Source organism: Bos taurus, chromosome 14 (assembly GCF_002263795.3).
Source record: "Bos taurus isolate L1 Dominette 01449 registration number 42190680 breed Hereford chromosome 14, ARS-UCD2.0, whole genome shotgun sequence".
NCBI lineage: Eukaryota > Metazoa > Chordata > Mammalia > Artiodactyla > Bovidae > Bos > Bos taurus.
This window is the reverse complement of record NC_037341.1, coordinates 60006459-60142599: the sequence shown is the minus strand read 5'-3', so window position 1 is coordinate 60142599 and position 136141 is coordinate 60006459. Positions and strand designations below refer to the sequence as shown.

General features: G+C 38.6%; 1 protein-coding gene across 2 annotated transcripts; it reads right to left on the bottom strand.

The window, feature by feature from the left end:
* Positions 1-15112: 15112 nt before the first annotated feature.
* Positions 15113-107304, bottom strand: LRP12 (LDL receptor related protein 12). Of its 2 annotated transcripts, NM_001192981.2 has the most exons (7): positions 106837-106992; positions 67751-67807; positions 38288-38423; positions 28117-28319; positions 25720-26824; positions 24017-24149; positions 16354-19107 (listed from the first exon to the last, which is right to left on the bottom strand). In NM_001192981.2, exons 1-7 carry the CDS (start codon positions 106913-106915, stop codon positions 18241-18243), a joined length of 2580 nt encoding a protein of 859 aa, NP_001179910.1. In that variant the 5' UTR covers positions 106916-106992; the 3' UTR covers positions 16354-18240. The 2 variants fall into 2 exon arrangements, with proteins under 2 accessions (XP_005215625.1, NP_001179910.1); XM_005215568.5 differs by lacking the exon at positions 67751-67807 and having other exon boundaries at positions 15113-19107; positions 106837-107304.
* Positions 107305-136141: the final 28837 nt, after the last annotated feature.

Here is a 136141-nt window from a genome sequence, read left to right as displayed (position 1 = left end):
TCTCTGGGTCGGGAAGATCCCCTGGAGAAGGGAATGGCTACCCACTCTAGTATTCTTGCCTGAGAAACCCCATGGACAGAGCAGCCTGGTGGGTTACAGTCCCTGGGGTCACAAAGAATCGGACATGACTGAGCAACTTTACTACTACTACATGTACTGTTACAGTCCTGTGATTCTGCGAACAGGGACAAGTCACCCATCCAGAGAGTGCCAGGGATAGGTCTGAGTTAAACTCTTCTCGGGTCTAGGTAAGTGAATAGCAGACCAAGAAGCACTTGCCTTCTAGATTTGGGGCTGCTTTATTTTTAATGCAGAAACATTCACTGATGACCCTCTTGAATCTGAATCAGGAAGATCATTTCTTTATCCACCTTTCAGATATCAGCCTGGTGGATGATACCTCTCAATGTCTCACAGCAGAATATTTGATGATGTTTAAAGTCTGTAGGAATTTATGGAATAGCTAACCAAGATCAACAAACAAGTTCAGTCTTTATGGACATCCGTATGCTCTAGAATTTACTACTGAACTCCCAGTGAAAAGTGTCAGGATAAAAAAGGCACTAAAAATTAATCAGATCTTAAGGATAATGGCTTATTATTCATTGAATATCATCTTTATTTCTAATAGAATTTGTTGCATACCATTCCTGAAATGTCTGCCTTAGAAGTATAGTTACAATCAGATCAGATCAGTCGATCAGTAGTGTCCAACTCTTTGCGACCCCATGAATCGCAGCACGCCAGACCTCCCTGTCCATCACCAACTCCCGGAGTTCACTCAGACTCACGTCCATTGAGTCAGTGATGCCATCCAGCCATCTCATCTTCTGTCGTCCCCTTTTCCTCCTGCCCCCAATCCCTCCCAGCATCAGAGTCTTTTCCAACGAGTCAACTCTTCGCATGAGGTGGCCAAAGTACTGGAGTTTCAGCTTTAGCATCATTCCTTCCAAACAAATCACAGGGCTGATCTCCTTCAGAATGGACTGGTTGGATCTCCTTGCAGTCCAAGGGACTCTCAAGAGTCTTCTCTAACACCACAGTTCAAAAGCATCAATTCTTCGGCGCTCAGCCTTCTTCACAGTCCAACTCTCACATCCATACAAGACCACAGGAAAAACCATAGACTTGACTAGACGAACCTTTGTTGGCAAAGTAATGTCTCTGCTTTTGAATATGCTATCTAGGTTGGTCATAACTTTCCTTCCAATAAGTAAGTGCCTTTTAATTTCATGGCTGCAGTCACCATCTGTAGTGATTTTGGAGCCCAGAAAAATAAAATCTGACACTGTTTCCACTGTTTCCCCATCTATTTCCCATGCAGTGATGGGACCGGATGCCATGATCTTTGTTTTCTGAATGTTGAGCTATAAGCCAACTTTTTCACTCTCCACTTTCACTTTCATCAAGAGGCTTTTGAGTTCCTCTTCACTTTCTGCCATAAGGGTGGTGTCATCTGCATATCTGAGGTGATTGATATTTCTCCCAGCAATCTTGATTCCAGCTTGTGTTTCTTCCAGTCCAGCGTTTCTCATGATGTACTCTGCATGTAAGTTAAATAAACAGGGTGACAATATACAGCCTTGACGAACTCCTTTTCCTATTTGGAAGCAGTCTGTTGTTCCATGTCCAGTTCTAACTGTTGCTTCCTGATCTGCATACAAATTTCTCAAGAGGCAGATCAGGTGGTCTGGTATTCCCATCTCTTTCAGAATTTTCTTCAAGAAAATCAGAGATACCAAAGGAACATTTCATGCAAAGATGGGCTCGATAAAGGACAGAAATGGTATGGACCTAACAGAAGCAGAAGATATTAAGAAGAGATGGCAAGAATACACAGAAGAACTGTACAAAAAAGATCTTCATGACCCAGATAATCACGATGATGTGATCACTGACCTAGAGCCAGACATCCTGGAATGTGAAGTCAAGTGGGCCTTAGAGAGCATCACTACGAACAAAGCTAGTGGAGGTGATGGAATTCCAGTTGAGCTATTTCAAATCCTCAAAGATGATGCTGTGAAAGTGCTGCACTCAATATGCCAGCAAATTTGGAAAGCTCAGCAGTGGCCACAGGACTGGAAAAGGTCAGTTTTCATTCCAATCCCAAAGAAAGGCAATGCCAAAGAATGCTCAGACTACCGCACAATTGCACTCATCTTACACGCTAGTAAAGTAATGCTCAAAATTCTCCAAGCCAGGCTTCAGCAATATGTGAACCATGAACTTCCTGATGTTCAAGCTGGTTTTAGAAAAGGCAGAGGAACCAGAGATCAAATTGCCAACATCCGCTGGATCATAGAAAAAGCAAGAGAGTTCCATAAAAGCATCTATTTCTGCTTTATTGACTATACCAAAGCCTTTGACTCTGTGGATCACAGTTACAATGGAAGGATTTAATTCATGATAAAGATCAGTATATGTTGAAAACATGTACTTCAGCATGTTTCAGATTAATTTTTTCAGGAAAAAATTGTTTTAAAGGTTCAAGGAAGCCATATTATAGATGAATATTATAGTTTTATTATTGTGATTTACATATTTGTTCTTTCTAAAAAATATGTTGATCCTTTATTTCCCAAAGAGACGGAGACCTCAATAATAACCATATTTACAAAACCCGTGTCTTAAAATAAGGTGATGTTGAAAGACCTTTTTCAACACTGTATGGAAATTAGTCAGGTTTTTGCATGTATATTTAAGACTATACTTAACTGATAGTGTTTGTGTCTTCAGCATGTGTACTTTAATCAGGTGGTGAATTATTCTTTCAGCCCTTGGTAGTAACTGGAAGTTGTCTTATGCTTTTGGTATTGCTTTGTAAAAGATTTTCATTCAGAGAGGAGTGTTCACCTTTACCATTTAGCATAGTGATTCAAGTGTTGATCATTCCATTCAAGAAGAGTCATAATTTTTAATGGTAATTAGTGGGATTTTGGTGGCTCAGACAGTAAAGCGTCTGCCTACAATGCGGGAGACCCGGGTTCGATCCCTGGGTTGGGAACATCCCCCTGGAGAAGGAAATGGCAACCCACTCCAGTACTCTTGCCTGGAGAATCCCATGGATGGAGGAGCCTGGTGGGCTACAGTCCATGGGGTCTCAAAGAGTCGGACACGACTGAGCGACTTCACTTTATTTCTGGGGCCTCTACTGAGGCAGCGGGGATCTTCTTGGAAAGAGTTCCACATACAGAGTGTAAATCCAGATGTAGGTTATTGGTGGGAACTTTTGGTGGTAAGCAGGGACAACATCTTTCTCTGTTCAGCAGTAACAGGCATGACAGCTGGTGTGGTCCCCTGACTCTGCAGGGCCAGAGAAAGAGAGCTGACCACTGCTCACCTCTAGAGGGAGCTCTTCCTTGAACCTCCTGGGCAGAGGGAGGAAATACCAGAAGAGGAAGCTGAGGTTTCCTGAGTACTGGAATCAAGTTAGTCCTGGGCCAAAGGCTTCACATGCATTATTTTACTTTGTCCTCCACAACACCTCTTTGAGGTAAGTACTATTTTCCCCTTTAACAAATGGAGTTTTTGAGGTAAAATGACTGAACTGAACTGTAAATGCTTGAGGTAAACCTCTCATTCTGGAACCTGGGTTTCCTCGATGGCTCAGCGGGTAAAGAATATGCCTGCAATGCAGGAGACACGGGAGACTCGGGTTCAGTCCCTGGGTCAGGAAGATCCCCTGGAGAAGGATATGGCAACCCACTCCAGTAATCTTATCTGCAGAATCCCACAGACAGAGGACCCTGGCAGGGTACAGTCCAGGGGGTCACAAAGAGTTGGACACGACTGAGCAACCAAGCACACACACAATTTACTCATGTGAGACCAAATCTAATGCCAGGTTCAAATCCTGGCCACACTTGGGCTTCAGGTTACACAAACAGAGGAGCATTGACTCCTACCATCATAAAATTCCCACATCCATCACTCTTTACACCTCTAGCACTTCTGACTGCGGGCTACAAAGCTCATGCAGACTGTTAGCTAAATATTGGGGAGTCATCCGTTTTTCCTCAGATAGCTAATAGCATGAGCTTGAATAAAAAGCTCCTTCCTCTAACAAGGTAAGAAATGTGGGGGGTCCAGGTCCAACACACCAACATTGACCTGCCCTGGGGGGAAACTTGCAGGACGTGCCACTGAGATAATCCAGGATAATCTTTCCATTTCAGTAAATCCTTCACTTGGCCACCTCTGTAAAGTCCCTTTTACCATAGAAAGCAACATTCCAGGGACTAGAAGGACATCCAGGTATCTCTGGGGCACATAATTCAGCCAATGTCAGTGTCTATCATTGTCCCCCTTGAACAAAAAGATGCCACAGCTCAGAGGTTTCTTCTGCCCTTTTGCCAGCAACACTAATATATACATCCAGAAACTCCTGCCCTTTGACCTCACTCATACAGTGCTATGGCTTCCCAGTTATTTTGAGCTTTCTTAGCAAAATATTTTTCAGCAATATTATAATACTTAAGGAAATAAAGGAAGTGCCCCCTTGATTAGAAAGAATATGAGTGTGTGTTAGTTGCTCAGTCGTGTCTGACTCTTTGTGACCCCATGGATTGTAGCCCGTCAGGCTCCTCTGTCCATGGGATTCTCCAGGCAAGAACACTGGAGTGGGTTCCCATTTCCTTCTCCAGAGGATCTTCCTGACCCAGGGTTTAAAGCTGGGTCTCTTGCATTGCAGGAAGATTCTTTACCATCTGAGCCACCAGGAAAGAATATAATAAAGTAAGGTTAAAAACCTTGTACTTTGGAGCCAGACTGCTCTAGATTTGAGTTCTGGCTTTATCATCTGTCATCTGTGGATTCTTGGTTAACCTTCTTAATTCTATGCCTCTTGATTTTTTTTTTGGAATAGTGGTAGCAACCCATAAGGGCTGTATACTTTAAATTACGTAGGTCATGTAAAGTCTGTAGCACTGTGCTCATCAGATGTTATTTTTAACCAAAGGTTTCATTTCTATTCTAGCATTTTCTTCTTATTAATAGTTTCACTTTAAAAAAGGTTTATTTATTTATGTTTGATTGTGCTGGGTGGCCACTGCTGCTCTGGTGTTCTCTGGTTGCGGCGAGAGGGGGCTACTGTTCCTTGCGGTGCTCGGGCTTCTCATTTCGGTGGCTTCTTTTGTTGTAGAACACAGGCTCTCAGGGTGCAGGCTTCAGTAATTGTGGGGCGTGAGCTCAGTCGTTGTGGCACATGGGCTTAGTAGCCCCTCGGCATGTGGGGTCTTCCCAGACCGGGATCAAACCCATGTCCCCTGAATTTTGATGTGTATTCTTTACCACTAGACCACCAGAGAAGCCCCATAGCTTTGCTTTTTAAAATGTGAGATCCACAATACTGATCTTGAGGAGAATTTTTTCCAGCTTTATTGAAATATAATTGACATATAACCATTGTATAAGTTTAAGGGCTACACAGAATGATTTGATGTATGTACATGTTGCAGAATGTTTACCACAATAAAGTGAGTTAACGCAGCAATCACCTCCCCATTACAGCTTTGTGTATGTGTATATGGTGAGAACATTTAAAATGAACTCTCTTAGCAACTTTCAAGTGCACAGTACAGTATTGTTAACCGTGGTCAGCATGCTATAGTTAATGTACATTGTCCCCAGAACTTATTCATCTTGTAACTGGAAGTTTGTACCTTTTGACTGTCTTCCTGCATTTGCAGCCCTGCTCATGGCAGCCACCCATCTGTTTTCTGTTTCTGTGAGATGCTTCGTTAGATTCTACCTATGAATGATATCATGCAGTGTTTGTCTTTCTCTGACCTGTTTTACTTAGCATAATATCCTCACAGTCCATTCATTGTGTTGCAAATGGCAGGATTTCCTTCTTTTTCATGTCATGGAATACAGTTCCATTTGTTGCCACTTCCCTGGTGGCTCAGACAGTGAAGAATCAGCCTGCAATGTGGGAGACCTGAGTTCAAGCTCTGGGTTGGGAAGATCCCCTGTAGAGGAGAATGGCAACCCATGCCAGTATTCTTGCCTGAAGAATTTCATGGACAGAAGAGTTGGACATGACTGAGAGACTTAAAAAAAAAAAAATTCCATTTGTTGTCCTGTAACAAATAGGCTGTCAGATGTTTCTCTACCAGAGACGGGTTTATTTGGGATCAAAAAGGATTGCAATTTGAGTCTCCAACCATGGTGAGCCACAGGCAAGTCTCGCAGGGTAAGGGAAGGAGAATGCTTTTGTAGACAAGAAAAGGAAGTTGGATTCAGTAAACCAAGAGTCCATGGCTTTTCACTGGCTGAGTTCTTGAAAGGAGAGGAGTCTTTACTGCCCCAGGCTCTGCTATCAGCGCAGGATGTGAGAGCTCCCTCTCTGGTTTCCCAATTCTATTTGATTGACGTTACTGCTTATTCATTTTTTATACATTGAGTATATATATGCCACACACACGCGCATAAGAGGTCACAAAGAGTCAGACTTAGTATATGACACACACACACATACACACGGGTTACAAAGAGTCAGACTTAGCAGCTGAACAACGATGACAAGTATATGCCAAACTGTTCTATCCATTCGTGTGTTGATGTCTTGACTTCTGTGTCTTGACTATTATAAACAATGCTGCAATGAACACGAGGGTGTAGAAATCACTCTTTGAAATTTCATTTTGACAAAGTCTTTTTAAGAAGCAAGAGGAAATAATTTTTAAAAAGTATTTGGACTTTGCTACATAGACCAAATAGGGTTTGAATGTTGCACTTCATATATTTATTTTCTTAACAAACAATACAGCATAGAGAGTAAAATCCATCTTTTAAAGTGTACAGTGCTATGAATTCTGAGAGAGACAGGCACTCATGTGACCATGCACCACAATCAAGATAGAAAATATTTCCATCACCCCAAAAAGTTTCCAGCGGCTTGTTTGCTGGTGAGTCCTCTCACCAGCCTTGGCCCCTGGCAACAAGGATCTGCTTTCAGTCCTTTGTATTTTGTTGACTTGAGACTTGAAAACAAAGTAAGCTGCAGGGTATCTTCTGGAAAGTTTACGGTCTTTGGTTCTGCAACTTAGTATAAAACTATTCCTATGCCCTGCTCTTGATGCTGTCAAGGTCTAAAGCTAAAGAAATTCAAGGCGACCCTTACTAGCATTTACCTCAACTTTCTGAGGAATCCTGGGGGGTCCTGGGCGTGACCTCAGTTGCGGCTGAAGCAGGGATAGTAGGTTCTGTTCTGGAGTCCTCAGGACACTGTCTCCAGTTACGTAGATGGACTGATGCCCTGGATGTTGAAGGAATCAGGGTTCAAGGAAGAGCATGAGATACAGAGAGACAGTAGTCAAGGGGCAGCTCCTTTTACCCGCACATGTTCCACCCAGGAGAAGGGGCGACAGAGGGTGAGATGGGTGGATGGTATCACTGACTCAATGGACATGGGCTTGAGCCAACTCCAGGAGATGGTGAAGGACAGGGGAGCCTGGTGTCCTGCAGTCCATGGGGTCGCAAAGAGTCGGACATGACTTAGTGACTGAACAACAACGGCAGTCCCACCCAGGCCCGCGCCCTCTGAAATAGAACCTTTCTGCGTCTGTCCTGTCTGTGCCATCTTGTTTTATACTTTATTTCTCTGATGTAACTGGAAGGGAAATTATGTTGTATGGTGAAATCTCCCTTCTATTAAAACTTTTATTTATCTTAAAGACATCTCAGGAGAAAAGTTACTGTTTTTCAGTGAGAGATATTGAGCATCAGCCAAGGCAAACAGTGAAAATGTGGTTTAAGGTCAAGGATAATACCAACTACCTATCTCTTGCATAACTGTGTACCTAAGGGCACTAATCTGTGAGTTTCTGGAAAATGAAAACCGCATGGTATTTATCTTTGTATTCCAAGACCTATCACAGACCACAGCGGTGCATAAGGAGTTCACTAACTTCATTTTCACCTTGTCAACATCACATGCAAGACTCTATGCAGGACTTTTTAGTACTTGGTTTGTATCAATAAGAATTCAAAGTTCATTTGAGTGTTATGAAAGCAAGTATTCAATTATCTGTTGAAAAATAAATAACTGTAATGCTGAAATAAACCACTAAGGTGGTTTCTTGTAAAGCCCAACTATTTCTTTGGTCTGCTCAGTAATTTGCTACAAATAAACAGTAAGCCACTCCTTCCCAGGTGACTCAGATGAGAAAGAATACACCTGCAATGTGGGAGATCTGTGTTCAATCCCTGGGTTGGGAAGATGTCCTAGAGATGGGAATGGCAACCCATATTCCTGCCTGGAGAATTCATGGACAGAGGAGACTGGTGGGCTACAGGCCATGGGGTCACAAGGAGTCGGACACCACTGAGTGCCTAACACTTTCACTTCTTTCAAGCCATTCCTGGTGAGCTTTTATCTCTGTTATGGACAGCTGTTATCCTTTAAAGTTGGAAGGGCAAACAGCTTGTTACCTTGTTCTCTTGAATATGACTAATGCATCCTTGGTGGACATCTGTAATGTACAATTTCATATTACGAAATGATGACTTTCTAGAGTTATCAAATATAGTCTTCACATTATGATTTAATGTGAAGTTTTCACATTATGATTTAAAGAGCATATAGCTTGAGCATGATTACTGAGTGTACAAATATTTATGGACTATTTGTTGAATTTTAATACACTGGGCGCTGGGCTAGGCAAGGCCCTTGTATATGACATCTAATCTCTATAGAACTCCATGAGGTAGGAATATTACTGCTGTTTTACAGATGTAAAAACTATGGCTCGGAGAGATTCATTGCCAAAGTAATATAGTTAGTTACTCAGATCTCAAAGCCAATGGTACCCCCAACCACTTCATTATACTGCTAAGTAGATGAAGATGATACATTTTGTCTCTAATTTAATAAAACAACTACTTTTCTGAAAAATAAGTAAGATTATTCGTAGAGTAATAGCTTGTGAGTGCTAAGTCGCTTCAGCTAAGTCTGACTCATTGTGACCCTATGGACTGTAGCCCGCCAGGCTCTTCTGTCCATGCGATTCTCCTGGCAAGAATACTGGAGTGGGTTGCCATGCCCTCCTCCAGGGGATCTTCCTGACCTAGGTATAGAGGTCCTATGAGAGAAATATAAATATTCAAATAAAATTTGGTACTGTAGTGAAATGGAGAAAAGTTTTTGAAAATTGCCTAATATGTTACCATAATTTTTGAATAGAAATAGCTTCTTTGTATTTCTTTTATTTATACTTGCTCAACACATGTTCTAAGTCCACAGCATGTAACCATATATTGCTTGGTCTGGGTTCAATGGAAGTTCATAATTTTGGCCTTTTTTATAATAAAGAAGTCTATGCTAAAATGTCACTCTTTTGTTTAGTGAATCTACCTTTCATTGAGATATAGCCATGTAATCAAGAAAAACAGGACATATTTCTTACTATATGAAATATGCTCTTAAAACTCTACTAATATACAAAATGCATAACACTCAGTGGAGGGGAGTTTGGGAAAAAAGATCATTTTAATTTGGATAATGAATCTGTAATAATGACAATTAAAATTTACTTCAACCTCTTATTTCTTTCATTTAATCCTTAAGCATGTATGTTATCCCACGTTCCAGATGATACAATAAGATTTAGTGAGATCAAGTGATTCATTCAGTTCTAAAACATCTAAAGTAGCAGAACCAGGATTCAAACTGTAATGTGTCTGACTCCAAAGCCCATGCTTTCCCATTACACTCTATTATTTTCCCTTAGTAAAGCTTACATGTTCCTTTCTGGGAGGATATTAAGCTTCTTTGGGTTTTAGCCTCTTGTGAGCACATGGGAGTATTCCTTCCAAGGCACATATGCAGGTTAAGAGGCAATAGGCAGGACTGAACATACAACAATGGACTGGTTCAAAATTGGGAAAGGAGTACATCAAGGCTGTATATTGTCACCCTGCTTATTCAACTTATATGCAGAGTACATCATGAGAAACGCTGGGCTGGATGAAGCACAAGCTGGAATTAAGGTTGCTGGGAGAAATATCAATAACCTCAGATATGCAGATGACACCATCCTAATGGCAGAAAGCAAAGAGGAACTAAAGAGTCTCTTGATGAAAGTGAAAGAGAAGAGTGAAAAAGCTGGCTTAAAACAGCATTCAAAACCTAAGATCATGGCATCTGGTCCTATCAATTCATGGCAAATAGATGGAGAAAAATTGGAAGCAGCGACAGATTTTCTTTTCTTGGACTCCAATATCACTGTGGACGGTGACTGCAGTCATGAAATTAAAAGACACTTGCTTCTTGGAAGAAAACCAATGACAAACCTAGACAGCGTATTAAAAAGCAGAAACATTACTTTGCTGACAAAGGTCCTTACAGTCAAAACTGTGGTTTTTCTAGTAGTCATGTACAGATGTGAGAGTTGGACCACAAAGAAGGCTGAGTGCCAAAGAACTGATGCTTTCAAATTGTGATGTTGGAGAAGACTCTTGAGATTCCCTTGGACAGCAAGCAGATCAAACCAGACAATCCTAAAGGAAATCAACCCTGAATATTCATTGGAAGGATTGATGCTGAAGCTGAAGTTCCAATACTTTGGCCACCTGATGTAAAGAGCCAACTCACTGGAAAAGACCCTGATGCTGGGAAAGGTTGAAGGCAAAAGGAGAAGGGGGTGGCAGAGGATGATGTGTTAGATATTTCAGTGACTCAGTGGACATGAATCTGAGCAAACTCTGGGAGACAGTGAAGGATAGGGAAGCCTGGTGTGCTGTAGTCCACGGGGTTGCAAAGAGTTGGGCATGACTTAGTGACTGAAGGATAACAACAAACCATGCGTGCCCTAAATTAGGGCAAATTACTCTTGTCATGTTCTAGCACTGGTTTCCAAAGTTTATTAATTCTCAAACCACTTTTTTCAAACAAAAGCTTATAGGAAAGTCCAAGATATAAACAGCTGGTGCTGGAAGACATGATCATGTAGCCTCCTTTATTGTTTATGGAGCACTCACACTGCACTTCACAGTCACTATTCTAACTGGCTTTTACATACATTGTCTCACATAATCTTCCCAACCACTGTTGTTATTCTCAACTTCAGAACCTGTCGGGGAGTTAGGAATGTCATTCTCCATGGGTGAGTGAGACTCCTACCACACTTGCTTCACGGAACAGGAAGTCAAAGGAGTCAGGCCAAGGCTGGTGCAGTTGCTCAGAGACAAGTGGCCTGTTTTATTCTTTCCACAAACCCTCAGGAGGCTTCTCTCCTTCTGGATATTGAGTACACACATTTGCTCCAGTGAGGGGACTGAAAGTGAAGTGAAAGAGTTAGTTGCTCAGTCGTGTCTGATTCTCTGTGACCCCCATGGACTGTAGCCTGCCATGCTCCTCTGTCCATGGGATTCTCCAGGCAAGAATACTGAAGTGGGTTGCCATGCCCTCCTCCAGGGAGGAGGGACCCAGGGATCAAACCTGGGTCTCCTGCATTGCAGATTCTCTTACCACCTGAGCCATCAGGGAAGCCACTAATTATCCTTTCTACAGGGGACTAAGTGATCTAAAATTACTGCTGTTCTAGGAGACCCCTGAAGACCCTTCTCCAGATTCAGTCACTATGGCAATTTCCTCAGATCCCAGGCTCAGCAAGGTCCTGTCTCTTGGGTCTTGGAACTCCCTTGAACTCATCACAAATGGGCTGCTACGGTTTCTTTTCCCCTTTTCTTGCTCCCATTCTGATGTTTATTCTGGGTTGCTGGTTCACGTTCATGATCCTAGGGGAAGTGGTTGCCCTCAGAAGCACCCAGGAAGCACATCTTCATGATCTTCAGAAACCATGAGTATTTCTGGACTTTTCACATACAAGATCTCATCTAATTCAAGCTTCAGAGATGTTTTCTGTTTAACATTCAATGACAGTAATAGCAAAGATGTAGTCCTTACGATGAGCCAGGCACTGCTTCAAGAGCTTTACATACAGTAATATTCCAAGAGGCCCGTCATCCCCATTGATAGATGAAGATCTAAAGTGCAGAGCGATTAAGGGACTTACTGAAGATTGCATGATAGGAAGGAGTAGGGCAGGCAATGTGGCTGTTTTTATCCACAACATTGCCTCTAAAAATAAAAAAATATGTTATAGACTCTTGCGAGTCCATGGACTGTAGCCCGCCAGGCTCCTCTGTTTATGGAATTCTCCAGGCAAGAATACTGGGGTGGGTTGCCATTTCCTTCTCCAGGGGATCTTCCCAACCCAGGAACTGAACCCAGGTCTCCTGCATTGCAGGTGGAATCTTTACCGACTGAGCTATGAAGGAAGCCATAGGTTACAGTAACATATAAACTTAGTTGAAAAATATTAATAACATTAACATTCATACTGCCTAAATGTGCTTATCTAAATTTGCACCAGTGCTGTGATTTCTCATCCAAATATACTAAGGCTAATTGTTGTATTTCTAATAACCAAGATATGCACAATTAATGTACTTGACATATGACAGAGGAGATGAGTTAATGTGATATCCTTTTAGCAAATGTTTTTTTAAAACATTATTTATTCTTGGCTGCCCTGGGTGTTCTGTGCTGCACATGGGCTTTCTCTAGTTGCAGTGAGGGGAGGCTACTCTGGGTTTCGGAGTGTGGGCGTCTCACTCACTGCAGTGGCTTGTTTTGGAGCACTGGATTCAGTAGTGGTGGTGTGTGGGCTCAGTAGTTGTGGTGAGTGGGCTTAGTTGCCCTGCAGCATGTGGGATCTTCCTGGACCAGGGATCAGAAGTGTGTCCCTGGCACTGGCAGACTCCCAACCACTAGACCACCAGGGAAGTTCACAAGTGACCCTTACTGGGACTGTAGCACTGTTTTTCTGCTTGATATTAATTCTGGCAATTTGGTGTTTCTTACGCATCAGGTACTCTCCTGAGATGGATTACAGATGTCACACATTCTTGGCTATGTCTACTATGGAGTGGAGTCTATTTGTCTTTCTGTGGAATCTGGGTTGGTTTTAGTGGTTTGTTTGACCAACAGAATACAGTAGAAGTGTTATTTTGGCCCTTCTGAGAGTAGGTCCTAAGAAGCTTGTGCAGAGATGTCCATCAGTTTTTAAACAGGGGCCCACTTGAGTAAAATGGGTCAGGCTGCAGTCCTTTTCTCCCTGGAACTCAGGAGGAAGGGTGAGGGAATGGCCAAGCAACTTGAGTGGCGAGCAGCAGGCAGGTCACCGCAGCATCGCTGGGTCTGTGGTAGAGACTCAGTGAACACCTAGTGAATTCACTCTGCTTTTTCCCTTTATTCTAAACGTCGTATGCACTTATTTCCAGCTTAACAGTGGATGACAGTGGTAAGCAGTAGTAGCAGCTGAAACCCCAACGTCTTGCTGGAAGACTCCCCTCATCACGTGCTTATGTTCTCAGTCCTAGTGAGTGACATGAGCTCAGGCGGGGCTGCGACCTCTGAGCCTGTGTGACACAGCCCTGTGGTTGCCCCTCTTCCTTCATACCAACACTGGAGCTCTGACGGACAGACTGATAAGACAGAGTACAGGGGAGAAGATCTAAATGGTACATGATATACTGAGTAATATCTAATAAAATCTACATCCTGTAAACAGGGAATATACGTCAAAAAAAATGATCCTGGATATTAAAAGTTAAGGAAAGATAATAAACTCCCCACAGTAAATATAATACACATAACATTCTCTGATTCTGATGCCAAAAAAAAAAAAAGAGAATAAAGCAATCAGAAAACAGTACCAATACCCACACCGAATCTGCTATTATTTGGTAAAACAAAAAACAATACATAGCAAAAAAAGGAAAAAAGGCTTCTTTTATACAACTTGTGGGTTAAGGAGGAAATAAAAACAGAACACCTGGAATAAAAAAGTAATGACAACACTAATACACCTAAGTGTTTTGGCCTATTTAAGCAGTGCTCAGAATTAAGTTATCACCAATCTAGACAGCATATTAAAAAGCAGACATTACTTTGTCAACAAAGGTCCATCTAGTCAGGGCTATGGATTTTCCAGTAGTCATGTATGGATGTGAGAGTTGGACTATAAAGAAGGCTGAGTGCAGAAGAATTGATGCTTTTGAACTGTGGTGTTGGAGAAGACTCTTGAGAGTCCCTTGGATTGCAAGGAGATCCAACCAGTCCATCCTAAAGGAGATCAGTCCTGGGTGTTCATTGGAAGGACTGATGCTGAAGCTGAAACTCCAATACTTTGGCCACCTCATGCGAAGAGCTGACTCATTTGAAAAGACCCTGATGCTGGGAAAGATTGAGGGCAGGAGGAAAAGGGGACAACAGAGGATGCGATGGCTGGATGGCATCATCGACTTAATGGCCATGAGTTTAGGTAAACTGGTAGTTCGTGATGGACAGGGAGGCCTGGCGTGCTGCAGTTCATGGGGTTGCAAAGAGTTGGACACACTGAGTGACTGAACTGAACAGAATTAAATCTCATATTAATAATTAAGAAAATATAAAAACGATTAAATTGAATGCTAACAAGGAGTTAAAAAAACAACAACAAAATAAGGAAAGCAAAAAGTAGGACATTTATTTAAGGAAATCAATTAATTGGAAAACAGAAAAATAATAAAAGAGACACTCAAAGCATACCACTTGGGGTGAAACAAGCAAACAAAAACAGCAAATTAGGCCAACTACTAGCTATCTTAATTAAGAAAATAAGGGAGCAAGCATAATACATACTCAGGGGAAAGAGCCACACACACAAAAGAGGAAGGGGTAACTCTGCTCACCACTGGGAAATGAACTTGAAAACCTGGACAATATGGATGGTTGATGGTCCTAGCTAAGACACAGAAACTACACACACCAGTTACCATAAATACCAAAAGAGCTGTTAAAGAGCTATTTGCCAAACATTGACCAGCACCAGGTAATTTCACTGAAATCTTAAGGAAAATTCCATTGTTATGCAAACTGTTCCAGAACTCAGGAGAAAGAAAAATATTTCCAATTTACCAGCATAAAATCAATAACAAAGCTTCTTAAAGGTAGTGCTCAAAGGTGCATGCACACACACACACATGACTAATTGCACTGATGAATACAGATGCAAATCTAAATAAAATATGGAATAATCTGGAAATACATTGAAAGAGTAATACATATGGTCAAGTAGAGTTTATTTCAGGAATTTAAGGATGGTACAAAATATATTAATAAAACTCATATTAAAAGGTCAAAGGAGAAAAATCATATGATCATCTCCACAGAAAATGAAAAGGCATGTGATAAAATTCAACATGCAACCTTGACTAATTTTTTTAAAAAACAGGGGTCAACAGATACTCCTTAATATGATTAACTAAATGTATATATCTCAACCCAGTTCATTGTAGCCAATATATTTTAACATTATTCTAGAAATACTAGACAATGCAAGCAAGACATAAAAAGAGGTATGCAAACTGGAAGACATGACTGTATAAATGGAAAACACAAAAATATTAAGTGAAGTACTATTAGAAACCATAAGAAAATCAGAGTCTGGTAGCTGAGTAGAAAACATTTTACCTTTTGTATATACTAAAATAAGACTAAATTATAAATCAAAAGGACTTCCTTAATAATGGTAACAAAAATAATAAAATTTCCTAGAACTCTTGAAGAACATTACAAGATCTCAGTAAAGTAAAACGTGAAGCATCTTCAAAGGAAACAACAAAAAGACTTGAACAAATGGGAGCCATTTTTGGATGGTTTAGACAGAATTTTTAACATGATAATGATGTCAAATTTCCCCAAGCTGATCTATAAAACTGTCAAAAAAAAAAAAAAAGTCCTATGGGTTTGTTTGGTGGAACACAAGAGTTGGTTCTAAAGTTCAACTGGAAGAATAAGCAAGAATATTGGAATACTTAAAAATTACAGTTATTAAAACAGTGGAAGACTGGTACAAAAAAAGAAAGGCAGGTCAGTTGAAGAGAATGGAATGGGAGTCTAGAAACATATCCACACAATATGAAAATCTGCAATATGATAAAAGGGTCATTTGCAAAAGTGAGGAAAGGATAGATTTAATAAACAGTCTTGCAGTAATTAGGTAGTTACCTAGGGAAAAAAAAGTGGAGCCTTAAATTCAAGACAGATCAAGTGTTTAAACGTGAAAAGTCAAAAAACAGAAATACCCAACTTTACTTTTAACCTTCAAACAGTAGTAGATATACCTTGCCTTTGAAAATAAGTGCAGAAGAGAATGCATAGCATGTTACAATTTATATTATATCATATAGCATTTATACACATGGATACATTTATGTATGTTTATGGTATTTCTGGGGGGGATATAAGAATGTAGTGTTTGTACCTTTTTCTTTGAAAGGGAACTAAAAGATGAGTGTCAGGAGTAGGAGACAGACTTGATTTTTTTAATGTTTAAACCAAGAAGATGTATTAGTTAATTTAAACAAAGAAATTAAAAACACATGCCAGAAAACAAAAACAAAAAACCTATACATAATAGTATATAATTAGTAGGACCCAAACAAGGTTTATTTGGTAACCCAAATTCTGACAGTAAAATATTGCATAGGAGTTTAAAATGTCTGAAAATAATATAAAAAGAGAACTGCTAGAGTTACTGAATCTTCTAAGATACGTCAATTTTTTCAAGGGCAAAATAATATTCAGATCCTTAGGGATTTTTACCCTTGAGAACTGGTATAAGCTACTACTTTATGATAAGAGAGTTAAGAAAGACTATCTCCCTTTAATTTTTCTTCTAGACATACTGCATATTTCATGGCCTGAATTTGTATACACACCAAATAAAAATAAACAGCAACTTCAAGTTAAAAAGTACCTCAAGGCAATACAAAAAAAGTAATTTTAATTTTTGATACATATTAAAACATTTCAGTCAGTTCTTCCTGACAGCATAACACGACAAATACACAAGACCGCAAACATGCTTTAAAATGACATTCAGCAAAGTATTTAAAATTTAATAAATAGCAATAATCACACACAAATACATTTTTCATACTCAATCATTAAGCTACTAAAACAGACAGCTAAAAAATAAATAAATGGGAACTGACAATAAAAAAATATGCGGGGTTTTGCAATTCACTTTACTTTAAAAAGGGAGGTGATCTGAATGACTTCTTAATTTGCTTTTCATGTAGCATGATCCTCCCCTCATGAATAAAATATATTGAAAAAAATCACTTTCTTACAAGAATGCAGTCTTTAAATACAACAAATAAATATGAAACCAGCAAAGCAACCTCAAGTTGTAATAAAAATGCCCCGTCAACCCCCCAAAAAGCTATGGAAATATAGTCATCATGATAGCAAATAATAGTATTTAAAGTGATAGTGCTTCTGCACTAAACTCATCTGAGACCTTAATATGATTTTTAGTGCAAATCCCTAGGTCCAATACAAGCGTAACCCTGTATCAGGGAAAGACATTACCAGGTGGAACTGATCTTGTACAGTTTTTGTACACATCAAGTTCAAGATTTAATGCATAGTAGAGTATCTTCATCTGCTTAATTTGTCCTTAAATAGAGATGAAAAAGAAATGACTTGGGATTTTTACCATTTGGTCTGTACCATATTAGAATATTAAAGTCAACATTAGAAAACCTATAAAAGAGTTTTGTTTTTTGCCATTAATTTATCTAACTATCTAAATTTCACATCATTGCATGTCAAACATGAGAGAAAAAATTTTAGACAAAGTTTTTTTTTCCCTTTGACAAGCTCATGTTATGATGAAATACAATAATGCTTAGACAAATGTTATATAAATAAAAATAGATGAGTATAAGGAATTTTTACTTTTTATATCAACAATCTTAACATCTAGTATATTAACTTACGAGATGTGTTGGCAAAAGCATAAAGGGTTTAATTAAAAGAAGGTATTATTCTGAACAAAGAAATATTTTAACATAGGATAGATAAACTGACAGTCAAATGAGTTTCAGCAGCCATATCTCTACTGCTAACCACAGTACCAGAATGAAAACAATTAGAAACAAATGGAAAAACATTACTGAACAATCTGAATACATAATGCATTTTTAGCTGCTAAAATAGTAAACTCTAAAGTTCATAGAGTTACAGTTGTTTAATTTAACCATGCAGGCTAACATATGATAATAAGAAATCACCCTGCATCTTTTTTTTTCTTTTTAAATGAAAACTAGTTTAATTGTAAAGTTACAAAACAATGAATGGATATTGCTCCAACTTGTACCCAAGCTCCCTGATGGGATCCGTACCTAACAAAGTAACAAAGCTTCATCATCACTCGTTTCAGTTTTCAGCGTTGCTTCTAAGCAAGAGTCCGGGATCTGGGCAGTGTGGACGATACCACAGCGCTCACAAGGGCCATCACGACTACTTGGCCTCACTCCAGGATTTGTTCCACTATATGGTTGTCTGAACCCTTGCCCTTGATCGGAGGCAAGATCAAGAAGCGGTCTGGAGCAGTCATTCACATCAAAGTCTGAAGCTCCTTCAGAAACTGGAATTAGCATTTCGACATCATCATCTTCTTCTCTTCCATTTACCCCATTATCAAGCTGTCTCAAAGGGCTCTGGTTCTGATTCGAAGAGCTTGATCGCCCTAATGTAAAACGTACCCAGCGTAGCCCCTGAGTCATTCGACTTAGCGCACTTGTGAGCTGGTGCCGTGCTGGACTCACACTGGGGGGTTCCACGCTGGTCACATCCCGTCCGGTCTCTGTGTGACCCCCTCGGGTGCTCTGAGTGGAGGAACTTCCACTTGCTCCCACCGTTGCTTCTACAGCTGTCGTGGGAGGGACTTTTTGGGGCAAAGGAGCTGTAACCCCACCCGATGCTCCTGCCGTATCTCTTCTCTCATTTTCTGTGTCTGTGTCGTCAGACTCCACGGAAAACAGACTTCTGTGAGTATGATTTCTTTCAGGTTCTCTGCTGGTACTCTGGCTAGGGACAACCTCATCTCCATCTGCTGAGACCAGAGCCAATGACCCTGAATGGCGTGACCTTGCAAAATTAAAAATACGATTCCAGATGTTGCTGGATCTGCCTGCCATAGGGAGTCTGATGGAAGTAAATCCAAGCTGAGACCGTACAGCCAGCCTCAGGTTTTCCAAAACAGATGCCTGCAAAAAAAAAAAAAAAAAAATCTTAAGACAGCTGAAAACAAGGTATTAAAACTGTGTTGTGGGTAAAAATTCTATTACTCATTGTTAGGGTCTATGAAAGATAAATTAAATTCTCTCATTAATACAGGTTCATCCCACTCCAGAAACTAACCTATAACTGGAACCACTGTTCACTGTGTTTAAGATTTTCTTGATACTTTATATATGAACTTTAAAATGATAATGTCAATCACAACAGCAATTTTGTTTTAAAACTTCACACAGTAATCCAATCCTAGAAATGTACCAAAGATGAAAATGAAATTATTTGATACTTCTTTAGCTAGGAGCATAGAATAATCTCTACCATAATTCTCTAAATGACTTACAGGAGTGTGAAAACCAGGCTGTTTATCTGTTTGTTTAGAAGAGAACAAATCAGACTTGATTTAAAAGGTCAAAACCAAGGATTTGTTGGATGAGTAGATACTGAGAAAATTTATTTATATTACCATAAACAGAGGAATTATTATATTTGTAATGCAGCACAGAAAACAGAAAGTCAAAGAAAATAATTTGTTTATAGCACTAGTCAATGGTATCTGATACATTTAGGTTTCTTCTCAGTCTTAAAAGATTTAAGTCTTATTGTCATGTTAAACATAAATTATAACCTTATTCTTTGAAAACTGATGATTTTTAACTAGTGCATTTGGGAGGTGACCATATTGTTCAACTGAAAGAAAAACTTACTTTTTTTGTAGATGAATGACTATCAATTATTTAAAAAAACACAAAAACCCAACAAGCTACTGTTATAAAAATAGTCTTTAAGCTCCATCTAGTGGTTATAAAAAGGAGTAATCAAACTTGGAACAAACACAGCTTTCATCAATCTGGCATTTAGTATTTTTAAAACATAGTATATCCAAGAAACAATGGTAAGTTGATATACTCCCTTTCAAATGGCAGCTTCTATCTGCCAAAATGAATGACTCTTGCCCCTCCTCCTCACAGAAGAAAAGAAGGGAAGAGAATAAGAAAATGTGATAGTATGTTCTCCATCTCTCTCTGTGACTGGTACTGCATTTATTTGTGATTTCCATATAGACTTTTTGAACATAATTCCTGAAATATAATTCACAGAAAGCTAAGAAGCTACTATCATAGGAATATCTCATAGTCTTGCCTTAATAAAGAACAGATTGTCAATAAGAAATCTGAATATCAGCATATATAAATTTAGTATGCCAGTAAGATTTTTCACCAATTATGAATATAAACCAAAAGTGGTTCACATCCCTATGAACTCCACAGATCTGGTTCTCCTCATCTGGCTCAAGTTCTAAGGCTTTGTGTGAGCACTGTCATTAAATCCAGCAAGGAATACAGGCTCTTCAGCTATCCTCCCCTCTTAGGCAGCTGAGATCCACAACGCCTTCAGCACACTTCAAAGCCGACTTTACCAATATAGTCTGCCACAGTGAGATGAAGTTCTCTACTCATTTCAAAGTCTGTTTAATTAAATGACTGCCCATTCAGTTCTACAAGGGGATCTCATGATTGTTTTAGGAATAATTTCATACACTTCTTCAGTTTATGAAGAAGAAGAAAGCAAGCATGCCTCAGAAAGGATCGCTATTTTGAATGAGATGGTAATTCAGAAAATAATTCTTTTTAAGAACTAATATAGATACTTGATACTTTATTAACAAAAGTTTCAAACTTGAGAATTTAATCTCATTAACTGAATAAAATCTAGTTTACAAACATGTTTTATTTTAAAACTTTTTTGAATCAAAATTCTCAGGGTAAATTATAATCCAAGAGGAAAGCTGTTATGGGGAGTTAATGAAATTTTACCCTAAGTGAAGTCTGACCTTTGCCCTTTACTTCTGGGAAGAGATCTCAATCCCTGGAATGTCACCCTTATTGGAAGTGTCATTGCGTGGAGCCTTGGGCCAGCCAGAGAGTAACAGTGTGTTTCAGGTGGAGGCTCTGAGCCACACAAACGTGATGCAGGGTGAGGGCTTTCAATCAGCAGAATCAGTCAATCTCTGAAGGGCTAGAGACCGGGATCAGTCACGTGTGCGATGAACTGTGCCTATGTGATGGAGCTCCTATAAAATCCTTGGACACCAGGTTTGGGTGAGCTTCCCTGGATGGCAATGTTTCATGCATACTGCCATTCACTGGTGTTGAGAGAGTTACACTGTCCTGACATTATGGGGAAAAGACAATTGGAAGGGTTAATGCTTGGTATTCTCCTGAGGCTGATTTAATTTGGGTCCTTTCCCAGCAATAAAAGTTACACCATGGTATGTAACAGCTTTCAATGAGCTCTGAGGCTTTCTAGTGAATTATCAACCTGAGGATGGTTTTGGGAGCCCTTGAACTTACAATGATTCTAATTGGTGTTAGAAGTGAGGGCTATCATATGTGGACTATGCTCCTTGTAACTCACAGTTGACCAAACTCTTGAAGGTACCCTCAAGGTATACTGGTGGTGGGTGACAGATGGTAGACGGGCATGCATGGAATTAACCATTCTCTGAATTCCTCCCTAAAAAGAACCCTTCCCCATGGCAGGACCAACAATATACTATGAAAAAGCCACAAAGGTTCTTCCTATGTTGCACACAGAATTTTAACCAGTGGAAATTCTGAATTATTTACTTAGCAAATTATATCCAGAGAAATGTTTTAAAACTATAAATTCTCACAAAGATTTCCTAAAAAGACTCAAATAAGGTGACAGATTGCAATCAGAAATCTCATTTACCAAAAAGGAAATGGACTTTCATTTTGAATGGAATTAATCACTGGGCTTCCCTGGTGGCTCAGCTGGGAAAGAAGCAGCCTGCAAAGCAGGAGACCTGGGTTTGATCCCTAGGTTGGGAAGATCCGCTGGAGAAGGAAACAGCTACCCACTCAAGTATTCTGGCCTGGAGAATTCCATGGACTATCCCATGGAGCTGCAAAGAGTCAGACACAACTGAGTGACTTTCACTTTCAATCACTGGGAAAACAATGTCCAACAATTTTTCTTAATTCTGATACTGGGAACAATTTTTAGAATTATTTCATGATGAATTTACATTTTAAATGTATAAACCTTTATGGCCTTATGAACCCTGGCACAACTTTAAGAATTGAAAAAGAAATTTAAAAAGCAATTGCCAGGAACTACATTCAACATCTTGTAATAACCTATTACGGAAAAAAATATGAAAAAGAATGTATATAACTATGTACATAACTGAATCACTTTGCTGTATACTGGAAACTAAGACAACACTGTAAATAAACTATACTTCAATAAAAAATTGCTAACAAAAATTTAAAGAATTCAGCAACATTAATAAAGAATGACTATATGGGAGGGTAGTTTGGGGGAGAATGGATACATAAATATATATGGTTGAATCCCTTTGCCGTCCACCTGAAACTTTCATAACATTGTTAACTGGGTATACTCCAAATAAACTAAAAAAATTTAAAAAAAGAATGAGTCACTATTTAAAGAAAATGATATGGATTTTTAAGCACTGTAAAATTCAGCTGTGAAGAGGTTTTCTCTCAAGGCAGGTAGAAATATTAACTTCATTTCAATGACTTATTTTAATCTTGCATGTTACTAACGTATTTCTAAGCATATCAACTTTAGTATTTATCTTAAATCTTTGAAATAGTTCAAGTAAAAAATAAGTTGTCAGACTTTACTTTTGAATTTCAGTGTACTAAATTATTCTAAACATTAGGGCTTCCCAGGTGGCGCTAGTGGTAAAGAACCCACTTGCCAATACAGGAAATATAAGAGACACGGGTTCGATTCCTGGGTAGGGAAGATCTCCTGGAGAAGGGTATGGCAACCCTCTCCACTATTCTTGCATGGAGAACCCCATGGACAGGGAAGCCTGGTGGGTTACAGTCTATGGGGTCGCAAAGAGTCAGACAAGACTGAGTGACTAAGCACATCCTAAACATTAAAATCGGAGAAGGCAATGGCACCCCACTCCAGTACTCTTGCCTGGAAAATCCCACTGACAGAGGAGCCTGGAAGGCTGCAGTCCATGGGGTCGCTGAGGGTCAGGCACGACTGAGCGACTTCACTTTCACTTTTCACTTTCATGCACTGGAGAAAGAAATGGCAACCCACTCCAGTGTTCTTGCCTGGAGAATCCCAGGGATGGGGAGTCTGGTGGGCTGCCGTCTATGGGGTCGCACAGAGTCGGACATGACTGAAGTGACTTAGCAGCAGCAGCAAACATTAAAATGCTTAAGAATCATGTAACCAAATAAGAAGTAAAGAATGAAAACTATACTTTTGAATTTGTTAAAATATAAGGAAACAACTAGAGTAAACCCATGAAAAACATGGGCTTGCCCAGGTGCACTTATTTACGGATTTTTTTTCAATGGCAAATACTACAGCACCACACCATCTATAGCTGGTTGAATTTGTGGACACTGAACTCTAGACAGAAGGCTGACTATAGAGTTGTTTAGTTGCTCAGTTATGTCCAGTTCTTTTGTGACCCCATGGATTGTAGCCCACCAGGCTCCTCTGTCCATGGGATTTCTCAGGCAAGAATGCTGGAGTGGGTTACCATTTCCTTCTCCAGGGCATCTTCCCAACCCAGGGATCGAACTACATCTCCTGCATTGGCAGGTGGATTCTTTACCACTGGGCCACCTGGGAAGCTCAACTTTAAAGTTACATGTGAATTTTCACCTGCATGGAGCACTGACGCCCCTAACCCCCACACTGTTCAGGAGTCAACCATATAATTTCAAATCTTCCATTTATTTAATTCTTGACTCAACTGCAAAAATTCTGACACAATCGAGGGTCCTTCACCATTACATATAAGTATAGACTTCATTTTAAGAGGTACTGAAACAGAAATCACAAAGTGTAACATACCTGATTAGGTGAACAAACAGGAAAATCTTCAACTGGTGGAATTAAACCCTGAGCGATCAATTGTCCATAAGAGGGAGGAGCTTCTCTTCTTAACAATTCTGCTTCCACTCTGGACAACTGTGTTTCAAATGATCTTTGAGACAAACAGAGGGATGAAAGGAGTTTAAAAAAAAAAAAAAAAAGGTCAAGCCAAAACAGTAATTCTTTAATTATCAACAATTAAAACAATCTGAATTTTAATATATTTGTTCATTTGTCAAGCAGAATCAGTCAACATTTGGTGAGTATTTATACTACCCTACACTGAGAACCCAGAGATGAAGCGGACAGTCCAGCCTCATGTGGTTTTACACTAGGGGCCTGGATCACTAAGTTTTAATATATTAAATATCCCTGTAAAAGATAAAACTACTAGATCTTTACCCTTCTGAGATCAGAGGGGCTTGAGGTGAAAGTATGTGAATATTCTTAGAAGATACTTTATTCGTCAAGTCCAACATATTTACCTTTTAGGTAAGGAAAACAGTGAAATGAGTTGCCAAAACCCATTCTGGAATAACCTGTTCTTAAACTCAAGACCTGTGTGTGTGTGTGTGTGTGTGTGTAATAACCTGTTCTTAAACTCAAGACCTCTGGTCTTCTGTGTGTGTGTGTGTGTGTGTGTGTGTGTGTGCACGCGCGTGTGCACGCGCTAAGTCCCTTCAGTCGTGTCCGACTCTTTGCGACTCTATGGACTGTAATCCTCCATGCTCCTCAGTCCATGGGGCTTCTCCAGGCAAGAATACTGGAGTGGGCTGCCACGCCCTCCTCCAGGGGATTTTCCTACCCAGGGATCAAACCCAGGTCTCTTACATGTCCTGCACTGCAGGTGGGTTCTTTATCACTCTTTATGTTGCTTACTTGGTTTCATGTTGCAATGTAGTAAAACATTTCTGGCCACTTATGCCAAGTAAGAAGCATATGGTTGTTTTGATACTGTGCATCTGTTCTTGGCTGTCTGGTATGTGACTTCTTTGTTGTATGTATTACTTGCAACTCTTCTGGGGCTGATGGTCATGGTCTCCACAGGAGCTTTCTAGAAGACCTCTCTGCCATCAACTTCTCCAGGTCTCTCCTCTGCCACGTGGAAGACGGCTCTCCCTGAGGGCCACCCTTTCACGCTGAACCATTTCTTACTTAACTGAGGTTCTCTGACTTTTATACCACTTTATTTTATAGCTCTTACAGCATTTATATGTTTTGTCATTTAATCCTACCCACCAGTTCCTTCCTTCTAACTGTAAACTGCCTGTGAGATTACTCCTACTCCTTGCTCTATTCACCCATATGCTGCTTTGCACATAGAAGGCTCTCAAATGTCTGGAATTGTTGAATTAATATTTATAAAAACTCAGGTTAAAGCACCATGACCAAGAATTTCAGCTTGCAGAATTCCTATAAAACACGTTAATCTGAAAACACTACAGACTGCCTTTTCTCACCTCATTAACTCTTAAGTGTTTGTTTTTTTTAATGTGCTTATTAACCTTCTGAGTCATATGCTTTTCATTGTAATTTTATAAATCACAGACAATAGGTAGCTCTGTCTCCAATAGTGTAACAAAAATATATTGCTCATCTCCTTAAAAAATGTGTTGTAAATATCTGGGCCATGTTTTTACTGTACAGAGCATGCAACACCATAGCTCTGTCTTGATACTGACCTTCGTTCAAACATTCTCAGAGAATAAAGCTTACAGGTGCACCCCAAGGCAATGACCAGCAGCAGGCCGCAGATGAGGCTCCCGATGACGGCGGCGGTGATGACCCGGGTTGGCACGATTACCGGGCAGTTCTCCTCGTCGCTGCCGTCGCCGCAGTCGTCCTGAGAGTCACACACCCAGCTTTCAAACACACATCGGTTGTTTTTACAATGAAAATTTCCTGGCTGGCAAAAGAAGCAGTTTTTTTCATCAGAGCCATTTGGGCAGTGGTTCTGGTAGTTGCAGCGATCGGAGCGAGGGTAGCAGACGCCGTTCCGGGAACACGGGAACTCCTCCTTCTGGCATACGGTACAGTTGATCTCGTCCCGCCCATTTGGGCAATGCCAGTAGCCATCACAGCGCTGCTGCTCGGTGTAGCAGCCCCAGTTCCCTCCGCAGGGGATCTCCCACGGCAGACAGAAGCCATCTACCTGGTAAGTAGCATTAAAGCCCCTGGCCGCGTTGACTTTATCGGCGCAGAAATGGACCCTTATCTGTCCAGAAGAAGACACTACAGTGAGAGGCGCGTGAGAATCAAAAGCAGTCAACACACGCAGAAGCTTGTGCGGATTCTCCTCTAATCCATCGTATATTTTGACATAATCACCATAACCAGTACCATCAAGTTTAAAGTCTGTGAAGCGTAAGATGACTTTGCGGTGATCACCAGTGTCTATTAACCAGGTGCAATTGCTTCCGGGAGGATAAAAGTCTGGATAATTGGGAGAATTAAAAGTACCATAAAAATATTTTAACCACTGCCCACAAGTGGGCACATCACAGTCGATCTCATCTCCGAGGTCAAGGCAGTCAATGTTGCCATCGCATTTTAAAGACTCGGGAAGGCAGGTGTAGACTTTGGTAAACCGAGACAGACACTGGAACTGGTTGTAAGCACAGGGCTGGAAGGAGGCAGATGTTGGAGGATTTGCTTCTCTGGCACAGATCTCTTCATCAGAACTGTCTCCACATTCATCCATGTTGTTACATTTCCAGGCTGCTGGTATACACTTTCCATTTCCACAGCGAAACTGGTCACAAGCACAGTTTGGTTCTTCAGATTTCCCTGGGAGGTCAGTGAGAGGAGGGAGATGGAGAGGTAAGGAGGGAAAAAAAACATATTCTTTAAAGGATATGTAACAGCAAGTGGTATTTTTATCGTAAATGTTAATTAGCTCAGGTGATAGCTGGGCTTAAGCAAAAAATTTAATTAATACTGGCTTACTGATTACTAAAACTTTTAATTAAATAATACTTATGATTTGTTCCATGAAGATCTCTACAGCTGACCTAAAGATAAAGGACTGATTCTGTTTTTGCAGAAGCTGCTTTGCTACAGAACATTTAGTAAAGTGATGTAAGATATATGCGCCAGTAGTATATATGCCTAAGAATTTTAAATACCCTACTGAATAAACGTTTTGAAATTAAGAAAAACTCCTCCATAATAATCACCTTTTCAAATCCATTTTAATATTCTTTTTTAGTTATTTATATATATTTATGTACATATACGCAATATCTTGCAAGTCCATTATCTAGACTCAAGAGTAGGGGGAAGGAGAGAGAAAAGAACTGAAATGTTCATAGAATTCTAATTGTTTAGTAGACTATCCTAAATATATATCAAGAATGAGACAGGGAAAGAAAACTAAACATTAGCATCCTACAGTCCACACTGATGATGTCAGCCCAAGGCTTTCCTCTCCATCAACAACTTATTTTCTGGCAAATAGGTGACAGAAAATGCTTCAGAATCAAAGTAATTATTACAAAGATGTGCTTTTAATAAAAAAGAGAAAAAGTAGCATATGTTGCTAAAGGTGACCATGTTAATTTCAGAAAAATATAAAGTTATTTTCAGCAAAAATTTACGGGACTCTAATGCTCTGAGTTCTTCATATTTTTATGATCTGGTCACACTATTCAGATAAAGTTTAAGAACCAGCAAAAGAAGACTTCTGATACTACAAACTATGAAAGTAAAATTGATTGTGTCTTTTCTTTGAAGGTGTAAAGATAATGGTAACACACAAAAATACATTCTGAAATAACATGCAGGATACGGGTGAACACTTGAGGGGAAAAAAGTTTCTTTTAAAATAAATATATTCAAAATATTTAAAAAGACTGACTTTAGTGTGTAAAATTAAACATTCTATTAGGATTATACAAAATGCCTTTTGGAGACCTAACTCTAGGGCACCTGAACCTTTTGCCTCGAATTCTGCAATCTCAGCTGTCTTGGTATTTAGTCACAATAAAATGGACGTTGTTTAGAAGGCAAGTCCTGAAGTGACTGAGGAGTTAATATGATAGAATTCTGTTCCAAACCTTTCTTCTTATATAAAAACACACCTGAAAAGTATGCCAGCCTGAAACCCTTCCTAGAGATACTGTCATCGGAATGGAACCTGATCCAGACGTGGTCTTGGGAAGAAATGTACGGTGGTGGGATTGTGGAACCACAGGCTCTGTAGCTTTCAATATTCTTGTATGTTTCTATTGTCAACCAGTCCAAACTGCATCTTCTGGAGCCTTGAATATCAAAATCCTGAAAACTACAAATAAAAAGTCAGAAAAGGCTGTTGAAAGGAAATTTTGGAAAAAAATTTCATTAAAAAAAATCAAAATAACCGAGAACTTTATTATAAGCCTCTAAATATCCACTGATTCTCCTGGCTCTTCTTAGTACACAACTGTATCATCAAAAAATAATAACAATAATACTTCTCTGTTCCTAATATTTATATATCTTTCCCAGATTCCAGAATAATACTTCTTCATAAGTAACACAAAGTTCCAAAATAATGCTAAAAAAACAGGAGATAGTTGGCACGGCACCTTTTTCTTCTCCCTGTGTGTCTTTAGGAAGGACCACTTCTAATTTCTAATACTCTAAATTGTTCTCTGTTTGGACCAGAAACACCACTCCATATTCAATGAACTGAAGGACACAGAGGAAGTCAGCCTTCCCTTAGATTAGACTGGTTAATCTGCTTGCGTAATAAAAAGTTTATAGGTTACATTTTCAGGAGAGCAAATAGCACCAACCTGAGCCAAATAAAGAAGTCAAAAATGAACAAACAAAAAACTTCAGTGACAAGTCCCTGAGTTTGGGAATACTTTTCTACGTAAATGATTTATAGCCAAATGTTATTTTATAGTTTGTAAAACACGGGCACAAATAAAGGACAGAAAGGGGCTTCCCAAGTGGCTCTGTGGTAAAGAATCCACCTGTCAATGCTGGAGATGCTAGAGACATGGGTTTGATTCCTGGGTTGGGAAGATCCCCTAGAGGAGGAAATGGCAACCCACTCCACTATTCTTGGCTGGTAAGAACGGACAGAGGAGCCTGATGGGCTATAGTCCACGTGGTCACAAAAAGTCAGACATGGCTGAGGAACCGAGCATGTACGCAGAGGACAGAACAAATAAGAAGCACATAAAAAATTAGCCAAAAAATGAGATTCCTTGCCTCTGCCTTAAGCCAAGTGATGATAAAGTTAATTATCCGAGGATTATTACACCAGGCTATTTCCTCTTTAAATATTCTGAGTAACTAGAACAAAGGCTGACACTTTGACTGCTTCCAGTTTTTCACTATTATGAACAATACTTTAAGGAATTCTCATACATGTTCTCTCCATATACACATAAGCAAGTATTTCTGTAGGACAGCTTTTTCTACAAGTAGAATTGTTAGATCCAAGCATACAATTCCACTTTAAAGTTGATGGTGGCATTGAGAAAATGTTTATACCAACTCACAATTCCACTGAATGTGTGTGAAAAAATACCTTATACCCTACAACTCTGGCAAAAGGAAACATTTTATTTCCAAAGATTTGTTTCCAATTAGGTGCATAAAATAAATTTATCATTGTTCTAGTCTCCATTTCCTTATTTACTGAGATTGAAACACTTTTCCTATGTTTATTAGATATTTCTATTTCTTTTCCTGTGAATCACACTGTTAAACCCTTCGTACACTGAAATGTATTCTTCTTCAAGAGCTCTTTATAAACATGTGGGGCTTCCCTGGTGGCTTGGACAGTAAACAATCTGCCTGCAGTGCAGGAGACTCAGTTTCGATCCTTGGGTTGGGAAGATTCCCTAGAGAAGGTAATGGCTACTCACTCCAGTATTCTTACCTGGAGACTTCCATGGACGGAGGAGCCTGGCGGGCTACAGTCCATGGCGTCGTGAAGAGTTGGACATAACTGATCAACTATCACTTTCACTTTTAAATGTATCTTTTTGAGGTATGTAGGTTACACAAGATGTACAACCACTCACACCCACACTCTCCCCAGTAGTCGGTGCTACCTGTGGTGCTGAATTTGATGCTAAATTTAGTTGGTGCTAAAAGTATTTTGAATTTCAGCCATTACTGGGCATGAAATGGCATCTCTCATGGTTGTTTTATGTGCATTTCCTGAAACACCAATGATGTTGAACATCTTTTCATGTGCTTATTGGACATTCTTATATCTTCTTTGAAGTGTCTGTTCAAGTCTCTTGTCCATTTAAAAAAATTTGAGCTATAAAAATTCTTTGTACATTCTGGATCCAAGTACTTTATTAGATATGTGTATTGCTAATATTTTCTCTATCCATGGGTTGCTTTTTCACTTTCTTAATGGTATCTGTTACTTAGGTTTTTTTTTGAAGTATGGTTGACTTACAACATTATATTAGTTTCAGGGATACAACATAGTAACTTGATATTTTTATAGCTTATCAGATCAGATCAGTCGCTTAGTCGTGTCCGACTCTTTGCGACCCCATGAATCGCAGCGTGCCAGGCCTCCCTGTCCATCACCAACTCCCAGAGTTCACTCAGACTCACATCCATCGAGTCAGTGATGCCATCCAGCCATCTCATCCTCTGTCGTCCCCTTCTCCTCTTGCCCCCAATCCCTCCCAGCATCAGAGTCTTTTCCAATGAGTCAACTCTTCGCATGAGGTAGCCAAAGTACTGGAGTTTCAGCTTTAGCATCATTCCTTCCAAACAAATCCCAGGGCTGATCTCCTTCAGGATGGACTGGTTGGATCTTCTTGCAGTCCAAGGGACTCTCAAGAGTCTTCTCCAACACCACAGTTCAAAAGCATCAATTCTTCGGCGCTCAGACTTCTTCACAGTCCAACTCTCACATCCATATATGACCACAGGAAAAACTATAGCCTTGACTAGCCCTATACTCCATATAAAATTATTATTACATATTGGCTATATTCTTCTGTGCTGTACATTACATCCTTGTAACTTTTTAATTTTATATATAGTAGTTTGTACCTCAATAGTCCTCCACTTATTTTATCCCTCTCCACTGGTAACCACTAGTTTGTTCTCTGTATTTGTGAGTATGTTTCTGTTTTGTTATATTCACTAATGTGTTTTATTTTTCAGATTCCACATAAACTAAAAATATACAGTATGTGTCTTTCTCTGTCTGACTTATTTCACTAAGCATAATATCCTGTAGGTCTATCCACACTGTTGGAAATGGCAAAATTTCATTATTTTTTATGGCTGAGAAATATTCCACGACCATACACACACCCCAACATCATTTTTATCTATTTATCTGTATTTCATGTCTTGGCTACTATAAATAAATGTTGCTATGAACACTGGGATGCATTTATCTATTCAAATTATTTTTTTCATTTTCTTTGGGAAAGAAGAGTGGAACTGCAGGGTCGTGTGGTAGTTCTGTTTTTCATTTTTTGAAGAACTTACGTGCTGTTTTCCACAGTGGCTGTGCTGAATGGGAGAAGATATTTGCAAATGACATGTCCAATAAGGGGTTAATTATCCAAAATACACAAAGAACTCATACAACTCAATATCAAAAAAACAACCCAATTAAAGTATGGGCAGAGGATTTGAACAGACATTTTTCCAAAGGAGATACACCGATGGCCAACAGGCTTATGAAAAGATGCTCAACATTTCTAATCATCAGGGAAATGCAACACAAAACCACAATGAGATACCGCCTCACATCTGTCAAAGTGGTTATTGTCAAAGCCGTGTTGGTCAGGATGTGGAAAAAAGGGAACCACCTTTGTGCACTGTTGGTGGGACCACATGGAAAACAGTATGGAGGTTCCTCAAAAAACTAAAAATAGACCTACCATACGATCTAGCAATTTCACTCCTAGATATTTATGGAAGAAAACAAAACATTAATTAGAAAAGATATATACACCCCTAATGTTTATGGTGGCTTGTGGAATCTCAGTTCCTTGACCAGGGATTGAACCTGGGTCATGGCAGGGAAAACCTGGAATTCTAACCACTAAGCCACCAGGGAACTCCCAACTTTTAATCAACTAAAATGTTTAAGATTCATGAAATCAGGGACCTGACCTAGAACAAAAGAAATAATCAGTAGTTGTCTCTTCATGTATACACTATGAGGATTTTGTTTTCCAATATTCATTTAGAGTGCTTAAAACACATTTATAAGGAGAAACAGTTTTCAGTTTTTCTTTTTTTATGCTTTGTAATAGTTTATGTAACAGATTGTTTACAAATCTGCGCCTTGTGCTTCTTCACAGTAAAGACGACTTAGGGTAGAGATTTTCAATTTCTTCATGCTTTTTGGTTTAATCAGCTTTTCCTAAACTTTCAATTAGTCAATTTTGATAATTTAAATTTTCTTAGAAGTCATTTGCCCTTGAAAGTAAAATTTATCACGGCAAAGCTTCACATAGTACTTTCAAACAACTGTTTAAATTTTGGTATCTATGGTCTTTAAATTTGTTTGGATTTTCTTTGTAGGTAAGTGTAATACTGGCAAATAAGAGTTTTACGTCTTCCTTTTCATTTTTTTATATCACGAATCTCTATTTGTTGGAGTGTGGTATTGACTGAGGGTTCAAGTACAAGCAGTGAAAGTATGTAACCTTGTTTTGGTCCTTTGTGTTTAACTTCAATATTAAAAGTTTGATTTTTAAAATTTTTGAACAGATACCTTTTAGCAAGTTAAGAAAATTTCTTTCTCTATTTATTTGGTATTGCCTGTAAAATTATCTGGGTGTAAAATCTTATTTTGACTGTTGATTTAATTTCTTTAATGACTATTACATTAGTTAGTTTTCTAATTCTTCTTGAATCAATTTGGTAACACACTTTCAGAAATGATTCACTTCATCTAATTTATAAAAGTATCAATATAAACCATTCACGATATTCCTTTGTGACTTAAAATCTCTATTATTGTATTTATAACTATAGACATTTTTGTATCTTTTTTTAAAAAAAAGATACAGATCTCTTTCCTTGAGATCTGTCTTTGTTTATTTTACTCAGTTTTTCAGAAAACCAGTTTTTTGTTTTTTTTTCTGTTTAATTATCTTCTAATAAATAAAGATTTTTTTCTGTTTAATTTTAATTCATTTTTTCTGTTTAATTATTTTCTGGTAAATAAAGATTACCCTGTAGTTTTTATTCTAAACTCTTGAGAAAATGCTGAGCTAATATATTTTCCACTTTACTCTCCATGCATTTATTTTTAATTCAATGCACTAAAGTTGTAAATTTTTCACTAACTGCTGTTTCAACGTAGTTCAACAGTTTTAATATCTAATATTTTCATTACAGCTATTTAAAAATATTTTGAGTTCCACTGTGCCTTCCATCTTTGGTGCAGTTGTTATTTAGGAATATGTTTCTGAACATATGGGCTTTTTAATTGTTGTTTTCCAATATAACTGTGTTATGGTCAGAGAACACAATCTGAATGATGTAGTCTGGAAATACATCGAGAATTCCTTTGTTATTTAATGTATAATCAATTTTTAAATAAATGTTGCACATGTCATTAAAAGGAATGTGCATTCTCTATCCACTGAGACAGGTATAAAAATCACACACATATGTGATATATGTGTCTACTGGATCAGTATCAAATTTTCTCTATTTTTACTTACAGTTTTCCTGTTTAAATTCAGATAAATATGTTTACAAACTTCCACTGTAATTGTGGACTAGGAAAACGTGGTCAGATTATCTGCTTGGTAATTCCCTACAGTTTGCTTTTGCTTGGTTTCAGGCTGCGTTATTAGGTACAGAACATCTAACCATGATTCTATCTTCCATTTGTTATTAATATTTTGTTTTGAAGTCAATTACAACTGATTAACCCTCCTACACTAGCTCTCTTCTGATCAGTATTTCGTAGCTTATCTTTTCCTATCTTCATTATTTAGATTTTCTGTATTGGTACTCTTTTATGTATGTTCCTAAAGCCCATTAGAGAAGGATCATACCAGTTAACCAACCAATAAACCTGACTGGATAGTCTATCTTCTAAATGTTAAGTGAGATTTGTTTTTTTTTTTAATTCTATTTGGGGTGGGGATAGGGTTTTCTCATTTTCCTCTTTTCCTATATTCTCCTATATTAATAGGTTTTTAAAAAAAGTTTCTTTCCCTCTGCTTTGGTCTTTGTTGTTGTTGTTTAGCTGCTATGTCATGTCCCATTCTTTTACAACTCCATGGACTATAGTCTGCCAGGCTTCTCTGTCCATGGGATTTCCCAGGCAAGAATACTGGAACAGGTTGCTAGTCCCTTCTCCAGAGGATCTTTCTGATCCAGGGATGAAACCCACGTCTCCTGCATTGGTAGGTGGATTCTTTACCACTGAGCCACCAGGGACGCTTTGGTCTAATTAAGTCCAACTACAAGTATTCAGTGTTTCTAATCCCCTTTCAAATTCTCAAATTCTGTAGAAAAATCGACAATTTTATTTTCACCCATCTGTAACTGAAATTTAACATTTCATTAACATTGCTTTACTTATGAAAATAAACATAATGAATGGATAAGAAAGCTGCGGTACATATACACAATGGAGTATTACTCAGCCATTAAAAAGAATACATTTGAATCAGTTCTAATGAGGTGGATGAAACTGGAGCCTATTATACAGAGTGAAGTAAGCCAGAAAGAAAAACACCAATACAGTATACTAACGCATATATATGGAATTTAGAAAGATGGTAACAATAACCCTGTGTACGAGACAGCAAAAGAGACACTGGTGTATAGATCAGTCTTATGGACTCTGTGGGAGAGGGAGAGGGTGGGGAGATTTGGGAGAATGGCATTGAAACATGTAAAAAATCATGTATGAAACGAGTTGCCAGTCCAGGTTCGATGCACGATACTGGATGCTTGGGGCTGGTGCACTGGGACGACCCAGAGGGAGGGTATGGGGAGGGAGGAGGGAGGAGGGTTCAGGATGGGGAACACAGGTATACCTGTGGTGGATTCATTTTGATATTTGGCAAAACTAATACAATATTGTAAAGTTTAAAAATAAAATAAAATTAAAAAAAAAGAAAATAAACATACTATGAATAGTTTTTATAATGCTTCTCACACTGTCACCAGTAGAAATCATAGAAAATTTCATATTACATTTCAGTTTTAGTAGATATCTAGAGTAACTACTTACACTCAAAACCACTTTAAAATTATAGTAACTGTTAAAAGCATGGCTTGCTCACTAATTGTTAATAAACATATATGTATTTGTAAAAATATCTGATAGCTGTGTTTCAGGAATAACTGGTTTCTTTTGTAATGCTATGTGTTTTATTCTATACATTTAAAAATATTCTGGGAATGGATTTATAGGTTTCACCAAACTACCAAAGTGCTCATGGCATAAAGAAGGTTAAGGAAAAAAAACTCCAGTATATTAAAGTGTAAAACGTCTGTAGTAAATCTGTGTTCCAAGTTGCTTCCCTGGTGGCTGAGATGGCAAAGAATCTGCCGGCAATGCGGGAGATGCAGGTTCGATCCCTGTGAGAAGGGAATGGCTACCCACTCCAGTATTCTTGCCTGGAGAATTCCATGGACAGAGGAGCCTGACGGGCTATAGTCCATAGGGTCACAAAGAGTTGGACACAATTGAGTGACTAACAGTTTGATTTTGTTGGCTGTTTTGATTAATATTAAATTTTTTCATACATTCTAGAAATTTGGGGGTTGCAAGCTTCTGAGGAGGATTTTTGGTGCTGTTTTTAATTTTTTTCCCCCTATATTCCCCCACAGCATCTGCTCTGTAACTTCCTCTGTTTAGGTCTCCTTTCTAAAACCAGCCCTAACGTGGCAGTTCAGAGCAGTATTACAATCGTGTCACAGAATCAGTAAGGGACTTAGTTAAATTCTCATTTATTATGGTATGTCATCCTATCTTTCTAAGCTCTCAGCTCCATGAGAGTTCAAGCAGTGGTTAGTAGAAGTCTTCTTCAGTCTCCTTTCTTAAACAAAATATCCTGACCCTAGTCCTTGGCTTCAAGCAGGGAACCAGAATCCAATCCTCTGTGGATAAGGTAGACAGAGGATAAGGTGGCCTTTGTGAATTCTAGCAGATTTCCAGGGAAAGGATAAAAATGCGTATAAACTGGTTAAATAGTTTAACCAGTTTTACAAGGAGAGTTCTAAGTATTATTTGTTTATAGCATGTAATTTTAGTTTCTTTTATCTATATTTTAATTATTTTAAACTCAGGAATGCATGTTGTTTTTCATTTTACCAAAAAGTTTTAAAACCTGTGTCTAGATAATCATATACCTTTTCTCTGACTTAATATGGTAAATGAATTTAATGTTTCCTAATACTGACTAAATTGTGTGTTTAAATGAACTTCATTTGATCATGGTATAAATTTCTTTTGAACTATTTTTTAAGATATTACACCAATATTCACAAGTGAAACTTGACTTTCTTTGCATATTATGTCAATATGTCATCTTTAAAAGTTTGTTATTATCATGATAATGGTTTCAGTAAGAACTAGGACAATTACTAAAATTACTTTCTTATTTTATGAGACTGGCTGTGTAAATGCAAATTTGTTAACTCAGTTCAGAATTTAGGAAATCTTCCTTTAGGTGTGTTGGGCTCACCTCTAATACTCTGCATTTCAATACTGTGCTTGATTTTTAGTGTAGCTTTGTGACATCTCAAGGATCCAACACATGATCAGAACCAGATGGCAGTACTCCATGTCATCTCCTCTGTGCTGGCAAGAATTGCCAAGTTTTACAGAACTGAGCTGGTAGGCTGCAAATTTAATTTGCGGTTGAAATTTTAGGTTAAAAGAAGAAAAATCTCTAAAAATGCTAGTTTCATGTTTAAAAAATATTTGGAACCCCTATGGTAAAATGTTACTTTGGAAACACATTTGTACTTAAGTCATACTGTAAGTAGCAGAAAACAGACATATTGTTCAGATTCCAATGTTGGTACAGTTGCAGAAGGATAACTTTCATGGCACATCCCACCCATGCATCAGGCAAGGGAATCGTATTTCTCACAGAGGAGTGTTACTGCTTCCACCGATGCTCAGCTTCAGTGTTCCAGAAGCTATGGCTCAGGGCAGAGAGGAACCAAAGGAAAACATACCATATGTTGCTGTTTTATGGCTTCCACAGAAAAAAGGGGACAGACAATAACTGTGTTCCTCACGTGACTGGTCCTCATGAGTTAATAAATATAAAAAAGGAAGACGGAAACGTTCAAACATAGGCTTAATTTAGAATCCCACTTTTTTGAAAATGTAAAAATGAAGGGATATGTGTCTATGATCTACGAGGTCTCTTTTAAATCTAATGTTCCATGATTCTCATCCATAAAAATGTAAATAATGAAAGACTGTCAAAGATGCCTTTGTAATACTTCTGTGATCGAAACGGCATTCTTAATTGTGTTATAGTTCTCTGTTTAGGTGCACTTTTTTCTCCCTTTCAGGCAAATTTTTTCCTCTAATAACCCCAATATAATTTCCTTAAGCAAGCAATAACTGGTTCTACTGGGTATTTCCTCCTTAGTATCTTATTCCCACAGTTTTTCTCTACAATTTTAAATGTCTTTAAAATACTCTTAATCTTCCTTATTTACATCTTATTTATTCTTAGGATTTAGAATTTACGGTTATTTTCCCTAGGATTATATTTCATTTTGTATTCTTAACAAATGATCTATTGTCTCACTGTTATGAAAAATGAGCTTTTTCTAGACACAGTATTTATCCATCATTAGCTTACGTCAAGTTTTATACACACGTAACATATACAGAGGCATAGCCTACAACTATGTTTTAATTCACTAAGGTAGAGGACTCTACTTTCAAGACCAAGATTATGGGCTAGATATCCAAGTGAATTATAGTAAGTCTGTTTATTTGTCTCATTGCCCAAGATTCTATTCTTGACTCTAATAAACTATTCTGCAGATATGTAGCTTTTGTTAAAAAATTGCCTAGAAGAATATGGATGGCTCAGCACAAATTCATTATCACCATTAGAAAATATTCAAAACACATGCCCTAACAGAAGGGGAAGAATGGGCCGTTATTCTTCCCCTCAAGACGGTAATGATAAATACAATTTATTTTCTAAAAATCATCTTTTTATACTGCATGTTGAGTGATGATATTTGGAAAGCGGATTTATATTTTGTAATAAAACATCAAACAATAATACAAGGAGGTATCAAAATTACCTTATAGTAATGATTTCCCCTGGGTTTGCCCTTATGAACCAGCTACAGTTGATTCTGGCAGGATATTCAGAAGGCCAGCCTGGGCTCGTGATTATTCCACTCGGTGCTCGAATCTGTTCTGGAGTTTCTCCACAGGCTGGAAGATAATCAAAGCAATCTTAGAAAACTGTTGTATTTTAAATAAAGCATTAAGTAAATTAGTATTTATTAAAAAGAAACATATCAGATGTCAAATCATATACAATAAATACGGTATGGCCAACCTTAAAAACTTTCATTATTCTAATTAGATTGTTTTCTTTCCTTTTAGTCAAATTATCTTATCCTAATCAAGTATAAAGTCTTGCGGAGGTGTGAACTTTTCAATTTGGATCTCTGCACACAATTTAAGAGTCAAGACTGCTAGCTTTAGCCATGGAGATCAACTGGTACATCCATCCATCTATCTTTTTCCCAAGATTCACCTTTTAAATTTATTTATTATAACTACCTAAAAATCAGCTTTACTGAACTACTTTTTGGATACTTAAAAAAATCATATAAATATAGTCTTCTGAACAAAATAATTAAAGGAAAGCACATATAAACACAACAGTAAGATGCTGAGTTGTTAAAGTGGGTAGATGATTAGATAAAAGCAGCAAAACATTACTTCAAAGTAGTTCTTTAATTCATTCCAGGAATACTTCCAAACTTTATTACAAAGTCATAAATGATTCCTAAATTATTTTAAAAATAAAGGCTTGAAATAGTGATTAAAGTTATCATTATGTGGTTAGATATCTAAATATCTTAGAAGAAACGGAGAATAAATTCAAACTACTACCAGCACTTTGCCTGCATGATACTGTCACCCCGCTTATTTAACTTATATACAGAGTACATCATACAAAATGCCTGGCTGGATGAAAAACAAGCTGGAATCAAGATTGCTGGGAGAAATATCAATAACCACAGATAGGCAGATGACACCACACTTACGTAAGAAAACGAAGAAGATCTAAAGAGCCTCTTGATGAAAGTGAAAGAGGAGAGTGAAAAAGTTGGCTTAAAACTCAACATTCAGAAAACGAAGATCATGGCATCAAGTTCCATCACTTCATGGCAAATAGATGGGGAAACAATGGAAACAGTGATAGATTTTATTTTGGGGGGCTCCAAAATCACTGCAGATGGTGACTGCAGCTGTGAAATTGAAAGATGCTTCCTCCTGGGAAGAAAAGTTTTGACCAACCTAGATAGCATATTAAAAAGCAGAGACATTACTTTGACAACAAAGGTCCGTCTAGTCAAAGCTATGGTTTTTCCAGTAGCCATGTATGGATTGTGAGAGTTGGACTATAAAGAAAGCTGAGCACCTAAGAATTGACGCTTTTGAACTGTGGTGTTGGAGAAGACTCTTGAGAGTCCCTTGGACTGCAAGGATATCCAACCAGTCTATCCTAAAGGAAATCAGTCAAATATTCATTGGAAGGACTGATGCTGAAGTTGAAACTCCAATACTTTGGCCACATGATGTGAAGAACTGACTCCCTGGAAAAGACCCTGATGCTGGGAAAGATTGAAGGCAGGAGAGAAGGGGACGACAGAGGATGAGATGGTTGGATGGCATCACTGACGTGAGGGACATGAGTTTGAGCAAGCTCCAGGAGTCGATGATGGACAAGGGAAGCCTGACGTGCTGCAGTCTACGGGGTCGCAAAGTACTGGACACGACTGAGCGACTGAACTGAACTGATTCTCCCTTCATTATCTTGAACGCTCACAGTTCACATTTTAACAATCCAGAATTCAGCTAATAATCCCAGAATTTAGTCTCCCTCAAGAGTCACAGGCCAAAAAAAAGAAAAATGCAATCAATGTTTAAACCTTCAGTAAAATTTAAAATCTTGGAATCTCTTATTTGATACAACTCTGACAGACCAGACTATCTAATTTTTAAAGTAAGAGCAGATAAAAAGGAGCAAATTACAAGTGGGGAAAGTAGCTGCCAAAATGACCATTTTTTTTGGTGTGTCTATGTAATAGAGGTTATGGTCTGTTCAATTTAGGTTAAGTATGCTTGCTAAGGAGTAATTTTACAAAGTTTTTATCCATAATGGTCAACATATGGCAAACTATATTGCTCAGAGAGTCAATACTTATTTCAATAGAATTAGCCATTCCCTGCAGAAAACATGCAATCAAGGTTTTAAACCTCTGCAGGTTCATGCCTAAAATGCATCTAGTTTGAAATTAGGGTACACTGCCAAAGGGATCTTGTTTTTAATCACTTTTCGAACACAGAGATTCATGGCATGAAAATACAGGTATACAATACATTGATATATTATATATATATTAATTAATATATATATAATAATATATATATAATAATCTAGCATACATCTTATTGCCCACACACACAGTTTCCACTTGTTTTTGCTTTCCCCTTACCAAAAAAATACTTTGGTATTTTACAAAAAGACTGTGTTTATCCAAATGCGATTCTATTTGGGGCTTATTAACACTGAAGTATTAATAAAGCAAGGCAAACCATTCAATATCACAGTAATCCAAGTCTTTTCCCCAACCAGTAATGCTGAAGAAGCTGAACGGTTCTATGAAGACCTACAAGACCTTCTAGAACTAACACCCAAAAAAGATGTCCTTTTCATTACAGGGGACTAGAATGCAAAATCAAGAAGTCAAGAGATATCTGGAGTAACAGGCAAATTTGGCCTTGGAATACAAAATGAAGCGGGGCAAAGGCTATAACAGAGTTTTGCCAAGAGAACACACTGGTCATAGCAAACACCTTCCAACAACAACAAGAGAAGATTCTAAACATGGACATCACAAGATGGTCAATACCAAAATCAGACTGATTATATTCTTTGCAGCCAAAGATGGAGAAGCTCTACACAGCCGGCAAAAACAAAACTGGGAGCTGATTCTGGCTCAGATCATGAACTCTTTATTGCCAAATTCAGACTAAATTGAATGGCACCCCACTCCAGTACTCTTGCCTGGAAAATCCCATGGACGGAGGAGCCTGGTAGGCTGCAGGTCCCTGGGGTCGCTCTGAGTCGGACACGACTGAGTGACTTCACTTTCACTTTTCACTTTCATGCATTGGAGGAGGAAATGGCAACCCCCTCCAGTATTCTTGCCTGGAGAATCCCAGGGATGGAGGAGCCTGGTGGGCTGTCGCCTATGGGGTCACACAGAGTCGGACACGACTGAAGTGACTTAGCAGCAGCAGCAGGGAAAACCACTAGACCATTCAGGTATGACCTAAATCAAATCCCTTATGATTATACACTGGAAGTGAGAAATAGATTTAAAGGATTAGATTTGATAGAGTGCCTGAAGAACTATGGACGGAGGTTTGTGACACTGTATAGGAGGCAATGATCAAGATCATCCCCAAGAAAAAGAAACGCAAAAAGGCAAAATGGTTGTCTGAGGAGGCCTTACAAACAGCTGAGAAAAGAAGAGAAGTGAAAGGCAAAGGCAAAAAGGAAAGGTATACCCATTTGAATGCAGAGTTCCAAAGAATACCGAGGAAAGATAAGAAAGTCTTCCTCAGTGATCAGTGCAATGAAACAGAGAAAAACAACAGAATGGAAAAGACTACTGATCTTTTCAAGAAAATTAAAGATACCAAGCAGAGACATTACTTTGCCAACAAAGGTTCGTCTAGTCAAGGCTATGGTTTTTCCAGTAGTCATGTATGGATATGAGAGTTGGACTGTGAAGAAAGCTGAGCGCCAAAGAATTGATGCTTTTGAACTGTGGTGCTAGAGAAGACTCTTGAGAGTCCCTTGGACTGCAAGCAGATCCAACCAGTCCATTCTAAAAGAGATCAGCCCTGGGATTTCTTTGGAAGGAATGATGCTAAAGCTGAAACTCCAGTACTTTGGTCACCTCATGCGAAGAGTTGACTCACTGGAAAAGACTCTGATGCTGGGAGGGATTGGGGGCAGGAGGAGAAGGGGACGACAGAGGATGAGATGGCTGGATGGCATCACTGACTCGATGGATGTGAGTTTGAGTGAACTCCAGGAGTTGGTGATGGACAGGGAGGCCTGGTGTGCTGCAATTCATGGGGTTGCAAAGAGTCGGACATGACTGAGCGACTGAACTGAACTGAAGGGAACATTTAATGCAAAGATGGGCACAATAAACGACAGAAATGGTATGGACCTAACAGAAGCAGAAGCTATTAAGAGGTGGTAAGAATAGTCAGAACTATACAGAAAAGATCTTCATGACCTAGATAATCATGATGGTGTGATCACTCATCTAGAGCCAGACATCCTTGAATGTGAAGTCAAGTGGGCTTTAGGAAGCATCACTGCAAACAAAGCTAGTGGAGGTGATGGAATTCCAGTTGAGCTATTTCAAATCCTCAAAGATGATGCTGTGAAAATGCTGCACTCAATATGCCAGCAAATTTGGAAAACTCAGCAGTGGCCACAGGACTGGAAAAGGTCAGTTTTCATTCCAATCCAAAGAAGGCAATGCCAAAGAATGTTCAAACTACTGCACAACTGCACTCATCTCACACGCAAGCAAAGTAATGCTGAAAATTCTCCAAGCCAGGCTTCAACAGTATGGGAACCGTGAACTTCCAGATGTTCAAGGTGGTTTTAGAAAAGCCAGAGGAACCAGAGATCAAACTGCCAACATCCACTGGATCATCAAAAAAGAAAGAGAGTTCCAGAAAAACATCTACTTCTGCTTTATTGACTATGCCAAAGCCTTTGACTGTGTGGATCACAATAAACTGTGGAAAATTCTGAAAGAGATGGCAATACCAGACCACCTGCCTGTCTCTTGAAAAATCTGTGTGCAGGTCAAGAAGCAACAGTTAGAACTGGACATGGAACAACAGACTGGTTCCAAATAGGAAAAGGAGTATGTCAAGGCTGTGTATTGTGACCCTGCTTATTTAACTTATATGCAGAGTACATCATGAGAAATGCTGGGCTGGAGGAAGCACAAGCTGGAATCAAGTTTGCCTGGAGAGATATCAATAACCTCAGACGTGCAGATGACACCACCCTAATGACAGAAAGTGAAGAAGAACTAAAGAGCCTCTTGATGAAAGTGAAAGAAGAGAGTGAAAAAGCAGGCTTTAAACTCAACATTCAGAAAACTAAGATCATGGCATCTGGTCCAATCACTTCATGGCAAACAGATGGGGAAAAAATGGAAACAGTGACAGACTTTATTTTTGGGGGCTCCCAAATCACCACAGATGATGACTGCAGCCATGAAATTAAAAGATGCTTACTCCTTGGAAGGAAAGTTATGACCAACCTAGACGGCACATTAAAAAGCAGAGATATTACTTTGCCAACAAAGGTCCATCTAGTCAAAGTTATGGTTTTTCCAGTAGTCATGAATGGATTGTGAGAGTTGGACTATAAAGAAAGCTGAGCACCCAAGAATTGATGTTTTTTAACTGTGGTGTTGGACAGGACTCTTGAGAGTCCCTTGGACTGCAAGGAGATCCAACCAGTCCATCCTAAAGGAAATCAGTCCAAAATATTCATTGGAAGGACTGATGCTGAAACTCCGATACTTTGGCCACTTGATGTGAAGAAGTGACTCCTTGGAAAAGACCCTGATGCTGGGTAAGATTGAAGGCGGTAGGAGAAGGGGACTACAGAGAATGAGATATGGTTGGAATGAATCACCAATTCAATGGACGTTGAGTTTGAGCAAGTTCTGGGAGTTGGTGATGGACAGCAAAGACTGGCGTGCTGCAGTCCATGGGGTCACAAAGAGTTGGACACGACTGAGCAACTGAACTGAACTGACTGAATACTGAAGTGCCAGAATTTTGTTTCCATCCTTGTTCTAATGAGTTATCATCTCAGCAATTAATGAAAAGATGCTCTAAGTCATTTATAAGCCCTTTTTCCTTTCTTCACTCTCTTGCCAAAGCATTTTGTAGCAGTATATTGAAGAAATTCTTAAGTTCATGAAGATACAAACATACAAATAAACTAGCAAAAACTATTATCATGTCTCCCCCAGGATATTGTAAACTGTTCATTTTCATGAAAAGATTCATTTACGTTAAAGAGAATAATACAATTTTACGTTAAACTAACACTGTAATGGCATGTAAGTACTCAAATACTTATCAGCTGATCTAACAGTTCTGGGACACATCCAAAAACCAGGTGGGAATAACCTATGATAAAGCAAATAACTCCTAACCTTTAAATAAACTGAGCTGGAGAGACTAGTTATAGAGCAAAACAGGAAAGAATTTTATTACATTTTTATCAGATTACGCTTAAAAAGTTTTCCCTCAAATACCTGAGAAACCCATAGGTGGTGCTCTTATACCAAAAACTAAAGAAATTATGATCTGGCATGGATGCTCAAAAATACTGTTGTGAATATTTTATTTTCATACAACTGACAAAGGATAGACACAACATTCATAAATAAGAGCAGTTATTTTAATATTCAGTATTTAACATTCTAATTCACTTAATACTTCTATAACATTATTTAATATTTCTACCTGACCACAAATTAAATTTTCTCTCTTAATTGGCTATGAATATATATTTTGATTAAATTTTGCAACATGACTGAGTCTGGCATTTTGTTTTAGATTCAGCCAGTGGCTTTTTACCAACATCTTTATACATATAATACACTGGACATGCAGATTAATATACTCTAGCACAACCACAATTTATCCCTTTCTATGTATGAGGAAGAACACATTTAAATGCTCAAAGAATACGACAAACATTAGAAATCAAAAGAAAATCCCCCTCCCTTTTGAGCTTAGAGTTTGCCTATATATACCGGTAGGTTTGGAATCAGAAGACTAAGGTGCCATCCGTTCTATCTGCCACTATGGGCTCTGCCATGGTATAAACGACTAAACCTTTTAAAGACTTGGTTTCCTCATGTGTTAAAATAAGCAGTTGCTATTTGAATAATCTCTAAGGCCTATTTCAGCCCTAAATCATGCCCCTCTTTCATCATCATAACATATTTCTACTGTATTTCTGATACTTATCAGGATGCATTGGTAAATTTTTTTGCTGCATCACTTTGCACTGTCTTTTTGACCCACTGAGATCACATTTTCATATTCTTACCTTAACCCCATCAAAACTGTGTTAGCAAGCAAAGGCCACCACCGAATCAAATGTCCCCTCACTCTCCATGGTACCTGATTTCTTTAGGCCACCTGACAGTGATCTTTTTCCTCTTGGTCCCGTACTTCCTTGACTTTGCTGACATCACTCTTTTAGTTCTCCTAATTCAGACTCTTCTGGGACTGTTCTCAGACTGGATCCTTCTTCCTCAGCCAGCTCCTGATATACTGATGTCATGGTTCATTCCAAAGTTTTATGCTCTTCTCTCTCTCTATGGGAGATCTCATTCATGCCTACATCTCCACTTACGATCTACAGTTGACAAGTTAAAAAATCTCTAACCCAGAGACTCTGCATAATCAAAGGTCCACTGGACATCACAAATTCAATATCATCAGAACTGTGCGTTTCTCAAATCCTTCTCTTGATTTTAAATTCTGAATTGTTATTATCATAGATATCGTAGATATTTGGGAAAAACAATAGTCATTTCACCTAATTCAAGTAAAAAGTAGACTTACTTTAAGAATATCACAGGCAATCTCACTGACTTCTTAAGTGTAGGAAATAAAACTCACAGCAACTAAAACTAGAAATCTCAAAGTCACAACCTGAGGCTGCCTTCATCACCTCTTAAAAGGCCTACTCTGTCTCCTATATGTCTGTCCCAATCTTCCAACTGGCTTTCAGAGTCTTCTACTTTTCCATTATTTTTCAGTATCTTATAATGACTTCTCATTCCCAACTTATCATAACACGTCAGTTTAAGTATCTACCATCAACTGTAATCTCATTGTTTTCTTATTTTGCTATGTTTATACTATTGTTCATTTTATATTTTACCCTTTTACATATAAGATTTGAGGTGACTTACTATCACAATCAATTTGATAGTACTTTAGCATCTACTTCCTCACTTGTAAATGGGGATTAAAACACTACCTACCACATAACAGTGCTGCAAGAAATAAATACAACTATTTTGGTAAGGAGATTAGCCCACTGTTTGGATTACAGCAACCTGCTGATACATAACATCACATGATCGACCAAAGCAGACTGGTTGGCAGTAATGCCTGGAATGTCATACTGAAATGATTATTAAGGCGGTGGCCAGGCTAAATGTGAAAGAGGGCAGTGATTGTTCATTTAATGTATGCTGGGCACTATCATGTTCTGGAAAGAATGTAAAATTATGCCATAACTAACTGGGTATCTGACATGAGTTGGGATATACACTCACAAAATGTTGCTTTAGGGAATGAATTTTTGTTTGTTTGTTTTAAACAAAATTTGTATACAGTTCTGCTAGTTTAAACGTCTTTCTAGATTTTTGACTATATTCCAATCTACAATGTACCAAACCTAATCTTCTTTTACTTCCATTTTTTTCTACCCATATCATCTCTATTGCTTACACAGTTATTTTAGCTAATATCTGATTATTTCTTCAATAGAGTTAGTATATATATAACTGGCAAACAGAGAAATCTCATCAGTATAATGCAAAGTTGTGAAAGATCTTATTCCCAGCATGTGAATGATGTCAAGTAACCAGGAGCAGGAGAAAACCCCTAGCAAGTAACTTCTTTTATTGCAAGAAGTGCTTACTTTTACTGTTTTAAAGAACTGCTATACAGAGTGAAGTAAGCCAGAAAGAAAAACACCAATACAGTATACTAACGCATATATATGCAATTTAGAAAGATGGTAACGATAACCCTGTATGCGAGACAGCAAAAAAGACACAAATGTATAGAACAGTCTTTTAGACTCTGTGGGAGAGGGAAAGGTGGGATGATTTGGGAGAATGGCACTGAAACATGTATAATATCATATAAGAAACGAATCACCAGTCCAGGTTCGATGCAGGATACAGGATGCTTGGGGCTGGTGCACTGGGATGACCCAGAGGGATGGTATGGGGAGGGAAGTGGGAGGGGGGTTCAGGATGGGGAACACATGTACACCCGTGGCAGAGTCATGTTGATGTATGGCAAAACCAATACAATACTGTAAAGTAATTAGCCTTCAATTAAAAAAAAAAAAAAAAAGAACTGCTAGACTTTCCTCTGTATTAAGACATCTTGGGAGGCAGCAAGTATAGATGGAGATGTGAACACCTTTCCCCACTATCAAAATAAAACAGAACACCTTAATTGATGAAGGGTATCTCTGAATTATGTTTTTAGTTTTGATTAAACTGGTCTCCATTAGAAGAAGCACGTATCTTCAAGGAGGAAGTCTGAACTTCAGAGTATGTGGCTGCAAAGTATGGACCGAGTCTAGGTGTAACTGTCAGGAGATATTTGTCCTGGCATTTGGAGCAACATTTTATTTGTTAGGGCTGTACTTACAGAGTTATGTAGTTGTAAGCAATCTGTACCAAAACTACCTTTCTCATAAGCCCTGTTAGTTTAGTGTTCAGTTTTGCAGAATATGAGATTTTCCAGCAACACACACATGGCATTTGGGCCAAGAATGACTATGTTTTAGCCTTTGTTCATTTTGCTTTCTTAATATGTCTCTTAATACAACAGAAGAGTCCAAAATGCAGTACCTGGATACAATCTCAAAAATGACACAATGATCTCTGTTTGTTTCCAAGGCAAACCATTCAACATCACGGTACTCCAAGCCTATGCCCCAACCAGTAACGCTGAAGAAGCTGAAGTTGAACGGTTCTATGAAGACCTACAAGATGTTTTAGAACTAACACCCCAAAAAGATGTCCTTTTCATTATAGGGGACTGGAATGCAAAAGTAGGAAGTCAAGAAACACCTGGAATAACAGGCAAATTTGACCTTGGAGTACAGAATGAAGCAGGGCAAAGGCTAATAGAGTTTTGCCAAGAGAACGCACTGGTCATAACAAACACCCTCTTCCAACAACACAAGAGAAGACTACACATGGACATCACCAGATGGTCAACACCGATATCAGATTATATTCTTTGCAGCCAAAGATGGAGAAGCTCTATACAGTCAGCAAAAACAAGACCAGGAGCTGACTGTGGCTCAGATCATGAACTCCTTACTGCCAAATTCAGACAAATTGAAGAAAGTAGGGAAAACCCTAGACCATTCAGGTATGACCTAAATCAAATCCCTTATGATTATACAGTGGAAGTGAGAAATAGATTTAAGAGACTAGATCTGATAGAGTGCCTGATGAACTATGGACTGAGGTTTGTGACATTGTACAGGAGACAGGGATTAAGACCATCCCCATGGAAAAGAAATGCAAAAAAGCGATATGACTGTCTGAGGAGGCCTTACAAATAGCTGTGAAAAGAAGAGAAGCGAAAAGCAAAGGAGGAAAGGAAAGATATAAGCATCTGAATGCAGAGTTCCAAAGAATAGCAAGGAGAGATAAGAAAGGCTTCCTCAGCAATCAATGCAAAGAAGTAGAGGCAAACAACAGAATGGGAAAGATTAGAGATCTCTTCAAGAAAATCAGAGATACCAAGGGAACATTTCATGCAAAGATGGGCTCGATAAAGGACAGAAATGGTATGGACCTAACAGAAGCAGAAGATATTAAGAAGAGATGGCAAGAATACACAGAAGAACTGTACAAAAAAAATCTTCATGACCCAGATAATCACGATGGTGTGATCACTGACCTAGAGCCAGACATCCTGGAATGTGAAGTCAAGTGGGCCTTAGAAAGTATCACTATGTACAAAGCTAGTGGAGGTGATGGTATTCCAGTTGAGCTGTTTCAAATCCTGAAAGATGATGCTGTGAAAGTGCTGCACTCAATATGCCAGCAAATTTGGAAAACTCAGCAGTGGCCACGGGACTGGAAAACATCAGTTTTCATTCCAATCCCAAAGAAAGGTAATGCCAGAGAATGCTCAAACTACCGCACAATTACACTCATCTCACATGCTAGTAAAGTAATGCTGAAAATTCTCCAAGCCAGGCTTCAGCAATAAGTGAACCGTGAACTTCCAGATGTTCAAGCTGGTTTTAGAAAAGGCAGAGGAACCAGAGATCAAACTGCCAACATCTGTTGGATCATAGAAAAAGCAAGAGAATTCCAGAAAAACATCTATTTCTGCTTTATTGACTATGCCAAAGCCTTTGACTGTGTGGATCACAATAAACTGTGGAAAATTCTGAAAGAGATGGGAATACCAGACCACCTGACCTGCCTCTTGAGAAATCTGTATGCAGGTCAGGAAGCAACAGTTAGAACTGGACATGGAACAACAGACTGGTTCCAAATAGGAAAAGGAGTACGTCAAGGCTGTATACTGTCACCCTGCTTATTTAACTTATATCCAGAGTACATTATGAGAAACGCCAGGCTAGAAGAAACACAAGCTGGAATCAAGATTGCCAGGAGAAATATCAATAACCTCAGATATGCAGATGATACCACCCTTATGGCAGAAAGTGAAGAGGAACTCAAAAGCCTCTTGATGAAAGTGAAAGAGGAGAGTGAAAAAGTTGGCTTAAAGTTCAACATTCAGAAAGCTAAGATCATGGCATCTGGTCCCATCACTTCATGGCAAATAGATGGGGAAACAGTGGAAACAGTGAGAGACTTTATTTTGGGGGGCTCCAAAATCACTGCATATGGTGACTGCAGCTACGAAATTAAAAGACGCTTGCTCCTTGGAAGGAAAGTTATGACCAACCTAAATAGCATATTCAAAAGCAGAGACATTACTTTGCCAACAAAGGTCTGTCTAGTCAAGGCTATGGTTTTTCCAGTGGTCATGTATGGATGTGAGACTGGATGTGAAGAAAGCTGAGAGCCGAAGAATTGATGCTTGTGAACTGGGGTGCTGGAGAAGACTCTTGAGAGTCCCTTGGACTGTAAGGAGATCCAACCTGTCCATCCTAAAGGAAATCAGTCCTGGGTGTTCATTGGAAGGACTTATGCTGGAGCTGAAACTCCAGTACTTTGGCCACCTAATGTGTAAAGCTGACTCATTTGAAAAGACCCTGATGCTGGGAGGGATTGTGGGCAGGAGGAGAAGGGGACGACAGAGGATGAGATGGCTGGATGGCATCACCATCTCGACAGACACGAGTCTGAATGAACTCTGGGAGTTGGTGATGGACAGGGAGGTCTGGCCTGCTGCGATTCATGGGGTCGCAAAGAGTCAGACGAGACTGAACTGAACTGAATAATCAGTGTCAAGTTTTTGTTCTCAGAACAGAAATACCTTAAAAAAAATCTATTTAATTTACTCTAGTCAGTATCTTCAGATATAAACAAGTATTCAAGTATTTTGGGTGATGATAATATATATCTCTCGTTTTGATAGATTTCCCATAACTCAAAATAGAAGCTCCCAAATTAAGATTTCCAAATGTTCATTCAAAAAGTTAGCAACTTTCAACTCCCAGAGCGTCTTCTTCATAGAATGCAGTGATTAGAGTAAGTGTTAGTCACTCATTCGTGTCCAACTCTTTGTGATCCCATGGACTGTAGCCCGCCAGGGTCCCCTGTTCATGGGATTTTCCAGGCAAGAATACTGGAGTGAGTTGCCATTTTCTTCACCAGGGATTGAACCCAGGTCCTGCACCACAGGTAGACTCTTATCGTCTGAGCCGCCAGGGAAGCCTCTGGTTATCTGATTAGTTCCCCTAAAGCCTATTTCATTTGGACATTTGGAATGAAAAAAGAAAATAGCATTATCACAATGCTAGTGGTTAAAAGGCATTAAAGGCTAAATTAAAGAATACACTTTTTAATTGATTGCATATGTTTTCAATTAAGAGAAGGAGAATTAACTGAAAAGTAAATAGGTAGAGATTCTTTGATGGCATTCTTAATAAAATTTTGATAATTTCTAGTTTTAAAATACAAAGATCTCACTGTAGAATTGAGAAAACAGGGCAAAACTAACTGAGAAACACTCAAGACTTCTTCATGCTTATTCTGATACTAGTTCAATAATCCCACAGAAAAAGCAGGTAACTATGATTTTAAAATTAGATTTGTACACCATACCTATTATCTTTAAAGTAACCATTTATAGAATAGAAACTGTGCAAACAACCACTATTTTAGAGGCCACATGGGAGAGAAGAGGACGATTTCAAAATATTTTATGGTTTTTAAGACCTGAAAAAAAGACACACGGAAAGAAATTTACAGTTCTACTTGTAAGGGAAAAAGTACAATTTCCTGTTCCACAGATGAAGAATGGGGTTTCTTTTCAAAACTGACAAGGGGTTTTGGCGCTTTGTGACTAAAGGTGATATGAAATCTTTGTGCCTTTTGTTTTAACAAATTACAAAGCTGAAATTCAAGTAAAAATCAGCTGTGCTTACTGGCCACCTTAAGTACATGAGATACATACGAAAAACACAAAAGAAAATGAAGAAAATTAATGTTCTCATGGACACTGAAGCTTTGTAAAAATGAATTATGATTATTAACTGAATTCAAGAAGCATATAAATAGTTATGAGAGCATACAAGACGTATTTCTGTTCAGTTGCTCAGCCTGTTCAACTCTTTGAGACCCCCATGAACTGCAGCCTGCCAGGCTCCTCTGTCCATGGGATTTCCCAGGCAAGAACACTGGAGTACACTGCCATTTCCTTCTCCAGGGGATCTTCTCGACCCAGGGATCGAACCCACTTTTCCTGCATTGGCAGGCAGATTCTTTACCACTGAGCCACCTGGGAAGACCTTGCATACAAGACAATATAGTCCCACATGACATAGTGTGTATTTATAAACAATGTGTCATAAGGCATAGGGTATTATTAAACAGAAACAAAGGCCCACTTTTGGGCCTTATGTAAGTCAAGTTTGTTTGTTAACAAAGGGTTTCTTTCACTGAACAGAAGTGAGAACAATCAGAATAAAGAGCACATTCCAAATTAAAAGAATTTAGTGACTCAATTCTATAGATACTAGCTAAGGCAAGGTATGCTACTGCTAAAAGAAGTGATATGATACAAATACTGGGTAACATTACCTTGCTGTATACAACCTGTGGGAAGGCAAACTGGTGCAGCAAAGAGATCAGCTAAAAAGCAAGTACAGAAACTCTTCTACTTGTAAAATTTTACTTGATCAAGTTTCAGTATAAAACAAAAGCACGCTCACTCTGTTTCAAAGTAGTTATAGTCAATGGTGCTCACTATCATTTGGCCATCTCATTTTTTCAGTGCATAGAGTGCTCCATAAATATTAACTTCATTATGGCTGTTGAATACAAAAGCAATTCCACATGTTGAAAATACAAATAAAAAGGGTTTGATTCCAATGGAAACAAATGAACTTAAAAAAATACCATCTCCAAAGTAAAAAAATTCACAAGCAAATGGTGACTGTTGAATGGTCATGTGTGATGAACCTATGAATGATCCTGAGGTTTAATAAGTGAATCGTGCAAAACATGGCAGACATGGAAAATTAAAGTGTATACTTAGATGATTTAGCCTGGAAACCAAATGCCAACGGGTCCACTGTTAATTTAAAAGAAGGGCACCAGTTTGAAAAGTTACAGTACGGTGAAAAGTGCTAAAAATGAGATTTTCGTCACTCATCAGAAGCTTATGGTTCATAAATTCAAGATCTGTGAATATACTCAGAGTGCGGAGTGTGTGGTCAGGTCTGTAGGTCCCCTGGCTACTGATAATGTTACTCCTATCAGGTACTTCTTCTTCTCATGTCTTTTCACATTTAATTTTTACTATTATTAGCTCTATTTAACCAATGACTATAAAATGGAGGTACAGAGAAATTAAGTAATTTTCCTAAAGTCACAAAAAATTAAATGTCCAGGTAGTAGGCTATAGAGTGGCACTCTTTTCTTTTTAAATATTTATTTATTTTGCTGCACCAGGTATTACATTAGTAGCAGCATGTGGAATTTTGGGTTGCCAGGACACACTACTGCCCACTAGGGAGCTCCCTATGCCACCTGGAAATATTACCAGGGGATGGGGGGGAACAGGCCTCAATAGAATTTCAATAAACATAAAAGTGGTCTCATTTGGTAAAAAAATATGTCTTGGTCCTATATTTACATGGAGAAAAAGGTACAGAATCTATGATAGCACAGATAAAGAGGGTATACTTAAAGTTTCTAAAGACTGATTCCTATTGGCTACAAATCTATACAGGGACTGCAGGCAGGACAAAACTGCTTCCTAGTCTCTTTGGAATTAAATAGGATTCTAGAAGTTCTTTTAATAATAGTATGTACATATATACATTAACTCCAGGTAAGCTGATTAGGATATGGGGCAGAATAGAAGCAGTAAGGGTAGGCAGTGAATGCTGAGGGAGGTATTTCAAAGGAAAGAGAAGTAGAGAAGAGGAAACCAGAGAAGGCTGGACAACTAATGGAAAGTGGTTGTGTTCTTATAGATTCTTCATATTGGACAAATAGGCAGAGTTTAGAAAGCAAGCATGTCGAGCATGAAGACCATGGATTGCTGAAAACACAGGGCAAGTAACCCATTGAGTGTCAGAATCTGCAAGATGAATGACATGTAAGCACAAGATGGCCCTTTGGCAGGATGCCCCCTGGAAGGACACAGCTCAGCTTTGCAACTCAATAGGGAACACAGAAACCCTGGTCAGGAAGAAACTCAGTTTGAAAGTCCACTTCTGCAACTTGACGGGGTTTGTTGCTCACACTTAGCGTCTTGATTTTTTTGACCTTTGTTGTCCAGACTCCTTTAATACCTGAGCTCTGTCGTAACGAAACTCAGAAGAGTCAACATTCTGAGGATGGACTGAGCTGGAAGGAGACAGGTTGGATGTAAGTAGTACCCCTTAGAATTACTTTGCATTTCATTCTAATTTTTTTGAGAGGTCAGCAAATTAACCTTTTCCCTTTAGGGAAATAATTACTAGCACTCTAATAGCAATGTTTAGTAGTCTAACATGGGAAAGCTTTTTAATTATTTAAAATGTAAGAATCAGTATAAGCAGAAAACTTTATATTAATCTATCACTCACACTTAGGATACTCTCTCATTACTCTTAGACTTGGGAATCACACATATCTTTGAAAGCAGGAACTCCTATACCCAGGATATCCTATATCCAGAATGAATAATAACTGGATATTCATTCCTCTACATTAGAGCAGATACTTAAGAATGGATACAGCAATAAACTTATTCCTGTAATTCTTAATGATTTTTTCAAGGACCAAAATATTCACTTGGTCTTTAGCTCTATTCAAGGCATTAACTTCTTGGCTTCTTAAAGGTCACTACTGTCCAGGGCTTCCCAGGTGACTCAGTGATAAAGAATCTGCCTGCAATATGGGAGACCCAGGTTTGATCCCTGGGTTGGGAAGATCCCCTGAAGGGAATGGCAACCCACTCCAGTCTTCTTGCCTGGGAAATCTCATGGACAGAGGAGCCTGGGAGACTATAGTCCATGGCATCGCAAAAGACTTAGTGACTAAACAACAGTGACAACAATGTCCAGAACAAACAAATAATAATCAGGGGTTACATGGCAGTAAAATACATTTTAAAGAGTTAAAATAGGTACAAAATGTGGGAAAATACAGAAGGAAAATTAAAAAAAAAAATACAGTCTTCTTAGTTCTAAGAGGGTTACAGCACAATATGAGTATAAGATCAGCAGAGTACTCTTAATGGAACTACCTAACTATTTTTATCCTAAAATTTCTAAGGGCAAGAATAATTTTGAATTTTGCTGGCAAAGCATAAGATAAAATGAATACAGAAGATTCAACCTTTTATACCTTTTTAAAAAGGCCATAAAAGGGCAATTTTTTCCTGGAAGGGTATAAAAACGATTGATACGTTACTCACATTTTCTAAATTTAAGCACTCTAGATGAATAAAATGCTAAGCAAGCTACTACTTGTATTTCCAGAATGGGAAAAACTACTAATTTTTGAAGTTTACTGTGATTCTTGCTGGAAACATAGAAGAAATGCAGGAATTAGCACCAGAGCAAAGATAAACTGGCCTTGAGGTTCACCATTTTATAAGTCATTGCTATCAGCCTTGATTCAGTTTTTAGTATAACACATCTTCTGAGAGTATTCCAGTCTTGGTGTCCTCTGTCAAGGGTGACATCCTGAAATAAACCTAATATTCAGACTATGTTTAAGGGAGGAATAAAGAGTTTGACGGACTATGTTCTGGATATTATATTTCTATCACTGCAGCTTAAGATTAAATCACCCAACTTGTTTCAATCTGTTTGTTGTTGTTTAGTTGCTAAGTCATATCCGACTCTTGCGACCCCATGAACTGCAGCCAGCCAGGCTCCTTTGTCCATGGATTTCCCAGGCAGGAATACTGGAGTGGGTTGCCATTTTTTTCTCTTCCCGACCCAGGGATCAAAACTGTGTCTCTTTTATTGGCAGTGGATTCTTTACCACTGTGCCATCAGGGAAGTCCCATATGGGTCTGTTAATTAACGCTGCTCATCTGCTAAGTGACTGGCTTTTGCACAACAGATGCACAGTATCTTCAAATCCATGCCTTAGCAAAAGTACAAATAATTAACATGATCTCAGGTCTCCAAAATCCCTGAGGATGGTGACTGCACCCATAAAATTAAAAGAGGCTTGCTCTTTGGAAGGAAAGCCATGACAAACCTAGAGAGCTTATTAAAAAGTAGAGACATCACTTTGCTGACAAAGGTTTGTACAGTCAAAGCTATGGCTTTTCCAGTATTCAAGTAAGGATGCAAGAGTTGGACAATAAAGAAGGCTGAAAGCCAAAGAATTGATGCTTTCAAATTGTGGTGCTGAAGAAGACTCTTGAGAGTTCCTCGGACCACAGGAGATCAAATCAGTCAATCTTATAGGAAATCAACCCTGAATATTCATTGGAAGGACTGATGCTGAAGCTCCAATACTCTGGCCACCTGATACAAAGAGCTGACTCACTGGAAAAGACCCTGATACTGGGAAAGATTGAAGGCAGAAGGAGAAGGAGCCAAATGATGTGATGGTTAGACAGCAACACTAACTCAATGGACATGAATCTGAGCAAACTCTGGGAGAGAGTAGTGGACAGGGAAGCCTGGAATGCAGCAGTCCAAGAGGTCACAAAGAATCAGACATGACTTAATGAACAACACACTGAATAATTACTGTCAAAGTTTAAAAAAAATTATTCTCAAAGTTAACAGAGTAGAAAAGAAAATGTCAAATGTTTGAATGCAACTTGTTTTTTACCTTCAGCAGAGCTGGCCTGCCTGCTCACTTGAGTAGATGATCACTTCTGCCATCTACACACTGCATACTCTGTCACATTACACCCTGTTCTGTCTATGGTACTGCTACATTTAATGTTCTGCTGTTGACTTTATTAAGAACATACAATTATAAGATATAATAATCTTGCTATAAACATAATTGTTCAGTAAACATTTGACATTTATAACACATGAAATGTTATGATTAGGTAAATGCTTCACATAAAATATATTATTGTATAAAAAGTTATAGTAGATTTAATTATGCAGCATATAATATTACATATAAAAGTATATAAACATTATAATACTACCATTATATCTTTGCTAAAATTAACAGGGAATGCTCTACTCCAAAAGCTCAAGTGTTTCAAAAATAAACTCTCTGAAGGCAGGCAATGTTTGTATAGTCATTGTTTATAAACTAAACGAAACTGGTATGTTTTTGTTTTTGAAATGTACTCTGTTTTGTATTCTCCACTCACCTCACTTTCTTCATTTGAAGCACAGTTCCTTGTGTTCATACTAAGTTCTGTTTTTATATTTTGAAATCCTAAAAACTAATGTGGTGTTGTTTCCTGAACTAATTTTTTTTTTTGTTTAATATACTGTCTTGTATTCTCCACTCACTTTCTTCGAAGGACAGTTCCTTGGGTTCACACAAAGTTGTGTTTTTATATTTTGAAATCCTAAAAACTATAAAATTCATAAACTTTCCTTCCCCCTGACATTTGCAACATGAATAAAAGATACTGTATTACTCAAAAGAACTGGTGAAATTCTTTTTCATAAGTTTAGCAAGAGGTCCAGGTATTTAACTGAATAATTAAAAATAACATTAAAATAACAAGAAAGGTACAAAGAACCACTTGTACCTGTTGTTTTATTCGTGTAACTTTTCTATATTTAAAAAACAACTGTGAACTGCTATCAAATAATTATAGTTTAATGCACGGTACTGGATGCTTGGGGCTGGTGCACTGGGACGACCCAGAGGGAGGGTAGGGGAGGGAGGAGGGAGGAGGGTTCAGGATGGGGAACGCGGGTATACCTGTGGCGGATTCATTTCGATATTTGGCAAAACTAATACAATACTGTAAAGTTTAAAAATAAAATTAAATTTAAAAAAAATTATAGTTTAAGCTTCATTTCCTTTCAGACTTTTTTTGGGTAAGATCTGAAAATTCTAGGACAATAAAAGTATTACTAAACCAAGATGTTCTTCCAGGGAAACTTCAATATACCATATTGTAGTATTCAACCTAAAACTGGATAAAACTAAAGCTATTTTACTACAGTGCTTCATGCTATTGTAAAATGTTGCTCAATAATTTGTAAGCAAATTATTGCAACTTAGAAATAATATCTCCTAGGGACTTTCCTGGCAGTCCAGTGATTAAGATTTCACCTTCCAAGACAGGGGGCATGGGTTCAACCCCTGGTCAGAGAGCTAAGATCCCAAATGCCTCACAACCAAAAAATCAGAACATAAGCAATATGTAACGAATTCAATACAGACTTTAAAAATGGTCCACATTTTAATTTTTTTAAAAAATTAAAAAAAAAAAGGAAAATATCTCCTACTTTAAAAGGCCTACAACTAAATTATTAGTTTTAAAAGACTTATAGGATGCTGGGCCATTGAGGACAAGAATAGGAACTGTAAAATGAAAAAACACAAAAACAAGAAAGGGTGATGATTTTAATAAAATAAAAATTCTGACAGAACATAGGAAGAATAACAGGTAACAGCTACTATTTTCTATACTCTGGTAATTCAATTAATATGAATACGTATTAGGAAAGAAACTTCCTAAGTAGATAACTCTCTTTCTCTGCTTTCTGAAACATCAGCCTTGTCTGACAAAGATTTGAAGTCAAATATAAAGAAGATTCAAGACTGGGCTAACCTGAGAGCTTTTAGCTACAGATGTTATAAGGTAGGAACATTCAGCAGCTGTATCATTGGTGAACTGGGAATAACTTATTAAATTTCATAAATAAAAACTTTCTAGCTCAGAAAGCACTTGTTCTAACATCTGCACCTATTAGCAACCAGAAAGTCTTAAATTTCAGGGTAGTTTCTGCTTAACCATTAAACAAAGCCAATCTCATTCTTTTATTCTTTGCAATGTCACAACTCTGAGCCATGAACCTGAAAAGAAGTAAACAGTTACATTTCTGAACAGTCTGGGGAAAATAAAAGGTTGGGACTTTAATAGAAACAAGGTAGGAAACAAGTTAAACAGGAAAAGCATGACTATATGCAGTTTAAGTGCTCTCCTTTCTTGGGGGTAGCTCTGTAAATTAGTACAATCCTTTCTGAAAGCAATCTGTCAGAAAGTTTTCAGAGTCATTAAATTCTTTATGACCTTTGATAGAGTAATTCCAATTCTAGAAATCTATGCCAAAGAAATAATCTCAGAAATTTAAAAAAGGGCTAAATATATATTAAATTGTTCCTTGCAACATAATCCAGACTAGGGAGAACCCATTGGGAAAAAGCCCAATGGTATGTTTAAGAACATTACAATATAGCCAGAGGATGGAAACTTTACTATATAGGTATTAAAATAATAACTATGAAAAAAATGTATTCTATACAATGTTAAATAGAAAAGGCAGGACACACAGTTACTTATAATCCAAATGCAAATACAATTATTTTTAAAGGTATACACAGAGTATAAATGAAATAAATTATAATATTATTAGTTACTAGGAATACAAGGTTAGTGGGTGATTTTTGTAATCTATCTGCTCTTTTTCCAATTTTTATAAATATTTAATGTAATTTACATAATGTATTAACAGAATTTATGAAAACAAAAAAATGATTTGGAAGTAATTAAGAGCAATGAGGACATAATCAAATTACATCTAGAAATATTCTTTTTTAAAAAAATTGAAGTACAGTTGATTTATGATGTTAAGTTTCAGGTGTCCAGCAAAATGATTCAGTTATATATGTATATATGTGTGTGTGTATATATAGATATATACATATATATATATATTCTTTTCTAGATTCTTTTCCATTATAGGTGAGTGCACCTAGAATTATTCTGATTCAAATACATATAGATTATATAGTAAAATTCAAAATAGATACATATTAAAAATCAAATATATTTAATATGTATAAGTCAATCTGATCTAAAAAATGTTTCATTCTATGTAGGAGATGAACAATAAATTAGCCATTTTACAAACTTAGACATTCAAAACAGAACAGGAGGCATTTAACTTAGGCATTTTAAAAAAAGAATATTAAAATAGCCTTCCTACTTTCTTATATACAATTAAATTACTTACAATTTCTGTGATAAAATTTCATGATTTATGTATGAAATCATGTAAAAAATTCTAAAGAAAGCAAGCATACAAAAAATAACACTTTATCCAATCATTCTTTTCCATTATACAACCATTAGATATATACTTTTTGCTAACTCCCATTTTCTCGTGACATTTCCTATAGCATAAGAACCAGCAAAAGGATAAAAACATATCTCTTAGCAAAGATTTGAGGAAAAGGAAGATGAAAATGACCAGAATGCTAGAAATAGAAATAAATTATCTGAGGCCTAAGAACCCAAGCTATATTATTAATCATAAATTACTAATTTCCATAAAAATTCATATGAATAAACAAAACTAAGTACTTAGTATTACTCACAACTAAGTAAAGAAAAATATTAAATCATTTACCTCTCACCAGACATTGTAACTAGGTTTTTTATAAATTCATGATCAACCTTAACGTGGTCATTATTTACCACAGGATTTACTACATTAAGAACATACTACAGGTGCACTTATCACATGTCTATCTTCTCAATTCTATGGTAAGTTGAGACAGGAATATTTTTAAAATTAATTTTATTAGAGTATAGTTGTTGTACAGTGTTGTGTTAGTTTCTGCTATATAGCAAAGTGAATCAGCTATACATAAATATATAGCCGATATATACATGTATCTCCCCTCTTTTTTGGATTTCCTTCCTATTTACCACAGAGCATTGAGTAGAGTTCCATGTGCTATACAGTAGGTTCTCATTAGTTACCTGATTTATACATATTTAGTGTATGTGTCAATCCCATTTTCCTAATTTACCCTACCCCTCCTTTCCTGTCCATATGTCCATATGTATCCATATATCCATTCTCTACTTCTGCATCTCTATTTCTGCTTTACAAATAAGTTCACCTGCATTGTTTTTCTATATTCCACATATAAATAGTATTATACGATAATTGTTGTTCCTGTTCTGATTTACTTCACTCTATACGACAGTCTCTAGGTCTCTCCACATCTCTGTAAACTGCATCATTTCATTCCTTTTATGGCTGGGTAATATTCAGTAGTATATATGTGCCTCATCTTTATACATTCTTCTGTGGATGGACGTTTAGGTGGTTTCCATGTCTTGGCTGTTGTAAACAGTGCTACAGTGAACACTAAGGTGCATGTGTCCTTTGGAATTATGGTTTTCTCCAGGTATATGCCTAGGAGTGGGATTGCTGGGTCACATGGTAGTTCTACTTTTTAGTTTAAGGACCCTCCATACTTCTCTCCATAGTGGCTGTATCAATTTACATTCCCACCAACAGTGAAAGAGGGTTCCCTTTCCTCTACACCATCTCCAGCATTTACTGTTTGTGAATTTTTTGATGGTGGTCATTCTAAATGGTGTGAGGTGATACCTCACTGTAGTTTTGATTTACATTTCTCTAATAATTGGTGATGCTGAACACCTTTTCATGTGTTTGTTGGCCATCTATCTGTATGTCTTCTTTGAAGAAGTATCTATTTAGGTCTTCTCATTTTTGATTGGGTTGTTTTTTTGATATCAAGCTGCATGAGCTGTTAGATTAATCCTTTGTTGCTTCATCTGCAAATATTTTCTCCAGTTCTGAGGGTTGTCTTTTCATTTTGTTTATGGTTTATCTTGCTGTGCAAAGGCTTCTAAGTTTCATTAAATCCGAATTGTTTCTCTTTGTTTCATTACTCTAGGAGGTGGGTCAAAAAAGATCTTGCTGTGATTTATCTCATAGCCTGTTCTGCCTATGTTTTCTTCTAAGAATTTTTTAGTTATCTAGCCTTACATATAGATATTTAATCCATTTTGAACTTATTTTTGTGTATGGTGTTAGGGAATGTTCTAATTGCATTCTTTTACATGTACCTGTCCAGTTTCCCAGCACCACTTATTGAAGAGACTGTCTTTTCTCCATTGCATATTCTTGCCTCCTTTGTCACAGATTAGGTGACCACAGATGCATGGGTTATTTCTGAGCTTTCTATCTTGTTCCATTCATCTATATTTCTGTTTTTGTGCTAGTATCATGCAGCCTTGATTACTGTAGCTTTGTAGTATAGCGTAACGTCAGGGAGCCTGATTGCTCCAGCTCTGCTTTACTTTCTCAAGACTGCCTCGGCCGGGCTTCCCTGATGGTCCAGTGGTTAAGAATCCACCTTGCAATGAAACGAATATCACCAGTTTGGTCCCTGATCCAGGAAGATCCCACATGCTGCTGTGCAACTGAGCCCATCTGCCACAACTACTGAACCTGTGTGCCTAGAGCCTGCGCTCCACAACAAGCAAGGCCACCACAGTGAGAAGCCCAAGCACTGCCGCAGACAGTTCCCGCTGGAAGCAGCTAGAGAAGTCCGAGTGCAGCAGCAAGGACCCACCACAGCCAAAATATAAAATAAATCTTTTTTAAAAAAAGGACTGCATTGGCTATTTGAGGTCTTTTGTGTTTCTATACAAATTGTAAAAATTTTTGGTCCTAATTCTGTGAAAAACGTCCTTGGTGATTTGACAGGCATTACACTGAATCTGCAGATTGCTTTGGGTGGTATAGTCAATTTCACAATCCAATTCTTCCAATCCAAGAACATGGTATTTTTCTCCATCTGCTTGTGTCATCTTTGATTTCTTTCATGAATAACTTAGTCTTTTGAAAGTGAAAGTTGTTCAGTCATGTCCAACTCTTTGAAGATAGCTCTTTTGCCTCCTTAGGTAGGTTTACTCCTAGGTATTTTATTCTTTTTTTGTTGTTGCATGGTAAATGGTATAGTTTCCTTAATTTCTCTTTCCGATCTTTCATTGTTAGTGTGTAAGAATGTAAGAGATTTCTGAGTATTAATTTTGTATCCTACAACTTTACCAAATTCATTGATGAGCTCTGCTGCTGCTGCTAAGTCGCTTCAGTCGTGTCCGACTCTGTGCGACCCCATAGACGGCAGCCCACCAGGCTCCCCCATCCCTGGGATTCTCCAGGCAAGAACACTGGAGTAGGGTGCCATTTCCTTCTCCAATGTATGAAAGTGAAAAGTCAAAGTGAAGTCGCTCAGTCTTCTATTGGCATCTTTAGGACTTTTTATGTATAGTATCAGGCCATCTGCAAAAAGTGAGAGTTTTACTTCTTCTTTTCCAAACTGGATTCCTTTTATTTTTCTTCTCTGATTGCTGTTGCTACAAATTCCACAACTATGTTGAATGAAAGTAGTGAGACTGGATATACTTGTCTTGTTCCTGATCTTAGAGGAAATGCTTTCACCACTGAGAATGTCTGCTGTGGTTTTGTCATATATGCCCTTTATTATACTGAAATAGGTTCCCTATATGCTCACTTTCTGGAGAGTTTTTTTTTTTTTTTTTTATCATAAATGGATGATGAATTCTGTCAAAAGCTTTTTCTGCATCTACTGAGAAGAATATATGTTTTTTATTCAATTTGTTAATATGGTGTATCACATTGATTCGTTTGCAGGCACTGAATAATCCTTGTACTCCTGGGATAAATCCCACTTGATCATTATTATGATCCTTTTAACATGTTGTTAGGTTTGGTTTGCTAGTATTTTGTTAAGGATTTTTGCATCTATGTTTATCAGTGATATTGCCCTGTAATTTTCTTTTTTTGTGGTATCTTTGTCTGGTTTTGGTATCAGAGTGATGGTGGCCTCGTACAATGAGGTTGGGAGTATTTATCCCTCTGCAATTTTTTGGAATTGTTTGAGAAGGATAGGTGTTAGCTCGTCTCTAAATGTTTGACAGAATTCACCTATAAAGCCATCTGGTTCTGAACTTTTGTTTCCTGGAAGATTTTTAATCACAGTTTCAATTCCATTACTTGTGACTGCTTATGCCTATGTGTGTGCTCTGTTATGTAGAGCCTTTGTGACCCCATGGACTGTAGCCCACAGGGCTCTTCTGTCCATGGGATTTTTCAGGCAAGAATACAGGACCAGGTTGCCATTTTCTCCTCCAGGGGATCTTCCTGACCCAGGGATCGAATCCGGGTCTCTTATGTCTCTTGAATTGGCAGGCGGATTCTTTACCATTATCATCACCCGGGAAGCCCCTACTTGTGATTCGTCTGTCCAGATTTTCCCATCGCTTCATGTTGTCTCTGCATAGCCAACAGCAGTCCTCTCCCTAGAGTCACTTTCCTAACCCCATGTTTTAGCATTCGGCCCCACCAGCATTGGCAGCTTCTGCTCTCATGCTGGGGTGCCCAGGGTAGATTCTGGAGGAGGCTTTGGCATGGACGGGCCACATGGGTCTCAAGTGTGGTCAAAGGAGACTTTGGTGGTGGCAGTGCTCAGGATCCTGGAACCTGCAAGAGTAGACAGAGGAGGCCTTGGCTTGAGCAGCAGATGAGCCTGCTCAGTTGGGAAGGAATATTTTTATTTACTCCCATCCTTCTTGGCACAAGGTACATATCAGGTGTTTAATACAAGCTGAATGAATTTAATTCATTACAGTTAGGGTGACTGTACATTCCAAATTGTCTAGGATAGTTCTGGTTTGCTTGTGGTATCAGCATATTGAAAACAGTGTACCCTTTTGCTTTCAAAGTGTCCTGATCTGGGTAATAAATTACCTGAAAATACTAGAGCACATTAAGTTAAAATTCTTAAAAAAATGTCATTAAAATTTCCAGAAAGTAAAGAATGAATGAGCTAAGGTGCTAAGCACTGTCAAATAAAGCAGCAGAGGTGAAAAGAGCAGGTGAAGAGCAGAAGCAGGCAGCTCCACAGAACACTGAGCCACCTCATCACTTTTGCTGTTTGCTGATCCCAAGAAAGAGCAAGTCCTACATTTAGAGATTCTTCCAAAAGCTAATTTCCCATTTATAAGAGCAATAAAAGGGCTCTCATTTCAACTAGGTATACAAGGAATTCAGAAGGCTTATACTATACCAAGCATTACACCTTCTATAGCTCCATACTGACTAAAGAAAAACTGCAATGAATCTGTACATCCAAAATCACGTTTTAAGAGAGCATCCATTTATATTTTTAATGATATGATTGGGATACACTTCATCTTAATCTTCTCTTTCCACAAAAGAAAGACTTTATAAGACAAACTTTCAGGAAAAACAATAAGCCATTAATAAGGTTTCACTGGACTCTGAAATTAATTTATTGATATATAAATACATTTAATTCAAACACTCATTTTGTTACAGACTGAACTGTGTCACCCCTAAGACTCCTATGTTAAAGTCTGAACTGCCAGTACCTCAGAATGTGGCTGAATTTTGAGACAAGATCTTTAAAGAGGCAACTAAATTAAAATGAAGTCTCATGGGTGGGCCCTATCTAATGTGATGGGTGTCCCAATAAGGAGAGATCAGGACACAGATACACAGAGTGAGGACCATGAGAAGATACAGATAGAAGACAGCCATCTACAAACCAAAGAAAGGGGCCTCAGAAGAAACCAACTCTGCTAACACCTTAATTTTAGATTTTTAGAGAAAATAAACCTATGTTATAAATCCACATAACTCAGCCAACCAATATTTTCAAGTATCTACTTCATATTACAAAATCATGCATGGTGGGAAAAAACCCCTTTAAAGGGAAAGAATGGTCACTGGATTTTTGTAAAACAGGGAACAAAAGTTCACTGATGCGGTTTCAGATCCCATTTGCAACTAACCTTTAAGAAACCACCACTTGTTGAGTTCTGGCATTATATCAAAGAAGAATCTTCACAATTATCCGAAAAAAGTTATGGAAATACTCCTCTCTTTTCAAATTACACATTGGTGTACTGCTGGATTGTCTTCATATTGTCAAACAAAGCAACACGTTACAAAAGGCTGAGTGCACAGATGTCAGAATCCAGGTACTCCTTTATAAGCCAATCTTTAAAAAGTTTGCAAAACTGTAAAGCAATACCATTCTTCTTACTGATGTTCTTGTTTTGGAAAATGCATTTTTAGTAAAATTATGTTATTGATGTAAAGATGCCATGGATTTACTACTTTCATATGCAAGTAAATGAAGAAGTTTTTAAACAATTTCTCAGTTTTAATTTCCAATACAGTAAATATCAGTAGCTATAGCCTATATAAACATAAGTCCTTGTTATGGGATGAATTGCATCCTTTCCAAACTCATTTGCTGAAGTCCTAACCCTCAAATGTGACTGTATTTGGAAGCCAGGCTGTAACTCATAAGGATGGGACCCTAATCCCATAGGACTAGGGTCCTTATAAAGAAGAGGGAGACACCAGAGTACCTCACTTTCTCCGAGAGCACACACAGGAAATGTCATGTGAGGACACAGTGAGAAGGCACCACCGGCAAGTCAGGAAGAAAGGTCTTATCAGAAAACTACACCACCAGCCCCTGACCTTGGACTTCTAGCCTCTAGACTGTGAGAAACTAAGTATCTATTATTTAAGCCACTCAGCCTATGGTATTTTGTTATGGTAGCTGCCTGAGTAGACTAATACATATAATCCCTGATATTGTTAAAAGTTTACAAGGGGTCCTGAGACCAAAAAATCTGAAAATCACTGAATTAGATAATAATCATTTGGCTGTGTAAATTAAACATTCGTAAACAATTTCTTACTTCATAGTGACAACTTGGAAAAGTCATCACAATTCTCAGTAGATATCCAAAGTAGAAAAAGGGAGAAAATTAAGGTCAACCCTAAATAAACCTTTTTTAACTTGATATACACAACTGTATAATATCTGAAAGCATATGAAAATGGGGAAACACACTGTAAAATAATTAACATAGGCTGCAAAGGCACCTATTTTCACTTTCAGGAAACCAGACCTGTCAATCTGTTTGGCCTGGCACAGGCTAACTCCTTGACTACTTGTTAAGTCTATTAACTTTTTAAATATAAAATCAGATCTAAAACAAAAGAGGAAACCTTCAGTTTTGCTTAATGAGAAACAAAAAACCACAGAATTGTAAGAAAACATGAAGAAATCAAGAAGTACACTGACAAACACACCAAGTGCAATTTTTTTAACTACACAAAACTCATTAAGAATATAGGGAATAATAGTAAACTCTATTTCAGTTTATGTGAAAATCAAAGATTTTGCTTTCCAAGTAACTGTACTTGATAAGGTAAAAATGGTATCAAAGTTGTAGAACTCACCTAAGAATGAAAAAAAAAATTAACTGAATTACAGTTGATTTACAATGCTGTGTTAATTTTAGGTGATAGATTACTTTCTATTAGTTTATTAGAAGATATTGAATATAGTTCTTTGCCCTTATTGTTCATTTGTATATTTAAGAATGAACAGTTTAATAGTTATGGGCCCTTAAGTAATTATTAATTAATAAAAGCATTTAAATGAGTGGGGAAAATGCATTTACCTTAGCAAGTTTCTGAATCTCATAGATGCAAAAATGTTGTTGGGGTGCTTCTTAGTAACATATAAATTGTGCATTCAAGTACTACAGTTTCATGTATAGTAGCATTTCATCTAAAACATCAGGCAAAAATGCTAATTTCTAAGGCTCCGATGCTATGAACAGCATTCAAAATTACATTTTAATAAATTTCATTTCATATAACTTTGTATGGAAAGAAAACACAAATTCAACTTGAGCTAACTTTTCTCTTGGTTCAATGTTTGTACAGAAAAATAATTATGCAGTCCGTCTGGAAAAATATAATCAATCCACAGGCATGCAAGTATCAATTTTATCTTGTGAGAATTTCTCCATGTTCCAGTTCTTTCCTTATTACATGCTGCAAAAAGCAGTAATAATTTTTATAGCCAAATATCACTTCATAAGATACCAGGTGGCCTTCAATATTTACCATATAAGTCATGCATGAAATTTAAACATTACAAAAAATGACTTACCAGTTGACACTCCTGAAATATGCACATTTTCAGAATGTTCTGCAAGAGCACGATTTCCTAAAATTAAACATAATGAATAAACTAATTTCCAAGATAAAATTTAAAAAAATTTTTCAGATTCTCCCTCTAACAGAAAAACAGGTACTTAGAGCTACTTATAATATTCAGAAACTAAATTAAAGTCTCATAATAATCTTCAAAACAATACTATAAAGCCCCAAATCATAATCTTAGTAATAACAACAAAATGTTTTGGAAATCACAACAAGGTAGTGTAATGTAAAGGCCAAATATATAGATGTGATTAATACAAGAAAGAATTTTCTATCAAGTGAACAGTCAAAAGAGAACTTAGTACTATTACTAGAAAAGGGACAATCATAAAGTTTTTAGAACAGCATTTCTCTAAAATCATGCTTAATCAGTTCACAATGTGCTCATTGCTATAGTCACACATGTTGGTACCTAAAAAAAAAAAGGTCTTGCATTGCACTGTCTTCTAAATCTGTCAACATTTTCTTATCAACAACTCTGTCTTTAGGGGCTTCCCCTGTGGCTCAAATGGTAAAGAATCCGCCTGCAATGCAGGAGACCTGGGTTCTATCCCTGGGTTGGGAAGATCCCCTGGACAAGAAAAAGGGTACCCACTCCAATATTCTGGCCTGGAGAATTCCATGGACTGTATAATCCATGGGGTCACAAAGAGTTGGACAAGACTGAGCAACCTTCAATCAATCAATCGTCTTTAGAGTAGAGACATAATATTATCCTATATTGGTAGCCCCTGATTTTCTATACCTCCTACCACAAAGTGGGCACATGGAAGCATTCAAATAACTGAAATTAGTTACCAAGTGTCAGCTAGAAAAACAGTGTTTAAAAAAGACTCCTTTTAAAGTAGAAACTATTTACTACTTTAAATGAGTAAACAGTGTCCCTCAGGTATTATTCTTAAAAATTTAATTTAGCAGTATTATGAAAGATTTCCATCTACCTCTACTTTTCTTGTACAAGTTGCTCATGTTTAGTTCCAAAGTTTTGTCTTTGTCTATGCATTAGGTCAATTTCCAGCTGATAAAGCATTCTCCCTAATGCAGGGCACATTCAGAAGAAGCTAGGTGGGAGAAACTTCAATGGCAAAAGCAGAATTCTCTTTGCGGGTTCAAAGAATGAAGATAATAGCAAATATTATAATTAATAGTTTATCTTTTAAACCACCACATTTCTGTGGTTGCTTGATTACTGCTTAGCATCCCCCAAGGCACTAAGGGGGATCTTCACGACCCAGATAATCACGATGTTGTGATCACTCACCTAGAGCCAGACATCCTGGAATGTGAAGTCAAGTGGGCCTTAGAAAGCATCACTACGAACAAAGCTAGTGGATGTGATGGAATTCCAGTTGAGTTATTTCAAATCCTGGAAGATGATGCTGTGAAAGTGCTAAACTCAATATGCCAGCAAATTTAGAAAACTCAGCAATGGCCACAGGACTGGAAAAGGTCAGTTTTCATTCCAATCCCAAAGAAAGGCAATGCCAAAGAATGCTTAAACTACTGCACAAGCTATGCTCAAAATTCTCCAAACCAGGCTTCAACAATACGTGAACTGTGAACTTCCAGATATTCAAGCTAGTTTTAGAAAAGGCAGAGGAACCAGAGATCAAATTGCCAACAACCGCTGGATCATCGAAAAAGCAAGATAGTTCCAGAAAAACATCTACTTCTGCTTTACTGACTATGCCAAAGCCTTTGACTATGTGGATCACAACAAACTGTGGACAATTCTGAAAGAGATGGGAATACCAGACCACCTGACCTGCCTCTTGAGAAACCTATATGCAGGTCAGGAAGCAACAGTTCGAACTGGACATGGAACAACAGACTGGCTCCAAATAGGAATAGGAGTACGTCAAGGCTGTATATTATCACCCTGCTTATTTAACTTATATGCAGAGTACATCATGAGAAATGCTGGGCTGGAGGCAGCACAAGCTGGAATCAAGACTGCTGGGAGAAATATCAATAACCTCAGATATGCAGATGACACCACCCTTTTGGCAGAAAGTGAAGAAGAACTAAAGAGTCTCTTGATGAACGTGAAAGAGGAAAGTGAAAAAGTTGGCTTAGAACTCAGCATTCAGAAAACCAAGATCATGGCATCTGGTCTGGTCACTTCATGGCAAATAGACGGGGAAACAGTGAGAGACTTTATTTTTTTGGGCTCCAAAATCACGGCAGATGGTGATTGCAGCTATGAAATTAAAAGATGCTTACTCCTTGGAAGGAAAGTTATGACCAACCTAGATAGCATATTCAAAAGCAGAGACATTACTTTGCCAACAAAGGTTCGTCTAGTCAAGGCTATGGTTTTTCCTGTGGTCATGTATGGATGTGAGAGTTGGACTGTGAAGAAGGCTGAGCACCAAAGAATTGATGCTTTTGAACTGTGGTGTTGGAGAAGACTCTTGAGAGTCCCGTGGACTGCAAGGAGATCAAACCAGTCAATTCTAAAGGAAATCAACCCTGAATATTCACTGGAAGGACTGATGCTAAAGGCCCAATACTTTGGCCATTTGATGCAAAGAGCTGACTCAATGGAAAAGACCCTGATGCTGGGAAAGACTGAAGGCAAAAAGAGAAGGGGGAGCAGATAATTAGATGGTTAAATGGCATCACCAACTCAACGGATGTGAGCTTGAGCAAACTCCAGGAGATAGTGAGGACAGAGAAGCCTGTTATGCTACACTCCACGGGGCTGCAAAGAGTGAGACGTGATCTAGCAAATGAACAACAACAGTGCCAGACACACAGCACTGAACAGAAATTCATTTTTATAGCTATGTATAATATATTTTTATTACTGAAGAAGAATAGTGATAAAACAACCTTCTTAGTTCAACTACAGCCTTCAAAATGAAAAGAGATATTATATTTCCCTCCATTAAAAATGATCCAGTGGAAATGGTGGCATAGGTGTGTAAGTTGTATTTAGTACACAAATAAATCGGATCAGTTATTTATATAAGTATTGAACATTAGTACCACAGAAGCCACATTTTTCCCAGCAATATTAAATGATACAGACACAGAAATGAAACTACTAGAAAGCTCCTACATTATTTCTTTAATGTGTACAACTTATGAAAATTGGTAGCATAAACAAAACAGTAAATAAGAAAGAGATTCAATAAACAACTAACTACATTTGCTAAAGGTCAGTATAAATTGCCTAAATCTTTGCTATGTATAAGAAGATCAGCAATACTGGCATTACAGGGAACTTATTATTAGAAAGGCAGAGTCTCAGGCCCTACCCCAGATTACTGAATGAGAATTTACATTTTAACAAGATCATTCCCCTGCTCCAGTGATTTGAATGCACATTAATATTTGAGAAGTAGGGTTTAAACCTTCTACTTCTAAAGTAGCTACAACTCCAAATTAAAGCTGTGTAATCTATGACCCTAAGATTCAAATACCCTTAAGGTAGAATATTAAATTATCCTCAGGAGAGTCTTAATATTAGATATATTTTATACATTAAATTTTTATTCTAATTCAGTAAACAGAATAAAGACAAGCAGAAGGAAAACAGTAACAATGTAGTATTCAAGACTGTGGGTTCTGGACTAGATTGCCAGGATTCTAACACCAGCTCCAATATTTACTTGCTGTGCAATTTAGGGCAAGTTACGTAACCTCTTTGTGTCTTAATTTCATCTTTAAAACAGAGCAGATAATACCTATCTTACAGGGTTTAGGAGAATTCTTTTAGTAGAAAAAAAGAGAATTTAATCTATACCCCCATTAGCATGTAAATGAACAAATTAAAAACAGCCTTACAATAAAATATTCAATAAACCAAATTAACTCTGTATGTGGTGGTGGTTCAGTCGCTAAGTCATGTCCAACTCTTGGGACTCCATGGACAGTAGCCTGCCAGGCTCCTCTGTCCATGGGATTCTCCAGGCAAGAATATTGAAGCGGGTTGCCATTTCCTTCTCCAGGGGATCTTCCAAACCAGAAATCAAACCTGGGTTTCCTGCATTGCAGGCAGATTCTTTACCAACTGAGCTACAACGGAAGCCTAATTCTACAGGTACTCTCATGAAACGATACACCCACTAAGTTAAATATGCTTCAGAATAACATTAGAATATGATCTAATTTTAATTTTTATATAGTTAATGCATATGTTTATATAAGCATAAGATACATGAATGCATGTGTGTGTATATATATATACACATATACATATATATGTGTGTGTGTCTAAGGGTATACACAAACTGAAATTAAAGAGGAAGACCTGCTTTGTATACTTCAGCATTGACCGAATTTACTACAACAGGCACAGATTCCTTTTAAAAAAACTTATTAATATTATCAAAAAAATAGAAGAGAATACATATAGTTCATTTCCCATCATTCTAAATAAACAAATCTTATAAATATTGTATGAAATATTATAATTTCAGAAGTATTATTGATTTTCAAAACCAACATAACAATACTTTTAAGTCATAAAACATGATACTACCAACTTCCCATAAATTTACTCTAATTTAAAAATAATCCTATTTAAAAGCTAAAAAAAGATTATAATTTCTGGTAACATCAAATAACTAGCCCTTTTTTGAGGATTACATTATACTAGATATTTCCTACTCTAAGGATCACATGAAATAAGTGGGCTGCTTAATTGAGGTATACTTGCCATTTTTACAAAAATGCCACTTACAAAACACACCTTATAAGCTGAGAGCACTGCCCCAAATTGCTTTGTTAGTACAAAGTTCATTATATTTCCCCTAATGCCCAGCCCCCAATACCCAAGACAAGAAAACCCCATACATTTGAGGTCGTACACACACTACCTCCTCATTGCAACTACAGTGCGACCATGCAAGATATTCTCACGTAAGTCACCCTTTAAAGTTGCTATATACTGCAATAATACACAGTCTGGTAAACCATTACTTCTATAGCCATACATTGTATACGTATGTGTGCACATGCTCTGTCATGTCCAACTCTGTGCGATCCCATGGACTGTAGCCCGCCAGGCTCCTCTGTCCATGGAATTTTCCAGAGAATACTGGAGTGGGTTGCCATTTCCTCCTCCAGGGGCTATTCCTGACCCACCGATTGAACTGGTGTCTCTTGCACCTCCTGCATTGGCAGGTGGATTCTTTATTACTGGGCCACCTAGCAACTGACTAATTATTAGTTAGTGGACCAGCTAATTAGCTAGAACTTCTAGAAAACAAGAAAAAGTTTTATCATCACTTAAGGAAATAATTTTTAAGACTTAATTTTTTTTCATTCCTATGTGAACCGTGAACTTCCTGATATTCAAGCTGGTATTAGAAAAGGCAGAGGAACCAGACATCAAATTGCCAACATCCGCTGGATCATGGAAAAAGCAAGAGAGTTCCAGAAAGGCATCTATTTCTGCTTTATTGACTATGCAAAAGCCTTTGACTGTGTGGATCACAATAAACTGTGGAAAATTCTGAAAGAGATGGGAATACCAGACCACCCGATCTGCCTCTTGAGAAATTTGTATGCAGGTCAGGAAGCAACAGTTAGAACTGGACATGGAACAACAGACTGGTTCCAAATAGGAAAAGGAGTTCGTCAAGGCTGTATACTGTCACCCTGCTTATTTAACTTATATGCCGAGTACATCATGAGAAACGCTGGACTGGAAGAAACACAAGCTGGAATCAAGATTGCTGGGAGAAATATCAATAACCTCAGATATGTAGATGACATCACCCATATGGCAGAAAGTGAAGAGGAACTAAAAAGCCTTTCACTTTGATGAAAGTGAAAGTGGAGAGTGAAAAAGTTGGCTTAAAGTTCAACATTTAGAAAACGAAGATCATGGCATCCGGTCCCATCACTTCATGGGAAATAGATGGGGAAACAGTGGAAACAGTGTCAGACTTTATTTTTCTGGGCTCCAAAATCACTACAGATGGTGACTGCAGCCATGAAATTAAAAGACGCTTACTCCTTGGAAAGAAAGTTATGACCAACCTAGATAGCATATTCAAAAGCAGAGACATTACTTTGCCAACAAAGGTTCGTCTAGTCAAGGCTGTGGTTTTTCCTGTGGTCATGTATGGATGTGAGAGGTGGACTGTGAAGAAGGCTGAGCGCCGAAGAATTGATACTTTTGAACTGTGGTGTTGGAGAAGACTGTTGAGAGTCCCTTGGAGTGCAAGAAGATCCAACCAGTTCATTCTGAAGGAGATCAGCCCTGGGATTTCTTTGGAAGGAATGATGCTGAAGCTGAAACTCCAGTACTTTGGCCACCTCATGAGAAGAGTTGACTCACTGGAAAAGACTCTGATGCTGGGAAGGATTGGGGGCAAGAGGAGAAGGGGACGACAGAGGATGAGATGGCTGGATGGCATCATTGACTCGATGGACATGAGTCTGAGTGAACTCCGGGAGTTGGTGATGGACAGGGAGGCCTGGCGTGCTGCGATTCATGGGGTCATAAAGAGTCTGACATGACTGAGCGACTGATCTGATCTGATTGACCAAATTCCAAAGACAATTGGTCCCACTTATAATTCTTCTTACCAAGGTAAAATATGGTTCTGTAATGTCTGCAATACGAGAGAGAATCTTCTAAAAGAGACACGTACTGTTTTAGGAAAAAAGACCACAGGGTGATGAATTTGAGCTCTGGAATCAGACTCTGTGGAATCAAACCTTAGTTTTACTATTTATTTTATTCATGAACCTTAATTACACAATTTCTCCTAAGATTTACTCACCTGCATAAACAGAATATTATCATTTAGAGAATGTCTTAATTTATGGTCTCTCCATCCTTGTTGCTTTGTATCTTTCTTCCTGTTTATTCTTATTCTTTTAAGAACTAAAGTTCTTTAAAAAAATAGCTAATAAATACTGCTAAGATGTGATAGATACATGCCAGACACACCTTAAGGACCTCACAAGGCTTCCCTCAACTTATCCTTAAAAAAAGCACTTCACTTTAAGGCAAGAAAACCAGCTTATAGCAAGTAATTGGATGGATTAAAAATTCAAATTCAAAGTCATTAAAAAGTTTGTGCTCCTTACTTAAAAAACAAAAAGAATGTGGACGTGAATATACCTACTTGCAAAAGAAACAGTACTTAATTTCTTAACTTTCAGAATTAAAACCCACCTGCCACAACTACTCCAATTTGTATGGAAGATCACTGGTTTAAAAGTTTATGAGTAGCAGTTACAAGTCACTTATATGATCAGCATCCTACAATCTTGTTTTCACTGTGCAGTGAGAAGAAGTATCAAACATGAAAATATGTACATACATATATATGTATACATCCAAAGCAAACATCATTTCTATTCTACCTAAAGAAAAATTTCAAAATTGTAAATAGGGCTTACCAAACTCTCCAAAGTATGAGCCTTCCCAACTACTCCAAAAGTTTCCTCTCTTATGATTCACTTTTCCACTCTATCTCTTCTTTCCAGAAATATTAGATTTCACTTAGAAAAGAGTCAGTTGTGTCTTTTGCCTTTGGACTTTAACATATTATTTTTTTAGGAAGGTAGCTCCTGATTCCCTCATACTAGGTTAGGTCATTCTGTTAACAGGCTCCCATAGTACTGTCCGGAGAAGGCAATGGCACCCCACTCCAGTACTGTTGCCTGGAAAATCCCATGGACGGAGGAGCCTGGTAGGCTGCATTCCATGGGGTCTCGAAGAGCCAGACACAACTGAGCAACTTCACTTTCACTTTTCCCTTTCATGCACTGGAGAAGGAAATGGCAACCCACTCCAGTGTTCTTGCCTGGAGAATCCCAGGGACAGGGGAGCTGGCGTCTATGGGGTTGCACAGTCAGACACGACTGAAGCGACTTAGCAGCAGCAGCATAGTACTGTCACTTTCTGAAAACTTATCACATTGTATTATCTGTGCAGTGTCTAACGTGTGACCTTAATCTAGGTGGGGGAAGGTGGGTGGGTGCTGGGACATAGCTGGGTTTGTTCTGTTTTATAACCCAGTGACTAGCACAGAACCCAACACACAATAGGAGATACTTGGTCCAAATCTAATCAAATAAACGAATGAACAGTAGGTTGATGATATGTAAGTAAAAGGCATAGTCTTTGCCACCAGAGTTGATTATCTACTGAGAAAATAATTTAAAATATATGAAACAGAAGCAAACAATATAAAACCAAAATAAAATTAGCAAGCTTCTTACTCAGGTAGGAAGCTTTGGAGGCTTTTCTACTAAAAATGGGAATGGAAGATAGGAGTACCCACAATATTAGCCATATTAACCCAGTGCAATTACACAAAAAAAGACAATTACAGGCATAAGGACTGGGAAAGAAGAGGTAAAATGACATCTATCTGTATCTGATATGATTGTATATGTACTTGAAAAACCCAAGAAGGTCAAGAGCAAAATTATAAAAAAATATGATAAATTAGTAAAGTAGGAAGATATAAAATAAGCATACAAAAATAAAACATCTTTATAGAAACAAGCAACAGCCAGTCAGAAGATAGATAAGATACAATTTTTAATAGCAACAAAGACAGATTTTTAAAACCTCAAACACAGAACTCCTGCTGCTGGTCCTGATGAAGCAATGGATAATGGACCAGCTTTCTCCAGGTAGAAAGCTAATGCAATACAAGAACTCTTTTTGTTTCCCAGAGATCTTTATTTCTCAGAGATCACAGTTTTATATTGCCTGCTGTCCCATCTCTGAAAAAGTTGGAAAGAAAATTACAAAAGTTCAGACATGAGACAATAGGTAGTTCTAACCAACAAAAAGAGAAAGAAATCCAAAGTGGACTTACTAATACCATTTTGATAACTGTTTTCTAGTTTTTTCAATAATTTCTTTGTTCCTTTTTTCTTCTCTTACTTTCTTCTTTGTGATCTGATGATCTTCCGTGGTGGTCTGATAAGTTTTCTTTTGTGTAGCTACCATAGGTTTTTGCTTTGTGGTTCTTTTGAGACTTACCTATCTTATAACAGTCTATTTTAAGCCGTTAACTTTCAATGCATATCAAAGCTCTACATTTTTACTTCCCCATTTTATATTTTTGATGTCACAATTTGTATCTATTCACCCTGAGTATTCATGATAAATTATTTTAGTCACAGTTACTTTTAATACTTTTGCTTTTAAACCTTCATACTGGAGTTATAAGTGATTTACTAATCACCAATACAACATTTGAGTATTCTGAATTTAACTATATATTTACCTTTACCAGTGAGATTTATACTATTATCTTTTCTTGTTCCTAATTAGCATCCTTTCATTTCAACTTGGAGAAGTTCCTTTTAACATTTCTTGTGAGGTGGTAGAGTGGTGAAGTCCTTCAGCTTTTGTTTCTCTAGAAAACTCTTTATCCCTCCTTTAATTCTGAAGAACAACTTTGCAAGGTAAACTATTCGTGGTTGGCAGTTGCTTTTTTTTTTCTTTCTTTCAGCACTCTGAATATAGCATGCTACTCCCTTTTGGCCTGCAAAGTTTCTGCTAATAGTCTTATGAGGATTTGCTTGCATGTAACAAGTTTTGTCTTGCTGCTTTTAAGATTCTCTTTCTCTTTTCACAATTTAATAATGTATATATCAGTCTGCTTGATGCTGTCCATAAGTCTCTTAAACTATCTTCATTCCTTTTCAAATTCGTTTTTTGTGTGTGTTATTCATAAAGGATGCAAAAAGCCAACCATGAGAATTTAAAAGAAGTAGTTGTTTCTAGTTAGGATGATTATTGTATTAGATGTTGTTCTCGTACCCAGATGCAATTTTTCTAAATTGTGCAAAGGGTATAGGAGAATTTGTTATGCCCTTGTAGAAGTGAATAACACTTGCCTCTGACATTTCTACTACCAATCTGTAAAGAAAATAAGGTTCTGGTAACACTGTTCTAACCAAATTCATATGGCTTGTAGATTTCTTTTCCCAGGTATTCTTATATTTTCTATGATCTTCCCTAAAGCCATTATCAGTAACTGCTGGTTTGGGGAACTCTCATCCTTCTTACCCCATTTTGGAAAATCAGAACTGCAGTTCTGTTTTCCAATCATCAGATCTTTCTTTCCTTCTCTCATTCCCTGTAAGTATTTTACCACCTGAGTCAGAACTCATTAAGTCATTTAGAGTCTCTGGATGAACTCCTATAATCTTTGTACCTGTGTCCTTCAAGAAGACTCTCACATACAATTACTCTTACCCTTTCAGTGTGAAGAGTAGTATATTTGACAGAGGGGACATAAACATCACCAGTATTACACCATCTGTCAAAGTAACAGACTTATATTCTGTTATTCTTTATTCTACAAAGAAATGTTTAAAAGGCTGCTTTGTTGTCCTAGGTATTTTTGCTGAACTCAATCTGTGTTTTCTCTATATTACTAATAATGCTTTTACTTTTGGTTATTAAATATCCTTTTTATCTTGGGAACATGTTCTTAATTAGTCAAGTCATTGAGGAATCACTTAATTTCCTGTTTTTTCTACCATTCATTCCTTTTTGGGAGTTTGTGACTTCAATAACCAGAAATTTTTGAGATCTTAATAATCTCCCCAGACTTTCTTTCCAGATTTTCATGTTGTGGAGGCACTTTTTTTGGTCTAAATTACTTTAGAGTATTTAGGTCTTAAGCTCTGATTCTGCCTAATCTAATTTTTTGAAAATATTATTTATTTATGGCTGCCCTGGGCCTTCATTGCTGCCTGTGGGCTTTCTCTAGTGGTGAGTGGGGGGCTACTCTTTGTTCTGGTGTGTGGGCTTCTCACTACGGTGGCTTCTCTTACTGCAGAGCATGGGCTCCAGGATGTGTGGGCTCTAGGGCGCAGGCTCAGCAGTGGTGGTACATGGTTTTAGCTGCCTCATGGCATGCGAGAGCTTCCCAGACTAGGGGTTAAATCCATGTCCCCTGCACTGGCAGGTGGATTCATAACCATTGGACCACCAGGGAAGTCTCCCAATCTCAATTTTTTTTTTAAGTGATTTTAATAGTCATTTCTACCTGGTCAAATAAGGTGTAGAGAAAGTACACTGTTACAGACTGAAATGTGCCACTCAAAATTAGTATGTTGAAGCCCAAATGCCCAATGTGACTATATTTGGAGATATGGCCTTGAAGGGGATAATTAAGGTTAAAGGAAGTCACAAGGGTGGGGACCTAATCTGATAAGACTGTTTCTTTAAGAAGAGATATCAGATATCTCTTTATTTGTGCAAAGAGAACAGACCATGTGAGGACACAGTGAGATGGACACTGCAAGCCAGGAACAGGAACCTCATCAGAAACCAACCCTGACAGCACTTTGACCTTGGACTTCTAGTGTCCAGAACTGTAAGAAAATAAATTTGTGTTGTTTAAGCTACCCAGTCTCTGGTATTTTGATAAGGCAGTCCAAGCAGACTAATAAACACACTTTTCCCAGGTCATGGCTAAACAAAGATGTTTGTGAATGCCTTAAAAGTGTATAAAAAATTCAGAACATTCTTTTGAAAACAGGCTCCATAGTGTGTAACGAATATCTATAATGAGATGTTTTGTGCAAAAAAAGGTTAAGAAATCCCTTGGAGACAGAGCTTATTTTCCTGCTTTATTTAATTACTGGTATTCTAAAACTATTATTTCTATAGCTTTTTAATTGTAGGCATTCATTATGGATTTAATAGACTTTTATGAACTGGCCTGAACCTACCTGCTACTTAAAATAATAATAATGATCATTTACAACATTATTTTTTATGGAAATAAACATTCTAATTTTCAAAGCACATTAAAAGACATTTGGGAATTCATTGTTTAGGCTTCCTATATTATGTTAGTAAGATTTTATGCTGGAAATATCTTCAAATAAGGGCATGATGAACTATTAGTCAAAGAACAACAAGTTACCTGTATTCAGAGGATGACTCATATCCCTGAAAGAACATGCAAGACAGTTATGAATCCCACTGCTGAGTACCTCAGTGACCATGTTCATGCAGATGGAAATAATCTTTATTGTAAAACAGCTTCAAACATTGATGTAAGAACTCACAAAACAAACTAGAAAGGGACTCAGTTAAAGATTATATGGGTTCAAAGGTTCCTACCTGTGACTTCTACCTGTGACTACTTTGTTTCACAAGAGTAAATATGAAGGTTTGAATGGATTCAGAAATCCACGAAAAACAAGAACCTGTATTTCCAATGAGATTTACTGACATATAGTTCACACAACATGTAATTCATCGTTTAAAGTGTACCATCCGTGGTTTTTAAAATTATATTCAAAAAGTTGTGCAGCCATCACTATCTCATACCTGAATGTTTCCATCAACCTCAAAGAAAATGCGTACCTATTAACAGTTATTTCTCTTTTTGTTTTCTTCCAGCCGCTTCATTAACTAATCTAGTTTTTGTCTCTATGGGGTTTTCCTATTCCAAACATTTCATATAAATGGAACCGTATAATATGTCATCTTATGTCTCTGGTTCCTTTCATCATGCATAACGTTTTCATGGGTAATCCATGTTGTGCCACAAATCAGTAGTTCATTCTTTTTTATGGCCCAATAGTATTCCATTATATGGATAAATCACATTGGGCTAATCCATTCATCAGCTGGTAGACATCTACTTTTTGTGAATTTTGCTATGGATATATATACAAGCTTGTGTGCAGAAATGTTTTCAATTCTCCTGAGTATATTCATAGAGTGGAATTGCTGGGTCTTTTTGAAAACTCTATGCTTATCTTTCTGAGCAAATGCTGAACTTTTTTCCAAATGGCTGTTCAATTTTACATTCCCAACAGCCATGTGTAACGGTCCCAATTTCCCCATATCCTCAACAATAGTTTTTTATTGTCTTTTTATTACAGTTAATTCTGGTGGGTGTGAAGTGGTATCTCACTGTGGTTTCACTTACATTTCCCTAATGAGTAATGATGTTGAGGTTCTTTTCATGTGTTTATTGGGGATGTGAATATATTCTTTGGAAAAACATCTATTCAAATCCTTTGCCCATTTCTTAATTAGCTGAATTGTGTTTTTGTTTTTGTTGAGTTGTGAGAGTTTTTACATATTGTGCATATTAATCCCTTATCAGATATGTGATTCACAAATATTTTCTCCCATTCTGTAGTTTAATTTTCCACTTTCCTGATGTAAAGATGTTTTTTGATGTTGAAATAAGTGTTTGAAGTATAGGTATTTTCTAATTTTGAGACAATCCAATTAGTCTATTTTTGTTGTTGTTGCTAGTGTTCTAGAGTCCTATCCAAGAATCCATTTTGTAATTCAAGATCACATAGATTTACTTCTGTTTATTTCTAAGCATGTCACAGTTTTAGCACTTATATTTGGTCTCTGGTATATTTTGAGTTAACTGTTGTGTACAGTGTAAAAAAAGGGTCACATTCGTTCTTTTGCATGTGGATAACCAGCTATCTCACAACTGGATGAAAATATTATTTTTCCCCAGTGAACTATCCTGGCACTTGTGTTAAATGTCAGTTGGCTATAAATTATTTACTGCTGGATTTTCAATTCTGTACCATTGATCTAAAATATCTAAAATATATATCCTTATGCTAGTACCACACACTTTTCATTACTGTAGCTTGACACTGTATTGATACTGTAGCTTCTGAAATTGGGAAGTATGAGTATTCCAATTTTGTTCTTTTTTGAGATTATTTTGGCTATTCTGAATCACTTGAATATCTAAATCAATTTATCAATAATTTAATTAATTTATTTGGCCATGTCATACAGTTTGTAGAATCTTAGTTCCCCAACCAGGGATTGAACCCAGCCCTCAGCAATGAAAGTGCAGAGTCCAAACCACTGGACCAACAGACAATTTCCTCTAAATGAATTTTAAAATCAGCTTGTCAATTCTGTAAAGACAGTTGAAATTTTAATATAGATTGTGTTGAATCTGTAGATCAACTTGGGGAGTATAAAGAATACTAATTCCTAACAAGATTAATTCTTCAGATACATAAATATGATGGACGTCTTTCCATGTACTTGTTGTTCAATCACTCAGTCGCATCCAATTCTTTGTGACCCCATGGACTGCAACATACCAGGCTTCCCAGTCCTTCATCATCCCCTGGAGTTTGCTCAAACTCAAGTCATTGAGTCGGGGATGCCAGGCAACCATCTCATCCTCTGTCATCCCCTTCTCCTCCTGTCTTCAATCTTTCTCAGCAAAAGGGTCATTTCCAATGAGTTGGCTCTTCACATCAGGTGGTTTTGGAGCTTCAGCTTCAGCATCAGTCCTTCCAGTGAATACTCAGGATTGATTTCCTTTAGGATGGACTGGCTGGATCTCCTTGCAGTCCAAGGGGCTCTCAAGAGTCTTCTTCAATACCATAGTTCAAAAGCATCAATTCTTGGGCACTCAACCTTCTTTATGGTTCAACTCTCACATCCATACATGACTACTGGAAAAACCATACCTTTGACTATACGGACCTTGGTCAGCAAACTGATGTTTCTGCTTTTTAGTATGCTGTCTAGGTTTGTCATTTCATCCAAGGAGCAAGCATCTTTTAATTTCACAGCTACAGTCACTGTCCACATGATTTTGGAGCCCAAGAAAATAAAGTCTGTCAGTGTTCCCATCGTTTCCCCGTCTATTTGCCATGAAGTGATGGGACCAGATGCCATGACCTTCATCTTTTGAATGTTGAATTGGAAGCCAGCTTTTTGACTCTCCTCTTTAATTTTCATCAAAAGACTCTTTAGTTCCTCTTTGCTTTCTGCCATAAGGGTGGTGTCATCTGCATATCTGAGGTTATTGATATTTTTCCCAGTAATCTTGGTTCCAGCTTGTGCTTTATCCAGCCCAGCATTTCACATGATGAACTCTGTATATAAGTTAAATAAGCAGGGTGACAATATACAGCCTTTACATACTGTTTTCCCCATTTTGAACCAGTCCATTGTTCCATGTCCACTTCTAACTGTTGCTTCTTGATCTGCATACAGATTTCTCAGGAGGCAGGTAAGGTGGTGTGGCATTCCCATCTCTTTAAGAATTTTCCAGTTTGCTGTGATCCACACAGTCAAAGGCTTTACATTGTCAGTGAAGCAGAAGTAGATATTCTTCTGGAATTCTCTTGCTTTTTCTATGATCCAAAGTATGTTGGCACTTTGATCTCTGGCTCCTCTGCCTTTTCTAAATCCAGCTTGAACATCTGGCTGTTCCTGGTTCACGTACTGTTGAAGCCTAGCTTAGAGAATTTTGAGCATTACTTTGCTAGCATGTGAAATGAGTCCAATTATGCAGTAGTTTGAACATTCTCTGGCATTCCCCTTCCTTGGGACTGGAATGAAAAGTAACCTTTTCCATTTACTAGATATTCTTTAATTTTTCCCACAATATTTGGTAGTTTCTGGGTATTAGTTTTACATTTTGTTACATTTATTCTGAAGTATTTTATTATTCTTCATGCTATTGCTAATCAAATTTTCTTAAGTTGATTTTCAACTGTTCATTGCTAGTGTGTAAGAATCATTTTTCTTATATTCTGCAATCTTGCTGAATTTATTAGCTCTCATGGGCATTTATGAATTCCTTAGGATTTTTATACACAAGTATGTCATATCTATAGACAGAGATAGCTTTACTTCTTCCCTTCTAATTAAGATGCCTTTTTCCCTTGCCTATTTCTCCTGCCTAGAACCTCCAATATGACGATGAACAGAAGTAGTGAGAGCAGATGAACATCTTTGTCTTGCTCCTGGTCTTAGAGAGAATATTTCAGTCTTTTACTGTTAAGTATGATGTTAGCTGTGGGTTTTTCATAAATGCTGTTTTTCAGGCTGAGGAAGTTCCTTTTCATTTCTAATTTTTCTTAGTATTTTTATTATAAAATGGTATGGTTAGTGTCAATTGCTTGTGTCTACTGAGATGACTCTGTGATTTTTGTCCTTTATTCTATCAACATGGTATATCACATGGATCGTCCTATGTTGAACCTCACATTCCTGGGAAGAATTCATTTGGTAACAGTTTACAATTCTATTTATACATTGCTGGATTTGGTTCACGAGCACTTTGTTAAGAAGACTTTTGCATCTACATAAGTAAGGAAAGTTGGTCTGTAGTTTCCTTTTTCTGGTATCAAGGAAGTACTGGCCTCAAAGAATGACTTGGGATGAGTTTTTAAAGGATATATATACATTCACATACACACTGTGTGCTGCTACTTAGGTATTTTACTCGCATTTAAGGAGACAAGTATATTGCTTTTGCTTCTAATTTTTCTTCTTGGTTTACTAAACTTCATATTTTATTACTGAACTATGTAGTTTGTTGATTACATTATAATGCTTCTGCAAAGTGCCTAGTGGTTTGTTTTACTCAAATGATATATCAAGCACAGTACCCAGACAGATAAATCCAGTACATGGTCACCTTAGTACAGGAGTAAAGTGCAACAAATAAAGGTGTTTTTTCTTTCTTTCTTCCTGATTTTCCAACAGGAAAAATCTTTTGCAATGTGGGGATGGCCTATGAATGGAGTTGGGAAGGGACAAATATAAAATAAAATATTGATAAAAATGTTGGATTTTTGATGTCAACTCTATTTTAATAGTTGATGAAGTTGGAAGTATAGACAGAAGGGAAAGGCAGTTATATTTTTAAAAGCAACTTTGTTGAGCATAATTTACACATAAAAGATTCACTAATTCCAAAGTATATAGTTCGATGAGTTCTAACAAGCATATATGGTACTGCAATCACTACCACGATCAATGGATCACATCTCCATTACCCTAATAGGCTCTCTGGTGAATCCCTTTTCTACACTCTACACCCAGACAATGTATGGTCACAGGCATTTAGAAGGTCATCATTTCTAAGTATTAGGCATTGCACTGAACCCAATACACTATGTAACCTTCCTCCTAAAACTTTAAGGATACTGTTATCCCCATATTAAGGATGAGGAAACTGACTCAGCTCAGGTAAACTGTGCAAGTTTCTTTAAACCAGTAGATGGTAGAAAGAGACTCACAGCCAGGACTACATTAATTCCAATGTTAAAAATAGAGTTTTAATTAAAAAATACTGAATTTTATTGACTTCCCTTGAAGAAAAAATTGTAACTGTCTACAAGTATTCATGCATACAAATCTACTGACCTTGTTTCCTTCAGTAGAAGTATGCATTTTTTTTTTTTAAGATACCCAACAACCCCATTACTTTCTATTGCCATCTGGCATTGATCCTACACCGTCTAAGTTAACTTGTGTTACTTTCTTGGTCTTTGTCAACACTTGAAATTGTGACCTCTGGTGCATTTTGTGAGTCCAAGTTATATGCCGAGAAAAATGTATGTTAAGATACAAAGAAAACCTACTAACAGTGATTACTTTACTCCCTTAACCGCAGCCCCAAAGTAGAAAGAAGGGGGGACAGAGATAATTGGCTTTCATTCTTGATACATTTCTATAATGTTTGACTTATTAAAGCATATATTACTTTTGTATTTTAACTCATGTGTATTGATACTATGAACTAAAATGTTACCTTCTGAAAAAAATTAATACAACATAAAATTCTACAGTTATGGTTTCAAGTTTTTTCTTCATAAAAATAATTAAAAACAATTACAGATGGTATCTTTTTTCTTAATATTATTGACAAAACAGTACAAGAACTACCTGAAATATATTCATTGTTCTCTTCCATAGCAACAGGTCACTTTGAAAAATGTTCTTATATACGAGATTCAGTAATTAGAAGATGGATATGTGCCTGCAACTTTTCTTATTCTTGCTGATGTCACTAACAGCACTATGGCATTTATGCACAGACTAAAGCACACAAATAGAAACAGCGTTGCTTCTGCAATGATAACAAAGATAAATGATTCTTAATGTATTTGTATCAGATTGCAGGAAAAGAGCCTTTTAAAGGAAAATTATACAGGAAGCAGAATTTTAAAACCAGTAACCATCTAAATTTTTAAAGTATACTTTTAACAACATTTAAAAGAAATCACTAAATTGTTAAAATCATTGGGGATACTATTTGTAGACTTAGGTTTTTCTTGATATTCACCAGCTGTTTTTTTGTTTTTCCACATCAAATGACCACACTGTTCTTTTTCCTATCTTTATTATTTATGAGGGACCTCCCTGGTGGCTCAGTGGTAAAGAATCCGCCTGCCAATGCAGGAGACATGGGTTCAATCCCTGGGTCAGGAAGATCCCCTGGAGAAGGAAATGGCAACCTACTCCAGTATTCCTGTCTGGGAAATCTCGCGGACACAGGAGCCTAGTGGGCTACAACCATAGCGTCGCAGAGTCGGACATGATTTGGCAACTAAAGAACAATTATCTATGAAGGATGAGATGGCAGGTGATTTGTTTCTCCTAGCAATGTCTAAAGCCAGAGAACATTTCACTGGGAGGGAAGATTGTTCTCAAGTTTATCAGAGGCTCTATCATGGGATCCAAAGAACCCAAAGGAACAGTTAGCCTAAAAGCAGATAGTGGATCCTGCAGTCTCATTAGCCCCATTTCTTTCCTTCCCCTTAAGATCCTGCTCGCTAGTTCATTTGTTTCCTCTTGATTTATTCTCATCCATAAAAGAAAAACTTTTTTTGCCAGTACATCTTCTTGTTTCTTCTTTCCTATCCTGGTCTTTACTTTCTCAGTCAAAAACTCTTTGAAACAGTCTACTTTAATGGAGCTTCCATACCCATCATTTGCTCCTGAACCTGCTAGTTTTTACCCTCAGTGCATGTCTGAAACTCATGTGGCAAAGATTACGAAAGATCTACGTTTTGTAATTAAACACAATCCTCAAAAACATCAGCACTGGACCCAGTTTCCTGATATTGGAGAAAATCATGTAATCACAAGGAATTATGTCACAATATAGTCATGGTTTCATCTTAATTGGATATTTATTACTGGAGTATAACTTTATAAAAAAGCTTCATTGAGCTCTATCTCTAATTCGCTCAAAAACTACATTAGTCCTTTATTCTCTCTGAGCCTTCAAAGAACTTCCTTGACCAATAAATACTCTTAGTAAATTATCTCCCTAATCCCTCAGAGATCTTTTGACATAGTATCCTTTCCTTTTCTAGAAACTCTTCAGCATGTATGTTTAAAGGTTTGAGTCCTCCACACTGCTCTCTCTCAAAATTTTACCCATAATAAGAATCATTTTCTTGAGGTGCAAATTCTTGACACCAACCTCCCCCAACATTCACTGGACACTTACTGTCAGTCACTGCGGTTGTTGCTTTTCATATACTATTACTGATCTTTACAGCATCAGTGTAAAATAGATACTATGCCATGTTACATGCAGAGAAATTTAGATTCAAAAGAGGTTAAAAGACTTGCTCAAAGCCACACAACTGGTTAGTAGCACTGCCAGGATTTAGGCAGATTTGTCTAGCTCAAAGGCCTTACTCTTAAAATAAAAACAACAGCAACTAATGAGTTTGGAATACGTGCCAGATGATGGTCTAAGCAATTTCCACGCTTCAGCACATTTAATCTTCATAACCACCCTATGAAGGAGCTGCTGTTATTATTTTCACCCTAAAAGTTGTCTTTTAACTTCCCACTAAACAGGAATTCAGTACTACCTTAATATTACCTAGCTATCTCAAATTCACTATGTCTGAGATGGAACTCTTTTTTATCTGCCTTCAATCTTCTTCTCTGGTATTCCTTACCTGGGTGAATGATAACATCTCCCACTGTCCAGAGAAACCTGGATTTCTTCTTCACCAAATCTTTCTTTCCCTTTGCACTATATAGTCAGTTCTCATGATTCCTTCCTTTCTGTCACTGATACTTCTTTCTAGTTTCACTGCATTAAACCTAAGCTCCACAAGAACAGAAGTGCAGGATAATGCCTGGCTCACAGCAGACATTTGATAAATATTTGCTGAATGTATGAATAAATGAATTAGCTTGCAAGCTTTGTACTTCTGGTCTTGCAGCCTCTGATCCATTCTTCATAGTGCTACTAGAGATCTTTGGAAAAGGCATATCTAACATGAATCTTCAGCTTATAAATCTGTAACTGGTTCAACTCCTTGTATGTATTACGCAGCCTCTGAGGCCCACTATCATCTGGCTTTTCTGTATCTCTTCACCCTTAACTTTTAATACCCTTGGTCTGCTTTTACTTCATACATAGAAATTCTGGTTTCGACACAGCTTAAATATATACAGTTTCGGAAACTGATAGTTTTGAACATGATGCAGTCTCTGCCCAACAGTCCAGCACACTGCCACCAGCACATATCAACAGTTTCACTGAAGATTCATATCAGATATGCCTTTTCCAAAGGTATTATAGACTCCTTCAACTCCATTCTGCAAACAGAACTCCATCCATCTCAGGCGAGTTAGGAGTCCTTCTTGATGTTTTCACAGGATATCTTGATATTGAACTATGAGCACATCTTACACCCAAAATTTTGAGTGTCCTGAGGCGAAGAAAGTCTTATCCCTCCTTTCTTTCTTCTTTTTCTTTCTTTTTCACTCTTTCTCCCTGCTTCCTATTTCCCAAAACCTATCTCTTAGTTTCTGACAGAGTGAAATTTCAGTAGCTATTCATCTAAAGAATCAAAATTCCAGATTTTGAAATTAAGCATGGAACACCCCTTGTACAAATAGCCATTTGGTTTTCATGTTGTAGTTTGCTCAGAGAGTAAGAGTAAAGAAGGAAAAGGACAAAGAAATATTGCGGAAGACAGGCATTTTTTTTTTCATTGTGAATGAAGTTAGAAAGAGATGAAAGGAAAGAGAGATTTTGGATGTAACTGTCCACTTGGACAACAGGCTTTAGAAAGCTATTTCTTATAACTGTACTTCAAAATGGAAAATATTAGCAAATGACTACTCAAAGCTCTTGAGCAGCTTCTGTCTTCAGATTGTAAAGGACTCTATTAGCATTAGCAAATTGCAGGTCGGCAAGAGAGGACATCAAGTCAAAAGCATGATGATGCTTTTACCATTTTTGATCTCCAATGACTCCTGAGTTCTTAACAGCTCAGAGACCATCAATCTAATAGATATATTTAAAGAATTCTCTTTTTTCCTCTGAGCAAGTGTCTAGCTTCTCACCCACATCTACCAGAGCTCATCTCATAACTTATCTATTCTTTCACAGAATCTTAAAATAGTAACTTGCAGTTTATCCTGTCAACTAGGCATTTTCCCATAGACGTATCCTATATGAATTGGAAGATTATTCTTTTTACGTATCTTTAAACAATTATGCAATGTAAATATATCTATTCTTGTTCCTTGGTTACTGATGTCTATAGATATAATGGAATAGGAGAAAATCAAGTTGCACTTATATTGATAAGGATTCCAAGAGATGAGGGAATTTAGAAAAAGACAGGTCAGTAGTCGTTAAAAGCAACCCAGAAGACCATATACTAAAATCTATTATAGAAAGTATATTATAGCATGATGATATGGTAGAAAGTATATGAGTCTTGATATGAAAGAGTCTTGAGTTTGAGTTTCTTTTGGTACTTCCTTTCTTCTTTTTGGGAAGTATGTTGAAATATATTCCATATATCATTTCACTTCTACTGTGAAGAAGGCTGAGTGCCAAAGAATTGATGCTTTTGAACTGTGGTGTTGCAGAAGACTCTTGAGAGTCCCTTGGACTGCAAGGAGATCCAACCAGTTCATTCTGAAGGAGATGAGCCCTAGGATTCCTTTGGAAGGAATGATGCTAAAGCTGAAACTCCAGTACTCTGGCCACCTCATGCGAAGAGTTGACTCATTGGAAAAGACTCTGATGCTGGGAGGAATTGGGGGCAGGAGGAGAAAGGGACGACAGAGGATGAGATGGCTGGATGGCATCGCTGACTCGATGGACGTGAGTCTCAGTGAACTCTGGGAGTTGGTGATGGACAGGGAGGCCTGACGTGCTGCGATTCACGGGGTCGCAAAGAGTCGGACACGACTGAGCGACTGATCTGATCTGATACATCAATATGCATTTCTAAAAATATAAACAGTCTCTTACCAACTACCATGCTCTTATTTTAACAAAATTAATAATAATTCTTGTTATCACTGAATACAGCCAGGTCATAATCCGGTTTCCCTGGCTGTCTCATTAATGTATTCTTACTGCTGGCTTATTTCGAGCAGGATCCAAACATCTCCACATTTCATTTGTGAGTGTGTTTCAGTCTCTTAACCCACAGTGATACTCCCTTACTTTCCATGCCACTGACTTGTTACAGAAACCGGATCAGTTGTCCTGCTACAGGCTCATATTCTGTGGTGTCACTTCCTTTTGGTGTCACTTAACTTTGTTCATCTACCTCAAGCGCCAGACAACTTTTTCTGTAAGGAGGGCGAGATAAGTATTTTTAGGCTCTGTGGCCATACAGTCTTTGTCACAACTACTCAACTCTGTCACTACAGCAGGAAAGGAGCCGAAGACAAGACTTAAACGCATCAGAGTGGCTGTATTTCAATAAAACATTATGAAAAAAACAAAAACAAAAAACATGCAGTGGGCTGGATTTGGCTCAAAGGCCATAATTTGCTAACCCCTGCTGCAGAAGCCTGATTTCACGCAGGTTCAACATTTTTGGCTGGAATTCTCCTTCAGAGAGGGTGCTATTTGCTCACACTGTCTGCCTACAGACTTCTCATCAGTCTGAGATTAATCAACAGGTCCAGGTAGGGCAGCCTGATGCTTCCACTGTAACGTTCCCACATGACATTTGTCTAATAGCTGCATTTACTGATGATCACAGCCTGAATATATTATTTCATTAGGGTGGAAAAATGATTTTCTAATCCTGCCATTCTTTACACATTCATTAGCTCAATTTTTATAAAGAACTTTCCCTCAACGAATGCTATTCGCTTACCCTGAAACTGTTCATACAGAAAAAAAGGGAGGACAAACGCTTAATTCTTTGCTTATAATTGCTTATTTTCAGAGTATGGAGTTAACGCCCTATTTATTACCTCTGGTATCTGGTAACTTGTACTGGTGTGTGTCTTATTACGAGTCTGTTGTTATGAACCAAGGAGTTTTCTATATTCAATCAGCTGTCTTTATTACTCTTTTTGATACTTAAGTTCGCTCATCTTTGGTCAATGGAGTGTCTTTACATTGGTCCCTGTGTCCTTTTAGCATGAACCACTAACTAGTCTTTGAGAGTTTTCTTGCTTTTTTGATATACAGAACGTCCCAGGCTCATCTCTTGGCATTTTCTGCCCCAGGATGAAATCAGCCACTCTTCCATAATCCCTGGATCCTTTCAGTTAGGAATTATTTACCATGATAGAATTCTAGTCGTGGTCCAATGCTACTCTGCTGGTATTACAACGTTTCACTGATAATAAAAAAATATAATCTTAAATTCATGGGCAGAAGCTTAAAGTAGTATACTCCTTCTGGGAAAACAAACCCTATCTCTAATTGGTTGACTTTAAGAAATTATTTAATTCCTCTATGGCTGAGTTTTCTATAAAATGGAGTTAAAATTGGGTCCATCTTATAGTATTAGTATAAAGATTAAATAATTTTACATCTATGGCATTAAAAGCCATGGTTCAGTCAGTCAGTTCAGTTCTCAGTCGTGTCTAATTCTTTGCGACCCCGTGGACTGCAGGACGCCAGGCCTCCCTGTCCATCACCAACTCCCAGAGTTTACTCAAACTCATGCCCATAGAGCCAGTGATGCCATCCAACCATCTCATCCTCTGTCATCCCCTTCTCCTCCTGCCTTCGATCTTTCCCAGCATCAGGGTCTTTTCAATGAGTCAGCTCTTCGCATCAGGGGGCCAAAGTATTGGAGTTTCAGCTTCAACATCAGTCCTTCCAATGAATATTCAGGACTGATTTCCTTTAGGATGGACTGGTTGGATCTCCTTGCAGTCCAAGGGTCTCTCAAGAGTCTTCTCCAACAGCACAGTTCAAAAGCATCAATTCTTCAGTGCTCAGCCATGGTTCAGCCATGGTTAGCATATGGTAAAAACTCAGTAACAATCAGGTACTATTTTTAATGAGAACTTTGAAAATACTACAACCTTTGACCCAATAATTCTACTTTTATGGCTTAACCATTAAGAAAATAATTTAAAAATTAAGATAAATTTAAAGCATGTCAATTACAGTATTTATAAATGTGAACAAAACTGTAAACAATCTAACATTCAACATTAGGGAAATAGTCTATGAAGAAAAAGTGATATGGAAAAGCCCATGATATATGTCAAGTAATACCAATAAACTCATCAGCCAAAGATACCATTTCTGCCAGTCAAGTATGAATGCTGATTTCCTTGCACCCTAAACACATTTTGATTTTTATGTCTTGAACATTTGAACACTTATGTATTGAACATTTTGAACACTTGACAGAACACTCTGAATTTTACATATTTACTAAATTAGCATGTGGTATTTATTTGTACTTCTCTGTGAAGTTAATTTTTGTTTCTAATTTTAATAGCCATCCAATTACTATTTCTATAAATTATCTCTTGTCCATCTACTGAGGAAGAAATAAAATTAATATTGTATATAGAAAGTATTTGCATAAGTTATTTAATATGCTCACAACAAACCTTGAGGGTATAGGCATAAAATCCAATAATCCAACATCTTGCCATTTAGTGATCTCAATTAATAGCAAACTTAAATTAATTCAGAAAACACTAATGATCTGGCATCTGTGGCTCATCTATAAGCATCACAAACAGATGAGTTCTAGTAATAAATTTAAAAAAGCAAATATATCAGGAATTAATCGGTTTGTATACAAACTGCATTGAATTTAGGGAAGTCTCAGAGTAGAACTCCAAAGCAGCAGCATAGTGTAAAGGTTAAGAGCACCAACTCTTGAGCTATACTACCTGGGTTCAAATCCAAGCTCTTCTACTTATTAATTATGTGATCTTGCTGAAATAGTTCTCTGTGTCTCTGGTTCCTTATATGTGAAATGCAAAAAATAATAGCATCTAAGCTGACAGGGCTGTTATGAGAAGTGAGTGAGTGTATGTGCATACATATACAAACACAGTGATTAGAATATTGCCTGGTATGCAGTAACTGCTATATGTTTGCTATTGTTACAAATATATACCGACTTTATAAATCTTTCCCTCCTTGTCTCCTACTAGTTCATATAGCAGAGCTTGCTATTCAAATATTGTATTGTTTTGTGACTGTTTCAACATACTCTTACTTTAACTAGCTATGTACAATTTAGTTAATCAAGATACAATTCTTTTTAAAATACTTCTGATGACATGCCAGACACAATATCTAAAAGAAAACTCTAATATTCAGAAAGAAGAACAAAGCTGGAGGCATCACATTCCCTGATTTCAAACTATATTACAAAGATATATTAATTAAAACAGACACATGGATCAATGGAATGAAATAGAGCCCAGAAATAAACCCATGCGTGTACAATCAATTAATTTGCAACAAAAGAGCCAATAATATACAATGGGAAAAGGACAGTCTCTTCAATCAAGGTGTTGGGAAAACTGAACAGCCACATGCAAAAAAATGAAAATGGACCTCTATCCCTACACTATATGCAAAAATGAATTAAAGATTTGAAGATAAGACCTGAAACCATAAAACTTCTAGAAGAAAATACAGGCACTAAGCTCCTTGACACATCTTGGTGACAATTTTTTTAATCTTGCACCAAAGGAAAAGTAACAAAAGCAAAAATAAAGAAGTAGGACTATATCAAATTAAAAGCTTCTGCACAGCAAAGGAAATCATCAATAAAATGAAAAAGGAACCTACTGAATGGGAGAAAATATTTGCAAATACATATTTGATATGCTAAGTCACTTCAGTCGTTTCCGACTCTGTGCGACTCCATAGATGGCAGCCCACCAGGATCCCCCGTCCCTGGGATTCTCCAGGCAAGAACTCTGGAGTGGGCTGCCATTTCCTTCTCCAATGCATGAAAGTGAAAAGTGAAAGTGAAGTCGCTCAGTTGTGTTCGACTCTTAGCGACCCCATGGATTGCAGCCTAATAGGCTCCTCCGTCCATGGGATTTTTCAAGCAAGAGTTCTGGAGTGGGGTGCCATTGCCTTCTCTGACATATTTGATAAGGTGCCAATATCCAAAATATATAAAAAGCTCAAACAACTCAACAACAACAACAAAAACTCCAAACACTCAGATTACAAAATGGGCAGAGAATTTGAGTAGATATTTTATACAGATGGCCAAGAGGTACATGACAAGATACTTAACCTCATTAATCATCAGAGAAATGCAAATAAAAAACCACATTGAGATACACCGCATACCCATCAGCATTATTATTATCAAAAAGACTAGAAATAACACATGTAGGTGAGAAAGTGGAGAAAGAAATCTCTAGTGTGGTGTTGGTAGAAATGTAATTTAGTGCACACTATGGAAAACAGTATGGAGGTTCCTCAAAAAGTTAAAATTAGAACTACCATATGATCTACTCAATTCCATTTCTGGGCATTTATCTGAAAAAAGTGAAAACACTAACTCTAAAATATATATGAACTACTTACTATGTTCACTGCAGTATCTACAATATTCAAGCTATGGAAACATCTAAATATCTATCAATAAATAAATGGATAAAGAAATTGTGATATATATGACAGAATATTATTCAGCAAGAAAAAATGAAATATTGCCTTTAATGAAACATGGGCGGCATTATGTTAAGTGAAAGAGGTCAGACAAAGACAAATACCATATGATATCTCTCGTAAGTAGAATCTAGATACATGTGTGTGTGTGTGCATGTGTGTATTTCCAAGCTCACAGATATCAAGAATAAAACCATCAATATAGACCATATCACAACACTATAGAAGTCTTTAATCTCCTGCAACAGTGCTTTTCAAACCTGAATATAAAAGAAATTACCTGGGGATCTTGTTAAAATGGAGAGTCTAATTCAGTATCTAGGGCAGGGCCTGAGATTCTGCATTTATAACAAGCCTCTTAGATGGTACCAATGCAGCTGGTTCAAGAACAATGCTATTGGGGGTCATGAACAAGCTTTAAGGAGTTCTGGAATCACATAATATCACATACGACATTTTCTATGAATGTGCATATGTGGATTAGTTTCTAAGAAAAGGACCTACATACAGTTCTTACCATCTTCTCAGGAGCAGGGGTGCAAGCAGGAGAAGGGGAAAGGTAGACAGTAGAAAGTCTCTACCTTTTGTGGGAGAGTGGAAAAGACAAAAATCAGTTTCACAGCTAACTGAAAAAAAACCATCACATTGTAAACAGGAAAGATGATTTGTAAAGGCAACTATTTTACATATGTATGACCAGACAAGTTTAACTTTTAAGACTAAGCTGAGGAATTAGACATTTCTATATTATAAACAACTATACTGTAGAAAGTTACAAGTGAGAAGACTAAATTGAAGAATCTTTAAATTCTAGAATAAAAAGACAAAGATAAAAAACTAAAGGACAAAAAAGAAAGCCAGGACACACATAGAAAATATTTTTGAGAGCACATTACTTATAACTTTAAGGCAAATATGGAAATAGAGTTGAAATTATAATATTCTAGGAAAATATGACCTAGTATTTTTAACAAAATTGACTCAAAGAGGTAGAAACTGAAAAAATATATTCTCCAGAAGTACCATGCCCTTATAGTTGCAGAGTACAGTTCTAAAAAGAACTTATAAAAAAAATAACTTCTATTATTTAAAATTCTGTTGTAGCTAGCCCCCTACTTAGGTCAGGGAAACAAAAGAATAATTTTTTTAAAAAAGTAAACAAAATAAATAAAAAGTGGGAATAAATTATGTATCTTATTTTGAATTCTCTGTAACACACCCACATACTTCAATCAAGTCAAGCACTCAGTTCCTTGTTGTAACGTAGTGGGAAAAGTAATGTGGAGCTGAATCCACTTCAGACTGAATTTATGCAATTTTACCTACATTCACTCACATTTTTCACACGGCCTCTAAATACAACCATTTCATCTGGTGCTCAAAAAACTTCTGTACCAGTGCCAGAGAGAAAACTGGATGTTTTGCACTTAAGGAAAGTATGCTATTCAGCACCCAATATTGTAAAACATGTATAGTATACCTGAAGATGATTTCAGGGAGTTTTAAAAGACCTGCACTTTAGACTTACTCACTGACATTACAACCTAAAGTCTGTGCGGTGATTCTACTAGAGCAGCACAAACAGTAGGCTCTCATTCCATCTTCCACCCTCGGTACCAGCGTGGATACTCTTACGTACAAGTAATCACGTGAGGGACACAAGGTCATGGCTTACACAGTTCTATGGCTGTTACCTTTTGAGCAAATAAGTCTGGTCTTAAAGTATAATCATCCCCAACAGACTAGAAGTGCCCCTCTGGCAGAACACAGTGGTCCTATCCCTGGATTTGAGCTCAGTCTTCATTCAGCATCTCCATTTTACTCCACAGACCCCCACCTTCAGGTGGAATTCTTCTTCTTGTGGAACCAGTCCATCTCCAACAAAGTATCTTACTTGCTTCTTTGGTCATAAGGCTCATTCATAAGAAGAGGCTGACCTCTCACAGGCTCATCTCTATTGCTTAGTAAAACAAAAGTCTATCTGCACTAGGAATAAAAACATTTCTCCTGTCAGCAGAACACGGTTGTTCATTTTTGCTTTCTTATTGTAACTGTAGCTATACAGGTCGTAAACTCTTATTCTTCCTCCCTAATTGCAACTGAAACACCACACTGTTCCTGACAGCTGAAATCAATTTTAAAAGGTGTAATCTGTTATAAGTGGATCTAAAAGAATAGATTAACAGATGTGAAAAAATGAAAAATGGCCAGAGGAGAGAGAAAGTCAGCTTACAGGAGAAAGAAAAGGGGTGGAGGGAGTTAGAAAGTTGGCAGTAACTATAAACTGACTTCATAGATACAAACACAAAGCCTTAAAAAATTAGTAAATGTATTCCAGCAGATTAAAAGATAATACACCATTACCAACTTGTCCTGGTCTATCTCATAAATGCAAAAGGAGTTCAACATTAAACTATTGAACCTCAGTAGTTCACATGAATGTAATTTACTCCATTCATGGATAAACAAATTCATTTATTCAAGTACTGTCCTGTATTGTTAGGTATAATTTCTGGCCCTTATAAATAACTTAAGATCATTTCAGAAATAACAACTCTTAAGTGCCAAAATTAAATGTCTATTCCCAGAAACTTATTTTATATAGGAACTCATGTAGTAGCTCCAATTTGATTAAGAGTTTATAAAAAACCTATAGCAAACATCACGTTTAATGTTTTGGAAAAAAGGTGGGGGATGGGAACCATTAACACTAAAGACTGAACAGATCTCAACCACAGAGTAAGGACCTTCTTTGCATCCTGATTCAAACGGTTTCTGAAACTTTATGTTTATATTACAACTAGAGCAATCTACATATATGGCTAGACATGTGTGTGCATGCTCAATTGCTTCAGTCATGTCTGACTCTTTGTGACGCTATGGATTATATCCTGCTAGGCTCCTCTGTCCATGAGGATTCTCCAGGCAAGAATACTGGAGTGGGTTGCTATCACCTCCTCCAGGGGATCTTCCCAACCCAGGGATCGAACCAAGTCTCTTATGTCTCCTAAACTGTCAGGCAGGTTCTTTACCACTAGCACCACCTGGGAAGACCATATTGCTAGACATGTACTGACAGGAATTGTGAACTCTTTAATTAGTTAGTAGTATTGGGCCTAAGATTTTTACCGAATTTGGGAGCCTCCACATCTTAGATACATACTGAAATATTATTAAGACTAGATATTTGGGATCTGCTTCAAAATCATTTGGGTTTAGGGAGTAGGTGGAGGAGGGCATAAAACAAGACTGGCCATATAATGATAATTTGTTGAAGCTGGATGTTGGGTATATCAGGTTAATTATACTAGTGCTCTACTTTTGAATATATATGAAATTTTTCAGAGTTTCAAAATTGTTTTTAATTATCAAACACATGGGGGGAAAATCAAACAAAAAAGAACAAAAACTAAATGCAAACACTAAAGAGAATCTACCTTACCAGAAAATCTTCTATGGATATTATTATATAGCATTACTCTATTTTTTAAGATATGAATAACTTTTATTTGAAATATACATAAAAAAAAGTATAAACTGCAACTTTATAGTTCCATGAGTTATGATCTAAAAAACCTGCATCTGTGTAAACCACCATATAGGTCAAGAAATAAATTTAGGCAGCACCCCAGAAGCTTCCTTGGTACCCATCTCAATCACTACCCACCTCTGCCCAACTCCAAGAGGCAACTACTCTCCTACATTAGTCTAACTTCTACCACTGCAATCATACAGGAGCCATAATCGTGTGTTTACCTTCTTTTAATCAACATGTGAAATTAACCCACCCTACCTGCAGCAGTGATTTGGTTCTTTTCCTTCTTTTTAAAACTTTGTTTTTTTCTACTTGTTCTTGTAATGAGAGCAAGCTGTTCTCAAAGTGCAGTCAGTGGACTCTTGGAAATTTTCAAGACCCTTTCAGAGTTTAACAGAACACAGAGAGTTCACTAATTTGATTTCAGATTCCACACTGCAACTAAACTTTAAAAAGCTACTACTTCTCAAGTCTTGGTGCAGCATCAAAGAATATTCACATTTATCTGAAAAAGCTACTAAAATTCTTCTCACACAGTTATCTATGTGAAGCCAGCTATTCTTCCTATACCTCAAGCAAAACATGTCACAACAGACTTGACTGCAGAGGCAGACATGAGAAATCAGCTGTCTTCTATTAAGCCAGACATTACAGTGATTTGCAAAAATGTATAGCAACGCCATTCTTCTTATTTAACTTTTTTAGGAGAAATTTTAGTTGTCATTTTACATATTTTTAAATCGTATGCCACTTAAGGTCACACGTAATGGGGTTTCTTTTTCAACTTTATCATATTATTTAAAAACATCTATTTCTGTCATATAAAAAATATTCTTTGAGTCCTCAGTAATTGTGGAGCCCTCAGGTGGGAGTGGAGAACTTCCCTGGTGGCGCAGACGGTAAAATGTCTGCCTACAATGTGGGAGATCTGGGTTCGATCCCTGGGTCAGGAAGATACTCTGGAGAAGGAAATGGCAATCTACTCCAGTATTCTTGCCTGGAAAATCCCATGGATGGGAGCTATAGTCCATTGGGTCGCAAAGAGTCAGACACGACTGAGTGACTTTACTTACAGGTGGGAGTGGGAGCCAAGAGCAGCAGCAGCAAGGACATCTCCCCTGCCCACCCCATGTTAAAAAATAAAATAATTGTGGAGCCCCAAGTCTGAAAAGTTTAAACTGCTGGTGTACAGTTTTCCCTTATGTGAATATACTGCATACCATAATTTATTCATCCATTCTATTGCTGATGGACATATGGGCTGTTTCTAGTCTGGAATTAAAACAAGTAAGGATGCTATGAATATCCTCGAACATGTCTTCTGATGCACGTGACATCCTTGAATCTATTGAGTTTATATCAGGAGCAGAACTGCTGGATCACAGGGCTTGTTTATAATAGATACTGTTTTCAAAGTGGCTATTAAGCATTTGAATGTGGTTAATCTAATTGAGATGAGCTATAAGAATAAAATTTACACTAGATTGTAAAGACTTAGTATGAAAAACATAATGCAGAATATCTCATTAATAATTTTATATCAATTACACATCAAAATATTTTAGATCTATTAAATACATTAACATTGATCTCCTTTTTTTTTTTTAATGTTGATAGTAGAAAGTTTAAAACCATGTGTATGACTTACACTTGAAGCTCACATGATACATCTGTTAGGCAGCGCTGCTCCAGGGGGAAATACAGAGAAGTAAAACAGGAAAATACCAAATTTGCATATATTAAGAACAATCTGAGAAGCTTAGGTAACGGGCACCTAGTTTGGAGCAACCAGGAGAGATCTCCTAAAGGAGAGAACACCAAAAAGCAAGCCGAAGGATAGCAGTAGTCCGTGTAGAGAAGAAAGTGGTGGAGGAAGGCGGATAAAACCAGGCAAAGAGCAGTGTGTGCAAAGGCCAGGAGACAGAGACCCGCGTTCAGTGAGTGCTCAGTAAGGAAGCAACAGGAGACAACAAAGGGAGAATCTGCTGGGTCCTGAAGGGCCTAGTGATGCTCCTATTTTAAGAAAAGGGAACTACTAGTAGGTTTTAAGCAAGAAAGTTATGTAATCATATCCTCACTTTAGAAGAGTCCCTCTGTGGCTGCTCTGTGTGATATGAGTGAATCAGGATAAGACTCAAGACTAGCCAGGACTGTTACAATAATGGAGATTAAAGGATAACGGGTCTCTATGTAAAAAGAATAGCAGTAAAGAGATGTGAACCTTAGGCAAAATCACTGTTCTCAAAGCTTCAGTTTCTTCTAATCATACCCACCTCAGAGTTATTTTGAGGATTTAAACGAGGCATCTTTTTGCAAAGGACTTCTGTATTCTAACTCTCTTTAAAAGGTTTTGGTGTCATTGGAACAGGCAATAATAAATCCAAGAATCTGAATTCTATTTCAGAATATGCCAGACAAAAAGATTCATGTCTTCTCCAACTTACTAAAACCTAAAAGATAGCTTAACAATCAATGAATTAAGTCAGCTAATTACATTTGAATGGTACATTCCAACTATGACACATCCCACTGTGCTCCATTTAACATGAAAAGATTAGCACCACGTCCCAGCTCTAAAAACTGAAATGGAAGTGTATTCAAGGTAAGTATCAAGTTACTTTTACGCAGTGGTGAAAACACGAATGCACAACAATTTCATGTCTTTACCAAAGTAATACTAGCAGGGAAATGAGTTATCAAATATTCAAGAAGAAGAAAACTATTTGGTCTCAGTTATCAAATATTCAAGAACTAACAAACTATTCAGTAGGTTTCAATTATTTTGAAGCTGTAGAACCTTCTAAAGTTATATCTTCTGTAAATAAACTATTCAGTCTAGGGAGGGGAAGGTAAAAGGTAATTTTATTTTTCCAAAAACTCTTAAGTTATCTGATCCACCAATGTATTCTTGACTCTCCTAAGATAAACAACAATCTTTAATTGATCACTTAGTAGAAAGCATTAAACTTGGGCAAAAAGACCTTGAAATCTAACATTTGTTCTGCCCTTTATTTTCTGCCTGAAACACTTTTAAAACACTGTAGGAAGTTTTGTTCTGTACTTACTTCATCAACAAAAGTGACACTCCTTAGAACTGAGTTCTCCATAGAAGACTTCTTAAGCTTCTCCCCTTTTAACTTTAATCTAAGCCCACTCCCAGGGTCTGTGTTGCACGACTATTCACAATATACCTTCTTGCACTGGATGTTTTTAGCCTTCTCTTTTCTAGATTAAAAAACAGAAACATAACTTCCTAGGGTCTACACTGATTTACTGAATTATGGAAACAGAAATGACCCTCAACCTCTCAGCTCTTTTCTTCACTCTCACCAGATGATCTCATGTTCTGTTAATTCTCCATCATCCTACCTCCAAACCTATGGACCCCTTCCCTCTTTCGGCAAGAGAGAAAGTACCCCTTTCTTCCTTATCGAAAGGCGATCCATACTCTTCCTTCTATCCACCGCTACCACCTCAGTCCAAGCTCCTGCGTCTCTCAGCCAAAACCTATCATCCTTCCTCTGCCCTTGCCTACTTCTCAACAATTCACACAGTGGCAAAAGCGACTGCTTCAAAACATAAATCACATTATGTCACTTAAACTGTGTCAGTAAGTTACACTTAAAACAAGCCCAAACTCTCTATGTTGGTTTCCAACACCCTGAGCTCCGGCCTGAGAATCTAGACTCACCTCATCACTCTTACGACCACCGTGTTCCAGCTACTGATTTTGTTTCTTTACCTGAAACACACCAGCTCTTGCACAGCTCTTCCACATCAGCTCTTTTCCAGGTCTGGATCTTTCATGGGTTGTTTCCCTGTGCAAAACTCTCCTATCCCAATCATAACATGGTTAGCTATCCTTCATGTCTCCTAGTCTCTACAATGAAGCCTTCCTCTAACTACTCTGTGTCTGTTATTCACTGTCTCTGACCCTTGTTTGCTTTTGTTGAAGAGCACACAAGTTATTCACTAGACTATAAGCTCCACGAGGACAGAAACCATGTTCACCAGGTTGTCGTGTCTTACCTACTGCAAGTAAGTACTCCACGAATATTTGCTAAATGAATGAGTGAGTGAAGAGACAGACAGGATTAAGCTTCACTCTTGGTTCTATTGTTTCCTAGTCGTATGAGCTTAGACAAGGCACAACCTCTCTGAGACTCTACTAAAAAAAAAAGAAATAATACCTTGTAGGATTTCTAAATGATACCTAAGGAAGATTAACGGGCATTGAATGAAGACCAAGCACAGTATCTGAACTTAATTTAGTAGACGTTAGTTTCCTTCCCTTCCTTCTATAGTTTAGAGAATAAGAACTCCCTAAGCTAATTCTGTATTGAAACTAAAGAGACAGACAGACAATCTATCTACATATACATCTACCGTTGCACCTACTTAAAAAGACTAATGACATGCATTTGAACAGACAGACCGGTAACCTGTATTTGTAGGATCTAGTCTTGCACCTCAGAAAATGAGGATTAAGTTGGATACATCTTACTCACCCCTGTCACAAAGGGCAGGGTGGGGTGAGGAGAAAATGAAGAGAAATTAAGAAACTGGAAGGAAAAGTAATCTGAGAAATTGGAAATCATTAATTCAACCTCAACTCCTAAGCTTAGAACAACCTTCAATTACCTATAAAGACTTGCAGCTGGAACAGGATTAGAACTCATTCTAAAATAAAACATTTTCTATTTAAATCTACATAAATCTTGTCTATATTAAATGTATCTTTGCCTTTCATTTCCTTTTTCCCTTTCATTCTTTTAACTGTAAATTCACTGATATGACAAAAGAATAAACAACAAAGAAACCCCAAATATAAAAACACTTCAGAGAAACAAAAACAGTATTAAGCAATTAATTTAGTTTTATTCAACATTTTATGTAATCAAGCTTGACTTTCTTAGAAGTAACTGGAAACCAGTTTAGATTTTTTTTCTTATGTTCTAGTTATTTCTACAATCTTTCTAAAATTGGAACTTCTCATCTATCCTTAAACTGGAAATTTATAAAATGCTGCAGAAAGTTTCATAAAATTCACTGGGAAAGACTCACCCATTGGACATAAACTGCAAGATATGTTATGTTCCCACAACATCTAGAACAGCAGTGCGTACAGAAAGAACTTTTGACTACAATGAGCTGAAAATCAGTTTAAAGATAACATTTTGTCACAAGTCAGTCAGTATACATTAGGAAGAGTTCTCACTGCTCTCAAAGGTTCTAGGAGCAAGTAACTGAAGACTTAACCACCTACAACTCTTCAAGGCTACCGTAAAATGATATACAAATACAACAAACACTTTAAGTTACATTTTAAGGCTTCTCACAGGGCAGAATTTTACAAACTAAGAATTGTATTCTATAAGTGGGTCCAAGCCAGTAAATGAAGAAAGGAAGCAGGACAGAAGGGAGGTGGAATAGACTAGAAAACATCAGCGAGAATCTCAGGTGGTACCAACAAGTATTATTTCATGAACTTTGTTTTGTTCTGGGAGTAATAAAAAATGCAATATTTTAGGTATTTTATGGTTTTATTTTTATTTTAGGTTTGAGTAGGGGGAAAAAAAGATTAGAAAACATTGATCTGGGAGACAAACAGAAGTGGAAAAGGAAAAGTAATGGAACTGCCACAGTTACCAAATTATGGCTAGATTGTATTGACCAGGAGACAGTCAGGGAAACCTCCATGCATTCTAACAGTCAGATGTCCCCATGTGAGATATGGAGAAAATACCTTCTCACAGGCAGCCTAACAGAGTAAAAAGCCGACTCACTGGAAAAGACTCTGAAGCTGGGAAAGATAGAAAGCAGAAGAAGAGGGAGACAGAGGATTAGACGGTTGGATGGCATCACCAATTCAATGCACATGAGTTTGAGCAAATCTGGGAGACAGTAAAGGACAGGGAAGCCTGGGATGCTGCAGTCCGTGGGGCTGCAAAGAGTTGGACACGACTGAGCGACTGAACAACACAGTGCCCAGCAAAGCTCACAGCTGCCCTCACTAACTGTTCTTATTCCTACAAACTTCCAACGGCAGAGGTCAACCTTTACCTTCTCCTGCCAGGGACATTCAGTGCAGTTAAGATACAGCAGCTCGTGAAGATAATTATCGGTCTTTGAACAACTACTCCTATAAAACATTAACTGTATTCCATATCATAATCAAGAGTTTCAAATGAGGCGTGGGCATTCAGAAAAGTAACTTGGAAGGGAAACAGTCATACTATTCCACTAAAACAGTCACATTTAATAGTTACAGGGTCCATGAAATTGGTCATGTGAAGAAACTAAACACCAAAACACAGATAATTTTTTAAGGCATTTGAAATGTTTCAAAGATTCATGGCACAACCTGGAGCCATTTACGACTACATTTTAATAGACAAGAAAGAGTCACTCTGTGAAGAGCAAGTATTGGAACTGCCCCAATAGCCAATCCACCTGTATTCCACCCCTGCCCCTCCCAACACACTGGGTCTAAGTTAGGCGTTACTCCAAATATTCAGTTGCATTAACAGAGGTTTCTCATTATTTTTGAAGCCACTTTTTTGAAAACACATGTTTTGATGTAGACAAGGGATAGCTCCATAAACTACAGGGTGTATTTGTTCCATAGGCTCAGAACAGGTACTTCTCAGGATGCATCCACTACTCGTCACAATGACTGGACACACAAGTAAAACCTCACTACTATATGAATGCACACCCCCTCCCACGCTACTGTTTCAGCTTTTTTCCTCTAATACAAATCCACAGAGGACTGAAGAGACAGAAGAGGACAAAAAGTGTAGCAATAAAGAGATTTTCCCCAACTGCAATGAAGGCGTGAAGGGCTCCTTTAATCTCTGCTTATAGTTTAGTGTTCCGCCTGGCTCACTACCTCCTTTTTCTTTATACTTTGAAACTTGCTGTGTAGCTTGGTATATCAACCCTTCGCATAATCACTCGCTAGTTTTATAATCTGATGCCACATTGTTGGAAAAAGGAGCTTCAGTCTTTGTCTACTAACAATTTCTCACTAAACACAAATTCCCCAAACATAAATATCTGATAAGCACCTACTATAAAGTCATTCTTGTGCACCAAGACAAAATTATGGGGCTCACAGCCTCTTATCCCTAAAGGCCAAAAGACTTTTCGTTCAAATACTAATGGCATAGCTTTTAATGAAAGCAGAGCTAAAAGAACCTGTTTGTTTATCCATTTTGATCAGACAACACTGCCTCAATTCTGATTACAGTGGAGGACAAAGCTGGACACTCTTAATCACACTGACGATGCCTCTCTCTTTCTTCTCTCTCCTGGACCATTACACCAAACCCAGTGCAGAACTACACCCACCTTCAGGCTAGAAGAAACACAAAATAGCTTATTGATCTCTGGTGTAGACCCAAACCCACAAGTCACCAGGCAAGTAGGGATCACAGCCACTTGATGCAACTAACAATCAAAAGTTTTGCACTGGGTTTTCTGGTCACAAATAAGCACACCATTGGCAATGACCACATCAAATGTGGACCAACTCCCCCCAAACAAAAATAATAATATATTAACCAGCTCAGGGAGCAGCGATGCATTGTGAACAGTACAGGAAAACTACAATTTCTTGGTTGTTAGTAAAGGTCCATTTCAGTTCACTAAATTCTTCATTTCCTGTCATTTCTCAGGTTTTTAAAAGTTACGGTCACATTCAATCCTATAGATAAGTGCTTTCAAAAGAGATAATGCTCCCTTGTAAATTACATGGGTGGAATTAAACGTTTGTGGCAATTTTTAGAAGTAAAATTTATCTAAGAATGGCAACTTCCAATTATTTCCCTCTGAAGAAATCAAACCACAACTGCCCAAAGTAAAGGTTAACGGTGTTCTCTGAAACAACGATTCAGTGTTTTTTAACTGAAGGAACTAAGAACAGTCAAGTCAGAAGTGGAACTCAAAGTCTATTAAGCAATGAATGTTCTTTCCAGTGAATTCCATGTAGCTCTTGTTCTGACCCTTGTGTAATACATAAAGCTTGGTCCTCGCTCATAGCCTCAGCCTTCTCTTAACCTCAAAGGCATATATACGTAATAATAACCCACCGACTGGAATAAAGCAACAGTGACATTAGCGGACAACGATGGATGAGGCGACAAACGAACCGGGAGTCAGCACAGACATGTACGCCCCAAGAGGGAGAGACTGAGGGAGAACTGGATGGAAACTATTTTCTGGCCCTCTCCCGCGCGTTGCTCCAGAGTAAGGGGCAGGATCTTGCATGCCCGGGGATCAGCAGAGCCTCGGCCCCCGAGGTGCAGGGATGGAAAGAAAATAGCGGGCTGCTTCACCAGCGAGCTGGGGAAGGCGGGGAGTCAGTGCGGTGGGAATTGCACTGCGGACAGAACTTCCTGGCCCCGGGAGGGTCGAGGGGGGCTGGACCGTCCCGGCCGGCGGCGGGGGACGACCTCCCTTTCTCTCTACCCCACACCGTACATCTTTGTCGTGTGTAGAGTGTGCAAGGGGCGACGAGTTCCCAAGGAGCCGAAGCCGGGGCCCTCCAGACCGGATCGGAAGTCTGCCCGCCACCCTCGAGCTTCTCGGGGGGTTGGGGGGCTCCCCCCAGCTCCGGGACGCGCAAGCCGCTCTGCAACACCCCCGAGGGTCTGGAGGCGGACGAGCAGACCCACAGCATCTCCGTGTCGGGGGGGGACACCTCTCCCGCTGCATCCACCCCTCGCCGGGTCTTTTGTCCCGTCGGCAGCCGGGTTCTCTAGCCGACTCCTCGGAGAGCCCCTGTCCTGGAGGCCTCGGGGATCCGGGTCGCCCCAGCTTTTTTTTTTTTTTTGTCAGAGGGGTTGAGGGGGAAGCGGAAACGCGGACACTTACCGTACACCCCGGCGAGGAAAAGCAAGACCAGCGCAGACCTCCACCGCGGAGACTCTTTTGTGTTCCAGCGACGGGCCATAACCACGGCAGATGGAGGGAGCGAGGAGGAGGAGGAGCCGGGGCCAGAAGCCGCCGCCGCCGCCGAGCCCCCGGCGGCTCCCTGCGCTCTCCGCGGCGGCGGGAGGGGGAGGGGCCGGGCCGCCGCCGCCGCCGCCCGCGCGCGCTCCCTCCCTCCGGCCCCCTCCTCAGCCCCCGCCGGCTCCCCCCGCCCCACCCTCCCGGGGTCCGCGCGAGAGCCCTCCGCCTCCGCGGGACACCCCTCCCGGGGGCAGGGGTAGCCGGCACCGGAGCGAGGCGAGGCGAGGCGAGGCGAGCGGGCGGCAGACGCGCGACTCCGGCCTCGCCTCACGCCGCACAGGCTGACCCGCGCCCGCCGCCACCCGCCAGACAGCGCGAGCCGGCACCCGCGCCCATCCGTGCGATCGGCGATCCCCTGGCCCGCCTGCCTTGGTCCCCGCCCCCTCTCCCCCCGCCGGACTTTCTCCGTCTCCGGGGCCGCGTTCCCCGCGACGGGAGCCGGAGGAGCAAGGCAGCGCCAATCGATGAGTGAGCGCGAGAACGCCAGCCGCCGGGTTCCCCCGGCTGGGGGGAAGGAGTGGGGCTGAGGTGGTGGGGTTGGAGGGGGCCGGCTTCGGAGCTCCGCCGCCGCCTGAGGCCTCTGGGCAGCTTCACGCGGGGTGGTGTGAGGGCGAGCTGGGAGGCGGGGGGTGGCCGCCTGAGCGAGGAGGGTCGGTGTCCCAGAAGCTGGGAACTTGCGAGTTGCTCTTCCCTACCCCTCCCTACCTCCACTTAATACCGGCGCGGAGCCCGGAGTAGGTGGGTGCAGGTTAGTGCGGGGACCCGGGCCGCCGGGTCGCTGTGGATGCTGCCGGGGACCTGGGGCCGGACGCCCACGCTCAAGGTGCCCGGGAATAAGCTGGGCAAGGCTGGAGTACCCAGCACTTCCAGACTGGTGTGGAAGCGGTGTGACCATCCCGCGGGGGAGTTGGAGCTGGGCCTGGGATGCTCAGCCTGAGCCGACCTTGGGGGCCGGCAAGTGGGAGAGGGGTTCACTAGGCAATCCGTCATTTCCCTGAGCATCTTCCCCCATCCCAACAAGTGTGACTCCATCACCGTAGCACTTTCCACATATATTTGTTGTGACTCTGGCACGTCAGACCTCCCGCCTTGTATTTTTAAAGTGTTTATCTACACGTCTTATCTCCCTTAGTAGATTATCACTGGCCTTTACACGCACTCTCCAGGCTGTTGAAGGAAGACCTACCATGCTCCGTGCTGTCCAATTGACATTGATTATCTCTTTTTAATCCCTAACAACCTTGTGAGATAAGTTTTATTATACATATTTTATAGATAAGAAAACGCGACTCAGGTTAAATTATCCAAAAGAGTGTAACAAACGAATGTTTTGAAACAGTATTTCTCATCCCTAATTCAAGGCTGCTTCCTCGCTACTGCAACGTACTCTGTAGCACAATGCTTAGTGCATAGCAGGTAAATACTAAGATTTAAGATGAATTTCTTTGAAGGGATATTTAGTCTTTCTGTCCCCTACCGTTTTGACCCCTTTTAGATTTTTTTTCCTGGAAATGGTATTCCAAACGGTGAGAAAATTTATTAACAATGCAAAACCCAGTAATAACAAATCTTGTATTATCTGGCAAAGCAAACACAATCTAGATCTCAAAAAATGTTTCTCGCACTCTTGTTGGAGAAAAAAGGAGCAGCTTCAGTGTTCCTCATTTAACAACCAGCGATTGTCTTTCCTAGTTTTAGGAGTGGAGACGCTACTGGCTTGATTCTTGAGATCTCCTTCCAGAAATTGTGATGCAGACCGCTGTGTTTAGAACAGGTCACAAACTAAATGAAGAGACTGCATGGTACTGCCTCTCTGCCCTTTTCCTCCCAGTCAAGGAATCCTATCTCCCAGACAAGACTCACAATGCTCTCCTCCTTAACTCTTCCTTCACCCACTCTCACCTTTGCACTTTCTCAGCCCCCCACCCCCCACCCCCCAGACCTGTCTTCTGACAGGTACTAAGTTCTCAAACCTTTTGGTCTCAGGGCCCCTTTTGTGTGTGTATGTGTGAGTTGCTCAGTCATGTCCCATTCTTTGCAACCCCATGGACTGTATTCTGCCAGGCTACTCTGCCTATAGAATTCTCCAGACAGGAATACTGGAGTGGGTTGCCATTTTTCTCTCGAGGGGATCATCCTGATCCAGGGATTGAACCTGTGTCTCCTGCATTGCAGGTGGATTCTTTACCATCTGAACCACCAGGGAAGCCCCAGGGCCCCTTTAAAAACACTTCAAATTTGCTAAAAACTCCAAAGAGCTTTTGTTTAGGTGGGTCACATCTACTGATATTTCAGTTCAGTTTAGTCTCTCAGTTGTGTCTGACTCTTTGGCAACCTCATGGACGGCAGCACTCCAAGCCTCCCTGTCCATCGCCAACTCCCAGAGCTTACTCAAACTCATGTCCATTGAGTTGGTGATGCCATCTCATCCTCTGTAGTCCCCTTCTCCTGCCTTCAATCTTTCCCAGCATCAGGGTCTTTTCCAGTGAGTCAGTTCTTCGCATCAGGTGGCCAAAGTGTTGGAGTTTCAGCTTCAGTATCAGTCCTTCCAGTGAATATTCAGGACTGATTTCCTTTAGGATGGACTGGTTGGATCTCCTTGCAGTCCAACGGACTCTCAAGAGTCTTCTCTAACACCACAGTTCAAAAACATCAATTCTTTGGCACTCAGCTTTCTTTATATAAGTCCAACTTTCACATTCATACATGACTACTGGAAAAACCATAGCTTTGACTAGATAAACCTTTGTTGGCAAAGTAATATCTCTGCTTTTCAATATGTTGTCTAGGTTGGTCATAACTTTCCTTCCAAGGAGTAAGTGTCTTTTAATTTCATGGCTGCAATCACCATGTGCAGTGATTTTGGAGCCCCCAAAAATAAAGTCAGCCACTGTTTCCACTGTTTCACCATCTATTTGCTGTGAAGTGATGGGACCAGATGCCATGATCTTAGTTTTCTGAATGTTGAGTTTTAAGCCAACTTTTTCACTCTCCTCTTTCACTTTCATCAAGAGGCTCTTTAGTTCTTCGCTTTGTGCCATAAGGGTGGTGTCATCTGCATATCTCAGGTTATTGGTATTTCTCCCAGCAGTCTTGATTGCAGCTTGTGCTTCATCCAGCCCAGTGTTTTCATGATGTCCTCTGCATATAAATTAAATATGATATTTACCATTTCAAAATTAAAACCATTTTAAAATATGTATAAATTCACTTAAAAAGTATGTTACAGGTTAACTCTTTTCCAGAACAAAATCTTTAGTAAAAAGTGTGTCATTGTTTCCATCTTTATAAATCTCATTTTCATATCTGTTTCTGAATCCAGTCTGTTGCAAGATGTTCCTTTGGTTAAAGTGTATGAGGAAAATCCAGATTCACACAGATATGTGATTGGCGAAGAGAGGACCGTTTGAAAACTGTTGATCTAGGTGTCTAACTTACTACATTCAAAAATCTAAGCATTTTGGTTCTCATTGGAAAAAATACAATAAATATTCATTCTAAGGGTATTAGCAGCTGAGCACTTAACTGTTCATCAACTAAGCGTATTTATATTTCAAGAGGGAACATTTTATTTCTACCAAATCTAATCCTAATTGATCATCAGACGTGTGTTTCTCAGCCAGCCCACGCCTCAGGCTCATGCTCTCTTGTCTGAGTTTTTGCGACCCCATGGACTGTAGCCCGCCAGGCTCCTCTGTCCCTGGCATTCTCCAGGCAAGAATACTGGAGTGGGTTTGATTTAACTCAGGGATTGAACCTGTGTCTCCTGCTTAGCTGATGGATTCTTTACCACCAAGCCACTTGGGAAGCCTGGGCCCGGGCCTGCTGCTGCTGCTGCTAAGTCACTTCAGTCGTGTCCGACTCTGTGCGACCCCATAGACGGCAGCCCAACAGGCCCCCCGTCCCTGGGATTCTCCAGGCAAGAACACTGGAGTGGGTTGCCATTTCCTTCTCCAGTGCATGAAAGTGAAAAGTGAAAGTGAAGTTGCTTAGTCGTATCCGACTCTTTGCGACCCTATGGACTGCAGCCTACCAGGCTCCTCCGTCCGTGGGATTTTCCAGGCAAGAGTACTGGAGTGGGGAGCCATTGCCTTATCCAGGGCCTGGGCCTAGTATTCAGTATTAGCTTTTTCTTACCATGTCTATTGAGCTGAGAAACTAGATGTTTCTACTTCTAAGCTAATATGGAAAAACCCAAACAAATTTTGGACCACACCAATACATCAAATAACCCATATATGAGAAAGCACTTAGAAATCTATAAAAACTATATAAATTGGTCAGTACTGGTAACAGTTCTGTTGCAGTTGGAGTACTGATTTAACTTGGCCAGCATTCTAATCTACACCCTATAAAGCATAAAGCATGCTCCTGAGACTCTTAGTGGTTCTTAGTCTCAGTCCCTGAGTCCATAGATGTGTTTCAAGGATCCTGAAATTGTATGAAATTTTGTGCTCATATATTTTTATAGGCAGAAGATTTGTTATTTTCAGCAGTTTCTTGAAGGACTTTGTCAATCATTTTTAAAAATGTTTAAGAAAAATTGAATGAAGCAGCTACTTGAGTTGCTTCTTAATCCTTTTCTAAATGGTTCTCAAGCTCCTCGAGGACATGCATTTGGGAGTGGAGAAGTACGTGGACTATGGACTTTTCCCCTTGACTATTCTGAAAAGAGCCATGCTTTTCCACTTTGTGGAGATGTGCCCGTAAATAATCCTTTTGTTTTGACTTTGCACTTCTCTTTTCCTCCTTTTCTAGCTATCACTGTATATGATGGTTTAATTTTTACTCTTGTCACTAATAAAAAACTGTTTCCTTCTTGGTGTAGACCTTGCTTCATTTAGTAGCCTTTAAGAACCTCATCAACACCCAGTGAGGTTAGACTGGGAAATTAAGTCTACCACTGTGCGCATCATCTTTTATTGGAAAGAAAATTGATGGTAGTAGTTTTTCTACTTGGCATGCTGCCAGGCAATGCTGAATCTCTTAACTCCCCCACAAAGGAATATTATGTTTACAAAAGAAAAACAAACTTGATAAACACATACAAATAACTAAAAGGGAAAGAAAAGAATTTTAAAGATTGAAGTTAAATGAGAGATCTTTACAAGCAAATTGTAATTTCCATTGGAATTGAATAATAGAGGGTAGCAAATGAGATCCATCAATCTAGGCAACTTCTATACCAGTTCCCTAGCACATTTATTGTGTTTATTATTTATTGTGTTCTATGCTCTGACAGCAGACCCAGCATTGTACCAAGTAGTCAAAGACATAATCCTGGCTCTAAATTAAATATCTCCAGTCCACACAGATTTAGTTTTACCTTCAGAAGCTCAACTTCTTAATTGTAAAACCTGATTGCAAAGCATGCATGAATTTACAGGGCTAATAACATCTATCTCTTGTAGCCATATGAAAGAGTTGCCCCTACCAAGAAAAAAGGAGGGAAAGGAAAATTGACTGTAGACATTGGTATTTATAGACAGATAGTCTGAGTGTTTTTGCTATTTAACTCTGAGGTTTCAAAGGTACATAACTGTATTTTTAAAGTTTTTCCCATTATTGATTGAGAACATGAACCAGAAGTGCTGGTAGGATGGAATCTTCTTTATATGAGTCCATCAGAAGTGAATTTAGCAATAGTGATGACAACCCAAGGAATTTTATATTGCTAATTTCAGGCATATATAACTTAACTGTTTGTACTCTGCCCAAGTGGAAAAAGGATTTGAGGTTCCCAATGTATTTGGCAATATAGAATTAATATATTGTAGTTATTAAAAATATAGGCCTTTAGAGTTTAACAGAGGTGAGTTTGACCTAGGCGATTAACTGTGGTCAAGTAACCTAACCTTTTGTACTTCGTATTACTACCAAAAAACAGGAACATATGGGGGCCTCATTAGATTATTTGCATGCCTAAAATAAGGTAAGAATAATTGCTAACATGTATTAATTACTTTCCCTGGAGGAGGGCATGGCAACCCACTCCAGGATTCTTTCCTGGAGAATCCCATGGATAGAGGAGCCTGGCAGGCTACGGTCCATAGGGTCACACGAAGTCAGACATGGCTAAAGCAACTTGGCGCACACACACGTTGAGTACTTACAGCATGCTACACATTCAGTCCTCAAACAATCCTATGATGTCCATACTATTATTATCTTCACTTGTCAGCTGAACAAACAGGCAGAGAGAGGTTCAGTAGTTTTCTCAAGAACACACAGATAATAACTGTTCAGTGTTCAGACTCAGGCAGTCTGACTTCAAACACATACTTTAATCATTCTACCACATTTTATGTAAAGTACTTAAGACAATGCCAGGAACTTAGTAGGTGCTCAATAAATGGCACCACTGTTATTAAACACATAAATGACATAAGCAAAACAATTTTTATTCTTTAATCTCTTACGTTTAAAATGCAGTACACGTAGTAGTTTTCTGTCTTCCTTTTATTTCCTGGAAGTAGCTGATACTACTCTGAGTTTGGTTTAAATTAGACATAAGCCTTTAAAGTTTTATTTCCTTGAGTTTTTGGAAAACATGAAGCAAGCATCAGTTAGATGAAACATAAGTCTGGCTTTTTGCTGCTTGTACTAAGAAATTTTTTTTTTTGGTGACCTTGTAGTCATTATTTATAGTTTCCTTTGAAGATCAGAGAACCTTAGGTTGCTTATTGCCCTAATCTTCAGAGACGATCTATGACAGATTTTTCTGATCCCAAAGAATACATCAAATCACATGAAACTGCTGTTATCGGGCCATGAAAACAGAGGTCATTTCTACTAAAGAATGGATTACTCCAGCTTCATCGTGAAAAGAATATTCTCCTTGGAAATACCCAGACGGGTTTGCATTTTGAGTATGTACCAGCTGTGATGGAAAAGAACAGTCTAATCCTTTCGATTTCTGTAGTCTACTGCTTCACTTGCACACCAGGGGATGTGAAACAAACGGTGTCAAAAAACATTTCAATATAAAAGTTTTATTCTCATACTCAATAAAACGAATTAACTGAAATTTAAAAAAAAGTCAAATGCTTCAGAATATTATGTCAGTTGGTTCTAGTCACCAGGCACTTAACTCTAGTCACCACAACCTTTTTCCATGTTGTGGCTAGCTCTGCTTACGTGTAGATACTCCTGAGATGGAAACTCCAATTTACAAACACTCATATGTACAAAATCATATAAAATACTTTAGCTCTTTCAATGTATGATTTAAGGGCAATTACTGGCAGTTGGCAGGTAGAGACCTAGTTACATGGCAGCCACTTCAGCTGACCTGTGAATGTGAAAAAGGACACAGTCCCAGAGCAGCTGTGCTGACGGGGCTTGCTCTGGATCAGACTCCCAGCAGTGCTAACCTTCAGGACTCCAGGGACCAAGGCATGTGGGAGGATGCTGTTGTCCAACAAGTCTGTTCTCTGTGTTGTTCATCCTCATCAGGACAGTTGACTGAGCCCCTCAGGAGACTTCTGGTACAGGTTTCAGACCTCTTCTGGCAAACCACTTAATGCATACCCCTCATTCACTCAGAATGGAGACCTGGGTCAGTCTATGAAGATGGGAGAATTCACTAATCCAATCGGTGACCCCTGGACTGGTGCATTTGCTAACCTAAAGAGTAGAATCAGCATCTTCAGATTCTCCCATCTTCACCGAGGGTGATGGACAAAGGAAAGAAGAGAAAGCTGCAGTGAGATGGGGTCTTTTATAAGTTTTGTTCACTGCATCTTCAGCATCTCAAAGAGGGCCTGTCTCCCAGTAGATGCTCAGGAAACATTCGTAGAGTGAAAGAATAGGGAGTTCAGAAATGAAACAGATCCCTGGCAGGTAAGGAGAGGCAAAACTGTTGGGCAGTGTAACATCGAGGAGAAAGGACCCATGCTTTTCCTGTCATTGCTGCCAAGTGGTCTGTGGAGAAGGCAGCCTGCTTTGGAGCTCAGGCGAAAATGGAGTGAAACATCAAGTCTTGGTCTTTTAGGAAAAGCCGATAAACCTTGTTTGGAAGATGAGGCCCATTTCACCTTGTGTGCTGAGACAAGATGTTACTTTATGAGGTTTTAAAAAATCTCATGAAGTGAGAGGGACTTCCCTGGTGGTCCAGTGGTTAAGGGGACATGGGTTCGATCCCTCTTCCGGGAAGATTCCACGTGCTGCAGGGCAACTAAGCCCACGTGTCACAGTACTGAAGCCCACGCTCCCAAGAGCCCATGTTCTGCAATAAAAGAAGCCACCGCAATGAGAAGCCTGCCCACCACAACTAGAGAGCAGCCCCCACTCCCCACAACTAGAGAAAGCCTGCCCCTGCCTGCAGCAATGAGCACCCAGCGCAGCCAAAAAAAATAATAATTGATTAAAATTTATTATTAATTTAAAAACCTTAATGAGGAGGTAAAAAACCATCTTCTGGTGTTGAAGCCAGTTTCCTATAATTTTATTTCCAGTGTTTAATATTTCCATTATACTGTAGGTTAAATGGACTTTTATGGCCTCAGCTGGCCTTGTATGATCTATAAGTTGGGCACTATTTATTTTATTGATTATTAAAATAAACAGGACCTTTATTCTCTAAACCAACAGAAACCCTTAGAAAAGAAGACTTTTTAAAGCATTCTCCTTCAGAGGACTGTGAATTAATGCCTTGCTTCGGGTGTGTAGAGAAATTCCAATTCCATTGTCTATGAAGTTAAACTGTTCCTTAACGTCAGTCTAAGAGGTGATGAAAACAACGTCCAATGTGAAGTCAGGATCAGAGGGCAGAGAAGGAAACCCAGGTAGCCAGTATGAATTCAAGATTTGTTTAATGTATTTTGAATTTCTGGGTTATTAGTCATTCCCATATTAAAATGTAAGTACAAAGAGTACTTTCCAACTTCCAAATTCTGAAATATTGTTTCTCATTTGTTATCATCAATATGGCCTTCCCTCCATTTATATATATTTGTTTAAGTTGATTGTTTGGAAAAATAAAATCAATTCTATCAAAATTAACAAGAATATTGTTGAAATTGTAGTAAGAATTCACTTTATATTTTTGAATACTTGAGATATGTAAAGACTGTAAAATGTAGCTCGTATAACCTAATTCAGTCACTTAAAGGTAGAGATCTTAGTCTGGCAGACCAGTTATTACAGATACAAGGGAACTTGTAATCTAGTGAAGAAACAGATACATCAATAAATATAAGCAACACTCGTTCATTCAACAAATATTTATTGAGCACCTACTATGTGTCAGTAATTTTTTTCAGATGTTGGAGCTGCTCAGTGAGTGAACATGGTGACTCCCATGGCAGGGGTACATGTACATAAGATATACCAGAACCACAGGGAAAATCAGACAGGGCCTCACAATGGAAAAAAATTTTATTTGAGAAGCAAAATATAAGTAGGAGACTGACAATAAAAAAGGAGGGAGAAGGCAATGGCACCGCACTCCAGTACTCTTGCCTGGAAAATCCCATGGACAGAGGAGCCTGGTAGGCTGCAGTCCATGGGGTCACAAAGAGTCAGACATGACTGAGCAACTTCCCTTTCACTTTTCACTTTCATGCACTGGAGAAGGAAATGGCAACCCACTCCAGTGTTCTTGCTTGGAGAATCCCAGGGACGGGGGAGCCTGGTGGGCTCCCATCCATTGGGTCGCACAGAGTCAGACACGACTGAAGCGACTTAGCAGCAGCAGCAGGCATCAGAAATGATTCTCAAGAAAGAACCTTCGAAGTAAATCTGTTTTGAAGCCAGACATGGTTTCTCTTCCAGAAGGATGGGAGATAAAATGTTAAACATCCTTGGTGGATGTTTGAGGGTGAGATGTCAGTGGATGGTGGACAGAATTGGGGCCAAGGAGGATTTCCAGATGTCCCTCTAAGGTGACCTCTTACCTTGAAGCAACCCCTGCCTAAGGTAGAAGATACAGCAGCTCTAGCATGACTGATTTTTCCTCCTAGAACCATACTAAACCTTTAAAGACTGAAAGGTCACAAACATTTATTATATCAATGATGTTCTTTTTGGAAATTATATTTTTGGCTGATAGTATTTCAATGTACTTAGTTGCTAACATAATAGCCAAGGCACACATATCCTTTGTCTTGTTTAATGCCAATTACTCTGTCACTGTTTTGCTCGGAGCTATTGGAATAACGTCAAATGTGGTTTGGGACAGACAAGTTCAAGTCCACAGGGGCCATATTTCCATGTCCACTGAATCAGCTGTTTCCTACTGAATTTTTTTACAACAATATTAATGACTGACTTCTGTAGAGCCAAGTATCTTGATCATGCTTTTAATTTAATTCAGTTGTTTAAGAAAGGAAAACAACTGCATTAATCATTTTTAAGATTCAGTTTATGCATATGATATGGATACCATATTTCCTGAAAGTGTTTTTGCTGAAGTCGTTTGATTAGGAAAAAAAAAAGTGAGTTAGTGAAAAATTTAATTGTTATGAACTTCGTTTCTAAAAGTAAAGATATATGATGAGAGAATTTGCTTGTTCTGATATATAACTGAAAACTATGTTAACTTTTGCTCAGAATAACATTTAAAATGTGTTATGCTTTCATGAGTATGTTTGTATCTCATGTCAATTAAGTACTCTTAATCCCTTATTTATATTTAAGCCTCAGGTAACAAGGTTTCTAACAAATGCATTGTGTAAATGTATTCTCTTACCAAGAAAGAAGAGGAAGTGGACAAGTTCATACATCTCACCAGCAAAGGCCCAGTATCAGAGGCCAGAAAGCTTACACAAGCCTCTTGAGGGACAGGAAGCAGTAGATTAACAATGCTTTCCATTTAAGTTCAACATTTGTTCTTAAGAAAAGCAGATGGAAGATCGTCAACACGTTCCTTAGTTGTGATAATAACTACAGTATTTAAGGAAGAAGACTCTCTAAGTAATAGAAGCATTACCTCAAAGGAATGGTGAGAAACTGATCATGAGGAAAAGAAAGAACTAGGTTAGGATATGTAGGAATAGAAATAATCCACTCAGGACCTGGTGTGATTTTATTTTCTCTGAGGTGCTGTCAAGGACCATTAAATAGAAGAGGCATTTATAGGATCATAAGACTGTCAGAGCTGAAAGGGTCATCTCTAGTCCAATCTCCTAATTTTACAGGTGAGAAACCCAGGCTCATTTATGCAAGGGTGATAGTACACTGTGAATTCTGATTCTGCTAGAAGACAGGCAACCTGGGAGTAATGAGACCCAGAGCTAGACTGAGAAACTTCGGTGGAGATGGGGGAGAAAAGAGGAATTGGCTTCCAGAAAGGAAGTGCAATCTCATGGGAAAGATGTGGGATATGAAGGGTATAGCAACAGAAACAATGTCGTATCTTGGAAAAGTAGCATCGGCTGGAAGGGCTGAGGCAGCAGGAATATTTCAACAGATGGAGAACACATAGCTGGTACTGGGAGGCCAGCAGTTGGGACTGGAAAATCCGAGGAGGAGATAGTGAATCCTGAGCAGGTAACTCATGCCTTAGTTAGTCATCTTCAATCCAGAGGCAGGCATCCCATCTCTGGAAAGAAAAGAAGGCTCAAACTTCCATGTGTAAAATAAATAGCTAGTGGTAACCGTCTGGATGGCGCAGGGAGGTCAGCTGGGTGCTCTGTGATGACCTAGAGGGGTGGGATGAAGGTGGGGTAGGAGGGAGGTCCAGGAGGAATGGGATATATGTGTGCATGCGTGCATGCCCGGTCACGTCCAGCTCTTTGCAACCCCAAGGACCGTAGCCTGCCAGGGTCCTTTCTCCATGGATTTTTCCCTGCAAGAATACTGGAGTGGGTTGCCATTTCCTCCTCCAGGGGATCTTCCTGACTCAGGGATCAAACCCGTGTCTCCTGCATCTCCTGCATTGATATCTTTACCACTGAGCCACCTGGGAAGCCCCAGATATATGTATACAGGTAGCTGATTCACTTCATTGTACAACAGAAACTAACACAACACAACATTCTAAAGCAATTCTATTCCAATTAACCAAAAAAAAAAAAAAAAAGGAAAGAAAAGAAGCTTCACAAGAGCAAGAAGAGGGCTTCAATCAATCCCAGAAAGATACCTAACTGGGATGCCAATTAGGCTAAAAATATATAATCAGCATTGAATTAACAGAATGTTCAAGATGTGTATTTGTAGCTTTAGAGCAAGAGAGGTTGTTAGTAGAGGGCGCAGGGTGAGAGCTAATAGAGGCTAAAGAGGCAAATGGTGTGTAACAGGATGCTAGGGTATGACTCCCTACATTCCTTTTAAGGAAGGATTTTTCTAAAAAAAAAACCCAATAGTCTGTGGGAATCTAGGGGTTCCAGCTGTGAGGGAAAGAGAGCTTCAAGTCCCATGAAAATATACTTAGTCACTTCTAACATTGCAGACCCAATGTCACGGAGAACACTTTTCTGCTTATCTCATAACTTTTCACATTTAGTAACTGAATCTAATTTAGAGATTTAACTTGAGCAGTTTGTTTTCTTTTTTCTTTTATAAATAAGTTGAATGTTTTCTATTTATTTTAATTTTTGTCCATACCCCATGTCATGCAGGACCTTAGCCCCCAACCAGGGATTGAACCCTCATCCCCTGCGTTGGAAGGTGGAGACTTAATCACTGGACTATTGGCAAAGTCCCAGCAATTCTCAGTAGAACTTACATCTGTATTGTAAGAATGGAGAATTAGAGGAAAATCTGTCCTTTCCTTCCTCATTAATAATACTGATTATTCTCATGCATGCATCTAATAATAGAACTTTGAATTGTGGCTCTTGTTTTGTTTCTAGCAAAAAAGAGAAAAGTAAAGAACAATGTAATTAGAACATCTTGCAAAATTTCAGAAGAGTGGGATAATCCATGTTGTTGAAAATTAATATAATTCAGGTCAGCATTTACCCACCATGTGAAGGATCATTGAACTGGAGGTTAACATGGTACAATGGTTTACGTGACATGTCAACTTGTCTAGGTTATGGGGCCAAATTTGGTGTCTGCTTAGTTGAAATCCAGACCAGATTCTTCTGTGAAGAAATGTTTGGTACATAATTAATATTTACATCAGTAGACTTTGCATAAAGCAGATTATCTTCCATAATATGAATGGGCGGTGTCCCATTAGTTAAAGGTCTTAGGAGCAGAAACTGAGGTTTCCTGAAGAAGGAATTCTCCTTAAGACTGCAATATAGAAATTCTGCCCAAGCTTTAATCCTGCTACCCTGTGGAATTTTGACTATAACATCAACTCTTGCCTGAATTTCCAGCCCACAGGCCAACTCTACAAATTTTGAATGTATCAGGCCCCCACAATCACCTGAGACAATTCTTTAAAATATTTATGTATCTATCTATCTATCAAAATTGATGCTTTCAAACTGTGGTGCTAGAGAAGACTTTTTCAAGTCCCTTGGATAGCAAGGAGATCAAACCAGTCAATCCTAAAGGAAATCAGCCTTGAATATTCATTGGAAGAACCGATGCTGAAGCTGAAGCTCCAAGAATTTGGCTACCTGATGCAAAGAACCGACTCATTAGAAAAGACCCTGATGCTGGGAAGGATGGAAGGCAGGAGAAGGGGTTGACAGAGGATGAGATGGTTGGATGGCATCATCAACTTGATGGACATGAATTTGAGCATACTCTGGGAGATAGTGAAGGACAAGGAAGCCTGGTGTGCTGCAGTCCATTGGGTTGCAAAGAATCAGACATGACTGAGCAGCTGAACAATAACAACAATCTGTCTATCATCCTACTGGTTCTGTTTCTCTGGAGAACCGTGACATAGCCTGTTCTCACACTAAGAGTCAAATTCAGAAAAATCTTCAGTATCTCAAAATTTGATAGCTTGGTCTGGTTAGGCTGATAGCATTTGGATTTTTTTGAAAGTGTTATCAGGAAAACAATACATCTCAAAACATTGTACTTTCAATTTCTCATGCCAAGACTTGATTAATTTCATCCAAATTTGAGTCACAATAAATTTTGCATTTGCTGAATCTCTGCCATTTTTCCTTTCAGAAGCTCTTCAAGCCAAGTTTCAGTGGGGACATGTGAAAATATCTGTAAGGCCCTGGCAAATAGCAGAGTCTAAGGATGTGAAGGGCACTTTGATGAGCAGCCTAGATCATCATGAATTAATTGTTGCCAAGTATTTATTAAAAAACGGTGTCAAGTTAAGCAATTGATTTATTGTTTGTTGTCAAGCACAAAATGTTTAATTCAACTAGGGATTTAACAAAATCCTTTTTTACTCATATGTTTATGATTTCTTAAAAGTTGATGTAACCTAAAATGATCTAACTTACTGGTCTTGCGAATGTAGTACAGAAAAATTAAATGAATTTGAACAGTGATTTATTTTCAACCAGCAGCCAGAGTGAAATTTTAAAAACAAGCTGGACATGTTACATCGACATCCAAAATGTCCAAAGACTTCCTAAGAAAAAGCTAAAGTCCTTTCGAGTTATGCAACTTGCTACTTGATCTGCATCTTCCCCTTTGGTTACCACATTGACATCATCTCCTTCCACTGTCTTTCTGGCTCAGTCTGCTCCAGCCTGTTCCACCCACCTCCTTGATGTTCCTTGAACAAGCCAGTAACTCTCTGACCTCAGGACAGAAATGAGTACCATTAACAAAATGATCAGAAGAGCCCAGTCATGCATAAAAGGTATACATAATTGATGCACTCCAGATGGCAGGCCACTAAGTAGCGGAGGTGGCAGGAGCATCAGAATCAAAGAAGTCTATCAACAGATTTTGAAAACCCTAATTTGTAGGAAGACTGTAGGAAGTTTTGGGGATGATAGGAAACAAAGCTAAACAAGACAGGTCAACAAACATACTGAGCACTTGCAACGTGTCAAATACTTTAAGTTCTGGACATAAAACAATGGACAAAAAGGACCTCATCCCTGTTCTTATGGAATGTAGATTTTAGTGGAGGAGGACACACAACAAAACAAATAAGTAAACAGGTATGTGAGATCATAAAGTAGGAAGGAAGGGTGGGATAAGCACTGTCAGAGTCAGGGAAGGGTGGGGAGGGGAATGTTTGGTTTTATATAATGAAAGCCCTACAGACAAGGTAGGGAAATAAAAAGAGGTAAGAGAGTGAGCCGTGTGGATACACGAGGCCAGAGTGAAAGGGATGGAGTTGTAAACTTGTGGGTCAGGAGACTGAGTGACATCACCAAGGGAGTGAGAATAGATAAGGAAGAGAGGGGTCCTTCTCATTTTAGAGAAGATGAGGAACCAGCGAAAGAAAATTGAGAAAGAGGCGCCTTCTCAAGAAAACCAGGAGAATGCCCGTATCCTAGAAACCAAGAGGAAGTGTTTCAAGTTGGAGAGAACAATTAACTGTGACAAAAGCTGCTGCTGTTGCTGCTGCTAAGTCGCTTCAGTCGTGTCCAACTCTGTGCGACCCCATAGACGGCAGCCCACCAGGCTCCACCATCCCTGGGATTCTCCAGGCAAGAACACTGGAGTGGGTTGCCATTTCCTTCTCCAATGCATGAAAGTGAAAAAATAAAGTGAAGTCGCTTAGTCGTATCTGACTCCTATCGACCCCATGGACTGCAGCCTACCAGGCTCCTCCATTCATGGGATTTTCCAGGCAAGAGTACTGGAGTGGGGTGCCATTGCCTTCTCCGGACAAAAGCTGCTAGCTAAGTCAATTAAAATGAGGGCTGAGTCTTGAATGTTAGATTTACAACATGGAGGACTTCAGTGACCTTGAAAGGATTAGATTCAGTGGAGTGGTGGGGTGAGTTTCTAACTTATCTTATGACTAGGGAGTCGGAAAGAGGCTGTCTGTTGAAAGAAATGCATTATTGAGATATACTGAAATGGTTATCTGAAGTGGTTGGTCTTAAACAAAATTCAGTTCAGTTCAGTCGCTCAGTTGTGTCCGACTCTTTGCGACCCCATGAATCGCAGCACACCAGGCCTCCCTGTCCATCCCATCTCCCGGAGTTCACTCAAACTCACGTTCATCGAGTCGGTAATGCCATCCAGCCATCTCATCCTCTGTCATCCCTTTTTCCTCCTGCCCCCAATCCCTCCCAGCATTAAATGTGATCTAATCAGGTACCCCAAGCTGGGTGCAAGTTCTCCATGGCAATAGATAATATTTATGAGATTTTACCAATAGGAAGAGAGAGAGAGGGTGGCAGAGAGAGATTATATTTTAAGAAATTGGCTAATGCTTATGTGACTGTGGGCCTGACATGTTTGAAAGTCTGAGATCTGCAGGGCAGGCTGGCAGGTTGGAGACCCAGGAAGAGTTGGGGAAGCACCTTGAGTTTCAAAGGTAGTCCAGAGGCAGAATTCCTTCTTCCTGGAGAAACTTTATCATTGCTCTTAAGACCTTCAACTGATTGGTTGAGACCCACCCACAGTATGGAGGGTAATCTGCTTTACTCAAAGTCTACTGCCTTAAATATTAATATTAGTCTCACCTCAAAAAAACCTTCACAGCAACATTTAGACTGGTTGAGCAACTATCTGGGTGCCAGAGCCTAGGCAAGTTGACACATCACAGTGGTATAGGCTAGATTAGCCAAACTGACCATCGTGGATTAACCATATTTACTAAATTAACCATCACAGTGGTACAGCCTGAAGAAAGTGAAAGTGTTAGTCACCCAGTCCTGTCCAACTCTTGTGACCCCATGGACTGTAGCCTACCAGATTCCTCTGTCCTTAGAATTCTCAAGGGAAGAATACTAGAGTGGATAGCCATTTCCTTCTCCAAGGGATCTTCCCAACCCAGGGACTGAACATAAGTTCAGTTCAGTTCAGTCACTCAGTCATGTCCGACTCTTTGCGACCCCATGAATTGCAGCATGCCAGGCCACCCTGTCCATCACCAACTCCCGGAGTTCACTCAAACTCACGTCCATCGGGTCGGTGATGCCATCCAGCCATCTCATCCTCTGTCATCCCCTTCTCCTCCTGCCCCCAATCCCTCCCAGCATCAGAGTCTTTTCTAATGAGTCAACTCTTCACATGAGGTGGCCAAAGTACTGGAGTTTCAGCTTTAGCATCATTCCCTCCAAAGAAATCCCAGGGCTGATCTCCTTCAGAATGGACTGGTTGGATCTCCTTGCAGTCCAAGGGACTCTCAAGAGTCTTCTCCAACTTCACAGTTCGAAAGTATCAATTCTTCGGCGCTCAGCTTTCTTCACAGTCCAACTCTCACATCCATACGTGACTACTGGAAAAACCATAGCCTTGACTAGACGAACCTTTGTTGGCAAAGTAATGTCTTTGCTTTTGAATATGCTATCTATGTTGGTCATAACTTTCCTTCCAAGGAGTAAGCATCTTTTAATTTCATGGCTTCGATCACCATCTGCAGTGATTTTGGAGCCCAGAAAAATAAAGTCTGACACTGTTTCCACTGTTTCCCCATCTATTTCCCATGAAGTGATGGGACCAGATGCCATGATCTTCGTTTTCTGAATGTTGAGCTTTAAGCCAACTTTTTCACTCTCCTCTTTCACTTTCATCAAGAGGCTTTTGAGTTCCTCTTCACTTCCTGCCATAAGGGTGGTGTCATCTGCATATCTGAGGTTACTGATATTTCTCCCAGCAGTCTTGATTCCAACTTGTGTTTCTCCAGTGCAGCATTTCTCATGATGTACTCTGCATAGAAATTAAATAAGCAGGGTGACAATATACAGCCTTGACGTACTCCTTTTCCTATTTGGAACCAGTCTGTTGTTCCATGTCCAGTTCTAACTGTTGCTTTCTGAGCTGCATATAGGTTTATCAAGAGGCAGGTCAGTTGGTCTGGTATTCCCATCTCTTTCAGAATTTTCCACAGTTTATTGTGATCCACACCCTAAGGGACTGAACATAGGTCTCCTTTATTGCAGTCAAACTCTTTACTGTCTGAGCCACCAAATGAGAATCAAAGTTAGAAGAAAATGAAACGGAGGAGAAAGAAAGAATGTTGTGGAAGCTTGAGTTGGGAGCCAGGAGGAACACCCATCCTATGTTCAGTTTAACTTAATACTAGAGAATTTTATTGTCTTGATATATAGGAATGAAGATTGGGTTTAGAATCAGGAGCAAAGTTAGCACATCAGATAATTATAACATGGTCTTTAATTGTTAGAGTACAGGGGGCATGATAGCTGTGGTCATTGACGTTCTAGTCATGTTTATTGAATATATTTGTCTAATAATTATAACACTCATTTTTCCTTATAGTACATATAATACATTAAACAAGATGTATATCACATGTTATAGAACAAATGCATCCTCTATGCTTCTTTTAACTGAAGATGTGTATTTTTTGTATTTTCCCTACTTCTTGTTTCTAAAATATAAAAATAACTTTAGGAAGCTGTCTTGTGGCAATGAACACTGGGTGTTTGAATTTAATAATAGCAACAATGGAGATGATTATGAGCAATTTTCCTATGTCACGATAAATGTCATCATGGACAGAGAGATGTGTCATTTCTAAAGTGAGATCCTACTTCTGTCACCTTTAGTAGAGCAAATAGGACTAGTATATCACTATATAACCTTCACTGTAGCCTAGCGTGTCAGACCAGGCCAAAAGAAGTTACCACCCTGACTTTTTTTCAATTGCATTATGCTACATACATATTTCCCTTTTTAGCTTTGGATAGTAAATATGTTTGTTAGGATTACAGTGAGAGTCATTCTTTAAGTCTGATTTTCTTAGAAGTATATATATGCATAACTTACCAGGTGCTATTTGGCAAACCTACCAAGCAGAAGATTGTGCTTATAAGACCAATGAACACTCTCTCCATTTTGTAAATTTTGCTGGCATAGTCATTATTTTGTGATGATAAGAGTTTTGTTCCATTTCATTGTTGTTTTTTTTTCCTGTTTCTTTAGGATATGCTCTCTTATTACTGTTCCTGCTAAGGCTTGAGATAGGCTCTTCACATATCTCTGAATACTATTCTCTTATAAGTACTATTTGAGTAACAATTTGTTTTTGCAAGTTAGTTTTTCATAATTACTCATAATAAGCATCTTTTCATAAATACTCGTGCTGCTCTTTATGCCTGCTATTGCCAATATTTATAATTTTGAATTTTGCAATTAGGGTAACTAAAGCTCAGAGAGGTGGGGTCACTTACGTCAGATGTCACAGCCAAGAGATAGGAAGGCATGGTGTTGAACTCTGAACCCCTTTCTCTTTCAACTCTGTCATGCTACATGCACTAATTCATTTTATCTTTTCAATACTGGCAAAAACTGACATTTTTAAAAACAATTACCATGTATCTATTTCATATATTTGGCATGTAGTATCTCATTTAATCCTTAAACAGCTTTACGAGATAGGTAATATTATAATACTACCTTTAGTTTTTTGTAAAAGAAGAAATGGAAACACAGCAAGGTTAAATAATGCTCCAAAATCAAACAACCTGGTAGAAGTTGGATAAGTAAGGGAGATGTCTTTACAATTCCCATTTCATGGATGAAGAAACTGAGATTCAGACTGGACCAAGATTTGTTCATATTTACGAAGCTGGTTAAGTGGCAAAATTGGGTCTTATAGGTTCAAGTTTCATGGTTTTAACAGTAGTAGAAAAATTATTTCTTAAAAAGTAGAGTTCTTAATGGTTTTTGAAATATATGAGAGCTGTGTGGTAAGAACTCTACTGTCTATAAAAGTTAAAGGAAGTGAATGCAAGTGAGGGCTGCAGAAGAAGCCCATTAAAAACCTGAAAACCCATTTCATACCATGAAGGGTAACTGCAGACTGCTGAGAAACAGTAATAAAAGGCAGTCCAACCAAGCATGCTGAAATCATAAATTGGGTTGCTCTCTGGAAACAAATGTCACTAGCAATTGCAAAGGTATTTTTTAATCTGTGAAATAAGTATAATCTTTTAAGTCTGTATCGTTCTTGGTCTCTTTTCCCCATGTTCAATAGATAAATCATTTTGGTCAGGATGACTTCATTGACACAATGCTAGGAAGTTTGTGACCCAAAGTTATAAGTTTGGAAGAACCTGAAAAAAGTGTCCCTTTATGGACTCCAAATTCTTCCTAGCTCTTTCAAGAAGGAGTATAACTCTTTACTATCAACAGTATGTTTTAGCAATAAAAGAATTATTCTTTAGGCACTTGATCTGAGTTTGGTTACTTGGGTAATGTGTTGTTTCCTGTAGCTGTGGTCCAGGCTGCTAGAAACTCTACCCTCACTCGTGCACATGTGACATGGAACAACAGCAAAAGTTGAGACAGACAAAACAAACAACAAAAAGTGAATACTCTTTCAGGAGTTCAGATTTCAGTCTTCAAAATCGCCAAATAGCCAAATGTGTGTGAAAAAAAACAAACAACAAAAAAAATTGCCAAATAGCATAATCAATTTTTTAAAGGACTATCAGTTTGGTAAAATATTAATACAGTTACTCATCCGAAGGATTCCATGTTGCTGAATTTATAATTGTGTATTACCGAGTGACAACATATATGACACAGAGTGTATTTTAATGTTACTGATCTTTTTACTTCTTTGTAGAATCAATTATGCAAAATTAAAAATATAAACATAAGAAAGCTGAACAAAGTTTGTCTTGTTGATGTCTTCTAAGCTTTTCAAAACATGTATATGTGTTTTTGTGCTAGTATAACAAAAATTTAAAGGCTGTTTTGGTTCTTAATGTTGTTCTTATGATACGACAATTTATTTTTAGTAAGATTATTCATCTTGTAAATTCACCTCTTCATTTTATCAAACATGCTAATAAGACATGTTTTATGTGTGATTTTTAGTGCATGTGTATAGGAAACAAAGCATACTAACTGGAATATTTAGCCATTTAAAAGTATTTTAAAAGTTTACTAAGCTTCTGACAAGATGTTATAGCCCACTTCTTCAGAGTGTGAGGAGGATCAGTGTTGGAATTTTAAGGGTTAAATGTCAAAGTGGAGGAAGAGAGGACCATTGACACCAAGAAAGTGTATCCAGAAACAGTCCAGGAGCTTATCATTAAAACAAAACAAAACGAAGTCACCAAAGAATGAGGACCATATTTTAAAATCACAATGAGATTATTTAAATATACTGAAGAATAACCAAGTATATCAGAAAATTCTCTGCACAGAGCAAAATTCACGGTGGAATTCCCAAGGAAAAAGTAGTGACAGTAATGTACTAATGCCTTTAAAAAATTTGTGAGAAAAGTGAACGTGATGAAGTTTTAGGGTTTGAAACATATGAAACATTTCTTCAGGTGGTGAACTGTTGAACCGGTTAAGACAAATCCCTGAGGAAAAAAGTGGCTGATGACCTAGTGGGGTCAGGGGTGAGATAATAATGGGAGTATGAACAGCAACCACCTAGTATGTGCCAGACGCTGAGCAAACTGTCTGATACCTTGGCTTTGGTTTTCACCAACACCCTTGCAGTTTCCAGGAGCTCGCTCCATAAGCAAAGGCTTGGGAGTCTGACAATAGGGCTCTTGTGATGACTCCACACTTATCCTGGGGGTTTGACCAGTTCCTGGAATGTTCTGTCTGGTTCTGATAGATCTACTCTAGCTTTTTCTACTTTTGAAACATTCCTCCTTGGATCATATAATCTTTTATTTCTCAAGGAACTGTAGCTGACAGTGAACTGCATCTGCAAGTAGCTCCTTTTTTTTTTTTCCCCTTCCAGTTTTATTGAGATATGACTGACATACAGCACTGTGTGAGTTTGAGGTGTACAAACATAATGAATTGACTTACATGCATCATGAGCTGATTATCACAGTATGTTTGGTGAATATCCATCTTCTCATGTAGATATGAAAGAAAAGCAAAAGAATTTTTCCTTATGATGAGAACTCAGGGTTTACTCTCTTAACTTTTATGTATAACATACAGCAGTGTAAATTATATTAATCATTTGTACTTTATATCCCTAGCACTTATTCACCCAATAACTAAATTTATATCTACTTTTGAGCAACTTCATCTAATTCCCATATCCCCTCCTTCTGATACCCATGATCCTGATCTTTTTCTATGAGTTTGTTCGCTTGTTTGTTGAAGTGTAATTTATGGCCTACACGATGTTAGTTCCTGGTGCACAGCATTGTGATTAGATATTTCTATTCTTTGAAAAATGATCCCCACTGCAAGTAGCTCCTTGTTAATCTTGGTCTCTGATGCCTGCAATGGGGGACCCCCATTTCTGGCTCTGGTTTGTTATTCTTGGCAAATTTCAGTGAATTCTTCCTCACTTAGCTGCTCTCTCCCTTTGTGTATAGGATGTGGTGCATGTCCTCCTGGAATTACTCTGAGGATGAATTAAAAGTCCAGGCAAGAAATGAGTGAGAGCCTCAGACTAGACTGAGGGAGGAAGAAAAAGCTAAGTGAGGCAAGGTCATGAGTGCTGGGTAACATTTCTGCAGAATCCTAGCGTGAACTTGATTCCAGACCAGGGACCCCTTGAAAAGCAGAAAGTGCCCATGTAAAATCATGTTGCCCCTGCTCTTTGCTGTCTGCACTCTTATGCACCAGCATTGCTTTGGTGACACAGGGCCCACGGGTGTGTAACTGTAGCTGGAGGGAGCACTCAGAAGCTGGAAGGAGCATTCTGAGGCTGGAGGGAGCACTCAGAGGCTGGAGGGAGCACTCAGAGGTCAGCATGGTATTCCTACATGGGGGAGCACCAGAGGGATGAAGTTAATAGAAGGGCCTTCCTGAATTGTTCAGCAAATCTCCAGGCAATCATCAAAACCCCATGCTTTCCATCTGCCTTGGAAAATATTATTCAATGAAAATTTAATATTTCATTATGGTTATAGTTAGGATTATAGTTTAAAGGCAGAACTGAATTTTGAGTAGGGATGGGTGTTGATGTGGTGAATTTTTAATGTGCTGTATTATTGCCATTTTTAGACAAGAAGGGCTGTCTTTGGAGAGAGTTTTATTCTCCTGACAATGTAAGGGCTATTCACTCATTCAGCAAGCTTATCCTGTTGTTGTCAGTGTGTTTGTGCTGGGAGCAGAGAGATGAATAAGTTCTGGTCCTGACATCAAAGAACTTAAAGTTAGGGAAACTTAGAATCCTGTAGAATCATTTTACGTTTCAATAAAGTGTTTGGAGTGGCACGGTAGATGTCTGCATAGAATGTGATGGGAGCATAAAGATGAGTCATCAATTTTTATGGGGTTGCTAGAAATCCCCCTGGAAAAGGTTATCTTCAAAACATGCCTGAAAAATGAGTAAATGCTCTGTGGGTAAAGGACTGAGACACTCCAGGCCAAGGCATGTAGGTGAGCAGACACAGAAGTGTAAAGACATAGGACTTAGAGGAACTGCACTTTGAGAAAAAACTTTCTGACCATAACATGGTAGATGAATAAACAAGATGTTAGATTGGAGACAGAGAGAACCTTAGAGTACTGTTCCTGTGGGACTGAAGAAGGCAGTATCCACAAGGATGGAAAGAAGGAGACAGATTGGAAAAATGATTTTAAAAATATAGAGTCAACAGGACTTGGCTGTGGGCTGGAATAAAGGACAAGGGGACATCTAAACTGATTCCTGGTTTCCTGGTTTGAATGACCAGATAAAGTACCAGCCATTCACTAACCTGGGGAAAAGCTCAGAAGAGGACCAAACAGCCTGTAGATTAGACATGATTTTGAGATGTCTGTGAGTAATCTAGGCAGTAAAATAGGTATTTCTGGACCACAGGAGAGAGGTCTGATGTAAAGGCATGGATTTGGGTGTTACTAGCGTGTATGTGTCAAGCTGTTGTAGCTCCAGGAATTGATAAGATCACTAGGAAGGAAGTTAATACTGGAAAACCACAGAGAAGTCGTCTCTGGCAATTACTACCATTAGCAGACTGGAGAGGAAACAGATCTGTCATATAAACCAAGAGGGGTAGTAAGATTAGTAGCATGCAACTCGAGAGAGCTATTTCCAGTTGACCAAAGGAAGAGTTCGGAGAAGGCAATGGCACCCCACTCCAGTACTCTTGCCTGGAGAATCCCATGGATGGAGGAGCCTGGTGGGCTGCAGTCCATGGGGTCGCTAAGAGTCGGACACGACTGAGCGACTTCCCTTTCACTTTTCACTTTCACGCATTGGAGAAGGAAATGGCAACCCACTCCAGTGTTCTTGCCTGGAGAATCCCAGGGATGGGGGAGCCTGGTGGGCTGCCGTCTATGGGGTCACATAGAGTCAGACACGACTGAAGCGACTTAGCAGCAGCAGCAGCAGCAGCAGCAGCAGCAAAGGAAGAGTTATTCCATGCAGGAGGATGTCAAGTGATAGGAAGATGTCAAGTGACGCACAGAGGTCAAGAGTTCCAATGAAAAGAGATCAGTGTGTTAGGATGTCAAAGATGACCTATGCCAGAACAGAGTCATGGGGGCCAGGAAGGGCACAGTCTTCACTACAGTTCACTGAAGAATCAATACGAGAAGAAAAACCATTATTTGGCAAAGCTTGCTGAGAGGGGATGGAGACTATTGGTGGGGAATTAAAAGCCATGGAGTGTTTTCAAACAGGAACTGGAGCTGGTTTAGCCTTCTGGAAGGAGTATAGGAAGGAACAAAATGTTGAAATATGGGAGAAAGAGGAAATACCTTCACAGCTAGCCACCAGAGGGGATGGGAAGACATGGATTCAGGAACCCAGGTGGAGAGGTCAGCCCAGACCAAGGAAGAAGGATACTTGTTTCTTTGAGAATTTGGGAGAGAAGGTGAGATTTGGCACAACCACCATTCTTCCAAGTAACCTTTAAAGCATCCTGCAAAGCATTCTAGTCTGCCTTTTCCTGACTGTTTTCTGAGGATAGAGTGATTGGAATGTTTCTTGAGGTTTTCATTATTCTTCAGATATTTAGTCAAATATTGGTGCTTGTTTATTAGTCATGTTTTCATGTGTTTGATTTTTGTGAAGATGCAGTCTTTCTGGCACAAGCGTTTGCAAATTAAGTGCTGTTAAATTCACAAGAGCTGAAAAACCCTGATTGCCAGCCTTAATTATCAGCCTGAATTCTCTCTGTTGTGTGAGTGTTGGTGTCATAAGGCAAATCCCAAATGTCTGCTCAGAGAAGTTCTTCCGTTATAGTCTTAAGAGCTATTAATATAAAAACTAAAGCTACTCCCCTTATGTAATTTTCTGTGATGCTTTCCTGAAAACCAAACCCTTAGTTTCTGGTTGCCTGTACTTGTCTGTCTCTCTCCTCCCTTGGTTCCTTTTCTCTCTCCTTACCTCCCTCCCTCTCTCCCTTTCTCCCTCCCTCCCCTCCTCTCTCATCCCCTCCCTCCCCTCCTTTCCTACCTCCCGGTCCTTCTTTTCCCTTCCTTCTTTTCTTTATTCCTTTACAAGTCACTGATTTCTCTCTGTTTTACATGTTATAAATAATTCTACAATAAGTAAACTATTGCCAGTTCCTTCTTTCAGACCTTCAGCATTTCTTGCTTTCATTGTGGCAAAAATCTCCTAACTGGTACTGCTGCCACAAGTCTTAATCCTCTTTAATCAACCTTCCATATGTCCACCATCTTTATTTTTTAAAAAACACTTTTAAAAACTCTTGTCTGCCGCATGGAAACTGCTTGTGTCCTTGACAGTCATAGTTGAGTAAAATGGAGACAGCGAAAGCCAGAAGGACTGGGTTGATGACTTGTCTTACTTTAGAGCCTAATATGACTTCTATTGACAACAGTATGAAGACCAAATTTTCACTGAAGGATTTTTATAATTCCTAGCTCCAACTTACTTTTTAAGACTTGACCCCCTTAGATTATCGTACCTTTTCCATATGTGTGTATGACTGACATTCTACACATTTGCTGTCCTGCAGTCTATGGGGTTGCACAGAGTTGGACATGACTGAAGTGACTTAGCAGCAGCAGCAGCAGTAGTTTATTTTCCCAGGATACTCCATTTTCTTTCTCACTCTCATGTTCCATTTTTCTGAAATGCCTCCCATCCTTTTCCATGTTTAAGAATCAAATAAAAAATTCCTGCTTATTCTTTGAGGCCCAGTTTAAATATCATCTTATCATCTTAGTCCATGGTCATAATTTGCATCCTATTATATTGGAAATAGTTAACTACATGACTGTTCTTGCCTGGAGAATTCCATGGACAGAGGAGCCTGGCGGGCTATAGTCCATGGGGTCACAAAGAGTTGGACATGACTGAAGTGACTGAGCAAGCACACATGTTGTCATCATGGGATGTGGCAGCAGTTATTTCAAAGAAAACTAAATATGGTTAGGAGAGGGATCCTTGTGGTTTCCACCTTGTCTTATTCTCAAGATAAAAACATCTGCTGACTCCATTTGAAGGAAGTGAGCTCTTATCTCAGGGTATCATTGCCTTTGTTTACTTGTCTACTTCTCTTGCTAATTAATTTTTGTATTCCAGCACTTAGCTCATAGGAAACAAAAACAAATGTAGAAGGACTAACATTTAACTGCACAAACAGGTGATCCCTAAGGATTAGCTTTGCTCTTGGATGGCAAGAGATGATAAGGAGGAGTCTAGATCAGCTATCTCTAATAAGCAATAGCATGCCCTTAAAGTTTTAAAGTTATTGCAAGATGTTGAGTAATATGGAGAAGTGAGTGGTTTCTCACGCTAGTCAAACTTCACCATTGACCTAATTTTTAGTAAAGAGCACATGTGGGGCTTCCCTAGTAGCTCAGATGGTAAAGAATCCACCTGCAATGCAGGAGACCCGGGTTTGATCCCTGGGTCAGGAAGATCCCCTGGAGAAGGAAATGGCAACCCACTCCAGTACTCTTGCCTGGAGAATTCTATGGACGGAGGATCCTGGTGGGCTACAGTCCATGGGATCGCAAAGAGTCAGACACAACTGTGTGACTTTCATTTTTTCACATGTGGTTTCAGGGCTCACAGGGCAAGCACAGTTCAGCAATTTTGGAAAGAGTCCTGTAAAAGATTCTGGGTCTGTTCAGCCTACTGTGAGAAGAACTGCTCTCTTAACCATATGTTTTAAAGTCTTTTAAAACAGATACCACTTAGCAAGTATGTATATGTGTGTATGAGTGTTTGTGTGAGGGCTGCTAGCAATAGTTTCATTCACTAAAAGAAGATTGGCTATAATTTTTAGCCTTGGTTGTTTTTTAACTGACAAGGTGAAAAACTACTCGACATAGCTCAGAAACCAAATAGGCAAAAGTGAGTGTTTATGACAGTTGTTTTTTGGCAGTAATAATAACACCTAGTATTTCTTAAGCACTTATTATGGATCTGTGACTATTTTTTGTTGTGGGTAAAGCTAGAGAATAAATCTGTTTCAAAGGAATATAAAATTATTTTAGAATGCTCTTTGAAAAGTTAGTGCAAGATTAAAAATGCAGAGAAATACTTTGAAAACAGAAGTATTAATAATATGGATAGGGAGGAGACCTACCATGTTTGAGAACAAATTTCAAAATGCAGTATTTAACAATGTATGCTACTGATACAATAGTAAGACAGTCAGATCAGAGAAACATAGCTTGTAGACCAGAAACAGATGCCATTATATATATAAGCATTTAATGCATAACAAAAGAGGCTCTACAAAGAAGTAGAGAACAAAATGATTAGTCAATAAATGATGTGACAATTGGCATTGTTATACTGTGAAGAAACAATCAATTTAGTTACTCACTCTGCACCATACGCAACAGTAAATTTCAGGCAGAAGTGTTAAATATAAAGTCAATTCATGGACAATCTACAAGAAAATAGAATTTACTTGTTACTGGGTTTCTAGAAGGGGGAGGACTTACATAAGCTTAGTAACAAAAGAAGAAAGCACCAAGGAAAAGATCAACAGCTTTGTCTTATTCGTGTAAAGTGCACAGCCTCTTAAAAGCAAATTCCTAAATACGCTGGCAAACAATAGAGTAAAATAAAGTATTTTTTTATCTAATTTAAGAGACAAAGTTTAATATCTTTACTAAAGGGACGATATGCGCAAATCTCTCTAAAATACTAACTTCATTCACACAGAACATAAAAATGATAAACAAATATGGCAAAACGTTTGTCTTCATTAGCAACCAAATAAATAGAAATGAAAAGATTGGCATGCTGTTTCTGCAAATCAATATATAGCATACGTGAGAATGAATGAAAAGAGTGGCAGAGGTGCTTTGGAGAATAGACATTCTCTTACAGCATTGGTGTTTATATAGGTTGTTTTTAAAAATCAATTTAGTGATCTTCACTGAGCCTAAAAAATGGTCATATATTTTGACCCAGAATTTCATTTCTAGGGCTCTGTCCAAAGGAATTCATTGCCAGAAGGAAAATCAAAACAGTCCTTATGCGGAAAGATGTGTATCAGTGTTTGTATTAGCATATGTGACTGCTTAACAAATTACAGCAAACCTGGTGGCTTAAACAACAGAAATGTATTCTCTCACAGTTTTAGAGCCCGGAAGTTCCAAATCTTTATCATTTGGCTGAAATCAAGGTGCGAGCAAGGCGGTGCTGCCTTCAAAATCTCTAGGGGAAAACTCATTCCTGGCCTCTTCCAGCTTCTGGTGGCCCCTGGGATTCCTTGGCTCGTGGCTGCATCACTGCAATCTCTACCTCTGTGGTCACATGGTTTGCTTCTCTTCTGTCTGCAGTCAAAACTCACTCTGTCTCTCTCTCAGAAGGACACTTCATTGCAGTTAGGGCTCACCTGGATTGTTGTTGTTGTTCAGCCACTCGGTCGTGTCTGACTCTTTGGGACCGCACGGACTGCAGCATGCCAAGCTTCCCTGTCTTTCACCATTGCCAGGAGCTTGCTCAAACTCAAGTCCATTGAGTTGGTGATGCCATCCAACCATCTCATCCTCTGTCACCTGGATAACCCAGAATAATCCCTTCCGGATTGTTACTTATTCACATCTGCTAAGATTTTCCCTATAAGGTAACATATAAAGCTTCCAGGGATGGACTAGGATCTCTTTACGGGACACTTTCCTGTCTATCACAATGTGCATGCCTTAATTCCACATGCATTCACGCAAGACCCTGTGTGAGGTATGGGAGCAGCTGCAATGACCCAGGATATGGTACCTGCCCTCAAAGAACTTATGGTTGGGTGGGAAAACCAGGTAATAAACCAGCAACTGAAGTCTACAATGAAGAGAAGCCCCTGGCACTAAGAGGACCAGAGTTTGAGGG

Bases quoted from the DNA above. Each gene is read 5' to 3' on its own strand.
- LRP12 (NM_001192981.2), bottom strand. From the start codon at position 106,915: ATGGCCCGTCGCTGGAACACAAAAGAGTCTCCGCGGTGGAGGTCTGCG. The intron at 26,825-28,116 runs GTGTGTTTTTAT...CTGACCTCCCAG, and splicing joins CAGGCTGGCATACTTTTCAG to GGAAATCTGAAGAACCAAAC. The intron at 24,150-25,719 runs GTCAGTATCAAG...TTTGTCTCAAAG, and splicing joins CTGAGAATGTTTGAACGAAG to ATCATTTGAAACACAGTTGT.